Below are 144,179 nucleotides of genomic sequence, written 5' to 3'. Positions count from 1 at the left end.
AAAAAAACCTGATAAAATTATTCAGACTGATTTTGAGGCTGTAAGAAGCATGAAAATTATGATGCTAAGTTACTCTTATCGTAGAGAGGGAAAAATTCACTAAGAAAAGAACCGGCTTTGATATTTTTCGGAACTGTTTTCATAGTACACTAAACTTGTTTTGACAATTTTTTCAAAAGATATTTCACCAGATATTTCTAGGTTTTAATGTGTGATATCTTGGTGCCAATAATTTCATATTTATTTATACGTCAACCGTTTCAGTTAGTTTTGATTGGGCACAGGCTGCACACTTCTACATTTCTTACCTTTGGCTAAAAAGACGAAAGCGGACACCCTCACTGCAATAGACTGTTTTTTCGATTCCACATACATATTATCTCCAATCCATCTAGTATATCCATCTCTTCCTACCACCACCTCACGTCGTGGTACGAAGGGGCCACCAACGTCATTTTCGTCTATCACAGTTTTCAGCAATCCATGGCCAATCAAAATGCCCCGCATTCATTTCTCCTGCCCCCATTGGATTTCTCCCAACGACATTCTCTTCTCCCCCACTATGTATAGTGCATCTTTGTTTCATTTCATATTCGTCAATTTTCCCTTCCTCATCCTTCTCTACACCCATATCTCCAAAGTTTTGAATCTACGATTATCATCTAGCTTCAACGGCCAAGTTTCCAGCTCTTACGAAACCAAACTCTGTATCAAAGTTTGATCGAGTCTTCTGGTTAACCCCCTTTCTCAACGTATCTGTCTCTAGTTTCCTTCTTCTAGTGAAGGTTTGTTTGTCTAATTCTTCTTCTTCTTATATTCCTATTGCTGTGTTTATCTGAATATATACTCTATATTTTTATTACTATTTTTGATGTAACATAGTACCTGGCGAGGGACTTGCAAGCTATAGTCACTTGATGAATTTCCCATTGACTTTCAATTCTATCTCCAGTTACTTCAATGTAATTCTTACCATTTCCTTATTATATAAGTTGAAAAGCACAGGTATAATTGGTCATTTGAGTGTATTATCTATTTCTAACGTTTCCCAATCTGACTATTCATTCTTCCCCACACCAGAGCTGTTTAATACGTGCGGGTCACGGGTAAGTCGGCTACACCCCGATTCTACTCCTATCTTTTGTAATAATCACATTAATTCTACACAATTAATCCTATCAACCGGCTTCTTAAAATCTACGGAACAAAAAATATAATGTGATTTTAATCTGATGTTCCTATTATTTAGTGATCTCATCAATATTGTGGCATTATATGTTATTGTCCCTTCTCTGAATCCTAACAGACCATTCCTTCCTCCATATTTTGAATATTACTCTGTTGTTTATCGGAAAGAAAATTAATGTATTTTCGTAGTAATTATTTGCCATAAAGTGCGATAGACATATTATTATTTTCATATTTAATAATTACTTAAAAACAGAATTATCGAATTTTGAAGAATGAATGAAATGTGTTAGTCTCATTAAATTTTAAATTTGATCTCAGATTATACTTTTTTAAGCTCTTTCTCCCTTCCCGTCAAACTACGAGGAAATTAATGGACACTCAAAATGCTATTGGCCATGTAGTAGATGAAAAACGTCTGTTCCACTATTTTACCTTCTTTGTAGATTTTTGCATATTCTTTTGTTTGTTTTGACGACGTTGTTCCAATATTTGGCTTTCGTCTTAATAAGTTTAATGAGAGAAGAGCTCACTTCACTGAGCAGCAAGGAACATTTTATATTTAGATCACTTTGTGTTTCCAAGTCTTCTCTCTCATTTTAGTGGAATTTCTGTTACCAGACGCTGGCCTTTAAGAAGATTTAAGAAAATTCTGTTTCTACAGTCAGTATAATAAAAACCAGCAAGCGCGGTAATAAGAGGTTTGAATAAAAGGGCGCGTAGTGCGAGTCTGTAAAATGCTTTGATTATTTCATCAAATAATGTGTTCCTTAAAGAAAAATCAAGAGTTGAAATTTTTCAGAGGTTAAAAAATAAAACTCTTAAATTAATATTTTATTGCATTTAAGATACGATTATGATGCCCTGATAATTTTTAAGATAAAATAAATTTTAATTAAGAAGAAATTAGCGCTGAAAGGAAAGTTGAAGCACAAAGGGACCACTTTAGTCGATTTCTTCTTAGCAATTACTTTTTTACTGGGGCGTATAAAATATGGTGCAATCCAGTTATGGTGATGGGGAGGATTGTTTGAAGCAGATAGAATGTTCGTTTTATAAGATTTATCGCAATGGAGTTCAATCGGTGACGGTTGCAGTGTAATAACGAGTTATGTAGATTATTTAGGCAAAGATTTTTAAAGCTGATGGGTGGAACGATTTGGGGATTCGCGAATATGGCTAACGGAGATGAGAAAAGTGTTTGGAGAACAATTGAAAATTTGTATCAATAAATGTGAAGAAAGCGGTGAGGAAAATGACGACCCCAACCGTTTCGCCATCTATAGCGTCTTTACCACAAAAGAGTTTTCGCTGCTACATCAGCGAAAATGCCCGTTAAGCCGCAAACTTATGTTATCTTTAATGATAATATCCAAGCTCATAATTCCTTCTGATACTGTATTAAATATGTGAAATTTAAACGTCTAGACTCTTCGTTATATTCCATTTCAGTACACACAGAGGACAGTTTCAATCTCTCTCCGGCTATTTTAACTATCTTCTTCCATCAGGCTTAAAATGTTCTTTCACGTATTTTATCAAGTCCTTAAATTATTATATATGTGCTTTAATTTCGATCATCCGGAATTCCGTCGCAATGAATGTAATACCCAGTTCCAAGTTGGAAGAAGAGGAAGTGGAATAGCTGCGGGAGGTCTGAGGACTGTGAATGTGCAACCCGAACTCTGCCATACATGTGGAGGAAATGAAGGAACGGCGGGAGACTGGAGTCGGTAGAGTAGCAGGATGTGTGGAGGAAGTCTCCCAAAGGTAAAGAGAAGGAGAAGTGAGATCTTTTTCCTCCGCTACTGATATAACGTTCGAGCGCTCTGGATTGAGTTCACGTTCGGCAAACACACTCAATAATACGGAGCGTGTTGGGGGTATTTGGACCCGAAAGGGAGAGGGGTCCTTTGCCCTCATCCTCAGCCCTCCCTCACCTATTCAACTCCCAACCTTCTCCATGGAAGAAGGAACTTCCCGAACCTCTCGCCACGCCGGTGGGTGTCGAAGTTGAAGGATGTTTTGACTGCGCATTCACTTCCACCACTTGCCGCTAGAGTTCGCACGAGATTGGATGGGGGGATGCCGAGAACGGATCTTGGATACTCTTCATCCCGCTTTCCTACCACTTTGATTCCCTCAGTCTGCGTCTTGAGACTCGTATTTTCTTTCTTTTTATCCTCCATCCACCTGTTTCGGGGAACACAGATTCGTGTTCCGGCCCGTCATCAATATTTTTCTTCGTATGAACACTCTTCATCAGGTAAAGATTAAATATCTTGGCATAAGACTGTCGTACAAAATAGTACGCATCTAATTAAATGTGTTTTAAACACGGAAAACCACGGAGAAGATAACCCAGATGAACCACAAATATTTATATTTTCTTCTATAGATATCGGCGAGCATGCTGACTCCTTTCGCACTATTTTACCCCTTCCCCAGGGGCCACAGGTGTGAGCGTGAATTCTAAGCAGAATGTCTGTAGATATCTCAAAAACCGGAGTGAAACGAAGAGCTCAGTACGACAGCGTAACCCATAAACGCAATTTTTTATTTGATAAAAGTTCATATTTGGATCATGATATGTTCGTAGAAACTGGGGAAGATAGTGACTTTAAACGCAGTCATCCGCTAATACGGATTAAACAGCTAGAATTCCAGGGTATAAATCCAAGTGGGAAGGGTGAATGATTTTTACAAATTTAAATTCTTGCCATATTCTGAAATATTCTCTTCACGGCATAAAATATGAAGAAATCTTTATGCAAATAAAAACATTATACCAAGAAAATATAAAGTTTTGTTCAGTATGGGTGTGTAAATCCTGAAAACGGGAAAAGATAAAATATCATTTGATAACTTTTTAAACGCCCTCTGCCGATTATCATTATTAGCCTGCTTATGTTGAGCTCTTCAACTTTTGCTAACTATCTTTATTTTCCATTGCAACCACTTTCTGTTAGCTTCGTAGAAATTTGAAGTGACGAAGATTATTTTGCCAGACATTGAGGCTGTGAGAAGAATTTTTGTCCTTTTCATATATTAACAATTACGATAGTATTAACGTCATAAAAATCCAAGCCGTCACGATATATAAAGGACAAACGTCAAGGTGAAAGTTTCTTGGTGAAATTTATGGCTGCTGTATGAGTAAGTCATGAATAAATGTATGCACGTGTATTTATATATATATATATATATATATATATATATATATATATATATATATATATATATATATATATACACACATATATACACACACACATGTATATACATATATATATATACACATATACATACATACCTAATTATATATTATATTTATTTATATATATATATACATCATTAATAGAGACAAGTAAAATACCACCCGCAGTCTCATCACATTATCAACGCCTTTGCCTTTTACGATGATATTAAAATGTAATCATCCAGCATAAATTATTTATATTCTCTATTTACTTGGTGGCTAAGGATTTCTATGTATTATGATTTGAATCATATCAATTTCATTATTTTTATTTTTTTTACAATCAGTTTTCAAGTCTCCCTTGCACTCAATTCATATAGGTATTAATTAATATGTGCTATTTGTAATCGCTGTCATTTATCCCCTGCCGCAGGTTGAGCCCCTCTATCATTAAATGGATTTTATTGTCCTCTATCAAGGCTCAAATTCATTTTTTTAATGTTAGTTTGTTACTTATCATGGTCACTGTGCAAAAAATATTTCGAATATTATATCGGTATTAACCATAGAAACACGGAAACGTTGGGTGTCTGGCTTAGGTTTGGATTAATTAAGTACGACTTATTCTCATCCCCCCACTATAGAGATCTTTGACGGTTCGCGATTAGTTTTTGTCATTAATAGTACAATTAAAATAATATCATTAGGACCAAAGTTCTTAGAATTTAAAAAGCTTAAAATTATTTTAAACCCGTGGCGAAGCTAGTTACATGCGAAAACCGCTTCCGTGAAAAAAACATCTATTCACAGACTATCACCACAAAATACGTCCATGTTTTTAACGTAAGAAGTTCATTGATAGCTTTAGTTTTTATGCACCTTAAACCTTGTTGATGATCTCAAAGGGAATGATAAGAAAATTTTGTAATGAAAATATTTATGGTATACTTTAAAGTACAATGCATGACATATTCAACTCGCAAATAGACGTGAATGTTTTTATTTATATACGTTATAGTAAATAATGATAACGGACTCATAGTGATACAGAAGATTTTGAATGGAAAGAAATTTATTAAAGGAGAATTGAACTAATGGCCCCCAAAAAGGAGCGGTCTTGTTTTCTCTGGAGCGTGGGCTTATCATTGAGTACGATATTAATTTTTATCCAGACTTTCCCAAGCTGAAAATGAAAGCCCTAATTATTAAAAAACCTATATGCATCAAAATAGGTATACCTAAAGGAAAATATATTTAATATAATAAAAGATTTATTATTACAGTTGACACAAAAGGAAAACTGCAAATGTTTAAAGGACTTCATTTTCAAATACCTCTAATTGTACTTGAAGATTAAGTATTAATAATCAATAATTCTCTATGGGAGTGGAAAATATCAGTTCTACTGAAAAGCCTGTAAAAATATCTTTGGCGTTTTAAATCGTAATTAGAATACTGCTCTTAGATATTTCGCACTTATTTTTAAATGAATTATGTTACAAAGGATCTCAGAATCTCCCAGAGAATGAGAGTAAATACCAGATTTCTATCGTGTAACACTCATGAACTCCGACGTTTCGAAGGCTAATTCTGACTTCCAACAGAATGAAGCACGCCAGAGGCAGGAATTTAATTTATGGCTGAATTTATGGTTCGGGCACATTTCATCCAAAGTCGAAGGTGGAGGTAACCTTCAAAATGCCGGTTCTCTATAAGCTATACCGGGAGGATCGGAGACCTCTTCGTTTAATACCGCATTAAGTATTTATTTTCCCACATTTTTATGAATCTTTTTCACTATTGCATGGCATGGCATGATCACCTTCTCAAGAGTAAGAGTAAAACTGACCACATGTGCTCCCATTCCCAAAGATAGTGGACATTAAAACGTATGATTTCCTCCTTACTCCTTGCCCCACCCACCAAGAACCCATAGAAAAAATTACATAAATATTCAAGAATAAAAAAATTTTAAAAATGCGAATTCCCTGACCCTCCCGATTTTTGTTATCATTGAGCCCATTAGTGAAGCTCTTCGTTTAACAAAAACAAAAATTAACATCTCTGACTATATCTTAAACAAGTTCTTTCATTACCATGAATTTGGTACACAGCTACAAGCCCACGTTTTATATTTACCGTTAAACTCATTATTATTATTAAGCCCATTATTAAATTTCTGTATTCAGCAGAAGCGAATAAATTAGCTTTCCAAATATACCTAATACCTCTTCTTTCATTATTGTGACTTTGGTAGATTCGAGCGAGCCCAAATTTTATATTAATCGTAGGCATGTGGCCCATACTTAAAATCTTAAGACCGTCATACATACCCTTAACAATAATTTGTATAGCATCTACTCGTACGGAAAACAGTTGGAGTCAGAAACGAACAGTCCACACAAAATATGGATTGGGAATTTTGCTTTTTTTACCAAATAGCTGCTTGCCTTCTTTCGCCAATATTTGTTATCACCTCCCTCATACATTTTTATTTCTTTAATATTTTGCTTTATGTCATAAACTTGAACATTTTCCATTTTCCTGATATGTTAAATTGATTTTTGTATTGTAAATAAATATTCTAATTATACCGTAACAATTTAAACATGACATTTAACTTACTAACTAATGTACCACGATTTGAATTAATAAAATATATAAATAATAAAATAAGGAAAATAAAAATAAATTGTATAAAATTGAATAAAATAACAATTTTAGACATAAAAATGATTGTACAAGCAAAACGAGTAACCAAAGTTAATTAATCCATAAAATTTTCGTTTAGGAAGATCCCTGGAATTTGCTTAAAAGCCATTTTGGAATTTCTTCTAACCTCGAGATATATCACTTTACATTCATCTTCAGTCGCTCAAAATGTCTAAACTCCTTCACACCTTTCATAATATCAATTATCTGGGTATTTCCTGACTCTTTCCTTGCTTACCTGAGTTTTCTCAGTATATCAGTCGCTAAAATCCAATTACCCACCTATATCTCCTCCATCCACTTTTCAACTTCCTCCCTCTTCGAAATTTGCCGATAGAATTTCCCTTGTTCCCGTCATACGTAACCCTGGTTTCTTCCCCTTTTTCTCTATCCCTCTCTATTGCCTAAATGTTTCTTCGTTTCCACAGTTTAAAAGTCTCCAAACTCCATCCCTGCTTGGATGCTCTTTCCTCGATCACTTAAGAAAGGAGCAATATAGGTGTGTTCCAGCAGAAAATATAACAAGGGGATCATTTATAACTGACTAATTATAAGTTTTTTCGGAAGCAATAGTTTTACATCATTGCTGCTTGCAAAATTAGGAACCCCATCGCAGTAAACATGTCTATTTTTAGTACTAGACAGGGCAGCAATGGTATACACTAAAAGCGAATCAACATATTTTTCTCGTAAAAGATATCCTTGCAGGTTGAAAAGTGAGTACTTAAATTCTAAATACCTATTTTTAAAACATTTAACTCTGAAGATTCTTTTTTTCTTTGTTGTGGTGGTTTACGAGTGGTATCGAATTCTCCCCTATATTTAGTTTCTCTTCTTCTTATGGCTAATGGTAATGCATTTATTTTCATTTATTTATATACCAGCTGCAACTGACGTAGCCCATAATTTATTGCCGTCTCAATATTATGTTCAAGAGACAATGATAATATTCCTTATGGTAGTATGATTCTTGCAATTACAGCAAAAGTACAGGTAAAATATCTATTAAAATGAATTAAGGAGTACAGAAACCAGAGTTAAAATCATACGTGTTCGTTGTTTTAAATTTATATAGGTTTTTTTCAAATTTTTAAAAAATACTTTATTTTCTAATGTAGTTTCATCATCAATATTTCAATCCTAATATTGGTTAACTTCAACCTTTCATCCTTCTCTATTCAGTACAAGTAGGTACATACTCTCACTCCCTGTTAGGTTTTCTGCTTTAAACCGTATTTTAATTTTTCCTATGAACTTTTCTCTTGGCCTTCCTCCCGGGATCTTCCCTTCAATTTTCCATTCTATTATGTTCCTAACTAATCCATTGAGTCTCGAGGTGCGTCCAATCTATTTAGTTCATCTTTGCTGTAGATTTATCAATGTAGTCCTTTCTTCATTTCCTCTTCTATACACTTCATCGCTCCGTCGATCAATTTAATATTCAGAATTCTCCTCCAGCGCCATTTTGGAAAATGCATCTATTATTTGCTGGTCCACTTTTCCAATTTTTATATGTCTCTTATCCGTATAGTTTCTTACTCGTTTGAAACCTCAATTGAATCCTCAAGAGTATATTAATGATTGCTATTGAATATAAAAATGTAAGAGAAAAAAATTAAGCGAGAAGAGAAAATGATATTGTGATGCATAAATTTGTTATTCTAATGAAATATGGGGGGTTCTTTTACTCATTAAACATACAAGGAAAGTATTTTACAGCATTATTAACACTAACATTGAAGTTGGTGTGAAGGCTTTCGCGGCGTGTTAATTATAAAGGCTTGCATGGCTTCCGAGTCCCCCCTGCGTAGGTTGTTCTATAAAACAGTTGTAGAAAACTAGCTACGTGGTGGAAAATTGGAAGCCATGCAGCCTTTATCGCTAACATTAAAGGGAGATTGGAAGCCGCTAATAGAGACCTTTTCACATGAAAAGGGTTGCTCGCATAAATGAATGTGTGTTTCACTTTCTCAAATTTTCAAACCATTTCAAAGAATTTGTTGTGCGATGCATCTGAAATGAACTTGAAGGTTATTCGTATGAGGGAAGCATTTACTCGTATTTCTGATATTTGTGTAGTGGCTAGGTAAATCCCATCAATAATGCGTCCGTGATGCTCCTGCCACGGAATAGATTTTTCTTCAATCGGCAACTGGAAGGTAGTATTATTCTGAACGATTTTTTTATCGACCTGAACTTTTTATGAGAAGAATTTTATAACCTCAGCCCTCAGTTTAGCCCTTTACGTGCACTCTTTGCAAGCCAATTTTTACGTTTGTGACTTAATAGCTTTATTCCCTCACTGAGGCCCAAAATTCCTAGCAAGAGTCCGTGAAAATATAGTGTAAGTAAAGTCTCTTTATTTATTTCTTTAATTTATAAATTATTTATTGGTGTTCGCTTGTGTTTTTGTGACCTCGAAAGTTGATTTCTGGCGTAGGAATAAATCTCTAAAAATCATCGTGCAGGATCTGGAGTGATTTATTTATGATAATAGATCCAATCAACATTTTTAAACTTCACAATTAGGATCAACCATCACTAAGAAGATTTAAGTGGTTCCGGTGTTTCAATTTAAATATCGCTCAAGCTAAGAAAATATTCAATGATCAAACATGGAAACCTGTTCGGTTTACGAAAACGGTGCGGTCAATTTGAAGGCTACTATAACCCTAAGTTGAGCCAAACAGATAACGATGGTAATCAACCCGTAAATTAGAACGACAGGTTAGGGTTGATCTCACCTCACTTGAAGCTCTATAGCGAGTAAAATTATTGCATTCTCTGTTGGCAGATTAGATTTTCCTGCGGTTTCCTTGGACGTGGTGGCAGCCAGGAGAATATTGAGAGGATGTAGTCTGAGATAATCAACCGCATTTGAACTACGACCTTGTGTTCTGTTAGCGATCATTCAGCACATTGTCATGCCACGCACCCCCAGGCGTAACGGATAATACAGGTATGAACTTCATGCTTTACTCCATTTTCATATTCCCCTTCTAATCGACGATAAATTGCCAATTGTGCAACACGAGTTAATTATCATCAATATCATTAAATTTAAATTTTAAAAAGCATAGTTCATTTGAGTGATATTTAGAGCATCAGAATTTAATATTTTATACGAGAGTAGCTTCGTTCTGGCATTCATCCAAAGGGAAGGGAAACCCATAAATGCCTTTCCTGGAGCCAAATATTCAATTTAAAAATAAAAAGGTTACAACTACATTTCATTGAAGCAAACAACAAGTCCGCCTTTCTAAAGCAAGAAAATTAATTAAAACATCCAGAAATTTACGCTCAAATTTAATTTCTACGATGCATATGTGTATACATAATACTAGACCCTTGAAATAATTGTCTCTGGGACAGCCATGTAACCTCCTACCAAATCGTGCCTCGGTTCATGCGAACTTTACGCACACATGTGCGTAAATCAATACCGTTTCCGTCCCTCTACGGCTTCATAATTAAATTAACTGAAAGATGAAGGACTAGAATATAAAGGAGAGTCCAAATAATGCTAAGGAATGAGGTAACGCTGAAAATAAATAGGGGAATAAAATAAAAAATTTGGGAATAGACGGGTAGAACTGTGTACCAAGTCCTTTGGATGATTCTCATCTTGGCTCCCCTCGGCTTACATTCACACCCGCTCATCCACACGAAAAGTGGCCATCCTCAGAATTATTTCGCGTAAACAGATACATGGTTTCCATAAAAAGTATCAAAAAAATGTTCATGAAAATAGATTTATTTCAGACAAATTCTTCAAAGGACATCCCTGGAGCGTCGACACACTTTTGCCAGCTGCTTTTCCACGACTCGAAGGCTCCCTGGTAGGTGTATCCTTAAGGGTACACGTGTAGGTTTCTTTAACGGCACTTAGGGTCCCATTATGGTGTCCTTCGAGGGAGGATTTCATTTTTGGAAAGGGAAACAGTGTCCTGGTGCCGAGTCGGGATTGCAAGGGGCTAAGGGGCTTGGGGAATCGTCGCGATGACGTTGTCGAAGGTCTTTGCAAGCAGACACTTGACTCTGCTCTTGGTCATCCATCAAGACATTCGGGACGAGTTTAGCGCAGATCTTTCGCATCGCCACATTGTCAACGATAATAGTGTACACGGTCATCTTATTAATGCCTATACCATCTGCACTCATGCGCAAACTTAAATGACGCGTCGGTCTGGATTCAGCACTTTACAAACACGTCAAGAAAAAATGTTTACCGATACTTTTTATACAAACCTTGTATAATATTTCTCATATCCTGGTAAAACCAACCAACTCTCATGCACTCAAAATAAAATTGTATTAATTCGGACTATGGAGTAAGTTCAACACAACCAAAAACACAAATGTGTTCCCAAAAACCTCCACAAGAATTCTGTACACCCACTCCACTCAAAATACGAGTACGTCCTTGATTAACACATTTATTTAGAGAATAATTCTTTCCCATAAAATAGTTAGAAAATATTTCACCCATTATATTTTTAATTATAATTCTTAATATTGAGGCATAGCCATGAATAATATTTTCATGCTCAATAAGTCGCTCTGTCTGGATAGTAACTAAAAGTTGATATCCAAAACAAGGAATATTTTTATGGTAAATGTAGGGTTGGAATTTGACGAAGAACTGAATAAACGGGACGATAAGTGTAGGACGAATTTCAACTCAATGTTCAATTTTTGTAGAAGAAAAAAATTTCGAAAACAATAGGTAACCTTAATAATAATTTTTTAATATATGGACAGAATTTTGACCACACAAAATTAGATGAACCTAGTGTGGTATCTACTCTTGCAAACCACATAACTATTAAAAGGAAAAATTTCAAAACGGGAGCTAAACAAAACAATAATAAAACGAAATTGCAACATACACTCCTACTCCTTTCAAAAAAATCACCCTGATATTCACTATCAACGGTATGAGCAAATCGATGCTTACAGTTTGCTAATGAGATTACTTAAAACGAAATACTAATTCAGTAGATTATAAGTATATATCTATAGAAACCTACAGAAACCAACTCAATTCTCTTGAAATAGTGGTCTCCTTATTTCCTACTATTCACCGCTAGGTTCTCTAATATGCTTGTTTAGGCGATTCCGTGAATCTTCCGAGATTTTGCAAGGAGGTGAAAGGAAACACAGAGTAATATCTTCGTAAAATGCACGAAAAGCTTTCTAACAAACACCAATTAAATCGGAAATATAATTTCCGTTCAATAAAGTATGCATTTATCTGATGGATACGGATATATTTGAGGTTATGATAATTTTCGTCATTTAATAAATTAATATTGTTGAATAATTGGAATCTGGGCGATCATTTTCAATTCCTTACACCAACCAAAAGTCATTGAACTCCTTGCAATATACCTTGGTTAATTAAAATTTCATGACGTTGCATGCATACAAAAAGGAAGATTATTTGAGAGATACTAGGGAGCTTTGAGTCCAAGCAATTAAGGGATTATTTACTTTTAATTACAGTAACGTTGTCCTCTTGTCACTCACCGTCCCACAAATTGGTTCATTATTAGCATAACTCTATTATTTTAACCTTATTAACGATGAATTGCCTGCATTTTTAAGTTTGATAATCATAGAATATGGTTTTAATATAATTTATTTTAGTGCCATTATTTCATATTTCCCCATTCTAGTATGGCAATATTAATCATCATGGAATATGGTCTTCATGACTACCATACTATTTGAAAACAAAAAATTACTCGAAAATTGCGTTTTAACACATTTCTGGAAGAATATGTGGAGTATTAGTAACAAATTATGAATACTATATTCCAGCTTTGGACCGCATTAATATTTATGTCTGAAGTCTTAAAGGCAATTCCTATGCAATTCAATGAGTAAAAACATGGTACTGCAGATGAATTAAAACCGTTTACCTACTCATAATAATCAAATGTGAGGTAACAGGGAAGTGGTTTCATCATCACCAAGAGCATTTACCATGACGGCTTTCATGTTTTAGACTAAACATTTGTAGAGATACGATCCCTATCAATGTTTCTGATCATTAGCCACGTTCGATTATTGCAGATATTTTGCAATGCCCTTCGATATTAATGAAATGACCAATGTTTTGGGAATTTTTACTTTCGAACCTGGGACACTTAGGAAAGATTTTTTAGTTTTGTTGGGATTTCTCATAGTGCTCCGTAAGCTCTGTAACATTCCTCAAATATGATCCTGTATCAACATTGTCATCACCATATCGACGTCGCTTATCCAAACTGAGCGCATAAGGCTTTACCTTTTTATCGACAAAACAGTCAACCTTTACTAGTATGGTAAGGTTGTCAATGATAGGGGTTATCATTCATTAAGACTGGCCTGCATGTAATAATATACTCTTACACCCAGGAAAACGTTCGAGAAATGTCCGTGGAAAGCCCGGCATTTAATGAAGGCCTATTATAGAGGGTGTTTTCAAGAGCTAAGCCATTAAAATATGTCGCTGTTAACAGTAAAGAATATTATTGGCAAAAATATTCAAATATTAGTTCATGGCATTAAGGATTATTCTAAAAATATTTTATAAATTTTCCTAGTTTATAGGGTATTTTTTTCCTTTTGTGTGTGCGAACAAAATAAAGATGAGGAATCTTTTCCTATAAATTATTTTTGCCTATTTTCAACGAGTGTGCTTTCAGAAAATATACCTTGATAAAATTGCAATTAAATTTCATGCGTTTAAAATTGCACTGACCTATGAGTGGCAAATAATTACCAAGAATCAGAACCACTTTTCATTAAATATATGCTTAATGAAACGCAGACTACTGCTTCATTTAACCCCTTGCAAATTTACTCGTGGCGGTTTTGTTCATGCTTGAATTTATCTGGAAAATTTACGTATTAGAAAAATATTTATATCGTTTTCCATTTTCATCCTCTTGTCTACAGGGTCGCACCCAAAAGTGGTAGGACTGATTTTTTTACAAGAATTTTATTTACGATATACTTACATCGACTTAATAATCTTCAAAGTATGCTCCTTGAGCTGCTACACACTTAGTATAACGTTGCTCCCATTCCCCGTACGCCCGCTGGAAATTTTCTTTGGGGATGCCGTTGATGACCCTCGTCGAAGCCTCTTGAACGGCCTTTATCGAGTCAAAACGTCGTCCCCTGAGCTGTCTTTTCATCAGGGGGAAGAAGACAAAGTCCGGTGGTGCTAGATCGGGAGAATAGGGCGGGTGCGGCAACGTGGCAACGCCGTATTTGGCCAGGAGCTGTCTGACGACGAGCGCGCCATGGCAGAATTTTCGGTACCATCTTGGCGCACACCTTGCGCATGGCCAATTCCTGTGAAATAATGCGTTGGACGTTGGATGCAGACAGACCCAACTGGTCTGCAATTTCTTCACTGGTTAAGCGTCGGTCTGTGTTCACCAGTGTCCTCACTCTGTCCACATTCGTGTCGGTTCTTGCCGTCGACGGCCGTCCGGAGCGATGGTCGTCTTCAACGAGCTCCCTACCCTCTTTAAACAACTTGTGCCACTCAAATAGTGAGGAACGGCTTAAGGCAGTGTTCCCATAAGCCTGCTTGATCATATCGAGGGTCTCAGTTGCCGGTTTCTGAGTTTCGCACAAAACTTCACGGAATAACGTTGCTCTAAATTCAGATTCATTTTGTTTTTCGACGCGGACAAAAAACTCGCTTCACTAAAAACGGTGTCATCACTCAACGATAGCCCGCAGGCGGCTGAGGTTGGTGTCGGTCTGTGGCTAAGAGCCCCCTCCACCTTACCCTGCCAGGCAGACCCCCCTCCACCGCTCCGTTCGCGCCAGAGAAAATCAGTCCTACCCCTTTTGGGTGCGACCCTGTATATACGGCACAATTTATAAATTACAGTTGTAGTACTTCACAAATTTTATTCCTCAGTACTTTGGATTTTTTATAAATTGGCGTGTGCAAAATTTTATTTTTACATATCATTTATTTTTGTTTAAGAAAGGTATGCGGTATGGTAAGCCATTTATGAGAACCTGATTAATGTACTTAAAATCTTTTCATTAATTTTGAATGAAGCATTCGGCAGAGTACTATAATATAAGTTATAATAATTAAGATTTAGAAAATATATTAGAAGGCTAATAGTATATTTGGAAGCTTCTAAATTAACCGGCTTCCGTAATTAATAGTTAGCAGAAATATTATACCATTAATCCGTAGGCGAATACCCAGAGAGCAGGTAAGTATTGTACGCCCGTGTTTATGAATATATCCACTCACCTGAAAAGTAGCAGTAAAAAAATTCGGAGATGTGAAGGTAGTTCTCATTAAGCGAAAACAGATTCATTATGGCTTGACAAAGTCACTCAATGGGATTGCATCCGGAGAAGAATCGAATTATTACAATTCACGTTTAAATTCAATTGACTTGATTCATAAGAAGTGGGAAGGTTAAAGTTGGAAGAATCCTTAGTTAGGATAAGCACAAAAATTTAGATTTTGGAACAACTGCTCAGAGTAAAAAATCAAGCAACTAGAAAATATTTCTTATGTAAAGCATTAAGTGAAATACATCGTTGATATAAAAGCTCTTGGAAGAGAGGCTATTAAGTAATAAAAGGAAGAAAGTTAGGATTTCGGAGGAACGTAGATTAGAGCGGAACGTTAAATGATATGTAATGTATGTTTTCCTTTTATTGCATAAAAAGCAATTGGAAGCTTTGTAGAGGTGGATTTGGAGTTGGAAGTAAAATAACATGAAATAAAGATAAAGGCTGTTAAATGGAATGGAAGAAAGGCGTGGTTAGAATACAAAGATAGCAAAACCTTATGTACACATTGTTTTCTTACAGTATTCCTTTTATTGTCCAAGCATACAGGATGGATACTATCTCCAAAGAAAATGTGTCTTATTACATACTCAGGTCCTTTAAGACCATTTAATTGCGCCTTTGCTAGTCAAAACGAAGTTAGAGTCTTTAAATTACCTCTTTTCACATTTTCTTCATTAGTAGGTAGTTTTTTGTAGAAAGCTCTGCTCTTCAGCATGGAAAATAGTTTCGGCACTGGTTCTATTAAAGACAACGACCCGCGGTCAAAGATAACTTCTCTTGTGACCGCATTCAATAGCGTAAAAAAACAAAAACTTTGTCTGTGAACGACGTTTTATAATTTTCTCTGCAAGATACGATACATTTCAAATCAACAATGAATTTTTCATCCGTTTACTAGTTGAAACCAATCTAATAACTCAACTCTTTCGTTTTAGTGAGACAAATAAATTTGACTTTCACGTTAGTTCGTAATAGTTAAAACGAAACTAGTTATAAAATCCTGTGCTCTATTAAAATGTTTTTTTTTGCAGCGCGATTGAAAAATATCATTTAAAGATTTTAAATGGCATTCCCTATTTTAAATGGCACCCCTGACAAAGACCAAATCGGTCATTTCCGATTTGTGGATTGCGCAAAAAATCAAATTAGCTCATCCGCTTTTAATAAAAACGCTTAATATTACATTTCATGCTGCACGGGTTAATGTTTTTTCAGTCTTCATCCCCAAAAAAACCTATCGCATACACAGTGGCACAGACACGTAGGCAGACTCGTAATTTGGAAAATGGACAAAACGTGTCCTCGGGACCTCAAAACATATATAACCGATGAAATCCCGAAGTTGACACTTCATAAAAACAATAGTGTACCATGAATTACTTGTGGAGAAAGTAAAATGAAAAAAAATACAAGCAAAAAAGACAGACAAGTGAGAGCAGGAGGCAAATGAAAGGGGATGGGATGTTGAAGAGTGTGACAGATGGAAGTTGTGATTGAGCAGAGAAGAGGAAAGTTGAAATTACTTTTTGAAGGTAGTATGTACCTGTATGAAGGTCGCCAGCTATAAATGTGTTTCGCAAAGCTTCGTTGCATAGCATATAAATCCCCGATGGATTTATATACCATGCAACGAAATTCGTCGGTAAAAACGGGTAATGGTATGGGTAATGTATACCACGATGGTATATAGAAATTTTCAGCAACGATCTCTCGTTTTCTCGTCTCCTGCGCACCAGAATTCCATGGAGATCATCATCAAAAGCATATATGACACTGAGTTCCATCACTTTTGGCAAAAGTAATTCTACCGTGAAATATTGAACAAAATATCTTTATAACAGAATACGTAAGTAGGGTGGAGTTTTTTTCGAACTTTTTTTACCATCAGCCATAATTCTACCGTGCTTGTCGTCAGAATTTCTTAGTTGCGTGTCACAATTAAATACATACAGAGTGCGTTCCAAAATTAATAATGCAATTAAATTCCCCGCGCAGCTCCCATTGGTTACAGTGGGATAAACCTACCCGTAGTTGGAGTTGGTGGCGAAGACGCTAAGCTTTGCCGCCAAACCATTCTCAATACTCTCCTAACTGTGGAAGCGGCAGGACTTCAGTTATTGTGAATCTCTACGCGCCAACCGTGTCACGAAAGACCAACTAAGCGGAAATTTCAAGTGAACTTTTGCAACGCATTGAAAATGGACCTGATTATTTCGAAAACGTCATCACTGTTAATGAAACCTGGGTTTTTGAATACGACCCAGAAAAAAAACGCCAAAGCTCTGAGTGGCACACCGACCAGTCCCCCAAGACCAAAAAGTCAGGAATGAGCAAATGAAAAGTAAAAACTATGCTCATTGTTTTCACTTTTACTTTTTCAAAACGCGCCACGAGTCCGCGAGTTCCTAGCCAAACACCAAGTGCCAACGCTGCCCCACCCCCGTATAGTCCTGACGCCGCCTCTGCAGACTTCTTTTTGTTTCCTCGGATTTAGGCAGTCCAGAAAGGAACACGTTTGTCGTCCATAGAAGAGATCCAATCAGCTTTGACGTAGACCCTGCGAGAGGTTCCTGAAGACGCCTTCCAGGGTGCGTACCAGTCATGTCAGAGTCGCTGAAAAAGATGTGTAGAGACCCAAGGATAGTACTTTGAAGAATGTTATGTGTGTGAGCAAATTTGTTCAATAAATTACTCAAAAAAATAAAAGCATTACTTTTGGAACGCATCGTGTATTCCTTCTTTCTGATTTTCTTCATTTTATTGTTACATTTAAAATTTTTAGATTTTTTGTGCAATTCAAAATTGTATACTTTTGCAAAAGAATATTTCACCATCTAAAATTACGAGAACAACTTCAATTTATTTATTTTTGATTGGGAAACGTGTTTCATTTTTATCTTAGAAAATTAGTTGACAGTTGCGGGAATGTTTATACGAAAAAGTAAACAATTAAAAAATGGTTTAACCATCCCCAATTCGATTAATTCTATCTTTGGGATACCGTCCAATCACCGTACCATTAGTTTGATCTGAACAAATTTCCACGGATTAGGAAAAGTAGTCACACACATATTGCGAATTGATAAACTAAATTATTTTAACTAGAATACATGTTACACGCCATTAACATGTCCAGGAACATGGGAAACCGTCAGGAAATCAGATCATATAAATTGGCATCTCCTTCGGAAAATCCACGAATTTAATCCTCGGCGTAATAAAATTTAACTTGCTTTCTCGAAACATCACCCAGAATACGAAAATGATTAGGCACCACGGGGAAACGCCAATTAATTTCAGAACTTAGAGTAAAAATACAAGGGAAAAGTGGAGAAGACTGAAAAAAGATCCACTTTATGAGAAATAAAAATTGAAATTGAATATTTTAAATAGACTCCTGTAATTTTTCACTAACTGAAACCACATTTGTGCAGCTACCCACTGTGAACATTTCAGAATAAATTCAATTATTTCCTGCCAATGGCACAAAATAGTTCGAAAGTCAACATTAAAATTCATGAGGCTGGTGGTATATATTTCCTCCGGAATAAGGCATATTAGTATTAAACAAATACGATGATAAATATATTTGAGACATTATACCTAAGTGTAAGAACTATAAAATGAAAAATATAATAATGAGGCTATTAATATGTAACAATAAAATAAACACCCATGCAATACACAAAATATAAAATAACTTACTTCCTACACAAAATAACTTACTTCCTCTCGAGATGAGGTCCTCAGAGAGAAAATTATGAGATAACCAATAAAAATTAATCCTTTATAAACAAATATTTTAATTTTTTCAATAAATGTAATAATAGCTATTTCCATACGAATAAATACGTTATGAAACATTTTATAAATGAAAACAATATCTATTTCGCAAGAATCATTTTTTAAGAAAACGTTTTTTTACAGCAATTATGTTTTCATAGTCCTCAGTAGTACTCAAGATGAAGGGCAGCGAAAGAGTTTCAAAGCTCTTTAGGGAAACAAATGGTTGATTATTTGGCATGGGCATTTAAATTACTAGCTATCCTCGCGGAAACTAATATTTTACTTTTAAAACAGTTCCATTAATTAAAAATAAAATAAAGAATAATATCAACAATTTTAGTAGCACAAGCCCGAGAATAAACAATTAATTTTTCCTCTTTAAGATTTGCGCAATATGATTTAAATAAATAGTGACTGGAATATCAATTCTTCGCCATCGAAGCATCTATCGAAGCATAGTTCAATGGCCAAATGGGTTCAAATCTGATGTGGTCAGTACCAATACTTTTTATTAAATCGTGTTGCACCGTGCTTCCTGGTATGACCAAAAATAAGGAAAACATTACTGATTTGTGGTAACCGTTTGATTTACATAGGTATATCAAAAGCTTTTCTTTGTGTAGATATTAGACAGAATGAAAAAATGGTCTTAAAAATTATCTCCTATTGCAATTGTTTTCTTAGCAACGAAATTGTTTTGAATCTGTTTTCATTTAAGGGTGTGTAGGTTCGACAATCGCCCTATTAAGTACAATGAGGCAGCGTCAGATGAGGTTTCTAGAGTTGTTATAATTGAGTCATATGCGGTTTGAGATAGAATGGATGAACACAAACTGAACACCGAACATTTATTTCTTAGTCTCACAACAAAACACAACCTGACGCCTTAAAGTCTTAAAACCATCTTTAATTCCGCTTTCTTTCCTCCTCCCTTTGTTCCTTCCAAATTATCACAAACTAAACAGGCCTAATTTTTTCCTTCACGAAGTGACCAATAAACACTAAAATTCCGCATGGGAACGAATTTTTACTCGTATAATATTTTCTGCGAGACCTTCGGTGGACATGCATTTCTTTCGTATCTTGTTGAGAAATATCAAATTTTTCAGAATCATTAGAATAAACTTTTACTCTAAGACAGCTCCCTAATATTTGACAACACAACAGATTTTCGGCGCAATCTGCAGAGTTCTACAATGACAACCTTTGAAAGACTAAGTAACCCTTGGATAAATATTCAAACCTGGATGGTGACTACGTAGAGAAGTCTTAAACAATAACAAATAAAAGTTAATTTTCTCTCTCGATTATTTATAGTAATAATTAAAGGCCACGATACCCCTTCATGTATGACAAAAAAATGTAAAAGCGGTCAAAGAGATAATTAATTTTCGCTCACTTTTCCAAAATATTTCCCTGGAGAGACAAAGTTTTTGAATCCAAGTAACGGGGAGAATATGAAGCCAATAATTGAGTGAGCTCTAGCGTTGACGTTGCGACTGAAACGCTCTCAGCCCTGGGAGACGAAGACCACCTTGAGTGTAAAAACTCAGAAATGTTCAAAAGAAATATTAGCTCATTTTAGAGGAAAGTGAAAGCAGGGTTTGTGACGAAATGCATCTTAAATTAATCCCAATATTTAGGAATAATTGAAGCGATCACATTTAGGCGTCTATACATCTTAAAATGTATTACGATTGTGTTTCTGGTGTGAATTGAATGGCGGAGCTATAAATTCAAGTACAGATTTATACGCATGATAAATAGGAAAGGCAGATACTTAATCATTCTCGCGAGTGATATATATATATAGAAGTATTTTCACATACTTATCACGTATACATACACTTGGGTGGAGCTGAGGATGTCCAGAGAGGCTTTCCTGGGAATCGAACGCAGACCCTCCGGTCAGAATTTCAACGCTCTACCCCTGGACTACCGCGACCCATATGTATATAGTATACGACATTTATAAGCAGTGGAAATAATATAACCAGGGGAAGTAGCTTTTTTGTTCGAGTGGGTTGGTGAGGTAAAAAAGTGATGAAAACGAGTAAGCTACGTCAGTCTCTATTTAAACCCAATATCTGAAGACAAGATGAATGAAAAAGTAAAAAAGAGTCGTAAGATGGTGAGCTGTGGGGAGATAGGGTATAAGAAAATTTTAGGTGGTGAGGATGAGAACCAAATGGCACCTAAAGCCTAAACTGAATGTAACCATGGGTTTTATTCCTAATACTCGTATAACACGTATGGTTAAATGGAAGAAGGGACCATTTGGTCTCAATTTCGCCCAAACCTCTATCTATCTATCTACAATAAGTGCTAAAATACCAATAATAATTATCACAAGTAAAAAATAAAGGGTTTACTTATTCTCCCATTCGGATCGCGGGGTATGGCACAAGGGTGTTGTGGTTAAGTTTTAAAGCATCTTAAGGTATAACTTCAAATAAAAGTATTACAAGAAGTATATTGGAAAATCTTGAATAAACGATATGATCAGAACGGAGTGTCAAGCTATTCCTCATATGTATGATTATAATAAATCTAGATTTCCTTTTGATAGAACGGCTTCGAGGTTATAACGTTAATCCAATTTTATATGGCTGTGTAGTTATCCAAGTAAATTTTCTTAAAGGTACTGTTAACGTGTGTACTTAAATATCAAACTGAGAAAATCACAGAAATGTTTCGCGTTGACCACTGTTTTAACATTTAGAAGTCTTCACATTTCCCGGGCATAAGTTTCCGGCCCGCAAATACCACTTCCCCCGCGTAAGCAACGCTGAATTCTTGAAAGGTCAATAGGGTACGTCTGAGTAGTTTTTATAAATAATAGGGCATTTATTATGAAAAGATCATTTACATTTCATGCTCAGTGGTAAAAATTTAATTTATTTGAACTTGAGTTGTTTTCGTGAAGTAGAATTTTGCATCTCTACACACAGATAAGAAAAAATACTTGATGTTGACAAATACTTAAATGTTGAAATTACATTCGAAATCTAAAGCATGTAATGAGCTAACAAAGTTGTTATAATATTCCTCTGAGACAGCGATCTTGCCAATTCATCTTCCTAACGCCGAGGCCGCTTGCGTTCTAATAGGAGCTCTTACTGCAGTGAGAGATCACTATAAAGCAATGCCTCGTCTCGAAGAAAAGGAATATATCAACCTGACTAATCCTTACTAAGCCTGTTTGCCATTAATATATTATCCCTTCTAAGTAATAAAAAAAAGGGTAAAGACCTCGGGATCACATCTCCTCTTTATATTGATTAAACCCGTTCTCATAACGGAGTCAGCGGGGCAGGCAGCCCTGTGGCGCGAGTCACGTAGAAGGTGGAATGGTGTTTATTTAAAAGATCACGAGGCTCTGTAAACCTCCACCCGCCGTCGAAGCGGGGAGATTGGGAAACAGGGAGCGCTTTCGAGAAAATACCAAATGGGAAAAAATTTAAAAACGGGATCCCATTCTTTTCATCCGTCCTGTTCCAGTCGCGCCGGTAACCGGAAACGAGTCTAGAGACTATGGCGTTGGTAATGAATACTAAAACGATCTAGGAATCGCGAGACTTGTCATGGAGATAAGGAAAAAACAATAATGGATGAAGAAATTTGAGGAAGCCTCCTCGTCCACACTCAGTCTTTCTCTCTCTTTCTGTTTCCTTAACAAAATAGTCGGTTTTAATTAATAATAACCGAGCTCTCTAGGCTGTGGGACGTCAAACCCATCCACAGTGTTGTTTTTTGCATTTGTAGTTCATAATTAGTGTACCCTTTCCTGCGAATCATTAATTTTTTCCAGGAATTAATTAATTTAATGCATATAATCTTTCGGTTTAAAATCGTGTAACAATAGTTTCAGGTTAAATTTTAAAGATATAGCAAATAAAACTCGAAAATAAAATCTTAAAATAACCTTTTTATTAATAATGTGTTTTTTCCTTAACGTTTTTCGTTTCGTTTTCGCGTTTAACGTTTTTTTGTAACCTAGCTAAGAAGGCACAGAGTTGACGTATATAAAACCCTTTTACAAATGGAACTTGCATTGAAACAATTAATGGATATACTGGGACCCGAACCCATGGAAATTCTCTTCATACAATATTTTAAAAGATCTTTTCATAGTGGCTACAACTTATTCTATTTCTCCATTACGGGAGGAGAAATAAAATCAGTGAATTCAAATTTGCATCTGCCTATTTTAATGGCACGATCAGAATTTTGGACAAATTATTTCATCTTCAAAGTTTTTCTCATAGGCTTTATAATAGTACGTTACTTATATTATATGGAAGCTCAAAAGTCTTACCCGTGGTTTTCCCGGCGCAGGCCTCTTTCCTGAACTCGTTTGCCGTACCTAAGGGACTAGAAAATATTCCATATTTGAATCCCCGCTCATTGACTTACGTAATTTCACAACTCTAATAAAGGTGGTAATTTATAAAATGAGCCTGAAATAGTGAACAAAGCGTTTTTATTTTTACGTCTTGTGAATTTTCAATTACTAAGAATAACATTTGCCATAACTATGGTTTGTTATGCGCAATTAAATTTCAAAACAATAACGTTAATTCTTTATATTCTAGATTTCTCAGCATGCAAGATACCACCACATTCAATTTATACTCAGGAAAATTCAAATACGAAGAGGAAGCAAAATTAAAGACTCGTAAGTTAGTGACAGGCTATTCACCAAACTAACTGCTCGGGTTTGTATCTAATTTTCTTTTTCATTAATCGTTGAAATATGAATCCTCTAGACATATGTAATTATTGCCCCATATACTCGTTGTCTCCAAGTATAACTTAATGGTATTGACGTATTGTAGTGCCAGCCTGCCACTTTAAATAACATTTTAATCAAATTGTGGAAAGGTGCTAAGGTTCTTACTCCTACGGAGAATGTATTTCCGTGGCACCTGAAAGTTTTTTGGCTTTCTTTCTTTTGCACATTTCATTTAACGTTTTTGAGCAGAAATTTATAAAATATCTCTCTCTGGAGTTTGAGGTATGAATTTGGAAGCAGTCGAAACTTAATGAATGAAGTAATCACATTTCGAAATGACAATGCTTTCATTACGTTTCCCGGGTCCATGTTTCAATATGTCCGCTCGCACGCTCTAAGAGCCTGCGAGAACATTCTGCGAGTTTAATACTTGAGATGAATTTCAATAATAGACGGCAAAAAGTTGCTTATATTTTTACTTTCGTGACTGCAAAATATCATCTCAGTGCGTCATTCAGTATTTAATGAAACTTAAAATTTAGCAAGAAACAGCTTAGTGTGTATTCAGAAACATCAAGTAAAAATTTTGTCTGAGAAATATATTTTGACCAAGACGATCTTTGACTAATTTCCTCATTATTCCGTCTCCAATACTATTACGTGAATGAAGCAAGGGGAAAAAGTCATGAAATGACATTCTTACTAAAAGTGAAAACGCAATTACGCTGAATTCTGACGTTTTCCAGAATTGGCGACATTAAAGCTACCATAGTCCATATGCTTCATTATGGTTGAACAGGAGAGGATATGGTGGAAAATAGTCAACGTAAATAACATTTTTATTTTCTATACTTTTCTGGTGGGGACTGTGGTCTTGGTTTTACAATAATACAATACTGAATTATTGTTTTTAATAGTTTCTTGGGGCTAGAACTAACTAGATTAGACCGCGCTCGAGCAATGAATCGAACCTAGGTTTAACAGGCATACGCGTCACCCGCACGGCGCACGTATTTCGAATATACGATTAATACACGATGAATGACGGTAACACAAGAACGGTAATTATTTTTTCTAATTCGTCTGTCGATTTTTTCTTATTTAAATGCGGTACATGGAATAAACTTTCATGCCCTCAATTTTTAACTGATTTCCATTTATTCAAGATCGGAGCCTTATATATTTTATGAGCTCGAAACTTGGCTAGTGTTCTGAAATTGTTTCGTTCTCCGGAAATAACGAACAATTATGAGTAATTATTAATTATTCATTTTTTCCTAAACATGTCTACCGAACGGATTTCAAGCTCTTTGACAAGTATTGTGCCCAAGTATGCGTGTGATTCAGTAACTGAGAGAGTAAATGAGATAGTACTATGCCTTACTCAACTTTTATATTTTAAGCAATGAATAGAATTTGTTGCAATACTGGAGACCCAGGGGAATGACTAAAAATAACTTATATATAACTTTGCAAGATTTTGGGCCCATTTTCAGGGCCTCTAACCTCCCATGACTTCAAATTCTCAACAGTCCTCAAATATTTTATATTGAGAGCACTATTACTCCTCTACTTATTTAAATTTTTTTATTAACTTCATCTAACTTACGGTTGATTATGGGTCAGACTTTGCGCTGGTGTACGGAAATATTTTATTTAACTTGAATCAACTTTACCAACTTCGTAAATTCCACTGACGTCACATCAATTATTAACCCTTCACTCTTCTAATGCCATTACGTCACTAAATTCCGGATATCCCATCCTCCTGCAAAGAATGTCACGCAAAATAGGAAAATTCCTGGGCAATGCAAAGGAAAAAAGAGCTCAGAAAGGTTATCCATCCGTAAATAAAAGTATATAGTATATTCTAATGTAAAATAGGATGTAAAATCAGCGTTACTAGGTGTTAAAGCTTAAATATTTTAAAGATGATTCCATTTTTTAAATATAAAATACCATTCCTTAATTTTTCCCCAGCTAAGAAAATGAATTACAGTTATTGAATTTTATAGTATAACTTTACTAGACCATTAGAATTACCACCAGTTCCCGATTACATTTAATTTCCCTTGCACTCAGCTTCCAGCTGCGCTAGTTAATAGCATCCAAATGCCTATGCTCTCTAATGAATCGTTAAAATTAAATTACCCGATGTAATGTACAATAATTACCATTTGTTTGGTGATATTTAGTTTTTGCTTACGTTTGTCTCGACACCATATCTCGCAATGAAGGCAAGATGATGATAACGATGGCATTAAACAGCAGAAATACAGAATATTTCATGCCAGCACATGAGTTGCATGATATTTGCATGCAAATTCATAGGCATTGATAAGTCTTACTTATACTTCTATGAAGGAAATTCTACAATTTCCCTGATAAAGCCACATTTTAATAAATTCTGACCCTACGAAATTTTCATAATTTAACCGAAAAAAATACAAATTTGTACAAAGTTCGTTATTCATTAGAATTAAACAATCTACTCACCTAATTCCCCTTATTCATATCTTCCACTCGCTGAAATATGTCTTCATTCATTACCTTACCAAGAGAGTGATTTTTTAATTTCCTCCATTTTTTATTTTGAATCTTAAAAAATTATTAGATATTTTAAATCTTCTATCTTCTTAAAAAATTATTAGGTAATCGAACATTCTTTATTTTCACTCTTTGATTATTCCAGAATAGCATTTTTACTGTCCCTTAAATTTTCTTCAAGGCATGTTCGAGATGTCGCATCAGCATTGAGTCCGAACACTTTTAACGCTAACGCATCCAATTTGAGCGAAAAACCTCCACTTCAGTGATATATCCCATGCTCCGCTTTCCCACTCCTTTAAAACTGCATTAGATATTCTCTCCGTGTACGCACCCCCGCACGAAGCCTTCGAAATCCTTTTTTAACGTCTCACTCGTCCCGGAATTCCTTAAGTCCTCGGGATTATTTATGGCCACTGTGACAAAAGCTCATTGATGTGAGACTGAGGAAAATTGTGGAATGTAAGGAGAGAAATTTTCCGTGCAAGATTTATGCCCATTTATCGATTGCATCTACCATAGCTGCTTGAGAATTTTCCGGGTTCGCAAAACAGAGCGAGTGAGTGGCAATGATTCGTAATTTCACCCACTCTCAGATACGTAAATTAGCCCTTTCCAACGCAGAAATTTGACTACGATCCTCGAAAACCACTATTTCTATTGAGAAAGATACCCAGTCACGTGAAACCTGTTGTCTGAGAACTTCGATAAGGTTTCACATAAAACGTTTTCCGATATATACAACCGAGTTAAGTCTGTGAATTAGTTCCCGTGTCACATACGAGGAGTAGATTTTTTGCTCTATCACTAAGATGTCCCCTTTTGGCTGACTTTCTAAGGAACTGGAATGTGAAATGTGCATGCATGGTGCTGCGCTTCTTCCTCTTCGCTAAGCGGTACACATCAGAGGACCTCTTTTCCCAACGCCTACGTACGGGTGGTGTCACAAAAAGTCTTATATAATCTTCAATTTGGGGAACGCATAATGTTGCCAATTTTTTTTGTATAGGATGGGGACGACTTAGGAATCGACAAAATATCAGTCGTAAAGCTTTACAAATCAAAGTTTGGAATATAACGCCCAAGCAATCTTATTACCTTGAGAAAAATCTTAAAGCAATGAAATAATTATTAGTGTTTTTATAAATTATTTCAATGCTATATTTTAAGGGATTTAGTTTTAGTAAAAGTTAATGAACTCGTTCTAAGTAGGCTAGAAGAAGGTAATTAGGGAGACATTAAACTTGAAAATACATATTTATTACCCTTACACACTTGCTTTATTTAATTATAACAAATAATACGATACATTAATATAATTATAATTCCTTCCTAACAGCCCATTCTTTGGTACTTTTTGCATTGGTTACATTCATCCAAGGTCCTTTTCCTGAGGCTTCTCATATTCCTCTTCTTGAGAGACCCTTCATTCAGATGCTCACATGACTTTACCAATCTACTCCCACCTTCTTTAAAAGCAGTGGGGATGCTGGTGAGTCAGCATACATAACATAAATCCTTATGATGGCATGTGGGCAAAGATATGCTCTCAACTTATCGCAGTCCATTATCAACGGATAACAGCTGGGATGTAATAGTGAACCCGGGCCGAGAAACTTTGCATGCTACACTTTTCGTTGTTTGTAAAATTTAGAGATTGCATATGCAATAGAGGCTATTTAAAAACCACCACTACAATAACCAACGCGAGGGTTGGTTTTACTGCTGAAGTCAGAGCTCACTTCATACGAAACACTATACTCTGTGTAAAATAAATGCATCAGGATATAAGGGGGCCCAGCTTTTCCCTGTTCTGCCTCTGGTTTCCAGGAAAATCTGTTATCCGAAAAGTCTCACATTATGGATGAAGACGAGAGTACCCAGAATCATCACCCGAAATTGAACCCGTGAACTCCGGTCAGTCTGGCCCAGACCAGTGCTTAACCTAATTGGGCTGCGAGTAAATTATAACAAGTATCAGTTATTTTGCGTTGAATTATATGCTTTCTAAACGATATAAAATTTACCTATATGTTAATTAAAAATTTTTACATTTTTTAACAAAATGAAAAACATTCTGGGGCCAGCCAAATGCGTAAAAAGAAAAATTTCGTAATAAAAGGAGAAATTTTGGAATGCACAGGAAATACTGGAGGGTTCATTACATTAGGAGAGCTTCAAATACATTAGGAAGGTGAAGGATATACGAGTATGAACACTTAATTTATAATTTTTCCTTTGGTCTAAAATAGCACACCGTGTATGGACTCACAGTTCAATTGCTCAACTCGCAGCTCATAGACCTCTGTTACCAATTTATCGGACGTGCAAATATTTACAATATGGGAGCATAGGAAGAGGCACTTAAAAGGCGATGCAAGCTGTGTTAAAGCTTAAATCTTATTCATTGAAAGAGTACTTTCTGTGGACTGTCCTATTGGTCAAGAGAAAAGTTTTATTATAATAATGGAAAAATTTAGGAATGCACAAGAAATAAGGCTCTTCTTCTAGACAAGGCAGAAAGTCAACTTCATTAATGCGTGAGGGTCTTTATTTTTTATATATTTTTACGACCTAATACGACTTCCCCTCCCTGTGGATTACAACCTTAACGTGGTGGAAGGGCTTGACTATGTATATTATGATTAGCCATTAATTTAGGAACAGGGTGTTCCATTCGCACAGATTCCCAGGAGCGGATGCGGACTGGGATAAAAATTGAGTAATTATGAATTGTAGCGTCAGATTCAAAAAGAAAAAAACAACGTAGAAGAACCAATCGGTTCTTTAAGGAAGGTTCACCAGCATGCTATAGAGAAATGCATGAGTGAGGTAAGAGAGCTATGTACTATAGAAGAAAAATGGGAACGTTTCAAAAAATGGATCTCGAAAACCGCAAAAGAAACCATAGAAACTGCTAACAGAAAAAGGACAAGGATATCATAAATGACAGACAAGATGGCTAGAAAGATAAACGAGAGAAGGAAATGAAAGGATATAAACACCGATTTAGGTAGAATAAATTATAAAGAGTTCAATAAAAAACTAAGGCGCGAAACAAATAAGGTGGAAGAAGCAAGATAGAAGACAAGAAGAGAAGATAGTCCGGTGACATGGAAAGTTTAAAGGGTAAGGGTAAATTTGGTGCGTTGTGCAGGAAGGTGAAAACACTGTCAGGAAGTAAAACAGTAAAATCGTAGCAAACAATCAAAGATAGTTCAGGAAAAATATTAGTTAAACCATAAAATAGCCAAGAGAGATATGAGGAATGTATAGAACTCCTGTATGGTAAAGGTTAGATAAATAAAGAGATAATGACGTAAATGAGAAAATATTAGCTCCAGGCTTACTCGATGACGAGATTGAAAGGCCATTTAGGTAATTGAAATGAAATGAGGCCGTAGGAACAGACAGCATTCCTTTGGAACCACTTAAAAAAGGTGGGAAGAAGCGTTTTTATGGACTAGAGGGATTTGGCCGGGGGGCTTTGTCAGATCAATTTTAGTTCCTATCCCAAGAAAAGGAAAGGCAGCAATATTTGAGGAATACAGAACCATAAGTTTGATTTCGCACGCAGCTAAAGCGCTCCTGAATCATTAAGAATCACCAATAAGAGGATGAAGAGCAGGGCTAATGATTACTTAGAGGATGATCAGTTAGGGTTCAAGAAGGGCAAATGCACGCGTGCCAAAACAGTCATGATATCACTAATAGAGAGGAACATAGAACACAATCAATATGTATTTGTCTGTTTCGCAGATTTCGAAAAGGCGTTTAAGAGTGGATTGAGTGGAATAAATGAAAATATAGCTGAAAATAGGAGTAGATTGGCGGGAAAGGAGATTTATCCACAACCCATACATGCATCCGACTGCTCAGTTACGAGTGGCGGATGGAGAGCCCGGCTGGGCAATTTTACGAGGAAGTAGACAGGGGTTTCCATTACCACCTGTTCAATTTAACGCGCATGAGGAGGAAATGGTAAAAGAGGCTAGGGAAGCACTTGAGAGAGGAATGAAATTCGGAGGGGAATTCGCAAAATCAGTTGGGTTTACTGATGACCAAATTTTAGCTTGTCAGTCAGCCAAAGGGTTACGAACTCTGCTGAGTGTATTGAAAGGTCAGCGAGATAGATATGGGATAACGGGATACAGGATGAGAGTAAATGTAAATAAAATAAGGGTTATGAGTTTTTTTTAGAAAGAGATAGGTTAAGTTAAGCGTTTAATTAGGAGGGCAAAAACTAGACCAGGTGGAACAGTTTACCTATCTAGGCAGTGTTTTGGGCCAAAATGGTAGAAGTAGTATGAACATAAGACGAAGAATTGCTTCAGGCATGGATGCTTTCATAAGAAGGAGGGAATTAATGTCAGGACTTCTGGTAAGGATGATAAGAAAAGGTTCGTCAAAACCTTGAAATTGAGCGTGGTTTTCCACGGCGCGGAAACTTGGTCATTGAAGCAGGATAATAGGCATACATATATTGGAGGCTTTTGAAATGTGGGTGTGGAGATGCTTGAAAAAGGTGATGTGGACTAAAAGGGAAACAAACAAGTAAGTGGTAGGGAAGGGGGAAAAGGAGGGAGGATTGTTGGAAGAAATCAGGATGAGCCAGAAAAGATGGATTCAGAGCGTTTGGATTGAGCATGGGATGTTGAAGGAGATGGAGGGGAGAACGTTGGGCAGACGAGAAAGGAAAAGGAATAGGATAGATATGTTGAATAGAATGAAGAGGGAAAGAAGAATGCGGAATTAAATGTGGACTTAGATGAGTTTTAGTTGGGAGAGGCGAATAAATATATTGTGTACATGATGTGCCCATCCAAAATCTGCCTTAGCCGGTGGAAGACCAAATAATAATCTGCCTTCACGTTTAAAGGTGTACAATTGCATGCCCCCATGTGTCCACTTTTGCATACGGTTGGTTTAATTAACACGTTAGTATGTTAATAACGAAATTTTGACTTGTAATTCTGTGGAAGCAATCAAATTTGTATACAACTCCGCTGGGCATTTTAAAGCATTAAAATAATTCACACAATACACAGTTTATGTTCTAATTAGATGACTAGTGTGAGTTTTTCCGAACAAAAACGTTTAGCGATCAAAGGCATTCCAATAGAACTTAAACGAACAGAGTAAATTTCTCTAAAAAATAATATTGCGTGATTTCGACATTTCTTGATGTTAATAACGAAGTTTTTCAAGTAGAAATAAATATGTAATTAACCCGCATACGAAAGTCTGCAACGCCAATTATTTTTTAAATCTCATTATAAGAGTTAATGCTGTTGCGTAATTAATGCAAGATATATTTAATGCATTATATGTACCATTCAATATAATTATCATCTATAAAAAATTGTATTTATTTAACTAGATCGACAATTAGAGGGTGAATTTCTCATTAGTAGACAGCTATTTTAGTATGCTTCATGCTTGGTCCCATTTAGTTTACGAAATAATTAACTCGTAAGGCAAATATTAATTTCCGCCGTCAACTTCCGTGCATTCCTGCGTCTGTGTCCAATCGAGCACTGCCTAATTAAAGAGCAGAGAGATTAGGCAGTCTTTAAGTCGTCGAAGTCAGAAGGATTAGCTGGGTAATTATGTGTTGACTAATTTTCATTGCTGCCGTGAAAAGATGGCTCGTGTTTATCGTTCCAGCTGAGACCGAGAGTATATCCTAGATTTAGTCACGATACCAAACAGTTTCATCAATGCGTTACGCTTATCACGCCCTGTTTGTCAGCTTTGGATTGATGTTGATGTGAGGTAATTTCAATTGGCATTGCAACAAACGATATCGGTGACAGAATCCAATGAAATCTGTAAGTGCTTTAAAGGACATTTTGCTTCATGCTTACTTCATTTCCTGATATCAAAGCTGAAACCAGGGTCTTCAGTACTGAATAAGAACTTGATGCTATATCACAGATGAACGCTTCCATGTACTCCAGCTCTAGCTCAGACTTTCCATTTTTGTTCAAACGCACACTCATTTGTTTTGTTTTTTCGGTCGGCACCATGGTTCACGCTTCAATCCAACAAGCATTTAGTAGCCGTCGTGCCAGATTTCATCCATAGCTCTGACAAAAAAAATCAGTGGTATTAGCGAAAATGAAAGTTTTCAAACGTTTACAATACATAATTCCGAAAACAAAAAATTGAGATCTGGGCAAGGAATTAAAGGTACTTCGATCTTCGTGTAGTTTCTTCGCCCAAGAGAACATTTATACCGGTATATCACGTAAATTGACTTCGTATACAAATTAAGTTTTCATATTTCAGCGCCACAATCGATAGTATCTTGAAACATCCCTATCCATCTAGAATTGATAGATGGACTCGAGTATGGATTGAAAAGAAGTATCGTATTTTCTATCTTCTAAATCTTAAGCCACCATTAGGGTATGTGGCAGGGGGTATTTCAACGTCAGGTATGCAAAACAACAAAAATTAAGTTTTTCTTAATTTTAGTCACAATATATTTGTAAAATAGCTCGAATTATTTAGATAATGATGAGTACAGATACATTCACTACTACATCTAAGTTAGATATACCTCTCACTAAAAGCTTCTCTCGCATACGAGAGGAGCTTTCAGTAACGAGGACAATAACGAAGGCTCTTTTCCGTACTGTAAATTGCATTCAACTATTGGAAGGCGACTTCCCCTTTTTAACGGTACAATTTCAAGTATTCTGAATTCAATAATAATTTTAATAATGAATGGTGTAAATCAGCCTTAAGGCTTTATGACCTTTCCCTAAAAGTGGCGATTAAAGGTTGCAGTTGCAGATGGTGATTAGGTAGATTGATTGTTTGAATGCGCAAATATTAATTGCTGGAAACAATTCCCTTATGTTAAAATACTCATCTGTTATTCGGGAAATTTCTCTTTCAACTTAATGGTCTTTAGAATTAACTTACTATGTGAGCGAGCTAAAAGTATCATGATACATATGACGGCAACTAGGCTATTGTATCATTTGTTAGGCTATCAGAGCGTGTTGTGCCGATAGGAATTCTTTTTCCTCGCAATTAAGTCGAGTATATATCCCAGAACCAATTATACAATCATTTTACAATCCATATCCGAATTTTTCTTCCTTTATTTAAACGTGAATTAAAAGAGAAAGTGTGTTATGATTTATTATTTCATTTGTAAATTATTTCTCCTTTGGAAGGAGTCCAAGTCTACCCATGAAACAACGCAATGCGAAATGGGAATGTGCTCGTAATTGGAAAGTTTTGAAAGAAGAGGGAAGTGAGTTTATATATGTAAAAAAAGGCTGAGTATGAAATCTTATAAAGAGGAAAAGGTCAAGAAGTGGCGGATGAACGGTGGTTTACAGGCAAATGCAAATATAACCACTTGACGATTCACCATCCATATTGATACAAGATCTGTTCCAAAAGTAGTGGGAATGGGTTGATTAAAAAAACATATTGACATAATTGATTCATTCACTTAAAACTCTTCGAGGCAGCACCCTTGTGCGTCCACACGCCAGCGGGTTTTCTACACCTCGTAGGCCTTCTGGAAGGAGGCGCCCGGAATGCTGCTAAACTCCCTCGTCACGGCCTGTTGTACGTAACGCTTCCACCGAGTCGTGGTGACGTCCTTTCAGCACGGGTTAGGGGCGGGGGAAGACGAATAAGTCTGGTGGGGCATTGCCTAAAAAATTTGGATCCTTACTCACATTTTGAAGAAGCTCTTGGCTGATCCGCGTGCGAGTTTTCTTTTGTTCGTCAGAGGGCACTCGCGGCACCAAATTCGCGCACACCAAACATTTCCTCCTCTCTTCTATTAATGAAGTCCATTTAATGAAGCTCGGTAAATATTTCAAAGTTTTTTCTCCCGTTGGGAGCCCTATGAACGTGACATTAAATGATTTCTCTTTGTCCGTTATACGTCAATACCTACAGCGCTGATATTATGAATAAAGATGAGGTGGCATTTTTAATTAGAGATGCTTTAATACTCACTTATTTCAGATTTAGCTGAAGACTGCATGTGGCACCATATGATAAAAAATATTATTGAGGCCATTTAGAAAATTCTTGCGGCTAATTTATTATTTGTTATCTCGAACTAAAACATATAAATTACGTCAATTTTAAAATGAAGGAAACTATAGCCAATTAGGAAAAGGAGGTAACAGGTCACTCTCTCATTCTGAACGCTATAGATAAACTGTTGTCAAGTTAGAACAACTGTCTTATATTAGTATTGCTTGATAATTGAATTGATTAGTATTGATTGATAAACGAAATAATTGATGAAACTGATTACCACTTTTTCTTCCATTCCACGTGATTACAGTTTTGTCTTTCATTCTATGTATTCAACATTATACCAAAATATTTCTCATCACCTAAGAATGCCGCCTCTATTCCTTATTTTTTCCCCCAATTGGATGATGTCGTGTATAAATAAACCCACTCACATCTCAGGAGAGTAACTCTTTCGGAGACCGCGTTGGTTGTTTGCGAGAAAACTAGACCATCCGGTAAATGCGAAATGTTACTCACCATCATATGCTCAAGAATTTTGCAAGGTAGTGCACCGCTATGCCTAAATGACATCCTCGACGGCGCGGTGCAAGGGAGACTCACGGCTGCAGATCATACCCGAGCACTTTAGTGCCTTTTTCTCCCTAATCTCACGTATAGCCCCGCCAAATGCCCGCGTGCATACGTGACACTATGGACTGCCAACGGAATGGCCTAGGTCTCTTCCCTCGCCCTAAGCAAAAAGAAAACGTTTGCCCAGTCCCGTGGTCTAAAATTCACGCTTCATGCGGGCGTAGACGCCGCCACCGCAGAGACTTTAGCCCCCTACTCCCTCCCTAATGCGAAGAATCTCCAGCTCTTTGCAACCCAAAGAGCTACATAATAAAAGGAATACTCCCATGCAATAAAAATTATGGCCGTTCGTTCCCCTCTCGCTCGTAAATGAGGGATTTTTCTCCATTTCTTTCCCTACTTCCCGGCGCATCCGTCCCTTACCCTCTCAGTTTCGAAGGCTTTTTCTTGATCACTTCTCCATTTCCATACGTGACCTTCTGGGAAAAGAGTGAGCAATTTTTTTTGGCGACGGGAAGAAAACTGAATGTTTTGTTTTATTTTCTTTCTGAAGGCTCTCTCTCAAAACTGGCTATCAAACACGGTCGTTGAAATACATCTTTTTGAATAGGTATCCTAGGACGCAACCGGGTAGGTAGATACTCCCATGCATATAAATAAATATAAATATAGATAAATGGTAAAGAGAGAAGGTATGGACTATATGTAAAATTGGGAAGTGCACATTCATGTACACAAAGATATGCACATATATACACGTACAAATATACCTCCCATTAATTGTATTTGGTGACTCAGAGCCTCTTCAGTGAGTTATTACAAAAATTAAAATAAATATATGTGATTAGTTTCCTCACATAAGACTGTGCTTGATGATATTGTCTTCAAAATAAAAATATGGTTTATATCTTATGAAACCAATATTTTAGGTTCATTCCTAGGCGGTTCGACGGCTTCAGCTACGGATATCTGTCTCTCTAAGAAAAAAATGGGAGGTAATTTCAAAAGGTGTTGGTAAACGGAATATAACAGTCGATCTCATTTTTTTACAAACTCCGATTAAAATGTGAAGAATAAAAGTATGTTTAATCAACGCAATATCCGTAATTTAATGATAGTGAGTTAATTTAGCTTTCAGCGGCGGAATAGTAGAAAATATTTTATGATGGATTTTCTGTTTTGAACTACATTTTTGATTTTTTACCGCCTTGAATTTAATTTGTCAAATCCAGTTGATCCAAGATATACCTCGACCTTTTTACCCACATATCTCTCTTCATTGCAACGTTCTCTCCTGTACTAAGGCGTCCCTGTCGTCTTCCCAGGCGGTTTTCGTCTTCTAAGACGCATTGGTGTCGTCCTCGTCCTCTCATGGCGGCTCTGTGGGTCGGTGATCTCAGCATCTCCTCGGCTTCTTCATTTGCGGAAGTGCTGATGGGAGGTCAAGACTGGCAATTGGTCGCTTGTGACGACCCCTAGGCCGGACTTGTACCTCTGAGATTCTTCGTACAGCAGCGAAGTCGGACTCTGCTGCTTTTCCTAAGAAATCGTGCATTGTCCTCGGGAGAAGTTCGTCGAGCATCTCCAAGTTCCCGTCGCTGTGCACGCTGTGTGACACGAGGTCGTAACGGTCTCGTCCAAATATGCACCGCAGTGCAGTGTTCTGCACTGCCTGAATTCGAGCGAGACTCGTCTTCAATCAAATTGGTCGACACCCACATTTAATTGGTATCGACCAATTTGATCAACATTCGGAATTTTTGACTCGTATGACTAGTATATTCTATTTTTTCAGGCTTCACTTCGTGGAAGTATTTAATATCCCTACTAAAAAGAAAGACTCGTACTTTTCCACAGATTTTCTGTGTGTAAAATCTGTGGAAAATTACGAGTCTTTCTTTTTAGAATGGATCGTATGACTAGTATTACATCAATTTCATTTGAAATTCCCTCCTTTATCCTTTACATCTCCCTTCTATTGATTTACCCTACGTTCCTTTTAGCTCTGATCCATATTGTTTACTTGAAGTATCGTGAATGGCTCTATCAGTCAAGATGGATAAAATTACAATTCGATTGGGTAGAGACAACATCTACATCTATAATTCAAGATTTGAACCAACTAATGTGAAGTATATTAATTTTAATTTCCTACGAAGATTTACGCTAGTTTCTTTATTTTGGAAGTTTTTCCGTATTATTAATTTACACATGATGAACCACCAAACGATTGTTTTACTTATTAGCACTTCGATTTATTTGAGCAGCTCTCTTATCACCTGCCGATCTCTTCATTTCCACCAAGTTTTCCGTGCTGACTTCTTCCTCAACCACTTCTCTAAATTCATCCTTGACCTTCCTCCCTAGTACTTATCACCTTCCTATTCTTTCCATTGTCTCCAATTAGGGCATCAGGACTTCTGACCCAGATTGCATCCCATCAATTCTCTTTCTTGTAATGCTCCCATAAAAGTCTCACTCCACTAACTCTCTCAAGGACTTTCATCACTTTATTTCACGACATCTTCATTTCTGCGATATTCAAACTGGAATTCTGACAAGTACACCCAATATTGTTCTCCTAAAGGAGATTTTGAAGCAATGAGACACATTATAATGAGCTGTGAAGTGGTCGACTGTAAATCTAATATTTACGTAGTATTTGAATGAGATCTTGGAAGAAAATATTTTTGTGAAGCCTAACTACAGTATTATGATATTAAGCGAGAGGTATTGGTCGAAAATATTTTTTTTTTGTGATCAAATACGGTAGTAAACGTTTCTTAAATGTAATTTTATTCGGGGTTTTATACTCGCGGGCCCAAAATCGTTCTCCAATAACAGATTCTGGAGCAATGAGGCATCGTTATGATATTTTATTACTCTGTATCCAGCACACTTTTTACACATTTTACCCTTTTTGATCGATGAGGTAATTTACACCAGTGAGTAATTTAATTTATTTAAACATTTAATAAACAAATAACAAACAACATTTAATAAATAAATAATCAGTTACCAACAATTGCTCGTATCTTTAAGGCATTCAAGTTTGAAACTAATGTTTAGGGGTAGATTTTGGTGGAAAATAATTTTTCGTGAAGCCTAACGCAATAGACCTCCATAATTTGCGCGGTCTCCGTGAAACAAGCAATGAAATTCTAAATGATTCAACTTTCATGGAAATACTTGGTCCCTCGATACGCTTGACTGTAGCGAGCCAAGGCACAGGGCCGCTGGCGAAGGAAACTAGGTGAGGTAGCCATAGTAACTCAGGAAGAATTTGGCGGTTGGTGTCCCGATAGTTTATGGACAATTGTATCACAGCCCCTTCTAACGGTCACAACACCTTCTAAAAATAAGACTTGCCCAGACCGATAACTGGTTTCTTGCACATGGGACTCGAACTTCCTATCGAACTACAAACAATTGCCTGCCGCGGATTGACATTTGCATCACACTACCGGATTGACTCAACCTTGAACCAATGCACAAAACATCCAACTAAATTCACCCCCTCTCCCCCCTCCACTTATCCTCTCCTTCCCGCTCCATCGCTAATTCACGTGTCCGGTATGTCCTTTAACCCATCTACTTATTCCTCGAAATCCCTCCTTCAGTATTCCCCTCCTGTCCACAAAACCGACTTTTCTCTCTCTCCCTTCCTTTAATCTAGTGAGGATGTAACCCCCTTCCAAATCACCCCTCCGTATGTCCTCACCCTGCATAATGACCGACGAAAAAGTTTTACAGCGGTACCTGATGATATTATTGTGTTGAAGGCAAGTAGTGGGATAAAGACGCTTTGAGAAAATGGATACATAGTTATTATTACCGAATGTTTGGAATTTCCACATGGTAAGGACAAGTTCACCGTATTTTTAATAATGAACCCCAGTATTTTTTTACGTTTCTTTTAACTTTATTATGCATTGTACTGAAATGAACTCAGGCACACAGGGATCTATCTCACTGCTGCGATGTTTATTCAATTTTCCTCGATCTAAATTTCAATTGCGTAAGCATATAAAAGTTAACCGTTCCATCTCATTCCATTCTCTTTCCAGAAGTATCTTTTGACTCCATTTGCTGCACAACCCTGAGGCATCTGGTGAGGAATTAGGGATTGAGCAGGAAGAACGCCAGAATTTTCGGTTCTCTCTTCGGCTACTCTGCCGCCCTAGTCTGACTTCTTTCCGATTTCGTAGGCTTCCGCTTGAAATGAGAGTAGTCAACTTCCCGCTTCTCCTGCAAAAAACGGTTAAGTTTGATAATAACTCTTGTGTTATAATTCCCAAAAACTATTTTTAAAGGAAATGTATTCATAACTTTATTCACTTTAATTAGTGCTTGGATGTCACCAGGTTCAGCATACTAGTAAGCCATAGGTGATCGAAACATATCCTAAGGTAGATGTTCTCTTCTATATGTCATAATAAATTCAAATTGAGTTGTCTGATTACAATAAGTTAATGCAAATAAATTTTATAAATGCATATTGTTCCAGCCTTTAAACTCCTCTTTTCCCCTTTGACCGACTTTGTCCGATTTCATTAGCGTCGCAACCGTGCTAAAATGGGCAGTATTTTCTGGACCGCCCCTTATCTTATGTAGATGAATATTTTAACGGATACACCTTCACCTCAACCGAATTACCTTGATTCAATTGTGTCTCACGCTGGACTTTACGGGCACACGGATTGTTACCCGAGGCGCTCGTAGTTTTTGACAACGATATTTTTCCCTCACCACCCCACACCAGTCGTTGGCGGCAGCGGTGAAAATTTTTTATAGACTGTGACAAAGAGTTAAATGTATTTTACGCGAAGGGCGTTCAACTTCGTACTACATACCGCAGTTCATATCACTTATGCCCACGTTGATGAAGGACAAGAGGGAAGTTGGAAAGTGGCGCCGCAGCCGCTAGAGTAGTCCTAATAACTCTTTCTTCCTCCTTCGTTTCACATTTATCATCGAATAACAGCCAGGTGTTGAAGACTTTTACGCTTGTATAGACTCGTGGAATATGTAAGAACGTTGGATATAGGAATCCAGGTATCTTTTTGGTGCATCTAATCATTATTTCAGGAGTGAACCAGTTATTACTAATACGTGAAACCTCTAAATGAAGAAGTTTATCAATACTTTTTTATCAAATAATTTACGTAGGCATACGGATGATTACGATATGCGTTCAATGTCTTCTATTTTTCTGACAAAATGCTTCTTCCATAGAGCTGTAATTAAGGTAACTTCTCAAAATAATCTCCCTACAGGTAGGAACATTTTCACAACATCTACAGCATGGTTTTAGGACCTCCGAGAAGTCTTTTGTAGGGGTCTCTTTCGCACACTGGAAAATTACCGACGGTCTTTGGCCGAGGCTTACTGGGTCAGTCAGTCAACAGGGCGTTCACCTCTCTTTGAACCGTCGCACTGACGAGCGCACTTTCTTCACATCCATAGCACCATCATCAAATGCCTCACCCGATTAACAATAAATTTCGATGGGTTTTATCCGACCAAATGGATGGTTATACGTGGTTTTTGTTACACCATGACGCCATTTAAGTATTGAAAACACTTGTCACTCTTGAAGCAACTATATAAACCTTGTGCACCGTACGATTTAGCCATCTCTGCCTTGCATTTATAAAGAGTGCTCGCGTATTTTAATTTCAACCATAACTTTTCATCTTTTTCCTGTCCTAAGAAAATCTTGGGATTTCTTAGCATTTGAAACCACTTTTTTCTATGACTATTTCGATACATTCATAATAGAGTTAATTTGCCTAAGAAAATTGAAAACCGTAACGATCATATTGTTTTATTCATTTATTTTTCAGTACTCTGCAAGCTACCGCTAGGGTGTGTGGCAGGGCGTGAATACACATCAGACTATATTAAAAATATCAATGGTATCTAAGAAATATTCTCCCTCCTCGTTATCGTCTTTCGTTATCTTTATTTTGACTTAATTATGTTTAAGTTATTCGTAATATCGCCTTTCCGATAGATATTCATTTTTTTGTTATAGGATTAACGGATAGAAAGTATAGGGTTTAGGTAGGAAAGGAAGAATATTAAATCGGAAGAATTTAAATGGATAATAATCAAGAGCACAATAATGAAAGAAATGGAGATTTTTTAGGATTTTTACTGTAGAATTACTCAGTAAAATATTTAATGGGTAAGAAAGAACCAGGATGAGAATGAAAATACCGTTGACTGATAAATAATACAAAGAAATCGCTAAAATGAACAATATTAGGAGTTATTTAGAAAAAATTATATTTTTGACGATTAAAAATTCTCTGTAAATCGCAATACGAAGCATTTTATTTTGTAATCAATCAATTTATTGCTTCGTATAGTTCTTTTAGGCACCAAGATGTTAAGAGTATTAGTATCATTCACTAAAATAGTAAATGTATTATGATTTAATAATATACAGGGCTGAACTGATTCGACCTTCACTCCCAAAATGAGTGATGCTTGGTCAGTAATATTAATGCTAAAAATAAAAAATCAATTCATAAAATAGTATTGAATCCTTTTCCACGAGACGGTTTGATTTAACATAACCGTGTTATACTCAATTCTGGAATTTTTTCTTCATGGAGCGATAAAGATATGCTATATACACACACACGATACGAACATAACGCCATTAAATAATAAATCCGTATTCAGCCTTCTCTATTTGCTTCACTAATGCAGGGATAATCTCGCTTTAGAGCAAAAAATAGAACGAGAAGTATTTTGGGTGAGAGTTATGCATTGACGAACGTTTTCAAATGCTCCATAGTCACATTTCGTGACAAAGTAACAGAATCGCGGGTGAGGTGTGGCGCTATTTTATCATTTTACCTTATATCAGTGGGCGTGGGATGGAAATAGTTGGCCAAAAAGAGGACAGTAAAATGAAGAAAGAAGTTTTTTTCTTAATTAAAGCAGGGTGTAGCAAATGATATTAGTATTTGCTGTTTTTTGATGCTATTGGTGCGGAGGTGAATTTGATTCTGGTGAGAGAATAGAAGGTGAGTATACAGGCATAACGTTTTTAGCAACATTGCTTGTCTCTTTATGACTCTATTAGTCTGTTTATCCATACGTTACCCACGATCAAAATTTTGAGAGTGATATCCACATTTGCGTATTTGCTTCGCTCTCCCTTCCTAATGAAATGGCAATAAAGTATCCTCCACAACCTTAACGACTTAATCTCTAACTAATTTCACAGTGGACTTTTCCAGATATGTTAACTCCATGGCTTGGAGAATGATCATCATCACAGGTTGCCTACTGGATAAGCGATGAAGTCCTGGCCATGGCAATGTCTGAGATACGGCTGTAGGGAGAAATACGGAGGTAGTACAAATGGATACGAGAGGAAATGTAATGCTGAAATGGGGAGCACATGGGGAGAATTCTGGGAAACATAAGTAGAAAGAGGGAAAGAATGAGCATATTGGATGGAATTAAGGGAGAAGGAAAGTATGCAGAACTAAAAAATGAGCACTCGTATTTTTTATGTAGTTTGGGATTTGAGGATATATGGTGTCATGTTAGCTAGGGCTTAGAAGTATAATAGTGTTTAAAATCATAGTCCATCAAACATCTACCTTAGCTCGTTATATTACAGCAATAACACTATCTTGAATTCATAAAATATCCAAACTTCATTGATAATTATAGGATTATATTGGGGATAATATGAAAAAACGAGGGTAAAAAAGCAGTATTATTTATATTGCGTTCGCATAAGAATAATCACATTTGGTAAATTTGACTTGTTACTTTCCATTCAGCGAAACATTTTAACACAAGCAACCCAATTCCAACACAATAATGTCAACTCTTCTTTAACCATAACACATTTTTTCATATTTTGATGGGAAATTAGGAAAAATCAGAATGAGTTAATATAATATACCCACCACCGTTTGACAATGGCCGTACCTGCTTTATTTAATAGTTTAAATCAGACTGCTTGTTCATGGAGTTTTATCGGGCTGAAAACCTTTGGGTTGGTTGGTTTATATTGATTATGAAACTTTGTGACCATGGAAGAGAAGGTTAAAAACGGAAATCTTAGGAAAAATATGGAAATCGTTATCACTCCATACAAGTATAGCTCATTGTTAACGACACTTTACACCCATCCTTCTCCCTTATGTTCAATATCCTCCTTTACTCCTAGAAGAATACCAAACCCGAACTAACGCCCGGCCTTAACCACGTACTGAGAGCCTTTGTCTCTTTTCAAGTATTTAGAATAACCTTCAATATAGCAATAGTACCAATTGGTAGTTCCAATTTTCACCATTTCACAGCCATCCTGTCGACATCTAATTTCTTTCCCATCAATCCATATTAAAACCGTTAAAATAGCGTTAGGGTGTGTCTGAATACGATACTATTTAGATTTTGAGGCCAGGCAGTATGAATAAAATTCCTTTAATTGAAATAAAGTACCAATTCAACTTTATCTAATATTCGTCGCTTCCAGTGAGAGCAGACCAAATGTGTTGATTTTGCTCATAAATGTTCTTGAAATAGCCGAGTTTTTAACGGAGAACAATATGTAGAAGAGACTATTGCGAGGCTAGTACTACCCGAGTATTTCTACGAGAGGGAAAATATAATTTTGCTTCTCGTAAGTAAGATACCCGCGTATTTCTGCGAGAGGGAAAATATAATTTTGCTTCTCGTAAGTAAGCTTAGTTATTTTGCTTGCTTCAGATGAGACAAAAGATACGATTTTATCTTTAAAATCGAAAAGGGATATTCTTGAAAGTGAGCCAGTGGCATTAGTTTGAGCCTCGCTGATCATATGAGATAGTGCAATTGTTTTATTTCTACTGACCCGGGAGTAAAAGAGTCACCCGGGTGGGCGGTTGCCAAACGGATACCAGAATCCACGCTTATCCGTATAATTTTGTGTCTCTGCTCAGGATATCCCTGCAATAGACCGAGGACCTACTAATGGGCAATATCCCTGTCCCCTTCTTTTTCCCACCCATACTCTCTATCATCTACCCAGTAATCTCGCATCTGCCTGCGGATTCCCTCAGTCTGACCCCCTTCTTATCAAAAATCAGACTTTAAATGGTAAAAATAAAAAGTAATATGGGGAATAAAATTCCATGAAGAGGAACGCCGCCCTAAAACAGCCGGCAAGCGGAATCTGTGGGAGCCGACGGAACCATCTTTCGTATGGCAACCCCGTTCGCCTTGATTTAAACACCACGCCCCTTTCCCACGCCGGTAACCTTATCTCACTCACACGTCTGCCCCTCCCCCCAGTTACCCCAACCCCTTCAGGAAATCCTCCAGTCTTCCCTACACTCCCAGTCCAACTTCCTCATCTGTGTGCCTGGCGGCAATCAATTCAACCCTTCTCCATCAGGGAAGTTGGCTCTCATTAACTCTCGCGCGTCCGAAATATATTTCCTGGACGGTCGAAACCGAAATCGGTTCAGGGGTGACCCTAGACTTATCCAATATTATCTTTTGTTCATCTATCCATTCATTGGAAGCAAGGATGCTCCAGAGTAGATGAAGCGCTCGTGATAATTTGGCAAGCCCCACTCAAATTCTCCCCACAAAAATCATTCAAAAGTCTCAACAGATCAGCCCACAGCTACTCAATTAGGCTATATCATCCAGAGTTCACAGAGGATAAAAACTTTATCAAGCATCCACATGTACCTCCCAGTGTATATTTGCTTGTTCACTTAGCCAATTTATTTGAACCAATAAAAATGTTTGCATTTCAAAGCATTAATTATTTCAAGGTTGGTCATTAACTCCCTAACTAATTGATCTTAACAGATAAACTAATTGTGTTGAAGTTAGCAAAAAGTTTTCTAGCACAACAAACAGACAAGTATCCCGATAAGAAGAAGGTGAAGGAATCCATCTGGAGCTTTGTTGAAATTTAAATGAAATATGATTGTGGTCATGAGATCCACTTAATTTTTACATGTGTATTTGTGAAATTCCACTTGAGAAACACTATATTCCCCCCTGGACCAAGAAATTTCAATGCAAAATGCACCATATTCCATGTTAAATGTTCATTATTATGACAGAATTCACCTTATTTCCTCATTAGTATTACTTAGGAAATGCTGTCACACGTTTTGAGATGGACTTGGTCACAAAAAACCATGCCTGCATATAGAAAATATTTTTCTGCTAAGGAAGAATAATTTCCCTCCATTGTCAGAAATTGTTCAAATCCACATTATTATTAATGTTGATGTATAGTGGATTTCCCCATTTCTTTTTCCTCTCAAATTACCACCTGATACCTTTATGTCTTTATTCTTTTGCTCTCTATAAATGTTTCAATCACTCTCCATGCATATGGAACAATTCTTCAATCCATCCAAGTCCTGCATAATTTCAGGCACAACAGCGGAATTCAAACATAATAATGACCATGCGATGAAGCTCTTCTGCTAAATATTGATTTATCACACTAGCGGTTTCAATGTACTACATCATCTTTTGGTCTATATCACCTGAAGATTATGTAATGCTTAAAAACTAGTCATGTAATAAATTAACATTTAATGGAAAAGTGGCATCACATGGTCATTACAGTCAAGGTTGATTTCACCCAAGGCCAAGTTCCTCAGTTTTACAATTTTTACTACAAATTTTAAGCTTATTTTGTCTCAGGGTTAGTAATTTACTTGCTGAAAATAATATTAGCTGGTAAAACTACTACTCTTGTTGTAAAGAGTCATATTATACTTTTTTAATAGGTGTAAAGAAGTTTTGCTGTTACTCAAAATTCTGTAACTTTTATCAATTTTCTCAGCCAATTTTCCACTACATTCATATGTGCATGTAGTTAATTATCAGAATTTCTGTGCATTAATGGTGATACATGTAAATAGTTCTATTTCTTTCTTATTCTTACTATGCAAAGTTAACTGTTTATTATAAGTCATAGTACTGGTTTCAACCTATCTTACATGACCAATTGGCCACTCTCTTCTACCATATATGGACTTGAAATAATAAATGCCATTAATTTAAATAATTTATGTGATAAATAAGAAAAGTAAAATTAAAAAGGTGTTTTTGATATTCCATCATACCATCTAGTCACTTCCTTTTTACCATCCAGGATCCAGCAGACCCTTCATTAGAAAATTTAATTTATTAAGAAAGTGAATGAACTAAACAGGTAATTTTGGTTTAATTTTTTATTTAAAATAGAAATATTTAAAGCTATGGACAAATATTTACAATGAATGTAAATAAACCCTTAGAGAGTTCATGTTTAAAAAGTTAAATAAAATAACAAACATATAATTACTGTCATCAAAAACTTTTAAATTCAGTAAACAAAAGATAATATTTGGTATTCTTCAAAAGGTGTTCATCGTATCTTATTTCACCCTTTATCAGTCAAAACAGAGTTGCCACAGTGGTGGAAGATTTCCTTTCCAATAGAAGAAAGTCTGTTTCACATAAACATTAAATTCATCCATTTGTATGAATCTGAGCATTCAAAATTACAATTAAGCCATCCAATAGTTCTTTTCACAAGATACAAGACTACAAACCCTTAGTAACTGAGCATATCTGTTAATGCTTATTATGATTGGAAATGAGTTCACATAAACTTCCATGGTGCTCCAAATATGTACTGAAATAATTCATGAAGCTAGCCAGATTTTTCAGCAATACATGTGCATAATGGTGAAGGTGAAATTCGGCATACAGGGACCCAGAAATTTTTAATGGTGATGATAAGAAAATTTTTTCTGAAAAACTTCTGAAAATATGAGAAATTTTACCAGGAATCTTATTTGACGAGGCATAAAGATACTAAGATGAATAAATAGCTTTAATTAAATGGTTTCTGTTCCAAACTACCAGCCACAGTAATCAAAATAAGATTGGTAGGACAGGTGAGGGTAGATTTCACCAGGGAAAAAAGGACGACTAAATCCTATATTATTATCACATTCTGATTCAGCAGAGGAGTCAATTTCTTTACTGCTAATGGTGTCTAAAGGTGTTGGCCAGATTTGAACCATGGCCTTCTCCTTGGTTGCCAAACAGTCGACCCACTATATTATACTGACAGTTCCATATAATGCATTGAATATTAATCTTAACTGAACAAAAGTATTTACATCTTGAGGAGGTTGAGTAGGTTTTACCACAATTAGCGGCTCAAAATCCTATTTAGGCCCTTGGCTAGGAGCATGCCCTTCAGTAAAACAATAAAATAGAAGACCCATAAATGGAGCGCTTGGAAGATAATAGGATATGTGAATGATTAAGGACTGAAGGAGCAGAAAGCTCAAGAACCAATACTCAAATAACTAATTTCCCATAATGTTAAACCAGAGACATATTTCAATTTTCCATTCCCCATATTGACTCTATCTGTCATTCATAATTTCTTTGCCTTATTATCTGATTCCATTTTTCATATAAAGTTTGCTTTAAAATCAGTCTAAGTTGAAAGAAATTCTCATATCAATATTGATGGACAGATAAATACTAGTTAAGGATTTTTTGCCATAGCAATTTGATTCAGACATGTATACCAGGCACAAAGCTAGCCTGCTTGTTCAAACACAAAACAAAAACAAATTCAAGTGGAACAAAACTAAACATTTGACAGTTCTATGTCGTTATAATGATTGGGTAGCCAAGGCAAAAGTAAATAGTTATAATGTCGAGATTAAACTGATGGTTGAGTTCATAACAGAATGCATATAGGGGAATTCGTGGCACTGTTTGATCAGAAAAGCCCAAGAGATGAATTGCTCTCTGGGGCTAGACCAAGAATATTTATGGGTACCAATTTATTAAGGGGCTATATAAACATATATATATATATATATATATATATATATATATATATATATATATATATATATATATATATATATATATATATATATATATTACAAATATATACACACACACACATTCAAACATGAAAACCCGCCACATGGCGACAAATATTTATTCAGATGGAAATAGATATAAGGAAAAGGGATAGGAACACTTATAAGGGACAAAGACAAGAGAGTTCGGGAAGGCAGAATCAAGCAGATCACAAGCAAAAAAATATTTCTTAGACCGGGACTTCAACCACGGATCTTTCAACTTGCAGGGCCAACACTAGTGAATTGGCCTAGCAAATTGAAAGATCCGTAGCTTCAGCATTAGCCCTGCAAGTCGAAAGTTCCATTGTTCAAGTCCTGATCAAGGAAATATTTTTACACTGGTGATCTGCTTGATTCCGCCTTATCTACCTCTCCTGTGTTTGTCCTTTACAAGTGTTCCTATCCCTTTTCCTTATATATATATATATATATATATATATATATATATATATATATATATATATACATACATATATAGTTATCATTTTTGGTAATCTACTGGCTAAGGTAGGTTTCCAATGGACACAAACTACCTACCAAATATACTATATATGTATAAACACACACACACTTGTGATTGCCAATATAATTCATCATCCATTTGCATTCATTTAACACCAAAGAGCTCATTGGCCACGAGGCGCTAACCTTCTCCTAACAGTTATATCAGGCACAGAAAGTATTAAACCTGCCACCCAGGATGCTAAATGATGCTTCTTTCAATTAAAGTAGCAATGATGTGTCTTTAGCTTGTGAAATATTATTCCCAACAGTCCTCCATGATTATAATCGCAGCAAGACTATTTACAATATGTATAGTTTGCAGCTACACATTGAAACTGAATGGCCAGAGTCAATTGGTCATTTTAATGTGAAACAGGCTTTACTGGAAGTTAACCCTCATCAGACCCTATTTGTAATTCACGTAGCCACATCCTCCTCCTCTGTGGTAGGAAATGGTGTCGTCACCGTTGTCACATCAATGATTGAATCCAAAGCAATGAAGTTCTTTTCGCTATCCCCCTCACCATTCCCTCTCTCCTCATCCACCTCCCTGATTGTGCCATTCTGCCCAAAGTCAGCCTTCACCCCTTGTTGCTCCTTGAACTTCCTCTTCCTCTCCAGGAGGAAGCGAAGGACTGCATCGTCAAGCACCAAGTTACCCTTGTCATCATCCTCCTCTCCAGAGCTCTTCTTCTTCTTCATTTCCTCTTGCAGGCGAATTTTGAAGGGATCCTCCTCACTAGTGTCCTCCTCTGGCGAAAATGTGCTTGTGTCCTCATCTGTTAATGAATCGGCTGTTGCAAAGAATGACTCTAGAAGAGAAGGTTCTGAGGTTGATTGCTGGTTCTCCTTCCAGCTGGTCACCAATGTGGAAACCATGTCCACCAAGGCTGGTGTCAGATTTTCTGTTGTTGTAGCATTGTCTTCCTTGTCCACTCTCCTCTCCAGAAATGCAAGCTCGCCACTCATTGAATTGTCTGTCATGTTATTCTTTGGGGTATCCATCGAAGTGTTCATCACTGGAATCACTTCCTTCAAACCTATGTGGCCTTCCACATGGTCCATCTCTGTAGGAGAGCCTGGAAGTTCTTCCGAGTGAGTCCGGGTCCTCTGGTTATCTTCTTCTGATGGAGTGGAGGATGATTCATCCTCGTCACTGTCCTCTAAGGAGTTGCTGACATCAGGAAGTGTGTTAGCCTTGGAATAGGCCATGGCCATGTCCAGCATGGCCCCTTCCCTGATGGGCACCTGCAAGAGGTAAGGGTTGACAGGCGAGGCAAAGTAGATACTGCCAAGTCCCTTGATGCCACCCCTGCCACCTGGAAGTACATGCATCTCACTGGCCATGTAAACGCTCTGGTCTGCGCTGTAGAAGCTCCCAGTAATATTCCCATGGGAATCTATTTCCAGAACAAGCCCCTCCGAGAGGAGAAAGGGGGCCATTGAGGCCAGGTTGCCTATCTGAAAGAATGAGAGAGTGTGCATTGGTAAATGGGCCATCTAAACTTGAATTCAAGCAAGGAATGGATATATTTAAGTGATTAGATATTACTTTATCAGTCAAGAGCAAGGATCAAAAAATAAATATTGATACCAATAATCTTAGTTTTCCTTCAAACTCTTCTGAGGATTTCTATTCAACCATATTTTACAGGTTATGCCCGTTGGCTGGATCTGATTATTTAAGGTTTCAATCAGGTCCACTGCAGTGCTTGAAACTCCATTGGCTAGCTAGTAAAACACTGGATTAATGATGATGAAACATGCAAGATAGGTGCTTGCAACACTGCGGCACTTGGCAGTCTAGCTCACAGCAAAGACAACTTTGACAACAACAAAGAGCTTACCCTATGCTCAGAGGATTTTTTGCAGGTATATAAATTGTATGCATTAGGTTATTATTATTTATGATTAAAATTGAAAAACAATCTTTAAAGTTACCTTGAAATAACTACAATGAGTCTTAAAAAGAATGTGATCTGCAGATATTTACTTAAGTTCCATCTTACTGCTTTATTTTGCCATACTCTGGGCAAACTTTCAGCACCATTTTCCCTGTGAGTCAAACAAAAGATTCTTAATGTGAGAGGAGGGAGGGGAGGGGCCACGTCAACCCACCGAGTAGATGGCTTTCTGGCTGAATGTATCCCCAAATCGTCGGTGGGCATTTTGAAACATGCCCTCGAAGATGAAGAGTGCTCGCATAAGCATTGTCCTTAAAATTCTATGCTTCCTGAGCCATGGTAAGATGCCACCGCCACTCCCTTTGGCAGCTGATCCATGTGAGATGATACACCATACAAAATAGCCACCATCTGGCCGACCACTTTTCCTTATCTTATCAGGAACGCCAGGTAAGCCATCAATAAATATATCAGATGACCCCGTCTTAGGGCCTTTGAGGTAGTACCTTGATAATTAAGAAGAAAAATGATATTGCAGGATTCAATTCAAAGTTATACAAGGCATTTTTGATAATACCATGCATTAATATATGCTACCCTGAGCAAAGCAGGCAAGGAGGACAAAATAGGTTATAGAATCAATAAGAGGAAACAATTGTGGATGTTCCTGGAAGGAAATATTTGACAGTGATGGGGGTAAGTTAGGGGACAATGGTTTAGGAACAAAGAATGACTATGAGAAGATAGCCACAGAGTTTTTCAAGAGACATGGTTAAATCATAATGAGCACGTGGTTTAAACACCACATTAGGCATGGGCATACATACATACTACACTATTCGTGAAAAATGCTCATGGACTGGAGAGATGTTGGTTAAACTAAATTTTTATTGATTATTTAGTGACACTTTTGCTGATTAACAGTTTCCCTAGAGTAGATGAGGATTCGGATCATAATTTAATGCTAATGGAGTGTATTTTCAGATTCAAAAGGATAAAATGGAGGAGTATGACAAAATGGAATATTGAATCATTGACTGGGATGAAATTCAGTAATACCGGAAGGCAGCTGAAAAATGTATGAGTACTGACAGGGAGATGGGTTCAATTGAAGAACGATGGAGAATTATCAATAAAGGAATATGAAAAGAAACTATAAAATAGCAAAGAAAAAAGGATGAGGAACCCATGGATTACAGTTTGTAAAGCTCTAGTTTGCCAGTCTGCCAAGGGGTTGAAAACTCTGCTGATTGCATTGAAAAGTCAGTGGGGTAGGTATGGGATGAGAAAAAATTTAAATAAAATGAAATTTATGTAGTTTTCTAGGAAGAGGAAAGGTAAGTTTTATGCTAAAATGGGAGGGAAACACCAAAGCAAAGGTTTGAACATGCATGCATTATATGGGTGCTTTTCAATCAGTACATGGATGAAATGGTAAAAGATACAAGAGATGAACTGAAGACCGAATTGAAAGACAGCAGGGAATTTAGAAAATCAGACAGGCTTGCAGATGACCAAGTTCTAGTAAGCCAGTCAGCCAAGGAGTTACAATCAATGCTGAGCATAAATTCAAAGGAGTGGGAGAAGCCATAACAGTAAATTTAACAGTATAACCCACTAATGTGATTAAAATGGATCATTTTCAAAGAGTAAAAATCTTTATCCTTGACCACCTGGCTGAGCACGTTGGAAAATCAGAGATAGGTATGGGGTTGGAATTATTGTAAATAAAACAATATATGAGGTTTTCAAGAAACAGAAAAGTTAAGTTGACTATTAATATAGCAGGGCAAAAACTATTGCAGACAAAACAGTTTACCTCTCCAGGGAGCTTATTGAGCCAAAATGGTGAAGGTTATAGGGATTTACAAAGAAAAAATATGTTTAAATTTTAAGAAGAAAAAGGGAATTGATGATGGGGTGTTAAAAGAGTGTTAAGAAATGTATGACCTGATTCAAGCTTAAATAATCAATTATTAGATTTAAGAGGAAATAGTGTATGAAGAAGAATGACATTTTAAATCATAGACAAGTAATATGCAACATCTATGAAAAATACCAGGGAATTAAATTATACACAAATAATATGCAACATGTGAAAAATGCCAGGGAATTAATGTGTTTTTATAGTTAAAGTACAATGGACATTTAAAGGTTAAGTAACTCTGTTGTACCTTATGTAGAAAAGTTTTTCATGAGTACATATATTTAAACACTTATTTCAATTGCTACATTATTTTCATTTGCCAATTGTTCCCATTATTGAATTATTGCAAAGCATTTTTGAGTTAATGACTGAATTTGAGATTTTACTTTATTGATTTAAATGTGCATTCACATCTAAATATGCATGAAAGGGGCAAATCATTCATATTTATAGCCACAGACATTTTAATGACAGATAATCAATATGCTTATTGCATTGTGCACATACAAGGTTCATATTCTTCGCATTTTCTAAACACAAGAGAAAATGAGAATTTGGGTAGTCTACATTTTTTAGCATGATTATTAATTACCTACCTTAGAATTCGATCCTTTCCTCCTTCAGCCACAAGCACAAAGTCCTCATCAGGAGACAGTTGCACCCCACTGGCACACTGGATTCTTTTTACTAAAGCTTCAGATTTCCGTGTTTTTGGATCATATCGTAACAGCCTAAAATTTAATCCACCATATAGTAATGCAGCAGGCTGAATGTATAAAATGAATTCACAGCACTTGGAAAATAATTACCTTCCGCTTGGTTCAGACATAAATTCTAAAATAACATCTTCCACTTTGACCTTGGTACTGGCATCAGACCAATAAATTGTACCATCTTTGGCTATGTCAAGATCATTAGCTAGCATAGAGCGCTGACCACTGATGTATTCATGAGATTTAGCCAGTCGAATTTTTTCCCCTGGAATATAGAAATTTCATTATATTTTGTGACTATGATACATGATATCACTTATGGTTCTGAAATTCAAACAAAATATGTATATTTAATGCAATTATTAATTATTTGCTAAATGACCAACAATAATGCATAGGAGTTTCCTCCTACTCTAAGTTTCAAATTGCCTCTTTTGTGAAGGTAGGTATGTCAAAATTTCCCATTATCTTATTAATATACTGTTATATCATATAATGAAGTCTTCAATAAAAATTAAACTGCAAAATATATTACATGTTTTGGTGTCTACTTTTATCCAAACATTTAAGAACTATATTTTTGTACTATTTAGAATTGTATATATGTAGAACTATGGTTGTACTGATCTATTATATGCATTCGAAATTTATTATGTTATCGTTTTAGTGTTGCTAAAATGCTGCTATATCAACTATGCATATTATACCATTGTATGAATATATGTTTTGAATGAATGCTCAATATGTGCATATTTTCTTTAATCCAAGTATTTAACACAACTTAAAACAGAAGGTAAACCATTTTACATTGTTTTTATAGACAAAGATAATTGTGCATTCACATGCCTTCCCAACAAAGGAGTTACCGAATCATAATATAATTTCAAATACATTGGATTAGATACATAACTTTAGTCTGCCGTGACAGAAGAAGAACTTAGGATTGAAATTGTATCTTCAGATCACCAAAGTAATTATTATGTCTCCATCCCACATTGGCAGGCTGGTTGGATTTGCAGGATAGGGTAAGAGAGATCACCACACCAGTACTGCTAATGGGCAAGGGTAGAATTCACCCAATACTTAGCCCCATGGAATTTGAAGTTCACACATAAGATTGGCCGGGTTAGTTCCTTTCCATGTTCCGCTTAATATTTCCCAGGAAGTTCTGGTACCCAAAAAAAATCACACAGCTTGGGTGCGCCAAGAAATCGAACACAGACCCTCTGGTCAGAATTCCAAAACTCTAAAATTTGCTGAGAGCCATAACTGAGGTATTTTTTGTAAATGTCCTTTCCGGATATTCTAATATAGAAGTTATAATAATTTTTATCATATACTATTTGTTGTACATTTTTTGGTAATTTCCCTTGAGTAAAAATTGCCCCAAATAATCATAAGCATTCCATGACTTCTTAGGTCATGTCTTATAAGGAGCTATGAGAAAAAATATTTCTAAACAAAAATGTGGCCAAATGCTTGTCAAAAATTTCCAATGGTACACTAGTTCAATGCAAATCATTAAAATTGCTCATGTAGGTTGATGCTATCTCCCACATCTAGTTCACTGTCCTCGCTTCAATTCTCAAAACTGCTCATTTAGATTTAAAGTGTATCTTCAGATGAGCAAATTAATTATTATGTTAGCATGTTTGAAAATAAATAAGAGAAAAATCACGTAATACGTAGTCAGCAAATTTCACATTGTAGTTACCTACTCTTTTATGTCAGGTTTCTTTGCAATTTTGTTAACTGAGCAGGCAAGTACCCGTGTGTTTTTTTCTAAAAAAAGCAGAATAGAAAGACATTATTTTTTGGTACAATAATGTTAACACTATTAGATACATAAGCGTTTCTCTATAATTTGACATGAATTTTTAAATTGTCAGCTCGATAACAAAGGGCGTCATAGTTATTGTATATTTTTACTGAGTAGGAATAAGAGCACATCATATGAATCTTATAAATGAGAAATAAAATTAATGAAGGAGGAATGGCTTCAGAACTGAATTATTTTAATTCCTTGAGCGTTTGCCATTCGCTTGAGGAGAACTTTTATGCCCATCTGCCTCAATGCGGAGACAAAAGCTGGTGGTGGGTTAATGAAGAATTTCAATTAATAATATATATGCATATAATAATATTGTGTATGCACCACCATACATTTCACCTACATAGTGCGCGGTTAAATTATTTTTTGACCATGCACGGGACGGGGAACGCGGAAGTTTATTGCAACATTCAAATAAAATACGCACTAAAAATATTTGCTTGCGTATACTTTACTTTTTCAAAAGGCTTACAATCGTAGTACATTAATTCAGTAGGTAAAAACTCTGTAGCGATTACTCACATTGAACAAATTTTCTAAACTCAGAGGTCATACTACAACCTTGAAAACCCGATGCGTTAATGAAAGTTTTCTTTCCTAATAATTTTGGAAAATAATACGTTATAAATCCTATCGTGACCTCTCATTTCTCAAATATACTTAAGTAATCATTACGAACTCCCTCCAAATTCATCGGTTCCGCGTAAAATTGTCTCATATCAGACGTCAGCTATTTCAATTAAACGGAAAGAAATGTACTTGTAGAATGAATGCATTATTTAAGTGTGAAGATAATCTTGAACTTACTACCTGTGGGTATTACACCCATAAAATGCATACCAATAGCATTATTGATTTTTTTAAATTGGTAATATTAAGTTTAGTAGTCTCTCTGCTCTTTATTGGGGGTATAGCTCAGTGGTAGAGCATTCGACTGCAGATCGAGAGGTCCCCGGTTCAAACCCGGGTGCCCCCTCATATTTTTTTTCTTTCTTTCAGCCTTAAAACTTAGGTGTTCACGTAATAATTTTTACCCTCACTACATTCTTTGCGTATTTCAGGTTTTCTTATTTTCTATTCTTATTCAAGAGCATACCACACCAAGGAAAATAGCCCCTTGGGTTGGAGTCTCATTATTTTTGCGTCAGACCTCATAGGTTCTATGCTATAAAAACAAACTGACTTTCCTGCAAACATATTTTATTACTTGCTCTATATAATACCACTTTCTGCTGCAAAATAAAACACTATCCTTCAACTCATCATTTCTCCATAGATACATTATCTATGTCTTGTATAATACATATACAATATATATAATATGCATAAATAATGCTGCTCGCGGTAGTTTAGGTGTAATCTCGGGCTCAAGGGAAGCTACGTGATTTTTCGGCTACCGGTACTTCCTGGGAAATCATAACCGGCACAGGGAAAGGAACTGGCCCCCCTGCCCGGGCTTAGTACTGGTTGAGCTCTACCGTCACCTACCAAACCAACCGACCTTCGGGTTGATTAATGTGTTTTGGTTATATATAAATAAATATATACACATATATATATAATAAATTAAAACTTGCTATATCATTACCGAACCAATAATTGATCTAATCACTTTTGAACTTTTGGGTTGAGGAAACTTTGAAAATGTATAAGGCCTGACCGTGCCCGGACTCGCAAAACTAGGATTCAAACAATTCCATTTGGATTTGTGTGGATCAGTATCGCCCACAAAATGCAGAGCAGTATAATATTAGTCCAAGAAATTTGCAGTTGGTTTTTCACTCTGTGATTAGACTGAAGCTTTTTCTATGATAAAATAGAATTATATTGTGACTTCATAGTCCTCGAGAGTACAAATGTCAGCCCAAACATTTTACTTTTGCGAAATACTTTGAATCAGCCCACGAACTGGATCCTACTGAACCTTTGTGGTAATTAATATTTATTAATTATTATATTTTACTGTGTAATTTTTGCGTTCAAGCTATAGTCCTGTCGCTAGGGAGGGCATTATGAGAATATGCGAGGGCATTATGAGAATATGCACCAAAACGCCGCACTCCACCTATGCTTACCGCGGCGTCACTGGAGTGAAAAATGCGGGCGCTTGCACTCAGCACCGACTAAATGCTGACTTGAATGACAAGGCTACGCGGCCTTCGTAGTCATCGTCCTCCTCACGATGAAAGGACATTCCCCGTGAGACGACGAGGGACGTCTTTCTTTTACACTCATGTTTGGTAGAGGCGATTGCCGATGTTTTTGGATTGAATCTTCCATATTATGCTGAGGTTTTTTGTTCAGACAAAAGTCTCGTCAATTTACTCCACAATAAGCAGTATGAAACTTTCACGAAAATGCTTTACTTTAAATACGAATACAGGCTGCGGCAACATAACTTCCTTTTTTAAAGGGGTTTCGCTATATCAAATAGGGAGTTATGTTGCTGCACCCTGTATGAGGAATTTCACATGCTGAGGTTATTTCTTCCCTCATGAGAGAAGAGGATGTTTCCAGGAGAATTTTTTCTTGACCTTGGTTTACCAGACGAGTGTTTTCTTTAAACTGCAATAAAAATTATGATAATTTCTTGCAGTTTATTTTAAATTCCAATTGGAGTATTTAATTTTGTTTAAACGTTTCCGTCTCTTTTGATTTTAGAGTTTATTGCTAATTCACAATTTCTGACATTTGTAGTCTTAATTTTTTTTTAAGTTACATTTCTAATGAATTATGTTACTTATAGTGCTTGTGAAATTTTTTCCACAAGAAGAAAGAATTCGAAAGAGGGCTCCGAATTATGAGAAACGCCAATTTGTAGAATATTTCAGAAAAGTCATGGGCTCTTTGATTAGTATTATCGGGGAAAACATATTTCAATGAAAATGCAACAGGAACAGTTTTCGAGAATCCCGATCCATTTTTGTCCGTTAGTGAACTGGACAAGTCGCATTAACATTATTGGCATTGGTGCTGAAGTCCTAGAGTGTTTTATTTCCCGTAAATTTTCCTACGGCTATCTTCTTACCCAAACGAAAACTTCAAGATTGCCTCAGAGTCATCAAAACTAATCCCTTGGTATTCGATTCGCTCAAATCATTCCACTAAGCATTATTTCAGGGCTAGGGCTTCATTTTCGTAGCTTTCCATCTGTGCAAAGGGAAGAGATACTGAAAGCCCGAAATAAAATTTTACCCCTATACTGAGAAAATCTCACGGAAAAAAATAAACGAACCCGTTCCACAATTAATTGATGTCTTCAGGTGCACCATTTACGACCCCTGCCACCATTCAGTATCAAGTAGCCCATCTCCTCGTACATATCTTCTCGCTGATTGCAGATCATATGTGACACCATTTAACTCATTGAGAATATCAATGTCCTCCTCCTTTGAAAAATTCTAGGATTACTCTGCGGAGCACTTTTAATTCATATTTCAATTATTTCTTCCTCTTCGGGGACGTGATAGTCTAATAAATGCCATGCCATTGTATGGCAGTTAGGGAACGCCTTGAGTTGCGGGCACCGTCCATCGGGCGGGACGTTTAACTTAGGCCTCCTGGCGCATTTCGTCAAGTAGGCTAAAGCCGAAGGCGAGTCTTTTCTACCCCATTCTCAGAAAATCCTATCCCTATAAAATTACCCGCAAAACTCTAGTGGCTCAACTTACCTCAGCTGTCTCCGCCTCTCTTATTAACCTCCAAGCAACGTGATAGTATTCAAAAGATTTGACCATTAGACCTCTACACCCCCACACCCATTGTTAGTTGGCTTTTTTCTTCATTTGATACAACCCATTTCGGAGGAAAGCGGCGGCCTGACTTGCATCTTTAAGGCCTTATCTTAACCCCCAGGAAGATGGTAGTGTTATCACGTCAATGCAGGAAACCGATGCTAGACCAATGTGATGGTAGTTGGGCGCGGACTGATGATTTTAACGCTTCTTACGCAGAGGGCGTGAGGCGGTCACGGAGGCGAACCGTCACTGAACTCAGTCCATCGCGCGAGAGGGCTATTGATATGCGTTAGGCGAGTGAGGGACTGCGTTCGAAGTTCAGGTTGAACGACCGAGACATTCGCCTCGGAGCCCAAGCCAGCGTTCAGCGACACGCCTCTGTTTCTCGGAAATGCACGCCGAGCAGCAGAATCCCTAATTTTCGGGCAGACACGCATGCAATGTGGATATTCTTCGTGTGACCGAAAAATTGAGCGGTAAAGATGAAATTAACGATGGCATTGGCGGTAATCCCATTACCACGATAAGGAATTTCGCAATAACGGCGACATAAGCCATGGGTTTACCTAAACATATATGTAAATATATGTAAACATGCATGTAAACATAAATATTAAAATATAAACTCCGACAAGAAAGGGGGTTTTCAACCGCTATAGTCAACCCGAAGATTGTCTACATAGATGAGGATAAAGCCAGGCTATATCTGTTTAATGTGAGCCGTAACGCGTGTGTGAAATTTACGTATTTATGAGTAGATACGTATTTCAATTCCTGCCCTTGTACTAGCTGAGTTTTCTACGGAGTTTTAGTGTACGCCAATTTTCGGATTAGTTTAGGAAAGTGGTGATATTCGGAGACATTTACCCTGGTCTTTTATTGGGACTCTTAGAAGTGTATTTAAACGCTCTTCCTATAAGATAACATCCGGTCATAAGGCAAAAATATTTTCCGTGAAAATATTACTTCTGTTCCCCCTCATCAAAACTAGTTACGGGAAAGTATGCCTTTTGAAATTCTATATTCACAATAAAAACAACATCAGTGAAAATCGGCAAATTAAGACGAGTATATATGGTGATAGTGGGTCTCGGTAGTCCAGGGGGTAGAGCGTTGGACTGCTGACCGGAGGGTCCCGGGCAAGGCAGTCTGGGCACCTACAGCTCCACCCAAGCTATGTGATTTTTCGGGTTCCAGATCTTCCTGGGAAACCATAACTGGCACAGGGAACTAAACTGGCACCCCTTCCCTGATGTATGAATTTCACAAGCCGACAGGCTTAATACAGGGTGAACTCTACTATCACCTACCAAACCAACCTTCGGGTTGATTACGCTGTTTATGGTTTGTTTATATGGTGATATTCATATTACACAAGTAAAATCATCCTATTACTCTATTTCGCAATACCATACAAAGTAATATGTTAAGCATGTGTTTCCAGTGTCTATTCAAATAAGGAGTTGATAATTCATTGCTACTTGTATGAACATTAAATATATAAGTACATATTATTATTATTAGGTAATCTACCGGTTAAGGTAGGTTTTTGGATGGTCACAACTACTAATTAAATAATTATAAGTACATATACATTGATTTAATTATTTTTAACCGTAAAACTTCTAAAAAAAGTTCATTTTTGCATTTTATGACTGTGGTAAAGAGGATAACTTTAGGCAGGAGATGTGAGGGGAGGAAAAGGATAGGCACATTGGACGGAATATAGAAAAGTAGGGAGTATGTGGAATAGAAGAACAGTTTTATGTGGCGTGTGGTTACTGGTTGGGCCTATTTAGTCAAATATAATAATTGTAGCTTGGTCAGTATGTGTCCATCCAAAGGCTACCTTAAATGGTAGTCTACTATTAATAATAATGATAATTATAATATAAACAGTGGGTTGGTTTCCATTTGGAAAGGTGTATTATTGTTACTGGCTCGATTAAGACCGGAAGTGCGTTGTTTTAACTCTAATACTCACGCTATAACGTCGGCGACACTAAAAAATATATAGTGCGCCTTAACGTACGATGAGTGCAATAAATTTTAATTTCTGAGCATCATTACACGGGATAAAAATTTATCTGAAAATATATGTGAAGAAGGGTCATTGCTATGATAGTATGGCAATGCGATTAGAGGCGAACAATAACTTTGTTATATTGCCGGTGAACCCAAAATATTCTTTTACTATTCGTAGGATGAAATGCAATTATCATTCTCTGTTACACAATCAGACATATCTGAAATAGAAGTACCCCATGAAATATGCACATTCTATTCAATAAATCACTTCTCTTTCCGAAGGGAAAACACGGATTATTCTAAGTTGAACCCACTTCGCATTCTACGGTTCTTAACGCAGAATGCTTTCCTCTTTATCATATTACATTTGTACCCCGGGATGTGAAATTATGTACCAATGAAGTGAAATTTTTGCAAATACCTACCTGTGTCAACGTTGACGCTGTAAAGTCCGAGATAAGCGTCGGTGACGTAGAGGAGTCCGTCGCTGTGGAAGCGCATGCCCATCGGGCGACCACACTTGAGACTTTCGGAGATATCCTCTGAGGAAAGAAAGATTTTTAGGATTATCATCTGCTCCACAAATGATCGGCAAGTATTCCATTCATATTAAGATTCGAACAATTATTAATGTCCTAAACATTCCCATTTTTACTGGCATTATAATCATTTTTAGAAGTTAGAATTTATTTAAATAATACAAAGCTTTCTTGTTGAAGTTGAATCAAGGGTAATAAAATACGATATCATCCAAATTTTCAAAATGGCAACCAAGCATTGCATATGGCTCATTTGTATTGTCCCTCTCTCTTGCGAAATCGAGTATTATATGAAAACATTAGGTCGAATACTGAATCCGATACTCTGTGGGCATTCATCATGAACAAGGAAGAATAACATTTCAATCAAAAATAATAATTATTATTATTATCGGGTGAAAATGCAAATACTTTTATCATTTCTTGTTCATGGTCATATTCCACGAAATTTTCAACAAATTTAAAGTTTTGGATAAAAATGCAAGCTGGAATCTTTTAAAAACACCTCGTATCTTGTAACAGTCAATATCCGGATCGAGCAAGCTACAAAAATGCCGCTAATACTCAATATTTTCTCACAAAGGGTGGAAACTATTCTTTTAGTTCCAATTGAAAAACAATCTACCTTCTCTACAGCTACTTGTACATTTAGCATTATCAGCTGTTACCTTACTTAAATTTGCAAAATGTTAAAACTTTTACTTCAAATCAATGAAACAACAAAACAGAGGTGGTAATGCATGATTTCAAAGGTCATTTGTGTTCCGAATACTCTATAGACAGATTAAGCTCTAAACAAATTCATTTAAAGAGGTTGGATTTTAAGCCCTTTTTATTTAATTGCATGGCACGATTTATTACATTATAATGCAAGACCAGTTATTTAATTTAATTCCAAATAACATACATGTAACAACATTCAATGCATTCAATCATAATGAAAAATTAGTCCGAAAAGTTTATGAAAGTTTTAAAACAATATTTCCAATTTCTCATTTTTGACTGTGGGATAGCATTCATCGAATGCAATTTCTTTGAGTTTCTTTTGAAACAAGTCTTTCGGAGATTTTAAGTATGATGAAATGTCCATCTGTAACAACAACCTTCAAGTTACCAATTTCTAAAAACAATTAAATTTATCTTTGGACTTCATATCCGGGGCATATTTTTTGGTATAAGATAGAAATTTTGGCAATAAGCCTATGACCAGTGAGCTCACGAGCAATGGGGGCCGAGAAAGACTTATTTTCCTTTCTTGAACCCCATTTTTGCTTCGTACGCAATTAAAAAGCAGCTCATTCAGCCTTTGATTATATCTGCACTGTGGTAATCCACAAGGTTAAGTTTCCAGAAGGGGTTTATACCTAGTTTGTCAATTTAATCTACATTATCTCCTTGATTGAGGAGAGAGCTTAACCAGTCACAATGAGAAATGACCGAAAGAGCGGAGGAGTCGGTGTGTTGAGGAGGTGAAAGCCCTTTTTAGAAATGTGAAAACTCATTGGGGGGAGCAAGAGACTTTTTAAACGGGGGAACGGTTCCAAAGGAAATCAGGTGCACAATAATTGGTTGCGTATCAAGGAGTAGGAGGAATGGCCAGTTCTGTGGAACGAGTTTGTGTCCGGCAAGATTGCATAAAATGCAAATTTTTGACCGAAGGCATTTAGACGCGACCGACCAAGATTGGAGCTGCAATGAAGCCGTATTTCAGATCATATCTTCTGTCACCAAGGAAAAGCTGGCAACTTGAAATTATTGCCATAAATTGGAGGGTATTTTTTCGTATCCATAAATTAGTTGATATCTCAGTTAATATGAAAATAGAAAAAATTAATGGCATATCCAAAATTCGAAACGCCACGCCGCTGTCCTATTAGGTCGCAACAGTGCTAATCATGGTTTGAACATTGACTTGAGCTTGACGTCACTGTTCTAACTGCTCGAAGGCGCTTAGTTTGATTATTTACCAAAACTCACTGAGACAAATACGAAAGCGTGGCAGTGAGATGGTTATTTTACAAGGTTATTTTACGACAAGGTTCTGAAAAGAACTGGATCGCCTAGCGCTGAAAGCATCCATATCCTGAACGAGAGTTTTCTCGGAGGCATTCCATGAGCGTGATGGACGGGTACTATAAATGAGGTCCGAGTAGATCAGGATAGTAACCTTCTCTAAGTTTTATGCATTTTCGTAAGACCTAAAGTTTAACAAAATCCAATTACGCGCTGGAATTATCGTGTGAGCTTTTGATTAAAGGAGGCACAAGATAGAAAAGGTTTACCCATGATATTGAGAAGCGGACCAAAGTATTCTGAGTGCTTATGTGTTGCCCATATACCTCATGCTTCAACCTAGTGAACTGATTGGGGCGGGAGTGAAAAACGGGTCGCCAAATGATATTGAACTTTTTTAACCAAATTCTTGCATATTAAGATAAACAGCGGAGTCATTGAAACCGGGAATCTAAAGTCGAAAACGTTAACATTTGAACTGTAATTTTGCCATATAATACCACCTACCCTCGAAGAAAATTCAGCGCGGCTCATTAGTAGCAGACCGTCAGTTGCTGTTTCTTTGTAAGGTATCTAGATAACGACTGGTTATTTATAGATTACATAACGTGTTTGGAAAGTTGATTTTCCGCTTGACACTGCAGTGCCACACGTGAAACTAAAACTCTTTATCAATTTTAATTCTGGTTTTTTAGTGAATGATGATTTGGCACGAAAATATTTGGAAGATTTTCGATTTCTTCTATAACTTGGGGGCCAATCAACCAGTTACCAATTCACTAATTTTTTACGAAGATTAATAAAAGATTTATTATTCTTCGCTCAATAAAGTGAGAAGCCAAATATTTTCTATGGAGCAAAGGCAAAGCTATTGACCTCTGACGTGAATTAAGTAACCTATGAAAATGTAACTAGTAACGTGATACTATAACACTAAAACATATTGTGAACACCCAGGGATTTGTGGCGATGAAAATGTAGAGATATCTCTAAGCAGGAAGCTTTCTCTCCGTCAAAAATTGCATTCTTTTTCAAAGGTCCGACGCTTTTCACCGAAACTGAATGAGTTACCAAGGACGTTATGCACAACGAGATTACCACAAATGATCGATATGTATATTATTAAAACCACAAGCAAAAACCTCGATAAGATTTTTCACCGTGGTTAAATTTCCACGCTCAAATTACTATAGATATTGTACGTAATTGTATTGCCATGTTCGGGTAATTCCATAACTCTTACTCTTTTTTATTTGTCGAGTTGTTCCCCTACCGCTCAAACTATGACCCCTAAGCCTTGGACTCCCATCAAAATTTGTCAATTTGTTTGGCACGCTATGCTATTACCACGCTTTTTGCTCTCTTTCCACATAGCTTGGGGATACGTCCTATTGTACCTTGGGTACGTAATCGTCCATAAAAGGTATGTACTCACGGCACTGCTCTCCGAATTTGGTAACGTTGGTCAGGGAGAATTTTCCGTCCTGGGGCGCCAGCTTCAGTAAGTGACCACCGAGAATGCCGGTGAAGAGGGTCTCGCCCCTGCGGGCCAGGGACTCAGGACCCAGGAGTGAGAGGACCTCGCCTTTGTAGTCACGGTCCATCTCCGTCATTACGGGGGTGGCGTTCCTCAGCCAGTCTTTAGGAAGTTGCCGGCCAACTAGGGGTCTCGGAAGCGTCGCGCTGCACAAGGACGAAACACAAATATTAACCTCAACGATGCATAGAAGAGAAGGACTGCTTGTTCGAACGAGAAATATGTAAATAACATCAAATGAATTTCACTTGGTTTGGGGCAACTTAGCCCAAAGACCAAAAAGTTATTAAACAATAAGCATGGTGGAGCATTCTAATCTCAGCTTGGATGGATATACACCCACTGGTCGCGGTAGTCCAGTGGGCTCTACCCACTGGACTACCACGACCCACATATATATATATATATATATATATATATATATATATATATATATATATATAGTACAATACACAGTAACACACAATATAGAAACACAAAAAAAAAAAAGAAGAACACTCACACGTTATTTCTTGATATTTCGACGGAAACAATCCGTCTTCCTCTGAAGATATAGAAGTAATCATTACTTCTATATCTTCAGAGGAAGACGGATTGTTTCCGTCGAAATATCAAGAAATAACGTGTGAGTGTTCTTCTTTTTTTTTTTTTGTGTTTCTATATTGTGTGTTACTGTGTATTGTACTATTCGGCACTTCCGTGTTACGTCTACGAAAGCATATATATATATATATATATATACACACACACTCGTATGCATGGCTAATTCTGGAGATGTTTTCTTCGATGGCGGCGATCGGCTGTGACGAAAGAGAGGGTACGCGACTGTTGCCAATCCGAAGGAAGATTCGGATTCCACCGACGGTGGACTTCGATGGGGCGCTTGTTGTCTCACACTACTTGCGAAACTCCGCCCATTACGTCACCTGCCGTAGAAAGAAAGGGGGGGGGTGGAACTTTTGTCACGCGCATCACACCAGGGTTGACGTACTTTGGCTCGAAAGAAACGAAAGGCTGTGCGTGAATGCGTAACTTCTGATGGAGCAGGAAATCGAAGCGCTCACCGTGTTGAAATTTTGTGAATTCGGAACGTAATTTTTTTTTCATCTTCACTGAGAACACTCTCAGAGAAATTCGATTATTTTATACTGTTTTTTAATCAGAGATATTATCAGGTCTTCACGTTTTCATGTAATCACGTTCGAAAACAAAGTCTCTTAGTCCGTATTCACCAATTACGAACTAAGAGGCTCTCATCCGTATATCGAACGTGGTAATGGCTTACAATATTCAAAGACATCCTGTGTTGCATTCAGGGAAGGTTACCAGGGTCATAGCACTCCCAAATAAAACAATTTTGAAAACATTTTGTCTTAAATTCCTAGGAGGAAATCAATTCGGACTCGTCAATGCAAAGTATTATTGTTGATGGCAACTTATGACTTCTGAAGCCGCATGATTCAAGCAATTATTATTACAAAAGCGTAAATTTTCATTTTTATCATTTGGAATTTTAATTCTGAGACACCTTCCATAAAATTGAGAAAAGATTGGAGTCCTCTAATATATTTTTTAAACCAACACAAAACAGTATCCCACTATATGGAAGAGAGTAGCTACGCCCCTTTATGTATCTAGTTGGATATTTTAGCCTGATGTCTCAAAGAAGAGAATCCAAACTCATAAGAAAACCATATCATTCAAGCTGACTTAAGGTTGGCTAAATATTGAAGGGTAAATTGTACTTGCAATAGGGCATTGAGCCGTAGCATGCGAATTTCAGGTTAACGGGGCAAATCATTCTCCCTGTACTGTCTGTAGTTTCCCAGGCAGTTTTGGAACTGAGAAAACATCACAGTTTGGATTTAATGGGAGTGATCGTTTACAACTATATGTTACCAGGAGAGCTCCCACGGCTAAGTGTGGCAAGGGGTGTTACGAAATCGCCCTTCTTCATGTAGGTGAATTAAAGCAAATGTGACGTGGTAGCAATAGGGTTTTCAGATTATGTAGGTATTATAGGTGATGGTAGAGTTCACCCAGTACTAAGCCCTATACGGCGTGTGAAATTCACACATCAGGGTAGGGGGGCCAGTTCCTTTCCCTGTGCCGGTTATGGTTCCCCAGGAAGACCTGGTGGGTGGGAGAAAAATCACATAGCTTGGGTGGAGCTGTAGATGCCCAGAGTGCCTTGCCCGGGAATCGAACCCGGGACCCTCCGGTCAGCAGTCCAACGCTCTAACCACTGGACTACCGCGACCCACACACATACATATATATATTTTATATGTATTTATACATTTATATGTATATATATATATATATATACACACACACACACATACATACACTTCTCTATTTTCCGATGAAGACGGAGCAGAATTCCGTCGAAATTATCAAGAAATAACGTGTGAGTGATCTTTTTTTGTGTTTCTATATTGTTTGTTACTGTCTAATGTACTATTCGGAACTTCCGTGTTACGTCGACGACATCAATCATATATACGAGTACATACTAGACTTCTTTCCAATCACATCCCTCTTAGCCATAACCACTCGAAACTCGATGCATTGCCTTTGCCACGACGCTCATCTTATCTCTTAGTTCCTGTAATCATTTCAAGTTCTCACAACAAGTTTTGGAACAACCTACCAGAGCGACTAGAGCAGTTCACACACTGAATTCTTTTAAATATCGGCTGCTCAATATCTGAAGCGGTTAATAGGTTTGTTCACTTCTGTAATGCTAGGATTTTTCATTACTCGACAGTTCATAACCTGTCAGTGATATGCAAAATGTATAGCGCAAGGCTATCATGTGTGGAATCATTCCCTGCCTCTCGGTTTAGCTGTTTTTTGGAACACTACGTAATTTCATGCTTATTCTTGAAGTAGCACTGTAAAGATCGTATCCTCTGCATTTTACTCTTTCTCGTAATTGCTGAACTAAATGCTCATTACGGGAGAAGACAAATTATAGTGATGACAATGAATCCAAATGAATAACACTAATATTAAACGATAAATTGTATTAAATCATCCGGCATGTTTAGTACTCATAATTAGTACCACTGGTTAAATTTGAAATTAAAATCTTAAAAAGACCCTTTTTTATAACTTGCATTGAAAACGTACGAGTTATTATGCAAATAAATAGTTATTTATAATACCATTCTCAATGGCCTTGTAGTCCAAGTTTCCGCAGGATGTCATTTTCATTATGGCTCCATTCCAGTTTTAATAAGGAATCTTTAAAGATAAAAAAATCTAAGCGTCTCCAAAACGTTAATACTCCATTGGAATACGGATATAAACGCAGCACTAAAGCTAATGAATATTCATCGAAACATGATAGCTCTGAATGGTGCCCGCGCTCATCAAAATTTTACTTATCACCGTAAAACTATAAACGGATTATATTTGTCACTCAATTCTAATTTTTCCGTTTTCAATTTTAGTTGACTTTCCACATGACTCGATTAAGCTCTATTAATATTCAACACGATACAATCGCCATAACTGTTGAACACAAATAGAAAATTGAATATACTATCAAAACCTATGATTTTCACAGAAACCTGGAAGTCGGAACGCAAGGCAACTCATTGCAATACCAGCTATTCTAGTTTTAGGCCACCATTAAAAAAGTGCCATTACGATAAATCAGCGAGTACAAGCAATACGCTATATTTGACACCAATTAAAATAAATACTATTTTCCTCACCTTCCTCTTCCTCTATTTACGAAGACAATGTAATGAAGCTAGTTCCGCACAATTAAAGGAACGGCACCACTTTTTTGAACCGAGGGAAGAAATTTCGTGTGAACATTAAGTTCAAAAAACCACAACATAAAAAAAGAATAAGATTGTACCCTAACAAAAAGAGCTGATATCCAAATTGAAATTCATATAAATATTTACTGACACTGGCAATGACATTGATGATATCCCTCCTCCTTAATCCAAATAAATTATATATCTTACCCATAAAAACGTGATTTCCCCAAAGAGCATAAATGGAGCCTGAGACATACGGGTGCATTATCAAAACGGCTTGATTACTTCTTCCGCGAATCCAATGGCCGGGTAATTTGTGAAACGAGTTACTTCGTCACAGATAGATGACTCATTCCTCAACGTCATTTGGAGAGGGGTTGAAACTAGACTTATCAATGACACCAGTACCCTTTGTACAAAAACGCTAAATTTCCATGAAATGAGGAGTAAGAGGAAAGGACATTCTGAGTTTCTTGGAATGATAGAGTTTATCCGTTTCTAGCTAAGTCAGCAGTGTTTAGCACCGTATTATTCATCAGCAAACAGTCATAAAGATATGTATCTAAAGTTAGAATCGTATTGAACAAACCATTTCCCTCGAGACTTATGGATAGTAGCTTACTAGTTAATGTATCTTCCATCTTCGGTGTTCAATGGATATTTCAATATTGACTTTACTGTATACAGGTATCTTCCACGTGATTCTCAAGCCTTCCCCCTCACTCTTTGAACGCTAATTTTAATTGGCAAATCATTTCCCAGAAAATGTATCGAATGATTGTATCACTTCCCTTCAGCGTTGTTTGTTGAATTCTTTCCTCATCTGTCCCTCCATGGCTTACTAGCAACTTTTTTTAGTTATAGTTACTAGCAAGATTACCACTGTTCATTTCAACTGTTCCCACCTACATATTCTTTCTTACTCATTACATTCACCTTCCTCCCTAACCACAATCTTTTGTCTGTGGTAAAATTTCAGGTGGAATTCTACAGGCTTCTTAGACCTGCAACCAAGCCCAATTTACATTGAATTAGCAATAACAAAGCTATTTTAGGTCGCCATTAAAAGATTCAAAAGCGATAAAGCGACGATTACAAGCTACACATTATATTTTACAACAACTGCAGTTAGAAATTTTTTTAAATAACTTAAACAACTTCGTAATGCCACCTTAAATAAAATGTATCGACTAAGTTCCGCTTCTATGCAACAATTTCAGGTCTAATAGATGTTAAAGCTATACGCAGCAACGAAGCTTGACTTGTGCACTAAATTATATTAAATGTGGAACTTCCTTTGCTGTTAGAATTCTTTTAATCACGAGGCAGATCCACGGAGTCACGCCGGGAATAATTTTCTACTGAAAATCGTTTTTCTTCACCTAACTCTATTTCTATATATATCTCAATTGATATTTTTATTTCCAGATTAAATCTAATTATTATCAATTGTTATAATATTATATATGCATGTATTTGTATGTATTCTACCGTTTAAAGCATGGGCACAGGCAGAGCACGTCTACATTTTTTAAATTGGTTAAGCAAGACATAACATGACACTTCTCACTAAAATAAACTGTTCTTAAATTCCGCATACATTCTATCTTTCTTTAATTAAGGTCAACAAACCTATCCTTATCCTCCTTCATCTCTTGCCTAATGACCTCCCCTCTATCACAGTCTTCAGCATTCCACGGCGAACTAAAATGCTCAAATTCTTTTATTATGTCTTCCCTGCCTCCTCTGAATTTCTCCCAACAACCATATCTTCTCTGCCATCTTACCTAGCACTTCTTGGTTTGTTTTCCAACATTCTCCACATCCACATCCCAGAAGCCTCAAATCCATGTGTGCCATCTTGCTTCAAAAATTATATGTCCGAGACGTACAAAACCAATTTCCATATAAAATTCTTCATTTATCTTTTCCTAGCATCCATAGCAAACATCCCTGTCATCAATAACCTACCCCTTGTGAAATATTCTTTACTAAACGCAATTATTCTTCTGACGTCCCCACTACTTTGACCACATTGGTCCAAGAGAGGTATACTGTTCCACCTGCTGTTCTAATTTTGGCCCTCCTATTTTAACGTTTGACTTAGCCTTTCATTTTCACGAAAACTTAATAACCCTTGTTTCACTTACATTGACTCTCATCCCATGCCTATCACATTCATTGTATAATACTCTCAGAAATTATTGTAACCCCTTGACTGACTCGAAAACTAAAGCTTGACCATTTACTAACCTAACTGATTTATTAATCCCCCCCTTACCATAACTGAGCCCAATTCTTCCAATATCTTCCACATGTACGTTGAAAAGCTCGGGTTATGCACGGCTGCGTTTGACATCAAACCAAATATATTCAACAGATTCGTCATTATTAGAAGAAAAAAATGTTCACTTTTCCACAGATTTATTTGTAACGTACAACGCGTTTCAGTTCATCGAAGCATCTTCATGTATAAATCAGGTTATGTACCAGAAGATTGTTTGATGAACTTAAAGGCGTTGTAATTAACAAATAAATCTGAGGAAAAGTGCAATTTTTTTCTCATAATATCATACCAAATGTATTATCTTCCTCAAACACGGCTGCCTTTCTCTCTTTTGGTATGGGAACTAACTATGATCTAACAGAATCTTCGGCGAAATTCCTCCCTCAAAAATCCTCGTTTTTCTAAACCCTTGAACAGCTCCGCATGGGTGAAATGAGGCCGTGGGAATATATAAATATCCCCACGGCAACATTTCACGTCAGTCCCTTCAATTGTCTTACAATCTCGCCAAGTATTTCTGACCTTAAGCCATATCCATTTCCACATCATATTACCTATTTCTAAACTTGCTGCCCTTATATCATTACCATACAGATCCTCTATATTTCCATCTATCTAGAATCTTTCCTGATTTGATTAATAATTTTCTAATATGATTTTTAACAACGTTCCCAGATTTCTTTTTCCTAATAATCTTTCACCCTTCTGCACCCATTTCACCCTCCCTTCGTAAACTCTCCTTTTCTCGCACTCCGCTTTCCTCACACTGCACTGAAATGTAAGATTATCTAAATTTATCAGTAAGTTGCTCAAATCATGTTAGAATTTAAATAAATTCTTACTTTCGTTGAGTTCGACAGCAGTTATAGAATAGGTTCCTCCATTTCTGAAACAAAATTAAAAACTCTTTATTCAGTGGATTTCATTTCCGAATAATAATCGTTGTGTCAGTTATATAATTTCATTTTGAAATTCTTACGCCAAGCCCTGATAATTAGCAGAAAGCATCAAATTTTCTAGAAGAACCCTCATAGCATCTCAAAATAATGCTAATTTATTCCTTCGCTGCTCGCAAGGTGAGTTAGCAATTGTTATTCCACGACAACTCAAAGCCTTTCTCAGTGGTTATTATTTCGGGCACTACGGACCTGAAAATTTGGATGCGCATCCAGGCTTTTACAATTAATTTAAAGCAGTTTACTAATATTTATTTTGCATTCATCATTTCCCATAAAGGGCCTGATTACACGTTTAAAATAGTATCAGGTGGAAAAAATTGCCACACTGAGATGATTAATATACATTCGTTCTGCTGCGGTCATGAAATCAATATTTTGAGTTGATTTCCCCAGGACGTCAACAGCTGTGTACTCCATTCCCTTTTTCTCTTTTTTCACATATCTGCGCTCTCCCAATGAGTACGGATATTGCCTAAATCACTGACTTTGTGATTTCCAAATCGTGGCACTTTGGTGAGATGTCAGGAAGATTAAATCTCTGGCATAAATTGGAAGGATGTCTCTTCAACAGTTATGTTGAAAGTGTATTATTGCCCTCATCGTATTACGGTAAGCGAGATAATATCAATTAATGTAGAGAAATTAAGTGTAAAACAGGTAGATTTAAGATGTCGTTTTTCGTACGAGCGATAAGGGATCAGAATAACATTGTCCTACCGCGGTAGGCGTAAAAATATTTGAGTCAAAATTAGTCTGCTGTGTATTCACCCCCTGCCAGCCTAGTTGCGGCTTACAGAGTAGTAAAATATCTAATACTATTCGAGGTTAAATAAAAAAGTATAGTATAGTACACAGCCATTTCGCCAAATATCAATAGTCTAGTACAATACAATTGTAACTAAAAGATACTTGTTCAATTATCGAGACATAGTTATCGGTTATCATTATCTTTAAATAAAGGATGACATTTCTGCAAATAAATAAATAATTTAAATGCATTAATAAGAATAATAATACATCGGTTTTGATTGATAGTGTAGTAAATTATTACAAAAAGCCCACAGTCACTCCCAAGTTAGTAGTACCTTCTAATAAACATTTTAGTGTTTCCTGCACTACACATGGCAGCCGATACGTCATCATTTCACAAACGCCAAAATAAATGTAACGAGCACAACAAACTTTCGTCGCTAGCTTTTTCGTTTTCTAAGTCTACAAACCTCTTGATTCATATCTAATAATCCTCCCCAACGACAGAAATATTGCTACAAGTTACATTTATCCTCGATTAATTATATGGCGCTTGACATATGAAACATTTCCATGTGTCTTCAGAATAATAGTTCATTCACCAGGTACTATGACATTCCATAATTTTCGGATCTATGGGCGCTCCGGATGCGAGACCCCCGATTCACTACTCACTTGTATTCCGGGAAGGAGACGTATGGCGGCAAGCACGGCAGGAAGATGAGCATCAGGCATCCCATAAATATGAGGACACCCAAGAGGGAGAGGCATATGAGGCCCAGGCGCCGCCGGGAGCCCAAACACCCCGGGTCCTCTTCCCTCTTGTTCTGGATCACTTTTACAATCTCTTTCTTGTCTTTTTTCGCCTTCCCCATCTGGGCAGTGGCTTCCCCGTTGGTCACCACCCCCGCTGAAGGTGTCGCCTCGCCCTCCAGCGTCGGTGGCTGCTGCTGCTCCTGAGCGGGTGCCTGGGACTCCCCCGGGCCGGGCTGCTGCGGTCCTGGGCACATCACGGCTTCCTTGCCGTGATGCTTGGTCTCTTCGTTATCCGTCGTGCGAGAGCTGCGGGAGAGAAAAAATGGGTAGACATTAGGTTATGGTCGCTACAGGATTGGTGTGCCCTTTAATCTTGAGCCACAGTCTAGAGAACCATGTTCACCGACTGTGAGAACATTTTCAGTCTATTCAGCGAAGAGATGAACATTAGTCACTATTCGGAATTAACGCACTCTTGATACAAATTCAGTTTAATATTATTTGCTACTTGAAAAATTTTTACCTCTCACTCTGATACCACTCACTCTGATACCACCAACAGTGGATGCTAATTGTATTCGGTTTTGCACATGAAACCTTTGGCCAACATTTTCATAGAGGAGTTAAATACAAAAACATTAAAATTGAATCAATATTGCCGTACGTTTCCAAAGTTTCTCGGATGTATTAAGATCATCCAACATATATTGCATGCCGAAATGTTTTGCAAAAATATCTAATAATTCTGTTCTCTCGGAATTAATTTTTTCCCCAAATGTATTCCCCCTCTTGCTTCTTGCAATGTATCCTCGTGCTTCCACACTAATTCTACCCTTCCTGGTCCTCCGTCCTATGGTCCTCAATAAATAGTGGTGGTGCCATATCGTTCAAAGTCCCGAATGAGTTAAGGGGGAACAATAATTTCGAACAAGGTGAGGTCTTACCTAGTTAATGAATTCTATTTTTGTCAAACACACTACAAAAAGGCTCTTGACTTGCTATTCGACAAAACTAATCAATTATTTTGGCGAAAATTGATTTATTGATAGAATACTGTTTTGAATTAATTCGAAAAGTAGAAATAGAGAAGCCATTTGAATGAATGGAAGTTTTTAAATCCCGTTGATCTTAACTTTTTATATTTTCATTGCGCAGTATTCATCATAATATTTTATAACAGTATATAGGCAGGTACATATTTATGGATTCGTTAGATTTCTTTTTTTCACGCACCAATAATCGACCTCATTAGAGTATTTTAGTGTAAACAAATTTGAGTGCGAGGACTTCAACACCGACAAAATGTAATGAGGCAGATTTCTGCGTCGATCATTCTCACCATTGCACGATGCACGATCGGCCCCCCACCAGTGAAAAAGCTGCGATCGTCGCAGCTATTTCTTGACTTTCAAGGGGAAAATTTTTGTGTGATACGAGATTAAGTGCTTACTGAAACGAGTTACAAATCTAATAGCATTTTTTAAAGTTAGCTTGACGACCACCCATATCTTAGTGAACGCGGACTGGTTTTTCGTCTTTTGGAAGAAACCGGCATTGCCAGTTCAAATCTCTAAATAATAATGCGCTTTCGATGTTTGATAAGGCTCTTATCCACACTTTAAGCGGAAAACAAATGATCGATTTAATATTGCGGACTCGAAATCAAAACCACGGGACTTTTTCCATGTACGTATCAGAATGAAAAGAAAACTGGATCATAAAGGAATTAAAACTGTGATCAACGGAAGTGGAAAACTCACTGCCTACTAATATTTTTCCAAAACACTATTTAGAAAAAGTATTTCCTACTACAGGAAAATCACAAAAAAAACGTGAAATGCTTTGTGGTCATGGCGGTTCTAGGGCAAACAAGTTATCTTTATATTTGTACAAATGAACAATTTGAGCACGCTTCTAAAGTCGAGATTCATTGCCCTGACTATCGATATTCAATTGAACACCCACTTTCCGAGTAGGGTGTTCGATTGAATGTGGATAGTCAGGCTAATGAATTTATCAAACAGAATTAGTAGTTTTATATGTTGTGCTAATGCCTACACGACAAATCTACGATCACTACGAAGAATATAATTTTTTGAGAGACAACAAACTGGAAGTTTGACCTTTGTTCAATTAATTAGTACGCATCTTTTAAATATCAGTCTGCGAGCATGCATTTGTTTTGCGGCTCGCACAATCGCTGACCACGAGATTCATCTTCAATTCCCAAATTTTAATTTAACTTCAGAGTTAGCACTAGTGTGACACAAACAGTGCAGACTGATCAGTAGCTCTTTCAGTCGATTTTAAACAAATATACTCTTTTTAAGTTCCTAGACTGCCAGATGACGTATTTAAACGGAAAACCCTAAAACAATGAAAGTTTATCATTAGAATTGCTCGATTTTTAAGATCAAGAACTTAGTTATCAAACTTTTTCAAATAAACAACGTAATGCTTGGAATTGGTGAAATAAAATTGTCGTGGTAAATGAGTCGTAAATTGTGGTGAAATTCCCGAACAGTGCCTTAGAATGCCTAATATTTTGCTTAACATAAAATTAGGTAACACTACCGAACAAATGGAATAATTACAACTGATTGGATTTGAGGGTGTCATGCCAAGCAAACCGCCGTCCATCGGTTGCGATGAGGCTATTATAGACATCCATGTGAGTTTTACATTAATCATTTAAGTAGGAGGGAATATGCTGGGGCAGATGGACTGTTACTGTACATATTTTGACAGTATTTTGGAGGAACATAAGCGTAGTGGTGAAGACAGTAGGGGAAGAATTCCTTGGTGAAATTAGTATTTACAAGATAAAGAGAATTGATAACAGGTACATTGAGTAATGATGTATAAAAAATATTAGTAAAGATACCATCGCGTGAGAGCGGCGCTTTATGGATGTGAAACCTGGTCTTGTTGGTCTCGGAAAGGCAAGTGGATGAGCGCAGATTTGAAGGCTTTTGAGATGTGGGTGAGGCAAAGAATGGGTAAATAATATAGACATAGAGGAATAAGAACGATGAAGTTCATAATATGGTGAAGAAAGAGAGGAGGTTACGGGGGGGGGGGGGGGTTAGGATTCCAAAAAGGCAGGAAAAGTTGGTGGAGGAAATATTGAAAGCTAGAGGGACCTTGAGAGAAGGGAGAACGTTGTGTAAGCGGGGTAGAAGGAAGAAAATAAATAGACCTTATAAAGAGAATGGAGGCACGGATGGTTAACGAAGAAATGAAGGAAATAGTGTAGGGCAAATAAGAGGAAGTTCTCACTACACGTGGATGATAGCAGTCGTTAGGAATACCTTAAATTAATGCGAGTTGATTCTCAATGCTGGTGACTAATCTCGAAGATACCAAATGAGTTGACCGTTACTCCCTAAAAGAGAAATACAATGACTATCGATAGCAGTTACGAGTTCTGCCTTGAAAGAAATGGTTGATTAGCTTCTGAGAATTGCTTTACGGAAAATAGAAAGTTCAAGGTGCGTGGTTTATTTACAACCAACATTCCAAGAGTGCATTTTGCAGGTTGAATTAAGACAAGAGTAATCGGATACGGAAAATGAGTTTCAACCCGGGAATATGACCTGCTAGTCAAAAAATGTGCATAAATATAAAATCTTTATAAGTGATAACTTATTTCATACAGCCATTAATAAGACGGAATTAGGCTACTGTAAATACAAAAAAAATTGTCGCAGTTTATTTCATTCCAGGTAAAAATTAACCCGTCATTAATAATCTCATGGAGGAGCGATGACGCTATTATATTATGTTGGGAAGCTGACTTCAACTTATTAAAATTCATGCGGTGAATTCGAAACCTTGAGTTAGTCGCTTAGCCGCTCTTTGGACGTAAATTTGTTGGTTGCATTAGCAAAGTTATTGGAGAATAATGGGCTGGGTCATTAATAATTTGGACTTGGCGAAACCTTTTATACTCGTCAACTTGGGACTTTATATTAGCAGTTGGAGGCCGCTCAGTTTCGACTTATTTCCCATTGGAGCCGAAGGTGCTGTTGTTACCTGTACTGAACGCAATAACATACACTTAACACAAATGTATATTTGCCAATGCAGCCGTGTAACTATGTAAGCCTTCAATATTTTAGACCTTGCAATAATTTTCCAATAATCAACGCACAAAAATGGCTCAGGCAAGTATTCATCTATAAGTCTTTAAATTCGAATATTGGTTGACTGCTGACTTGCAATCCTTCGCACTTCAATTCTAATTCTGTTATTCAATAATTTTCCTTGTTTTTCTCATCTTTCTTTTCATTCAGTCCACGCATTTGTCCTTCAACATTCTTCCTTTCTTTAGCTATGCTATTAATTCGACGAATCCATTTCGTCGTAATGTGCACAATCCATCCGCTTCCTCTTTTTGGTGCAGTACATCATTGTATATTTCCATTTCCGTTTAGCTGAGAACTCAGATTTTATTCCTCTTATTCTTTTGGTGAACAAGCCGCATTAATTATTTTTAAACGTCAGGGGGTTGGCCAGTTTCAAACTATGAATATTTATATGGAGTTGACAACGGCCATATCAAACGCCGACTGTCAATTCCATACATAAGCCATTGAGGTAAATCTTTTCAATTTTCAGTCAGGTTCTGAAGGCTCCTTTGCTCTTATGCTGTCAATGGTGGGCGTCACGAAACCATGTTGTTCCAAACTCCGCAGGAATGTTTCCATGAACGTTTTCAAAAATTACCCACTTTTTACGCGAAAATGTTCAGCTATAATGGAGTAAAGTTCCTCTCAAACAACACATACCAGCTATGCGCCATATCACTAATTGTTGTTATAGTGTTAGACAGTTTGTCAACCTTTCAGTTGCTTCCTACCGGCATTAACGCGAAGAAACCGCTTCTGATTGAAGATCAGGGAATTAGATTTGAGAGGAAATTCTAAATTCTCAAAATTTTTTCCCGTTGGTCAAATAATTAGCCAAGTTAGACTGTCGCAACAATTCACAAACAAACCAATACGCTTCGAGACTTAGAGGCTGCTGATTTTACTCCATTTACCTATCGAGTACGTACCACTTCATCTGATCCAATGCCTGTCGCTCAAGAACTGCTTTCAAGTACTGCTCAATTTGGCCCGACGTCCGATGATCAAGGGTTCCTTTCAAAACGTCCATTTCGGCTCCCCGGGCAGTAATCGCCAAGGTGCTGGGAGTTGAACTGAGGGAACACACGGGAGTTCCTGGCGCATTTGACTTCCGAACCGATCGAGTATACTCGCGCTACGAGGCTAAGAAAAAGCGCTCGTTAGCAGTAAGCCGAAAGCTCATGAGGCGCGGAGTGTTCCTTTTTTCCTTTCCCATCCTTCCAGGCGAAACTTTCGATTTCTACGCAAGGCGGACGCGATTATGACACCTAAATAATGTGAGAGGGGGAAGATATTCTCCCCACCTTCGGTAATTAACTTTCGGTATTCGATCCCATTACGGCGCACGCCATTCCCTTTCCATGAGTTCACCTTCACTCAAAAACATCAAGGGAGAAGGCTGTTTGGTAAATTATGTTGTAAACATTGAAACCAATTTATTTAGGCAAAATGGACAACCCTAAGATTTCTTTCGAAATTATCGAATACGACGACTTATTTAATAGTTATAAGAGTTATTCATTTATTTTGAACGACCATTATGGTATCCATTGGGGTAAAAATGTAGTACCAATAATTTGAGGCCGGTGAATTTTCGTATTCGTAATAATAGAATACGTGGCAAAAGAAATGTTCAAAAGGATTTTATTAAACTTTGCCTTGGGAGGCATACTTCTTTCATTTCATTCTTTTTATTGCATATCTATATTTTACTTTGTACTCTATCAGTTCTATATGCGATACAATACCGAAATATTGCAAATTACAGTTCCAATAATTCCACCGAATGATTATCTTTACAGTATAGTATCATATATAATGGCACATTAAAAAAAATTGAAATCCTTCTTACCTTTCAGCTTCTATAGGGAATTCAGGCTAGGAGGAATAGATTATAGAAATTAAATCATTATTATTTTATTGGACCCTAAAGGAGATTTACCAAACGTCTCTATGGCGTAAGAGTTTAGTTTCGAGACACACACAAGTAATTTTGCTAATAAATGTGTCGCATGAATTGTTGATATTTTTAAAATTTCACTTTTATGGATACTCAAAAGATGCAGTATTTCACTTTCACTGGTCATCAATCCCAGGTTTGGTCATCTGCATTTTTCCATTCAAATTTTCCATAATATAATTTCTTGACATTTATCTATTTCCTTGCTCCGCCATCTGCCAATTTATCTGATGTACCGCATTTCTGTAGACATTGCTGTTCATTTTTTCCTCATCGATTGTACCATCGACGTTATCTTCAGTATAGTCTTGCTTATTTAATGGAATGAGATTTTGTCCTGAGTGTAATTTGACTAGTTACGAATATGTAAGTAGTGCCTAATTTTCTATGCATTGCGTGAATCCGAGAATGCACTTTCGATTTGCTTCCATATGATGTGCCTCCTTTCTAACGCGCAAATTGTTTAAAGCCCGACTTAAACTGTGGGTCAGAAATGAGTTGCTGAGCTTGTCCTGTCTTTAAGATCAATCAATTTCTTGGCTTAGCATCGTTGGTTTGATTAATTCTTAATTTTTTAAAAGTCCATCATAAATATGGACTTTGCAACGTGAAATCATATTCTCCCAAGGTTTATTTATGGTGCGCTACAATCCCGGTCACGATCCCCTTTTCTTTCGTTGGGGTCTTTGAAGGTAACTAACTAGGTTAGAACGATAAATAAATAGGGTTCAAAATACGAGACATAAGGATTCTTTTAGTTGGCATTTCTCCTACTCTCAAGTAAAGGCACCGGGAGTTGAAGTTTGACTGATGTAGAATGGTTGTACACTTCATCAATCTAAAGACGTCGATGTGAAGATATCAATGAGGATATTACTGAATACCTCAAGATTTGAATACGGATCCCTGAATTGGGAAAGCGTGGAAATACATGCAAAGGCAGGACTAACTTTGTAGTTCCACACGAACGATTTATTCACACGACCCGGGTTTCGAAGTAAAACTTAATCATCAGGTGAGCTCTCTACATTTGCAGCCCTTCTTATATATACATCCGGCACGCAAACCCATCCTGACTTTACCCCTCCCAAACCTTCCTGATTTTCTCCACCCCACCCCCGCCCTGGCTGTATATATAAGAAGGGCTGCAAATGTAGAGAGCTCACCTGATGATGAAGTTTTACTTCGAAACCCGGGTCGTGTGAATAAATCGTTCGTGTGGAACTACAAAGTTAGTCCTTTCATTTATTTATAATGAATCGGTTCCATAAAGTTACGCCAGAAACCATCAATTACATGCAAAGGCCTCAACCCAGCCAACTCCCAGACAGTAGTTTTGTTGGCTCTCAATTCATAAAATTTGTTTTCTTAGATTGTTTCTGTATAGCCTTGCTTCTGTAATGCAAAGAGATGGGAAACTCATTCTGCCATAATAACGTCAAAGAGATTTGAGACAGGACTCCTCAGTTACCAGCCCGGTATGTTTACCAGCAGTTTAATCAACAGAAATTTCCTGTGTTGTGGATTTTTGCAGGGATGCCCCAAGCTGTAGATTACCGCTTATTAACCCTCCAATTACAATAACCATTAATATCACGCTTGAATAATCTAGGCTGTAGGTATGTATCCATGTGAGACGTGACTTTTAACACTTTCTTTGGCCAGGGCTTCCACAAATGCAGGTCGGGAATTCTTCTAGTTGCATAATCAGCTAATGTAGCATTACAGGTATTACACGGATTAAGTGAAGAAAGTATTGGTGGCAACGGGGAACACCTTACTGCAACTTTTCGCACGCTGAGGATATTCTTCCGCGGATGACGAAGAGGGACGCTGCTAGTTCCGATTTCGATTCCCGAGTCATCCGGCGCTTGTCGATGGCCAGACGTCACTGCAAGAGCAGTCACGGCAGCCTTGTTACGTCTCGAGTTTCATTCAGCGCAGTTGTTCCAGATTCGTAAAAATGCCTTAGGGCCACTCTTCCATGAACGCAATAACTACAGTGGCTTTAATTATCTTCCTCTCCTTCAATAAGGACCCGAAATACAGGCGTGGACGCTTTAGGCGATGTTGCCAGCACAATACATTCTTCATACTTTTTTCCATTGAAATCGAAGATAAGAACAGCATTTCGAATTCTAAATTTTACTCTGCAAGATACCGCTAGAATGTGTGTGAATCCAAAACGAGGGAAAACTTCAAAATCATATATGACGTTTTTCATACTTTTTTTCTCGAGAACAACGGTAAATGAGGAACCGAATAAGAATAATCATTACATTCGTTCCACTGGCATTTTAAAAAGAAGTTCAGTACTTTCATATTTTAATGAGAAAAATTGTTATTCATGAAAATTCAATTTTCTTGTTAAAAATATTTATCAGATCTACCGATCATTCATTTTTCGTGCCTGAGGCACGAATAAAGGCCGAAATAATCACGTCCCATCGATCGATTGTGGTCATAATCTAAACGCAGCGATCTTCAATCTTCTCTTTATATTTGTTGTTAGGTATTCTAACGTTGAAGGCAGGTTTTGGCCAGAAATAAAATGGTCAACGATACATTCTTATGAAGCCTAACTCTGGAGTGTAAAATTTCGTCTTGACCGAATTTTGAGTTATTCTGTCCACACAAAATTTATACATAATGCGGAAAATGGTGAAAATGTATCAGAGACCTCATAAAGAATGTTTATGCTGAAATTCCAAGCTCAGAATTTTTCCATGACGATAATAATTACAACATTACTTTTATTAGGAAAGAAAAAAATACTCGATGACCACAAAATACTGAGTAAATCTATGAAGTAGATAAAGAATCTTCCAACAGCTACAGAGCGTAATAAAGTTGAATGGAAAGGAAAAATTCGGTTCGAGTCACAGGACGTCTGGCTAATTGCAGATAATACCGGCATCTACAGATGCCGGTATTATCTGCAATTAGAGACGTTTTAAAAAAACTTCAGGTTCCAATGGGTTACCTGATTACATGGCCTCCGGCTTAGAGGAGTTTGCCTAAAATATCTTCATGATATTCGTTTTCGTTCAGTATTGGCAAATAAACGTCAATTCGACGTCAACATTCAGTACTGTCGAATGATTATAATTTATTAATTTCTATTCCATACACATACGAAGTGTGTTCAATAAATAATGTGAGTTTAAGTTTTTTGGAAAAAATTTTATTTATTCGCCTTTATCAGTGTTATCTCCTTCAAAATAGCCCTCATTAGATAACATACACTTATGCCAGCGCTTTTTCCAATCCTCGACACACTTCTGGAAATCGTTCATCGGTGTCGCTTTGAGATCTCTCGGCGATGCGTTTTTAATTTTATCTATGCTTGTAAAACGACGGCCGTTCAATGTTTTCTTTATTTTTGGGAACAGAATAAGTCACACGTGTCCATGTTTGGCGAATATGAAGCCCGGGACAACATTACAGTGCTGTTTTTGGCCAAATATTCACGAACAAGGAGGAAGCAGCGTGAGCAGATGCATAAGGTGGTACAATAGCCATGGATTGTTTCGCCACAAATACAGGCGTTTTTTCGTATAGCTTCCCACAAACGGCATTAATATTGAAAGTATTAGTCCCCCTTATTGATCGCCTGAAGTTGTAGCAGGAACTCATGAATACCGCTGAAATCGAAGAAATCCAAATTACAAATTTGCCTTTATTTTTTTGACACTCCTCGTATTAGATTCAATTTCATGTCCTATATGGTATTTTAAATTAATGAAATATTTTTCAATTGCTCTATAAGCCAGATGTAAATTTGGAATGAGCTAATTGGCCTACATACTGGTTTTGGTCCCATGGGTTGAAGTAGAGGATTTCAGAAATGGCATTTGCTAGCTCAAATCATCCACCAAGTATCTTATCTGTATTTTCGGATTAAACTGTGATTCATATTACTAAGATTGAAAATAGAATGAACAACATTAATAGGTTATCAAAAATATACACGAGCTATTCTACGAATAATTATTACATGTACTCGTAGTAGCCAATAACAATTGTTTCCAGCATCTAATCCAATTCTTTAAATACTATATTTCATCCTTGGCCATTGATACTTTTACCGTTCACACCATCGGATGGCTGACTGAGTTTTCATTACGTCGCACAGAAATTTAGGTAAAAGGTTTTAAAAATAGAAGAATAAAAAATATGTTAATTAAAACCATATTCTCTAAATCAGTACTTTGAACCGCAACGCCACGGTGCCTACTGATCGTGTAGTTAGCGATCATATTCGGTGCAACAATTTCAGAGTGTAAAAATCATTCGCCTCGGCGAATTGTTGCATTAAAATGCATATTAGCAGATGACTCCATCAAAAGTTGCTGTTACGGGATCCCCCGCAATTTCTCGGAATCGTATTCTGTTCTTGTGAAATACTCCCATTGGAAATTCATTCAAAGAGCACTGCGGGAAATACCCTAACAGTAACTTTGGGGATCTGCGACTACAAGGATGTGCACGACTTGACTTTTTACGTCACCAGCGATCGCGTTAAAATTACTCGCTCAATACCCAAGCATTGGAGATATTCCTTTATGAAGGACGTAAATCAGCTCAATAATTAGATAAGAGATGGTCATGTTTAATTCCCTATCCTGTTACGCAATTATTTTCCTCTGATAACCCTCTAAATAGGAGAGATAAATGAAGGATTCAAGAATCCTTTGACGAGTGTGCAGCGCAGTATTGTTCCGAAGCTTGGCCTTTGAGAAAAGAGGATGAATGTAAAATGTACACTGTGAAAATTGAAGATACATTTTTCGAGAGATGGTTGAGGAAGTTGGAGAGAAGAAAATGGTCGGAGATCATAGGACTGAATGCATGCTACGAAATACTCGACTTATTTAATCTGTAATGGAAATTTCGTATATGCGTGCTGAGAGGGAGGGGAGGTTATTTGAGGAAATTGGAAGAAAGCGTGTCAAGATAGAGTGAGTAAATGTGGAGGCCATGGCATGTAGACTGTCGTGATGGCAGATAGATTGATGTTCGATGGTCCATGCTGCACAGCGATTTAGAGAAAATAAGTATTTACCACATATAAGGAAACAAAATTGCATAATTTATTTCAGTGTGCGTCTACTCTATGATTTATCATCTCTCGAATTATCGATCTTTTACTTACAAAAGCCCTCTAATAATAAAAATAATCGACTTATTTAATCTGTAATGGAAATTTCTCTTGAGATTCCAATTGACCGGAGAAAAAAACTTCAAATCAACGAAACCAGATTGTTTCAGTAGCTAGGGGATCGTCCAACAGTTGTAGATTGGGTAGAAAGAAATCCCGTGCCAGAATTTGCTTGGTCATGACGAAAAGTACCAAAGTTTTCCACGGTTTAAAGTACCGTCTAGCTGGCCAGGTAGTACACTCGAGCCGCTTGGAATCGGGATACTACCCAGTAATATGTCACTTCCGGGATTCGAAACTGAACTCTCTACATGTAAATCTGCACCAATCAAAATTTCGCCGAAATATGAAAATAATTTACTTTATCTCTCATTATTATTAGACTCGTTATTGAAAAAATTGTATTACTTTTTATTGATTTATTGTTAACCTCAATAAGGTTTTTAATGATTAGTTGTGTACGGTAAAGTTAATCCTCATTGTTTGTGCTCTTGTGCAACCACACATTAACATCTTTTTAAGGAATAAGTGATGATTTTGAAAGTCAAAGTTTATGTGATTTTATTAATTTATCTCAATACTTTAATAAATAATGAATAAACAGAGAGTGAATCTGTACACTCCAAATTGTGAATTGATCTTAAATATTGATAGTAACATTGTATCACGTTTTTTACAGATAAAAATAGTTTAACATCGAATCATAAAAATACTGAGTTAAAACTACGATCATTTTCTCATTATTTATTGCTAATATGAGCAAACCATTCAAGGGGAGAGGGGGAACAAAAATATATCACTTTATGGAAGTTGGACTAACTTGCCTAATGACTGCACACGGACGGTCATGAGAATTTTTTACTTAAAAGTGCCTTGAAACAGGTACAGGTAGTTCGTCGTGAAAATAAAACTGAATATTTCGAAAACATACCATATAACATAAACCGTGTGATGTACCTTCTTCAGCATAACCAGAATCGTAGCATTGCGGGCATCGGATTAAATACGAACTCGAATTAAATGCGCCTACCTCAACTAATATTTAACTGCCATTACAAACGACTACATTTTCAAAAATGTAGCGGCTTACAAGAGGAAAATAGCAAGAAACGGTACTCAATGTTATTATCACAATGATTATACACAATAATCTGGAAGTTTTCTTACGGACACAGTTACCCCACATTAAGACATTTTCGACGGACACCTTTTGTTTTGTGGCACCGTGACGACCCCGAAGGTAACAACGATGCCCGTCTGCAGACCCCCTCTCGTTAAATCACCGCAACAAATGCCATTCGTTTGTCTTCCCACTTGTAATTCACGCGCTGAAGGACAGGAAGGCGGAAGAGTGCTCACGTTCCCCTCCGTCGGCGGTAGTCGTGAGAGAGAACTCCGGATCGCCGAAAACCTAGGAAGGGCATCGTTTCCAGTGGTTGAGCACTTGAATAACTGGGGCTCTTAATGAAAAATGGAAAGCGGGGGGAAGTACATATTGAAGTTTCCCTTATTTTGCAACATCGGAGGACGTAACGGTGAGTGGGTGGGTAGAAGGAGTGTGAGGGTTTAAAGCGTAACTCTCTCGCAAGCATGGTGGTCAGTTCGCAACCTGCCTCCTCCTCCTCCTTCACCCACCCTCTCCCGAAAACCATCACCTCCTCGAGTGACCACGCCAGTGGGACCCTATAGCTCTTGTCGTCGATTATGGGCATCGCAAAAATGCCCATTCGACGAAACTGCATTTCGATCGGTTGGTACCAACGCATTCAAACCGCGTAATGCGCTCACCTAACGCATGGCACGAATGAATAATGCATGGTATGTCGCTGCACATGACGAAAGTCTTTCGTCAACCATTCGAAGTCATGCGAATGGCTAGCGTGGAACGAAAAAGTATGCAAGACGATAATTTTAATATGAAGTACGGGGGAGGAAAGAGGATTGTTGGAAGAAATTCAAAGGGGGTAGGAAAGATGGATTCAGAGCGTTCTGATTTGGAATGGGATGTTGAAGACTATGATAGAGGGGAGATCGTTAAGACAAGAGAATGGAACGACAAGAATAGGATAAGGATGTTGGATGAAATGAAGGAAAGAAGGAATTTAACGGAATGAAAACGGAATTACTGAAGTGCCCGATTTCAGGTTGTATTTTTTGGTTAGGAGAGGAAGTAAGGTATTTTTGTACAATTGTTAATGCAGCATCCATCCAAAACTTACCTAAGCGGGTAGAGTACAATAATATATATATAACATATACATACATAATAATATACATACGTAATATATTATATGTAAGATCTGGTACTTTCCCGGTGTATCTGCTTGATGAAGTTTTCTCGGGTCTTCCACCGGGTCAGGAGTTCCATATTGGGCCAACATGGATTGATACCTTGACCCGGTGGAAAATCCGAGAAAACTTCATCAAATATTACATGTTCTTGGTAAAATTTATATAATAATAATTCCGAAAAAATATTAGGAAATGTTACAGTGCTGCTGGGAAATGAAAATGTTAGAAATACAAGAAAGATACGAAATACGAGAATCGTACATATCTTTAAGAGAAATCACTCAGCCTAAAGTGGAAACTCAAATAATATCTACAATAACCGAAGAGGAACTTGGTCCTACCTCCAAATGGTATGATACAAGTAAATCATTTGCTATTTCCCATTTTTCCATCTACTATTGACAAGAAAATTAAATTCCATATGATAGATATGGTGCTTTCACATGGCATCCTCACCCTACATATGTCTAGTTCAGTTTTTAACAAATAAAATGAGATCATTGAGGAATTAGGTCACCATGCCAATTTTATAGGACCCGTGGGATCAAATGCTCGCTGCAACATTGGTCACATGGAAATTTGTGTTAGAAAATACTTTTTCATTGGTGCGTCAGATTTCAGAGCTCGGAAACATATGTCGGCTATGTAACTTTTAAAAACTTCGAATAACGGAGTATTCATGATACCTACCATCTATTAATTCTAACTATTTAAATGTTTCACTCAAGAATGGAAACCCCGGCGCATGCATAAGATCCAATGCAATATTTTTCCAACAACAGATTCTAAGAGCTTAAAAACACGATATTTTAAATTCGTTCTTGGCGTGGCTTGGTGATTGCAGTCACCATAATAATTTTACAATAATGAGTCACCAATAATTTTTCAATATTGATGTGCATTGAAGACGCTGATATCCCCAAATGTAAATGTAAATTATTCAACTTTTCTAAAGTTATTAATTTTGGCAAGATCTCAACAAAATTGAATTCTAAAAATTCGTTTAATTACATTGTCTCGAACCTGGTCCAAGTCAGGTATTATAAATTGAATGTAATTTAAAGTAAAAATCGAATTCTATGGTCTCGGGCTCAACTTTGTGGAGGTTCATGTTCGTTTAAATGAATATACTTTGTAACTTCCACACAATTTTTTATTCGTACTACCGGTTTCAACGCAACGGCGTCATCATCAGGTACCAATTTATCATAAGGTACCTGATGATGACGCCGTTGCGTTGAAACCGGTAGTACGAATAAAAAATTGCGTGGAAGTTACAAAGTATATTCATTTAAACGAAAGTAAAAATCATTTTGTATTAAAAATTTGACTTAAATGATAAATAGTTAGATGAATATCAACGGTGCCAGGCTTAATTTAGAATAATTTTATAATCATTTTCAAAATGTAAAACTCAATTGTACCGTTTAGAGATTTAATTTTGACATAATTGTACACAAGCCATTATGAAAGACGCTATAAAAGAAGCATCCACTATAAAAGAATTTCACCAGTCAAATGAAAACTGGGAAACTTTCAGTTCTTTTTTTTACTGAAAAAAGGAACTGAATTGCATGTCCCTTCGCTCTCTTTAACTAACCCTAGCCTCGCCCAAGCTTCCCCCACAATCGTTTCTCCTCTCCAACCATGCTCTTTCCGGAAAGTATATAGTATACATCCCCATGAAAATTTTTACAAGAAAATAATTTGAAACGAGTTTGGTTTTCAATAAAATTGTGATCAGCACATTCGGTTTCCTATTTTGAAAATTACCCCCGAGCCGTGAGATTTTTCGGGTACATCGGCGGCAAAGGGAAACGCTTGCCCCCCCCCCCCTGCCTTGAGGTGTGAATTTCTGACGTCGCAGAGCACCGTTGCGCTTAGTATTGGGATGCACTCTATCGTCAACTATCAAACCGACCTTCGGTTCGATAACTGTTTACGGTTCAAAATTTCTCATATTATATATACATACTATTAGGCCTTGTATGTGCTCGCATATAGCTAATTATTGCATTTTTTTGTTTGTTATAAGATGCAACATAAAAGTAATTTGATCGATATTTTGGGTAAAAAATATGCAGCCTGTTTAAAATTTAATACCGAATCGCTCATTCGATATTGACAGAAAATCTCTTACGAAAGTCGCAGTTTTTTTTTGATAATTTCTTGAGAGTTGGCTAAATATTCTGTTATGCTACTGATAATATTGGCACCCAACAGCGGTATCCCAGGCAAGTTTGGAGAAATTCTCCCATAGAAAAGCAAACACACCAAATACTCCCTAACATTCTGATGAATACAGGAAACTCATCTATACTTCCAACACCGTGGACATTAGGACTTCACAACTATTATTATGCACCTGAACAAAATAATAGAAAGAAAATCCACCTATGATGAATATTTAAACTTTCGCCTTTCCTTCGTACAGCTCGCGATCACTATGTATCCTAATAATTTACGCCAAAAATCTGATTCCTATTTGCCATTTCTTAAACAAAAACTTCACGTCTAACCGCAATTACTCTAGGATAGCAGGTTAACACGCCTTTCGATCACTCTAGGTGACTTGTTGGACCTAACGTAAATGTTGATAACTAGGTTGCACGTGCGTCACCACGTACTGCCACGACTGTAATGAACCCGAATGGGACTCTATTTTATGCGTAAATATTCAATAAATTTATAAGGATACAAATTTTATACAGAAAACAATACAGATGCACAAACTGCCAAACATTACTCTTCTTCAAGTGAGAGAATCGCTGAAACTGGTCTGTGGCGGAATCCAGACGCTATACGGGAGAAGTTTTCAACAAGGACCCCGGGTGGTGACCTAACACCCCCCGCCACACGCCCTTGCGGCTGCTTTCGGGGCATTGTGTTGGTTTAGATGCGATAGATGTATTTATAGCTGAAGCTTATTTCCAGAATTTAAGAAAAGTGATGATTAAGATGTGTTCATAATCTTCACTTTTATAGAACACAATGCATTTCATATTCACAGAGAATGAATTTGGTTTCATTATTCTGTTACAAGAGTATAAAAAACCTTCAATACATGTTTAACGGGCTGCTCAAATTTGGAAAATTAATATTTATTAAAGGCACAGATTTCCATTTTTTAAACCCTTGTTTTTTACATTCGTCCATTTTAAAACATGAGGATGCATTTTATATTAAAACCTTTACCTTAAGATGATATACTGATTTTCACACATTGAGGTAAACAGGGAAGTTGGTGAGTAGTCATAGTTACGAACACGGGCATGGTCGAGCTTGGTTACCTAATATGGTCGAGAGTAAGTGAAGATGAATGTCTACGAGAAACAGGAAATAAGAGAGTACCGATGCGCGAAAAATGACTGAAGGCCAAACAAAAGGGGCGAAGGAAGTGGATGCTGTGATCGAACAAAGACGATAGCAGTGGATGCATTTAGTGGAGGGTTCATAGAAAGCGGTTTTAGTTTTTTTTAAGCAACGAACATTTCTTCTTCTATTTTCCACGATATGAAAATCCAATACGTCCAAGTACATAGCCACTAGGATATAAATTAATATTGGGCAGCAGCAACACTTTTTTATCGCTATGTAAATATAAAAATATAATAAAATTCAACACTTTAAGACGGATGACACATTCTTCATACTATGGCCTTTAAATATTTGAATTGGCTAGTTGACGAAATACTTAGACTAAACTATATTCTTCTTACGCCTAAGAGTTCGTGGTTATGAAACGAAGGATAACCAAGCTACTGAGCAAACTTATCAAAAAGCGTGTAATTTGAAAGTTCTTCAACACGAAAAAGTCTTCCATACCTTTATAATAGAGGAGAACATTCTTACGCAACCATTAACTCTGATGTCAGTGCGTCACATTTTTTTCCCCTACATCGGCCCAGGATCAACGATTTCGACCATTTTTCTTTTTTCTCCTTCTCCCCTCCCCGCCCACACACTATTTCGATAGAGGAGGAGGGAGAAGGCGGACGCAGGGAGAGACGGACGCTCTCGTCATGTCCTTCGGAATCGGGGAGAAAGCCACTTCTTGAGCGAGCGCTAATAGGAAGAAAGAGCTCTGCAGCTCTCCCGGAGAAAGTGAAAGCCTTTCTCGGGAGACAGAATCGACTCGTGAGCGGGAATACATGCGGACGAAACAAATGCACCGAACACGTTTTTTTTCATCCTGTCACATTCAACAGAATGCCATCGTTTGGATTCCGTGGATTCTCTCCGTCGTTGAGGTCCGATATACGTACTTCGACTCCACCCCTCTCTCACCCTGCTCCCGCCCATCATCTAATGCTTTGCTCTTCCGAAACCCAAACCACTTCCTCAAAGAGTTTGAAATCGTCCCGGTCTTCCTCCGATTCTTACGTCGACGATAGGTTGCGTATTCGATTACAGGGCGCTAACGGACTGCCGAGACGCGACGTGATTGGAATATCTCAGATGGGAAGCACACTAGGGAAAGAACTGAATGCGCTGCCGGCTTCGAAACACACAAATATTCCACGATCTCGGAAACAAACAGCAGCGAGTTAAATTTCAATATCCTAATTTAAGTCTCATTTTCTCATGCATTGATTTCACATTACGTCGATCAGAAATCAGAAAGACGCGAGTTAATTTTAATTCAGTTCGAGGCGGTTTCATTAATCTCTGAATTATGTAGGAGAAAACACAGTGGTAACAGCCCAGTATTATGAAATTAGCGCCACTCGCTTGTTGGGTAGATGCCGGAAAGGAACGTAGTGAAATTGGCGGCAAAGTAGTCGACTGTGGTGGAATTCCATGTCTACAAGTAGAGCTACTCCACATAATAAAGGTTTTGATGCTCCCTAACTTCCTTTATGCTCTAAATATCGCATGTACTTCCTATTGCTTGTCCTTCATCATTTCCATCTTCACTTTTGCATTCATGCCGTCGAAAAACCAAATTCTCTTCCAACAATCTCCATTTAATCACGCACGTCCTTCAGTAATTACGGCATCTATCTATCAATATTCCCCCTACTCATTGATGTCTTCGAATTTCCCTTAGTGTATTTCTCTCTCCTCCCTCCACATTTAAAACTTCGTGGTTAGTTCTCCTCTGCCTCCAAATTCACTCTCTCAATTCTTCTCCAGTTCCACATTTCAAAATTGTACTCGTATCCTCTTCCATAAAAGATCAGGTTTCGAATCCATGCAGCGCTATATTCCATCCGAGTACTCAAATCTTTAATACTCTTTTCCTGACGCCTTCAATTAGCATACCTGTCATCAATTCAATTCTTTCAAATTCTTCTTTTGGTAACGCTTTCGCCAACGGAATTCAAATGCTTTTCCTATAATTCCTACGATCGCGATCCCTTTACCCAATATCCTATACTGAACAATATGTTCCTCAAAAATGATATCCAAATACGTTAAATGTTCTACCTGTACCACATTATTAACTCCTAATTCAATGTTTAACTTTACCTTCTTGAGACTCTCATTTATTTTTCAATGTGGTTAACGTTCGTCCCAAACTGCTTGCCTTGCCATTTAAAGCTCTCACCAACAACTGCAATCCCTTGCTTGTTAAATTAACTATTGCTTAATAATCTGCAAACTCAACTGAATGATTCACCTCGTTGACCTTTTATCTATTCCTCGTTCCAAGTGCACACCATGCCACCCTTAACATGTCCTCGTATGTTAAAAATTACCAACCATAGCGGATAGCTGTCTTACTTCCCTGTCGGCCACTACCAATCCTATTCTCCTTCACCACCCTTTGAATTTCTACTAGTATAGCAATAATTGTTTTTCCTGGGGTATCCACAGCCCAGTCGCCACTGTGAAAGAATCAAATACGTAGTAGCAGTAGATTTAGGGGAGAATCTTAAATCGAGACCTCTTAATAGGGGTAGAGCGTTGGACTACTGACCGGAGGGCCCGGGTTCGATTGCCGGGCAGCCTTTCTGGGCACTTAAAGCTCCACCCAAGCTACGTGATTTTTCAAGTACCAGGTCTTCCTGGGAAACCATAACCGGCACAGGGAAAGGAACTGGCCCCCCTACCGTGATATGTGACTTTCACACGCCGTCGGGCTTAGTACTGGGTGGACTCTACCATCACCTACTAAACGGGCCTTACCATACTTCGGGTTGATTACTCTGTTTTCTGACTGCTGAGGTCATTTGCACCATTAGGGATGGATGGGAAACGAGGAAGGGTAAGGAGATACCTGGCGTCAGCATTGGCCTACTCTTAACGAAAGGCCCCAAGGGGTCCACAGCTTAACGTCACATCCGACGGACGGTGTACTCAAAGTGCTCTATACAAAGCACTACTGAAGAAGATCTGCCGTCTCCAGGATTAAAACCCGTACCCTCTGGGAGGGAAGTCAGTACTCTAGCCACTGCACCTTCTCGATTTCGAATCACATGCATCCTTACTATTGTCTTTTCGTGCCAATGCTCCAACTTTGATACGGGTTGCTCTGTTATAACTCTAATACCTATTGATTAGTAATGGATTAAAAATTTTATATCCAAGCGAGTTTAAAAATATACACGAGTGTATATGAGTATGAATGGTATTTCACGTTTACTTCCTTAACTGTTGTCCCAGAATTTCATTCAGTGTGACGAGTAAAATGTAAGTATCCGTCATTACCATTTAGAAATAAAGTATTTGATTTTTGTGTTAAGAGGATCTGATATATATTTCCAAAAAATTAAAAAGAAATTTTCTCATCAGATGACACCCGAATCGAATCTGTCTTACTATTTGAATACTTAAATATTATTTTAATCTATGAATTAGAGACAAGTTAGTTTCTTTCTTCCTCAGTGTAATTCAAGTTCGATCTGTACAGATGTTTCGTCTTTATTAAATTAATGTTGCCGTGTTTTCCGTGAGAAAATGGTCCCGTACACCGCCTCCTAAAGGTATTTTGGGCGTACAACGTAACCCTTTCTTTTTCAACAAAATTTTCTTACGCACCTACTCATGGCTCATTCCCCATTAAGTCGTCCCAAATTATCGTTCTCTCTCAACCTCGTATCTTAGTATGAGCAGCAAAATGGTAGATAAAAGATTTTACGTCCTCCAACTACACCTTCCAACATTCCACAGCCTTTCAACATCATCCAAACTCTATTATACCACATTATTCGAATTCATCCCACCATTTTCATCTCATTTTCCAGCCTAATCAGCACGTTTTATTTTGAATCCTCTCTAGTTGGCTTTGTTTTGCATCCTTCTCCATTCATCTCCAACGTCTCTCTCAATCGAATTCGTTTCCTTGAAGGCTAATTTTTCTGAAAAGGATAGCGCTGATTTTTTTATCATACTTGGCTATATGACATATACATTTCCTTCCATAATATACGGATTTTCCCTAATGCAACTATGAAATAGCGTAATACTGTGACTTATAATACATTTATGAATCCGGCCACGGTTTATTTTGCATTGTATAAAAATAAAGGGTTAAAATTAATAGGTCACTCTTGAATTCCTGTTACTGAACAGGGAGATCCGCATTCAAATTAAGTGAACTATTTCTTAATCTCAATTGCTCATTTATCAAAGTTAAAGTCACCTTTGAGCGGTTAGGTTAATACGAGAGCGGTTAAGCTGTCATATTAACCTAACCGAACATGTTGGCACGCATTATTTCCCTTAGTATCATCTGATTGATTATGGACATAACATATAACATTAAGGAAACTCAAAAAACTGAGTAGGTAGAATCTATGAAGAACTTAAGGAGGAATTTATGTAGTTAGCATTATAAAAAGAACATAATAGTCGTTGGAGAACGTCTGAAACCTACCTTTAATTAGTAGATAACCTTGACATGAAAAAATCTAAATAATACTTCCGCAGAACTTTAAATTCGCTTAGTCATTCGCCAAAGGTGAAAAATAACTCTCAAATTCATTGTTCGAGACGTGAAACATTAATTAGTGTACACGTTCACTTCCTTAATGGCATCGAAAGTGAAATTTGGCAAAGGAGTGCTGTGGACATCAGACTCCAATGGAACCCAATGAGGCCATCTGGTCAATCTCTCGGCCGCCCTAGTTAGCCCAGTGGCTAGCCTACTATCCGTCTAACACTAATTTGTGGTTTCGAAGGCCATTAAAAGGTATGGATTATGTGCCTTGCTTTCAGCCTGTATGCATGGTGATTTCCGTTCAATCTGCGAAAGGACTTTATCAACCGGAGGGCATATAAAAACGAAAAACCTGTACAATGCATTAGAGCTATGGATCTATCATAGCCATAGAGAATATATTGGCCAATGGTATTTGAATTTTAGGTCTTCCGGTATGTTGAACCTTACCTCTTCCTATGACACATTCTTAGGGAAATATTGGAACTGTGTAGAATTGGGAATATACTCCAGGTGAAAATCTTAAAAATAATTATTTCAGTTAGTGAAAAAAAGAAAAATTAATAAATTTAGCACACACTCATTGTTTGCCTTTCTAGGACAGTCGTTGTGGAGAAATTATTAATCTGAAACAAAAGATATACTATTTAAACAAATAGCAATTAAATATTTGCCTATTTAGAGACAAAAGAATAATTATGTCCATTTTCCACCTTGCACCTGCAGTCATGTGCTTTCGCGAGTGAAATATTATTTCCTTGGGTCAAAATAGTTAAGCATCCGGTTGCATCCAAATTATTTATAACACCCTAATTATTTGGAAAATACTTGTGTTAGTCAACTATCACTTAATTACATTTCGAAGTTACTATTTTACAAGTAGAAAAAATTATCCTGCAAAAATCCTCCCAAGCTTTCACATTATTTTTTCATCAAATTAAACATACAAAAGCATTTTTTGCTTGCCTTAGTATGATATTCAATAAAAAGAAACAAAATATTGAGCTACTACTCCTCCGACAACATGTGGTGGATTACCGTTGACTTGAGAATCACAAACACTCAACGTTTTTAAAGTAATTCGTAATGCAACTACAGAGAAATGAATTAGTGATTAATTATTAGTGATTAGACCATTTCGGTCTTCAAATTTAGTCACCAGGACGGTTACTGGAACCTTATTCCGGCTTATCGGCGATATATTGGACAGCAATCACCCTTTGTCTTAATTTTTCTAATTATTTTAGGCACATCTTGCCCAAGGACTTATCGCACCCTAAAATGTACAGCTGTTTATCCAGTCGAGCACAACCGCTTTTACGATATATATATCTCGTATTTCAGCTATCTAAATCTGAAATTCAACCCCACCAACTCAGCCTGGCGGTTTTACTTAGGGTAATAAGCACAAATAAGTACATTCCCTACGATATAAAAGCCTCCAGAAAAAATTAAAGGAACTGAAATGATAAGAATCGCCAAAGGACGCACCAATAGAATACGTCATTAAACAATGAAAAATGTAATACTAATAAGTTAGAAAGAAATAAAGACAAACAATAGGCGATAATGGAAAAGGAATGGAGTGCTGAAGTTCCAATGTAAATTAGAGCTGATTCTCTTTCGTTTCCAACTCGTACACCTTCCCTTTGTTGCGATTCAACGTTCCTCGTGTCGCGAACATATGAAAGCACTTTTGAGATTAGCAGATGCTGGCGGAGAAAGTTATGCGTTGACCACATCAGTTTTTTTTAGAACGAGATCGGTAAAGAGCTCTTCCCAAAGTCATCTGTACTTTTGCAAGGATCGCATCTAGCGCTCGCTCCTCGTGTCTCAAGCATGCATAAAATCCCAACATGTAAAATAACACGTTCTGATTAAATAAATGGCAGGACAGTTCCTTATCTATCACATTGCATCAAATTTCCATTTTTAAGAAGAAAAATATGTCATATCCGAGGATTCGAAAGTGAATTCGTTGGCCATTCGTAAGTATCTGAGGTTTCTATCTACTATTTATGCAGGGATCACGTGGTATCAGGGCCGACTGCTCTACCATAATGGTTGAGTGGGCAGGCTCGTGGGTTGCCGAGAGTGGTTATAGGAGTGCGGCCAGATCCGGTCCTATATTTGATTCGACTAGCATTACTGGTCAAATGCTAGGTATGCTAGAAGTATTACTATAAGAAATCCCAATGCTAAATATGATGTGTTAATAATGACCAGCTTTTTACATTAGAATAACTATAATATAAAATAATTACGGCTGTCGTTTGTTATCACAAATAAATGTTAATCGGCAAATGCAAAAGCTAAGAGATATATTTTTATTGGCTGTCACAGAAACAAAGGAAAATTACGTTTTAATTTTGTATTATTAACATACTAATGCCGTTTTTAATTAATTTAATGTAATTTCATTTACACTGAATAAGTCATAGCCTATGAATTTGACACAAACCCAAGATGTTTTATAGTTTAATACTTCTAAAGTTATATTTCATTACCGTTCAGTATTTCAAACGATAATATTATTGTATACTCTACATTGTAGTATAATTACCTCCAAACCACAAAAGCGGACCAATAAGAACTGAAAAAGGTTTGCGAAAATCAAATTTTTACTATATTTCAAATAGCAAATACAGCTACCACACCTGTGTGATCACGTTCCAGGATTTGGATTAAAGGATGTCCATAATTTAACTTACAACCTGAATAAAGATGTGGCTTAATGTGTATTGGTATGTAAAATGACAAATAGTAGTCCTAGTAGTCATGACGGGATATCAAAATTGCTCCAAGTTCAGTTCGCTAACTTAAGTCCATTACATCTACAGAGAGAAATATTCAAGCAGAGCGCGAAAATGCAAAGTTAAACGTTAAATTAGGAGAGGAAAAACGAATTCAAATTATACTGTTTTTGTCTTTGAAGAGCAACTTGAAAAGAAATCATGGTCCACAGTTGGAAAATTGCGATAATAAACGAAAGTTTACTGGGACCGAAAGAACGAATTCATAGCGGTAATTATGAAAAGATGAGCAGAGAAAAAAATGCGCAAAAACAGGTATTAGAGTGGAGTCGTAGAATATAAAATATATTCAGCATTGATCTTTTTTCTGAAATTGTTTTTAGGAGGGAAAAAATATCTATAATCAAGATCAGTTGATTTGAAAAGTTGGTAGGGCAGTGGATGGGTGGCAATCAATGATAAAAATAGCGAGAAGTTGGACATAATTTGGCGTGCTTTTTTCTTAGGAATTGCTGAAGTTTGACAATTCACACAAACTTCTCAACTATACCTCTAGTCTTCAATTTCTACGTTGGCTAGAAACCAATACCGAGAAGTTTCAAATGGAAAATTTTGGAGGTGCTGAAACACTGGACTTTCTAATTCTAATTTCTAATTCACCATACTTACGATTCAGGTAATTTTTATTGTTGCTATCACTTGCAATCTATCCGTATTTTCGTCAACATACTTTCATATTTGGTGAGCATTATCCAGGATCAAACAGTGCACTCAAGTTCCAATACGTGTTATGTGGTTTGAACAGCGCAACGGTCAACCTCCGTTAATGCTATTCTATTAAAACAATTAACAAACGTTCATAGGTGAGGCAAGATTCAAACCCTAGCCCTTCGAATTTTCTGGTGAAGTTTGTTACCTACTGAATAGTTACTACGTTGAAATTCTTGCCATGGGTAAATCTAAGAATAACTTTTTAAATCTTTACCTTTTTCCAAATTTTAACCGATACGAGCATATTCCCGCCTGGTGCAGACTATCTTTCGGAAACCAAATACCCACGAAAGAGGTGATTTCAGAAAGTAACACATTTGTAAAAGCCGATATTTCCAGGACATCATGATGGATTTATCATTATTTTATATTAATCCTTAGCTGTGATAATAATTTCAACCGTAGACTACATTTCATTCACCAATCCTAGAAACTGTAGTTCTTTCTAGATCACGGAATCTTTTGACATCCAAGTAAAAAGTGCAAATGAGAACGATCCAATCATAAAACGAAAACAAAATTATTCCACAATTTTCTTCCGCTGTTCGCAAGCATATCAAGATCAATGGTTTCAGATCACAACGGAAAGAGAAGAAACACATAAAAACAAGAACGAATTTAGAAAGAAAACTTTTGGACCAGATCAATGCACAAACCTACATCATTGCTAAACAGGAGTAGGGAGGTTGGGGGAAACAAAATACTCTGGAGTGCTGCTACCAGCCAATCTCAGTAGAGATGACCTTTGATGTTGATGAAAAACACGCTCTAGTGCTTAAATGTGTCAGCATTTGATTTTTTCCGCACGATGTCTCTACGGTGGTCCAGAATGGCACCACATCGAAGCGTTCTGCCTGTTATATACTACGACGAATTCGAATAGCGTGATATAGTTTTACCATAAAATGCTTAATGCCGATAGCATCAGAGTATCCCTGAATAAGTGGAGTAAAAAGGCAAAAATATCGACGATACGTATCCGGTAACATGCTAACCGAAAGAAAGGAACCCTTCATGTGGGGAAGACAGAGAAAGTTCGCCGCACATTTTCCTTTTCCGCAGACGACGATATTATTACGGTGGAGGTGGCGGCGGCCCACTTGTTTTCGGCGGCAGAGAAATTTGGCCGCAGGGGGGCGGGGGGATGGAAGAAGAGATTGGGAGGGGAGACCAGTGATGTCCGCCGAGAACACTCCAAGCGCCCACCGAGAGATTCGATGGAAGCAGCGTGCGCGGAGGGAGAAGCCGGCCGGAAGGAAGGTGTGGTGCCCTTAGTCGCACGAAGCACAGAGAAGAGCGACAGGGAGGGATAGAGAACGGACGTGAGTCACTCTCAGACCCACGGGCGAACTTAAGGGAGAGCATACGGGGAAATTACTTCACTATAATTGCTTAGCGCTCAAAAAAACATCGCCCTTCAAATCTCTTAAGTTTATAATCATCATCGTAGGTTATCAACCTGAGGATAAGTTTGTTCCCAGTTCTCCAAGCTATCCTGCTCCCTGTCAATCTCTTCATTCCCTCGTGAGTACACATCTTCCAATAACTGCCTCTGATCAAATTGAGTAGTTTCAGGCGTGAAATTCGAACATGATAAAGAAAATATAATAACGATTTTCCACTAGATAAGTTTAATAGTACGACCCGGTTTCGATGTATTATATCGAAAGGAGATGAAGATGATGAAATACATCGAAGATGATGTAAGACGTCGAAACTGGGTCGTGCTATTAAACTTATCCAGTGGAAAATCGTTATTATATTTTCTTTATTAACTGCCTCTAATTATTCATTCTTGATCGCCTCTGTGAGTCCCTCCCCTCTGCGGATCCTTGAAATATGGTCTTCAGTAAATTCATCCTGCCTCTGATATCTTATTCTTGAAATACGTTCATCTTTCGAGGGCCTCTTCCTTCATCCGATTTTCGAACTAATATGTGTTTTCTTTACTTTTTATAGTCTATCAGAAGGAGTAACTACTGTTGTCAAATACTATTAGCATGAGTAATCATTAAAACTTAAACATAGAGCTAACATTTTTACGGATGTGATAGGGGAAAAGAAAAAGATTGAAGGCAATAGAAATGTGGTGCTATGATTGAATGATGAAAATTAATTTAGAGAGTAAAAAATAAAAAAGTCATTCAAAGGATTGGCGAAGAGAGAAACAAATGGAGAACATTTGCTAGAAGAGAGGGAAACAAATTGGACACATCCTACGGCACCACTGAGGAATAATTGAAGGAAACATAGAGGGAAATAATTACAGAAGGAGGAAAAGGATAAACTTCGGGATGAAAGTATATACTGGAAAGTGTCGGTGCTTGTAGCTTTGAGGGAATGAATAGATTGGCAGGGGAAAGGATAATTCCGAGAGTCTCTAAAAACCGATCCAAGGGTTGATAATGCACTTTGATGATCAACTTAACTGTCAACATTCTTTCGTTCTGTAGCACCACCACATTTACAATGCATCTAATATGCCCTTTTTTAGCTGCTAAACAACCAATTTCTTACGGTCGCAAAAGAATAAACTCTAGGTATAAGTTTTAGTTGACAGCTCCTTCGTATCTTAGCTAGTGGTTGTTTCTTATAATACTCACTTCACTCTCCGCCTGATCCTTCTACCTCTCTCCTTCTCTAATCTCCTTCCAGCTTCTACCGATGTTAGTGATAAAAAACGGCAATATAATAACTCTTACGATATAATACATACAGTAGTAATTCCACCCAAACACCTATAATTAGTAATCCGTAATCCTTTAAGTATCCAGGGCTTTCTGAAATAAACTTGGGCCGATATACTTTATCACAGTTCGCTATATTATATGATATCAATTTAACGAGAAACGCATTTTCATTTTTTCGCCATTCAAACATCCTGATACTAGTTGTATGTGCGTTTCGATATTAAAGCCATCGACTAAATATAATGATTCTGCCCTCTACGCCAAATCCATGTTAATATAAAATGTCCCTTGGTCTTATTAAAACATGAATTTAACGTTTAAGTTTCAATTGCTTTATTCTACTACTTACGAGTATCAAACTATCAGGCCTTTGGTTAGGGCCCGGGTCTACTGCGCTCCAGGCCCTCAACATATGGGCTAAAAATAGATATTTTTTTCTTATATATTGCACGCTAAAGGGTATTGGGGAAAAATGAAGTATTATTACTATTCTGTACTTGAAAGTGTCCTTTGAGAGATCCTCCACATCGGTCCTTATAGTTGTCCCAGTCTTCCACAGAGTAATTTAATGTTAACACCCTCGAGTTTCCTAACATCTGAATTTATTTCCTCCTCTCCATCTCTCAATCTTCCCTTTCCCTTATATCACTTTACAGATAATATTTCTCCTTCCCTTTACTCCACACTTCTTAAGATTAAATGATGAGCTTCAGATCAAATTCCAAACGAAAGGTAAGGTGCGAAACTTAAGTATATAGCATAGTATTGGCAAACTTGTTATCGAGAGCCGATACTGCAAGGATATGTATGCGTAGGAACATTTGAATAGTACTGTCATCTTTCAGGCTACACCTGTCTTAGCTGTATCACCCTGACCTGGTTACCAATATCACGAAATATAAAAAATTGACAGCACTTAACTGGTGGTCTACCACATAAAACGCTTGGGAAAACAATACTGATTTTAGCGAAGGACAACTGACTACGAGTATGATCATCATTGTAGCATTTCTAACGATTAGAGGTAGGTCTCTAACCATTGTTACATATTCGTTGACTTCTGAGAATGTCCTCCACGCTTAAACCACTTAAGCTTAAACCCCGCTCCACGTTTAGATATATCATGCCTTTCCTTCTTCATTTCTTTGCATTTTCTTCCAACCTTCGTTCCTTCCAAAGATCCCATACTCATTCTTCCTATTCTCTACTTAACAAATATTCTGTCATCGATTACTGCAATAAGGAACCCACTAACTTTCACCATCCTCCGTCCATTGTTTTTCCCTTTTTCGAATTTCATTTAGCGGTCAACTTCTTTGCTTTCCTCTTACTTGAAACTTTCGTTTGTCTTCCTTTCTATCCGAATTATTTTCTCCATTATCTCTATACCCTCGTCTCAAAAGCCATCACGAAAGCATATACTCGTAACCCTCGCTCATCCTTTTCTCTCAAATACTAACCTTCCGAGCCACATATTAAATACGCTCCATATTAAAAGACCTTACTAAACTTTTATTTGCGTCTCCGCTGGAAAAAGATTTTTTAAATACATGGATCTGATAAGTGGTTTCTCTCGCACTCTCATTAGGATACATCCTAACAACGCAATTGTTCTCTAGGGGCATTACACCCCAGCGTATCGGATTTTTAAAGAGGCTGTCTTGCACGTAACCCTCGTTCACTGATTGTGTCACATCTATCTATGAATATCAAAATTGAAAGCTTTATACAACTTTTCTCGATGCTAAAAAATTGCAACGCTTTACATTCATCACTGGTGATCTTTAATGAATAGTAGGCTTTTCTCTGCCTCCATGTTAATACTTACATTAGGTCCTTCCGCACTTGGACCTAAACACTAGAATAATATTTCCGATTAACTCAAGGATACAAGGATGCCTTGTATCCTTGAGCTTGAACTTGTACAAGGATGTGGTCTGGCTGCAGGTGCATTGGACTGGGGAAAGTATCAATAGTGTTATTCATATATTAATACGTTCAAGATTTTATAAAACCAATGGAAATCGGAATGTCTACGTTTTCAATTATACCGCGCATTCGAAAACCTAGACGTCATTTATTAAGTGTGCATCTTTAAGTTCCTCTGTGGGTGTATGTGGATATGTAATTGTGTGTAGGGATGGATGAAGATGGAGAGGGAATGCGGGAGTTGTGGTTGGTGGTAAGAGAATGTGACTGTGATATGTCAATCCTCCTCTGGAGAGTTCGTCATGGTCCAAAATAAAACAAGGATGTTAAAGGGAAAATTAGTCGGTTAACGGTGCTTAAAAAGACAGGGATAGGATCGGAGGGTAGAATTTTAACTCGAAGTTAAGGAGTAATATTTTCTTTGTCCTCCGCAAAATACATCCAGTTCCAATGTCGTTTCTTCATCCGATGGCTCTTCTTTTAAGCAGTATGAGTAACTAATTTTCACCCCACACATCCTCTACTTTCTTTTAACACATCTTTCCTTACTAACTGCAAAAAAATGATGGATCATAAATGTAACAGCAAAGAGAAAGTGATCGGAGTGTTTTAGTCATTTTTATATAGGTGAAATCATCGTTTTACGTCATTACAACTAACGGCAACCCGACTCGTATGCGTCAAGCACTAATTAAATCTTATTTATGAAATAAATGTAAAGGTGATGGCAGCACAAGTTACTTTCTCCGTTAAATTATATAACCTCTCTATTAGCCCAAACATTTAGCAATATGCAATGAAAGATTTTAACGTTCAATTTAAAATTTTCCCGTGCCGCACATCATAGCGGTTTTTTGACATAGTAACTTGAGGAAAAATGTTGATATCGTGCATGCATGGAAGTTGAGCTTCCCATTCGGTGGATAATGGGCCCTTGAAAGCTAACCTTGCCACCCAAAGCAGGGAATCAAATGCGAAATTCCTCTCTACGGAAGAGTAAAACGCCCCTTCCGAAGCAGACCATCTACATTCCGGGCCGACGTCTTCAATTATTTTTATTCATCCACTTCGCTATGCATCTCTAAAACTGAGCAATTACGAAATCGCTTCTTTTCTCTCTCGGCGAAATTTTCCCCGAATGTCCATGGATGTTCCGTGCGATACAAGATGCCCCAAATTGAATCCCACGGGCTGATGATCGTAGCAGTGGGTCATCGTTTGCTATTTTTTTCTTCGTTTTCCGTTCCTTTTCCTTCTTTTTTTTCTCTCGAGTAGTAGTTCCCCCAGTTGAGAAACGAATGCGTACAAAAATTAACGGTGCGAATAACCCGAAAAATATTTGCCCCAACAGCGACATAATAAATCTGTTTACATTTTCGTCGAGATCCCTCGACGCCGATAAGAAAAAAAATAGAAAGCGTGAAACGTCGCTCCGTCCGTTGCAAAAGGGAGCTGAAATGCAAGTAGGGGAACGGGAGGACCAGGAGGACGAGTTGCGTGCGGGGAAAACGGATTGCCCTCGAACCTTACTGAGTTTGGCACTGCGCGGCACCCAACCGGAAATCCTTACAATTATGTCAATAAGTGAGCACGAAACAAATATTAAAAGTAGAGGCAGGAGGGCTTATCAAAAATTAAGGAGTACTCTTGGTTTGAAATAACTTGACCATCTTGAGCTCGTTCCTGAAATCTACTATGAACTGTATACAGGCCCTCGTGAAAAACCCCATTAAGGGCCTTATCGAGGGAAAAATCTGAAAAACATAGATTTAACGTTAACTTAACATGTGAATATAATATTTTTGTTCAAACATGCAACAACTTAACGCACTTTTCTAATACTTGAAGTAAATTCCCAAATCTACGAGGGTTTTTCTTGACATCAATGAAATACGGACAAAGCAAAATGTAAAGTTAGGACCCGTTTCAGCAAACAAAATAAACAAATAATTGAATTGAAAATTTGTTAACATTTCTTATTTCATCTTCTTAATTTTTATCTATTCTAATTTCTATCGCTATTTTACGGTTGTTTACATTCCATAATGTGTGGTTTAGAAAGTTTGATCTAACATTTACAGCCTTTTTTCGAAGACTATAAAATTGACTTCTAACTTTCACAAACGGATACCTGCACGCTCATCATTTGCTCCTTGAAAATATTTACCTGATTACACGAAAACAGGAGAGCTTATCTTCCTCAACCATTTTGTAACAAATTGTCCATTATATCTGTATACGCATTATATACGTATCTCCTAATTAACGCCCAACCTCCGCGAGATTAATTTCATACGACGTTATAAGATAAAATAAATTCTCAACACCCAATTAGCATCACGATTCAGTCCACCTCTAAGTCCATTTCATTCTTTATCTTCATTTCTTTATTTTAACGTTATAGGTAGCCAAAATCCTAATGTGATAAAACTATGCCAACGCGGAATTTATTTCGCTTTTAAATGACCAATTTGACATAAACGTGTGTCCTTGATGAATTGGGGTTAAATATAACCCGATAAGGCAACATCAGAAGTAGTAGTAGTTTTGAGGGGAGGCGACCGACAGCTAAGGTCATTTGCGCCATAGGGGAAGGACAGGAAAGGATGAAGGGTGGAGAGAAACCCGGCGTCGGCATTAGCCTACTCTTTACGAAAGGCGCCAAGGGGTCCGCGGCTTAACGTCCCATCCGACGGACGGCGTACTCACTCAAAGTGCCCTCCACAAAGCACCTCAAGTAGGGATCGAGATACCTCTGAAAAATATTCAACACCGCCGGGATGTTGAATTGATTTTTGATGCGGTCCGAAGCTTCCTGTGTCCTTGCGTGAATGCACCAGCAGGCAACATCAGAAATATGGCGAATTGATTGCAAGCATGCACAATTTTAGTTCTTCGCCGTGGAAGGTAATGAAATTATAATAACCATGAATAATCTAAAATGTTAAACATTTCCTATTGCGATAGAATAAACATTTCCGTGATTTCAAATTCTGAGACTAACTAAGTCCGCTTCACTATTCTTCACAAAAATCTCAACCTCTTAGTTTTCATTAAGTTATGCATGTTCTCTAATTGTTCCCATTGACTACTTTCAGTGTTTTAAATTTAAAACCTTTGCTTAAATTGATCTCCCTACAGAGATCAGACGATTTTGCGGTATCATCACTGTGGAACTTACGCTGAATTAAAAACCACGTAGGATATATCTGAAGTGAAGCTACAACGCTCAAGTAACACTTTTATTCCTTATTTTATCCCTAATAGTCAACTTTTTTGACTACTTGATCCATTAGTTCGTATCTTAACATTGTCTCAGCGGTTGACGGTTAGATGGTTAATGGCGATCAAGCGGTTGATACACACACATTTTGACTTTCTAGAAAACTTGGTTCTTGAAGTAGCCGCAACAAAAGATATGTAAGCACGATGGCTATATGAACTTGTGTATATCGTTAATGGAAGTTACTTCTGTGGAAATTCAGAGAAAATTGTTCCATTCTGGATATACAGGCCTGTAGCCTAATTTAACATACAGCCCTTTCTCAAAAAGCCGTGAGAATCGATTTTTTCAACTGAAACTGCCGGATGTAATTAGAAGGATAATATGGTCTCTTGAGTTCACAGCTTCTTTAGTGTTTAAAAAAACAAACCGTGGGCAAATTTTCGATAGGCGTAACATAAAACGAAAATATTTTACAAGAAGGATTTTTCAGCGAGGTGTGAATATATTATGGTGTAATAATAGTAATAGATATAAGGGAGGTGACCGACAGCTGGGGTCATTTGCGCCATTAGAGATGGATGGGAAAGGAGGAAGGGTGGAGGGAAAGCCAAGTTTCTTAACGAAAGGCGCCAAGGGGTCCGCAGTTTAACGCCTCATCCGACGGACGTCGTAATCACTAAAAGTGCTCTCCACGAAGCACCTCAAGTAATAAACGGGATACCACTGAAAAAGATCTGCCGGTCCTAGTGTTCAGATCCAGGCCGTCTGGGTGGGAGACCAGTACGTTAGCTACCGAACCATCCCGATCCCTTATTATGATCCCCATTATGATCCCGATTATGATCCCCATTATGATCCCGATCCCCTATTACAGGAAAATTGGTAAGGAAGCAATATTCAAATAATAAAAAAAATAAGGATATTAGTAAGGCAAGTTTTTTGTTTACATAGATGCCTGCGCCATTTTGAGTCGTCGCATTTCATTCCAAAATCGCCATTAGCAACCCATCCGCAATAATGCACCCTATGCTCCGAAGTCGGGACTTCATTTTTGAAGCTTGGAACAGACATTTTATTTCCGCCGGCGCAACTCCTAAAGGTTGGCTGCAATTAAATAACTCGATGACAACACTTGAATCAAACTTTTTATATCTTCATTGCACCAATTACATAGATTTTATGGCTTAGAATATGTTTTCGTAGATGAAAGGTGACCCAGAAAGTGTAACAGCATAACTATAATGCATTCATCTCTAAACTGTCCTTCATTTTATAGAATTACTTGTTTTGATGCGTTATGTTAAGAAACAGAAACGTAGACTAATGCTTTTCCGATAGATACTTTAAGGAAATGAATAGTTAACAGACCAATGATTTACTTTAATTTATTTGCGAAGGATTTCTCAATCATTCGCATTAAAAAGCTAAATAACTCACGTAAAAATGGTAATTTATTATAAATTTGATATCATATCTGAAAGAATTAAAACAACATTTAAGACCTCGTCTTTCGAGACCAATTTTGTGCATAAGTCTTTGCATCTATCTCAAGTAGAGGTAGAGCCATCCCGCATTCCAAGATTTACGAAATGATTCAAGAAAAACTATTTATGGAATAGAGTTTAAGAGAAATTAAAATTTAGCACGTATCCATGATTCGGCTTTTTTTAAGAAGAATCTATTTCCTGTAAAGCTTAACTCTCTGGAATTTGGTTGGAAAGGTTTTTGCACCGATGTGTTCAATTTGCTCCCGTGAGTAATTAACGAATTCATCAGGTTTGTTACACGAAATGAAAGAATATTTGTAAAAAAAACCCAAATGAAGAATACTAAGTGAATTGTAAACACTAGCGTAACTGTGGAAGGGATAGATGCTGAAAATAATATAAACTTAAAATAGACTCAGAGTTTGCAGTAATTGAACAGGAAGAACTTGTGCAGTATTTGATTGAGACATGATTCTTAAATATTCAATTGTTCCCAGCTCAACTTTGTGGAAATCATGTTTATTAAATAAAGAACACAATGTATCTTAGTGAATAAAGGACAGTGGAAAGATACATTGTATTCTTCATTTAATAAACATGATTCTTATTTTGATTCATAGGGAGTTTTAGTCGAAAATCTTTCACTTAATGACAAAATTACAACCGTGGACAATAATTTACAGGATATGAGTAGCAAAATATGCCTCATAATATATCGAACGAACAAAATTAAAAGATGATTCTTGAATTCAATGCTTGTGCTAGAAAAAATCATTGAAGACGATTCTACATGCATACCCCCTCGTGAGATATTTATTCTATGCTAGCATGGAGACGGCCAAATATGACGATAAAATAAATATCAATTATTGTATTTAAATTTGTTTTGAAAACAGTATTTTCAAATATAAAAACACTTAAAACGATAACCAATTAATTAAATTGAAAATTTTCGCTTGAGAAAATTTTCTTGCACACCACATTCTTAATAGCAGAAATAGTTTCAGCGGTACCTAATGAAAACAACAAAACGCCTTGGGCGTGGTTTTCTTAACCAAAAACCCGGAAATCGCTAAGAGAACAAAGGTGAAAATGATTTATATAATTTTTCCAAATAGATATAAAAACAACGAGAGAGTAAGAACATTCAGGTTTTACGCCCGATTTTCGTTCAAGTCCCAAGTCCGTAGCACATAAACAGTATTTTTTAATAGTTACAAAGAAATTAATTTCAACTAGGAAGCTAAAATTAGATTAATCGGAGGTAAACACAATCCCATAAAACATTTCATATTTTACCTTCTTCGATAGTTTTTCGTCAAAATTCAATTACAACCGGTTACATTAAGGTCCCTTGAATTTTGCCACAGACGGCCACGTGAGGACGAGTTCCCCTGGAAGTAAATACTTTTTTTCGAAATTTCCCGAAATAACGTAGGATACTCCAGGATTCGCTTTAGTTATCCCGGACCCATTTAATTGGCTAGAACCCGAAAGAAAAGCATGTAAAAGTCGACACAATTCGCAATCCAAAGTTGTGAACGTTGCTGTTAACACTCATTTACTAACAAATTAAATTAAAATTACCAATGAAATTATGAATTAATGGAAATACACAAAATATTAAAATGAAGAAACAGACATATTTTTAAAAGGAAGGGGATCGATCGTGGCAATCCTGTGTAAATGGATTAAACTTCACGGCGGAGGTTCGAGAATACCTCGAAAACGAATTTACCGGTAATCAACCAGCAACGCATTTTTTAATAACCGCTTGTATTATTCGTTTGAGCAATCAATGATTACCTTGGATGGTAATTAGCAAAGAGTAATCGGGACCAAGGAAACAGAAAACCGTAAATTGAACTCGACAAAATTAAATTTCATGCACGGGTAACATCATGAAATTTTAAATCATATTTCGATATATAACAGTGGCATGGCAGCAAAGTGAGCAGAGCGTTCTGATAATGATCAGAGTATCCATGGTGATACATTTGACGATACCACATACTAAAATCCAAGCGGAGCGATTTTTCAACTACTAAAATTTCGTGGCAAATCTATGATGGCTCATGAAAAAGAAATGGGCGATATTAATTTCCTTTAATAATTTTCATCATTTATTGCCCATAATATTAAATCCGTAGTTGAGAATACTTTTCGTTTGAAGTGAACTAAATACTCAGAAATCAAAATCAAACTTTACGTAAGTTAACGGGATGATTGTTTATTAAAACTTGTCATCCTGTCAAATTAGTAGTTTCATGGCCCCAGGGTTTGCAATTGATTCATTTCGAAGCCTTACGGGATAGCAAATATTCTTATCTGCATAAAAATAAAGCATTCTGCAACTCCACATACTTCCTGCTCCCGAATTACCGTCCAACATACCTATCATTTTCCTCCCCTTATTTATTTATTTTTCATTCATTCATTTTGGCTGTCGTGGAGCAATATTGAGGCTTCTTAGTCCCTTCTTCAACATACCCTCCAAAAATTACAGTGAAGATAAATACAAACATCCATGCCGTAGATGTAGGAAAACTCACCTAAGCAGGACCTGCCTCGGTGCGTTTTCTCCTGCCTGCCACCTTTGGGTTAGCAGGCGAGGACGTTAACCCATCGCCACCGGGGCCATCAAAGCATAGCGACGATCGCATAATATGAGTATTATTGCTTAATTTTTTCGAATTATAAGACTGACTCATATTTAATTTAATATTACCTATAATTGATTGGAATTATTACTTGGAACTTCTTTGTCGTTTACCACATACTCGTAATATGATAATTTACCGAGTGTGAATTTAATGGCCAAGGATTATATACATTCAGCTTTCGCATTACGTAATCCATGGCTGATTAAAAAGATAGCTCAAGCGTGGAAATTTGAATCGCATATCTGATCTCAGGAAAAAGTGTCTGCGTGGAAGAAATCTTACTCTATTTACGTCTATGAGGTAAATAATACCGGCTGCTGCGATTTCCGTTACGCCCGCGGTTCTTGAATTCCTCTCGCACCGATAACTACCTCCCCGAAGGGTTCGCAGTACATAACGAACGGCTAATAATATCAGAAAAACCATGCAACGAATGAGATCGATTTGTTATACGCCACGACGCCTCCAGCAATGTCCACTCCTCGGATCAGTGACCTAGTAAAGTAGGTATCCTTTTCTCAGGACGCATCAAGGACACGTAAAGCTACCCCCAAGTCGATAAAGCCAAGGGCATTCCCTCGACCGGCTCTGCTCTTGGGCCCATCCCCACCGCATTAGTGCCGCAATTCGTTCCGTGAAGGCTTACCAAGGAGTCCCGGTTCATAGGCGCTAGGCATGGGCTGAGACTGCGGTCATCCGAGCGGGACAGATGGGAGAGACCTCGGAAGTACCGCTCTTCCCGCCGGTGTCTACTCTTCCCCGCCGTGAAATCGACAGGACTAACGACGTCACTCCAGAAAACGAAAGTCTTTACCTTACCGACATTGGTGACCTCCATTCTCCGGCGCGAATATTATGTACTCATGCATAGGTGCCACCCTCGTCTACGTTACCTTTCAGTCCGAGCCATGTCCAGGTGGCTTGTTTTCTTCCGTCAAAGAAGTTCTTCGCCGCGTAGAACTGAGCAAAGTTAGCTAAAGAGACCACCTACGCGTCATTCCTAGGTCATATATAAACTAGGTGAGCATTTGGAGGAATTACCTAATGATAAATCGGGTCTCGTAGTAATTCCTACACGCATGGTCAAAGTTACCCATTTTTTCCGTATTATACTTGATCATATGCCTTTGTACTTAGTAATGCGGCGGAAAATGCTGAAAAAGTACATAATATCATCACACAAAAGCGTGGTCGTGATAGCTGATACTCATGCAAGATGGTAATTTGCCCTGAAGATTATTTATATTGATCTATTCTATTTTTATTCCGTTCATGCAATGGACAGAATACATTTAAGAAACGAAAATCAAGCGGAGATAAGTGCGCGAAGTGAAGTTGGTTATCCGACCACGTGCAAATTTCATCCACGGTCCGCGACCCAGTCCTCGCTCATCTGTCCCAAACGTAACAAGTTCAGTGCGAATTTCCTCAGAGTGGACATTCAATGGAATGATTTAAATTTCTAAGGGAAGGCTAACTATGACTCCCAATTACTCACTCTCCATTTATGCTTCCTTTTCTTTTCCCAATGGCGCTCTGTCGTAACGTGTAACAAGAACAAAATACAACTTCGGTGTCCCGGGTTCAATACCAAAAGTTTCAAAGAGGTGATCTCACTGGATATATCTGTACCATTATTGGAAAAAACTACCTTTTATGGATATCTGATGGAAATGTTCACGCGTTTTACAAAAATATCTGGGGTATTTCTTCAACTGGAACTATTACATCCGGCCTGGAATATTTGTTGGATTAGGGATTATGTTACTTAGGTTTTATCTGTTAGATAAAATATCTTCAATTTAAGTACAAATAAAAAAAAACAAAATTATAAGAAATACTATCAGACGTTAATATTTGGGAATGTTTCGCGTCTATTATGCTTAATTAAGATCTTTTTGAAAACCACTTGCAAGCGGTGCCAAAACCATGGTCGGTTAAATAATTGAAGTGTTGATATTTAGCGAGTAATTTTAACAAATCATAATAAAAGCACACAAATACATATTTCCGTCAATACCCATGTCTAAAAAGAAAACACCATTGAATTTATTTTAAATATCATTCCTGTCAAATTATTTGAATCGGATTCTAATGACGCGTCATTTTATGCAAAAGATGCTTAAATTATTGGCATCCGTCAATATTAATAACTGCCAGTCATTATTACCCACAGCAATGGGGTAAAATGGATGAATATGATGGCAGACACATTTAAAAGTCGAATTATGAAAGTATGTAGATTATTTTTTCAGTTATTTTTTTAAATTTTCCCATGCAAGAAAAATTTTAGAACCAATGGTTTACAACTCTCGCTCCGAAACAATTCATCGAAGATTAGGACTGATCATTCTCAAGGTTTCACAGTATATTATCGTACGCCCATTTTCCCAGTTCAACGCTCCCACAGCAACTTGAATATTGATGGCGTGCTACTGTGGTTCTCCATTGACTCCTAAACAATACCCCCTATCTGAAAGGCCACATGAAAGCAGTGATGGATCGACCAACATGCTTCGTTATCGGCTGTTAGGTCGATCTGGCCACCACGAGTATTCCACGTTTGACGATACACTGGACAAACTTGAGTTACCGGAAGGTGCCAACTGCGACGAGTGATTTTGCGATATGAAATTCACCATTGTAACATTTATTACTGATGGTGATAGTCAAGTTATAATCGGACCGGAAAAGTATTAATATTGATAGCTCCCGTCTTGTACGTGTAGGAAGACAAGAAAACAAGGATGAAATTGTTGCTGGCTCAACTTCCTGAGAATAATATTTCATTATTAAAGAAATAATTATCAACAGGTGGGCATGAAGATGCTACCCCACAGAACGAAAAAATGGTCGCATATTAAATTCTAAACATAAAACGCAGTCCTCTTTACCCTATCTCATCAAAATAAAGAAATCGGAAAAACAGTGACTTGTGAAAAGTAATATATATTCACTCATAGAACGTTCACTATTAAATTACCCAGTACATATACATAAGGAGCATAAAGACTATAGTAATGCTTTACGCACTTAGCAGAAGTTTCCGTGAGAAAAACGATGCCGCGCACTTCAGCCTATTCGGTTTGTGGCGCCTGGTTCATCCTAGGCAGTATCCAGGTATAAAACACGATGATCAGTTGGTAGGCAAAACCTTATGCATTAATTTTTTTCTTTGAACTAGGCTGTCGGGCTTTTTCAAGTCCGATCGATCGTAGGAAGCACGAGGCCTTCGAAGCACCCCACATACGCCTCTCGGACCTGATCTAGCTCGACTAGCCTCCTTAAATGGCATAGGAATTTATTACCGGAGTTAATAACATATTTTAAGGTATTGCAGATATAATTTCAATAGAAAATGGATTAAATAAAAATTTATTAATTTTTTCTTTCGGTCCCAAAACAAATGCGGTGGCCTTATCGTCCCTGGGATTCCAATATGTCATCCCTACTTTTCGCCTGGTATCTAAGGTGGTGACCCGTTACCACCGACAGTGAGGCCAGAATTACCAGAAAAACCCGGACAGCATTACTTTAATTGAATATCCAACAGGAAAATATTTTCTTAACATAATCCATTCCGAAGTATTTTTCCGGTCACTGATAATTTTCCTTGACAAATGAGGCCATGCACCTCAGGGGAGGGGACGTTCATCGTGACGAGGATTAACTAAGAATGTATTTCCTGAAAATCACTTAATTTTCGTGCTTCCAATCTAATATCTATTTTTCAGTTCCGACTTAAGTTCTAACCCAATGGTTGTCCCACAAACAAGCCACCCAAGTTTAAAAAAAAGATGACAATTTTTCTTTCATTGTTTGCAGACAAATTCATGTCATGACCGACTTTATTTCTCCAACACATGGGATCCCCATTACATACAGCGTGGAGGCATTGAGGCCGAATGCCACTGACGAAGGGGAAAGTGCTCTTTCTAATCACTTCGTAGCCTCATACGTAACGTTGACCGAATACAGCCACCTTTCGCGTCCTAAAGGAAGACGGTCCTCGAAAAACATTGGGCAAAGTGAAGGGGGAAAATACTGGATGGTTAACGAGCCCTGACTGGCACATCAAATAATTCACTTCGCTCTCGCAGAGGACTTTATCAGCAGACAGACAAATTAGTCAAAATGAATTCCCCTATTAAGGAAATTACTGCGGGAAAGAGATCTAAATACCTTATTAACGTGTTGTTGATTTATTTTGGAGTCACATACCTTCTGAAAATCAAAAAATAAAATAGAAGAGCATATTTTGCAATGAAACGAATAATCACAAACACTCACATGGTCAAATGTTATTGAAAGTCTATTGAAGTCAAATGTTATTAAGTCTAGCTCTCCAAAATGTCAATATAAAATGAAAAATATCGGAACCCGTAATTTGCAATAAAACAAATGACCTCAAACGTCCACAAGGGTAAATATCTATGAACGGGAATCAAACTTAGCCTGTTTTCATTTTCGCTCGTATTGCAGGAAAGTCTCAATCATGTTAAACCCAGGTAAATAGCAAATGGAAAATTCACACCTGAATAGATATGACCTAAGACAGTAGAGGTCACCAACAGGTAGAACCTTTCCGTCATGAGCCGGAGTGATCCTGAATTGGAATGCGAGTGTTGCATCTACTATTCTTCGCGACAGTGTGGACTTTTAGGTCAACGGAAGGGAGTGAATAAAATACCTCTACGAAAACGCTCACTAAAGTCTTGGTTTAGCAGGTGTGACCGAAACAGAGGTCAGCTGAGTGCAGTTACTACTGTCATTGGCGCATTGACTGGTGTACGTGCGTGTATGTGAGTCACCTTGGTTCTGTGAAAGCGTTCGTCGCTGTCTCCGAAAGCATTGACGGCCGCCACGAGTCAGTTTGTCCATTCAGCCCATGCGCATTCGCATTGGGATAGCAGTAAGCGAGGAATTTCCCCAAGAAGCAAAAATAGCGCTTATTTTATCCTCATCATTCAACAAGTGCCTTAAGAACACCTCACAAGTGGACTAAAAGAATGCATCAAGAAATATTATGCGTTGGAGAGAAGGCAATTGATAAATGTGGACAACGTGATAGGTAAACCAAAATATTTATTTCCTAATTACTTTCAAAACTATATTGGAAAAAATGAATATGTACTGTATTTAAAAGAAATTATTTATTGCTATTTGAAACAACAATTCCTCATTTCCAACCATAATACGCATGCTAAAATGCTTTCCATGAGCCATTTAGTTCGTTCTTTATAGGTTCTTACCCATTTACATAGATTTTACAGTGAAAAGAGCCCTGAACATGCCACGGTAAGGTTTCCTATTCATCTAATGGTCAAAAGGTAGCATCTTTCATTTCTTTCCCCAGAGCCTATGCACTTTTCCGATAAGGGATTCATTAAGTACCTTCAAACATATCTCGGTTTGAATTATTCAAACATTGTGCTATTGCTACTGTCCGATAGATGATATCCAACTTTGCGAAATAATTAGAATTCTTTCTTTCGGTTAAAAATACAATAGTTTTATTTATATATATATATATTAAGTCAGCCCATGTCAACTCATGCCCATCCAAATACCTTTTTTTCAATGTCATGCCAACATTTTCAGAGTTCGAGAAAAAATTCCAGGGCTTCTGATTTCAGAAATCCAAAAAGGACATAATTTTTAAAAGATAATTAGCCAATTATTTACCCCTTGCTGGACACTGGGAATATGGTCAATGAACCACATTTGGAGGTTAAAGGGTCTTTAATTAGGTCGTGCATAATTGTATCTACACGTTGCGCGACGTTTATATTACACTGGGACCGAATAGGTTAACTGATGAGCAGCAAAGAAAATGGAAATAAATGCCGTATGTTTCAGAGATTACCGTCTCTGACAGTAATTGTCGCAGAAATCGCAAAAACTCAACCGGCTTCGATATTTCCAGGGAACCACCTCCACTAGCCACAGAATCGCGAATTGATTGCATTGAGTCAACTTCAAAAATGTATATGATTACACATATTACATTCCGTTGGTCTGTTTGTAAGTGTCCAGAGCCACCAATCCATTCACGGATGATTTTAAGTTACGTTCAAACAGATCCGACCACCCTTCGCGATTTATATTGGGCTAGGCGTATGCCACTATGAGGCCTTGATGAAGAAGCAGCAATTTAATTCCAGACCTTGTAATCAACATTGTTTTCACTGAATAAGGCGAATGGCCTCCGATGTCTCCTACTTAGTGATAGCAGCACAAAACGATTATAGAGGACAAATGGGACTTGAAAGTCAATCAGCGATAACGGAGACTTGAACGCACGACAGGAAATTGAGTTGGCGATTATCCATTCAAATATAAACTTCTTTCAACTTTTTAATTAATTGCCTGTTTTCGAAAGGTTCCAGATATTGTTCAATAAATATAAACACTGAAAATTAAATAACTAATTGTTCGGTTTAAGAAGACAGGGCTGTCACTCAGAAACATCTGTTACATTGCAGAAAAGGAAAAATAAAATCAGCATAAACTGTACTCGTATTTCATTGGATAATGCTTACGTAGAACATTTTCTTCTCTTTTACTATTTTAATGTTACGCATCAATATATTTGAGTGAAAATTTCAGCATTGCTAATAGTTTTCAAAACCTTTTCTTGTCATAATAGCTCCCAAAGACAATATAAGAAAAAACGATTGGGAGGAGATGCAGAGAATACCAAGAATTGTATTGTGCATCTAAAGCAAATAATGAGAATTATTAATGCAAAAGATATAGAGAATTGGCTCGCAAAGGCAAAGATTGAAAAACTTAATAGTATCAAACCAAACTACAGACTCACGCCTGGTGATGATAATGCACAGTTTCCTTAGAGGAATGAAAAGGATGCAGAAATAGCGAAGAACAGACTTCATCTGACTCCAAAACCTAATCTCCACTTTATTGCCGTCTTGACTAGAATATTTTATGTTGCCATGATAACCATATCTATTCCTTTCTCTTATGCCAAGGGAATTAATTCCGCAGTTGTCACACAAACTACTGCTAATCACCATTTCTTAAGGAATTCATGCGCAGGAGTCGTTGTGACAATTCGCTTCCTAGTTGCCTTGGTTCCTCAGATATGAGATTATAGCTCACATGCCATACATAATCGACTAGGGACTCTATTATATGTGCCGAAGAAGTCTAATCCTTTTAAAATGCAAAAGGACAGCATTCATTCAGCTATCAAAATATGGTATCGGAATACCGCTTAAGAATACAGCTTCAGATTCAAGGATGTTGGGGGGCCGCTGTGAATAGCGCCGGCGAACGCATAAATACCGAATTGCCAACACGCTTCGAAATCATGTCACACACTTTATCAACCAGAAAGGTATATCAGTTCGTCGATATGGCATATTAAGTTACGTTACCATATTTGAGCCCAGACCTAAGCTCGTCACCGGAGAACGTCCTTAATACGGGTAGGAAACGTACACGTCAATATCGTTTGAAACCACGACTAAGTCGACACTGGGAAGTAAGGGACGACTGGGATATCGACGAAGTGTTAACTGCAAATTATGTACCACAAGCTGGGGTCTTGTTTATTACCACATCCACGCATATATCACTGGCACTATAGCTGCCAACGACTAACGTTATCTTCAGTCCTGGGGAGTAATATCTCCAGAAATACGAGAATCCCGGACGGCAATTCCTCCTAAGCATATTCGAGGATGGTATGCGACGTGGTGGGCGAGCTCGTAAATTCTCGCCGGTAACTCCTCCGGCACGGGAGATATTTTTGCTTTTATGCAAAGATTTACCGAATTAACCTTTTACACAATAGAACAATACAAGTTACTCGTACATGCGTAATTACGAGGGCCCTTCATTTGATTTCTAATAGTGAACAACGGGTTTTAAGAAGGAAGACTAACAGTAAACATAACTATATATTGTGATTTCCACATTTTTTGGGCTGCGTCCGCGTATGTCGTTTAAATGTACATTGTACATTTAAACGACATACGCGGACGCAGCCCGAAAAATGTGGAAATCACCTACTCATCGCCGCGGAAACCTGCGAACGAACATAACTATATATTATTAGACTCATAAAATTATTCTAAAGCGTGCTTTTTTGTTTATTTTTCTCTTCGGTTTGTTTTTTAGTTTCCTTTAGGCCATCGCTAGGGCGTGTGGCAGGGGGTGATTACACACCAGACTAATTTTGACCCGAAATACTTTTTTACCCCTACCGCGGTCGGACAGTTTTATTCTGATCCCTTATCGTTCGTGTAAAAAATGACATCATATATCTCTATGTTCTAAACTTAATATCTCTAATTTTATTGGCATAATATCGCCTACCGTAGTGCAATAAGGCTATTAATACATTTTCAACATCATCGATGAAGATATCCTTCCAACTTATTCAAGTGATTTAATCTGTAATTTAACATTCGCTCCGCGAGTGATTCCCGCCGTAGCTCCTATAATCATTTTGATACGCTAAAAAATAATCTTGTAGAGCAACCAAGAAAGTGTTCTATTCCTGGTCGTAATAAACGTCCTTCCTACAGCAAACGAGTTTCCTAAATTTACTGGTTAAATTTTTATGACTATATGAGTAATACGTGCAAGTAAGTTGTGTTTATTAATACCTCCTATCGGAAGGGAAAAAGTACGTTTGCGGGGATTGACTTATGCAATAGTTATTCATGATTGGTTTTGCGCATGCTATAAATGATATCTGAATGTGGCTGCATTTTCATGTGTTATCACGCTGTGATGAAAACAAGTCAGCATTCTCTTACAAGTTACGTTGATCACCATGGAACAATTCCACCGCATCGGTTCCGATACCGAATCATGCATAATATAGTATCATGTTCCTGCGCGTGTTTGCTGAGGAGAAACCTCAGTGATAGAACGCTGCACTCTGAGACCCCAGACGATTTAATGGAAAGTGAGAATATTTCAAAGTACCTTCGCCACGCCAGGAATCCATCATAAACTCTGCAGACGGTCACCTTGTGCAACGACTACTTCCTGCTAGTAGGTTTGCGTTCAATTTAGACCCTCCTAAACACCCTCTGAAACAAGCGTAGTATCCTAGATTTCATGAAGAAACTTAATTTATTTTACCATGAACCATTCAATCCTGAGAATTAGCTTTACCTATTTACCAACGCCAGGGCAGTTTCAATCAACCTTAACTTTATGCTATCACCCACAATTCTAAATACGCATCACACGCAAGCGCCATTACATGCGTATGCAATCTAGACACGAGTTTTGAGTTAAAGGGACAAAAACTCGCTCTGTTCGTTTGCCAACATTGAATGCCAAATGATTCCTTCCAAAATCAGCAAATTAAGATAGAATACAGGGTAGCACATGTGATGACGGGTAAAGATCAATAAATAGCCAATTAACATAAGCAAATGACTTGATTGCTCTCAGTTGTCCAATCACTAGTCAAGTATAATACATTGGTTAAATTCAAGATAAATTTACCAACGCATCTACTAATTTTGCGTATCAAATGTCTGATTTCCACAGCAATCACTGTTTTTCAATATAGCATCAAAAATTGGAAAAATAAATTTTAACTTCTAAAAAACATTCCCAAAGAATAGATATAATTTTCCTATGAAAATTCATCCCGGTAAATTCTATTAGATTACACAAATATTAATTAGTGAAAATCAGTCTTCGACATCAGAGGTTCAAGAGCAGATGAAAGGACAGTCAGTCTAACCATGAAAAAAGTAAAAAGTTAAAAGTCAGTATACAAGCAACTACAAACTTTGATAACTTTTGCAATTTTTCAGATATTAGCCGGTGATTAAAACACAATGCGCACATTTTTATCATGGATCATGTGCTTAAAGCAATATGTTAATATAATAGTTTTTTGTGTCTCTATAAAGAGCTACCAATTATCCAGTATGTTTGTTCATTCATTCATATGTGCCAAGTAATTGTATTATGCTGTTACTGATCAAAGTGAGGAAAAACCATGCATCCATGCATAGTTAAATTCTCAAAAACCATGACCGAAAGGTATTAGAAAGCGCGAAATTTTAACATCTCATGTCTACCAATGCCATTTGATGAAGGTTTCTAGTCTACTTCTATCTATTAAAAATCTAATCACAGATGCTGCTATTTTTTCACAGCGGCCGAGACGGAAGACGCAGTTAAGATTACGATCAAACTTTGGATATTAGCCGATTTATATACATCGTACCTAATATTGAGAGCTGGTAATAGAAACAATTATGGACAGAATTTCTCTCTTTCATCAAATGCTTAGATAATACTTGTCGAAAAAACCCATTTTGTCGTATTTTCAATGACAAATGCGTGGAAACAACATGCTCAGAACCCAGCCAACGTCTTCAAAGTAATTTAAACGACAAATTTAAACCGTTTTACAGATGGACTTTTTTAAATTGTCACAGTTAATCAAATGTATTTTTGATTCGCTATAATCGCATATTCGCGATATTTGATCACTACAGATGGCCGAACCCCAATTGGGAGTCTTTTAAATTTTTCGCGAAACAAGGCGCGACCGTTGGCGGAAGAAGAAGAAAGTCTTACGGAAGGAAGACGCTCTTAAGAAGGAAAGTTGGTTTTTAATTGGTCACAGCCCTTGCGCGCGCTGAAACGGGTCAGAAGACAGACACCTCCCCCCTTCCCCAAACACCCAGTCTTACTCATCTGCCCCCATAGGATTACCCCTTCCCTCCTGCTAAAAGAGAGAGAGAGATAGATAGATAATATCACAGTTATTTTTTCATAGAAAAGATACAAATGAAAGTCTTGTCCGAAAGGAATACGAATTTAAAAAAATGAAAGTTTAGAACTCCAGGTTAGAAGGTAATCAAACAGTTTATGGACAAACGGTCAAACTATGGGAGGGAAGCCATAGAGGTTTATAACACCAAAACTAAAAAAAGAGATTGCGTCGATAATCCAGAAGAATGCGTGTTAATATTAAGTGCAAACAAAGTTTTGAGGAATCATAATACACGCAATAGACTTTTACGTCACTCTTCTTGCAGAAAATCAAAACATTGAATACTGAAAAATTAAGCAATTACTACTTCATATTTAGAGTTGACCAAAACGATTGGACATTAAAGTTGCGTAAGTACACTCTTTTTATCACTGATTCACAATGAATAAAACCCACAATTAGCAACAGAGTACATAATTGTTAGTCGGCATCCGAGGCAGAAATAAAAAATTAGCACTTATTATACATATCTTACGCTTTTTCAGTTAATACTGCGAAGACCGAAAGTTTTACCGCAGCGCTTGAATCAATACTACGTGCAAGTTTTCCCGTAGTAGTTGATGGTGCTTTGAATAGGTATTACAGAAGAATGATTATCCTTAAGCAATCTCACTTCTTCTCTGAAAAACCTACTCTCTGGAAAAAAACGTGTCAAAATTCACGGCCTGGCAATTATTTTTTTTCTTTCCGCATATTCATTCAGTGATCCCTATGTGGGCATATTTTTGCGAAACCATTGCATTTTGTAGAGCATTTGAAAACCACATAAACATATTGTTTATGGCACCTTGAAATTCCCTAAGCCATTACATTTTCACAGTCATTTGTTGAGGGCATTGTTGATGAATCAATGTCAAGTATGCGGTCGGTGCTTTCAACAAAAAGAGTCCTCCCTATAGACCACGCGTGCCTACGTAACATGTGGTAATGAGTTATATTTCGAAATGCAAACGAGCTAAAAGGCAAACACAACACTTGTAACGACACGGCAAAAAAAATGCTTTCAACAATCACCAACGCGGTCAAAACGAAGTAAAACTAGGACATAGGAGGTGGGGTGTCATCTTCGGCCTCCTGAACGACGGGTAACAGAAAATGTTTTTACTTTTCTATGGTTCTGCCTTTGATACTGAAGACAAATAGAGGAAGAAGGCGAAGGCTATAGAATTTCCGGCGGCGACTCAACTTGTCCAACAGTAGCTTAGTATGCACGCTTCGAACTGATTGATAGGTGACAAGAATTTCTACAACCTAACAACTACATTTAGGCACGGCGAGCAATTTCGTGTCCCTTGATCGTACGAAATCATGCCAAAAACGTCTAGACACGTGACTTCCAACACACCTTCAAATCTCTGTTTATTCTAAATCTCATTCGCTGTCACAACTGGAAGACACAGTAGACCCTAAGAGACTACAACGAGCGGAAAGGTCTATAAAATGATACCCATAAAATGGCGAGAGGAATATCAACGCGAAGAATAACCGGCCATACACCACATAAATCGGACCGATTAGGCTATGCTGTTTTTTTCATACAATACATACACTACAGTACAAGAAATGAATAATTGGAACTACGCTAACCAAATTTATGGTTTAACTGTTCTACCCACACCGAGTAGACTCAACCATGAGAGTACGCAAATCGTTCAAAGCTTTCGGTGTGCACGATATAACTCTTAATAATAACAGAGACGATTATATCCCTCAAACCTAAAAGCGCCTTCGAGAAAAAATCCAGGGACGTTAAAAAAAGAGAACACTGCCACGTACTATCCAATACGACTTCATGGATTCAATGGCATCACTTCCGGCTTTAAAAATGCAGTTAACCCAAAAATGGAAAAAAACAACTTCATTGTTACTCAAAGGCACAAACAAAAAAGTAATATCTATTAACAGAAAGTGGTGGTGATCCAGGAAACTACTAACGGCAGAAATATAATCATGCTTACAAAAGGTGTATTAGAAAGGAGATTCCTATGCAAAGGAGAAAAAGTTAAAGTTATAAGGCAAGAGCCTGTTGGGGAGGATTTTGATAAAGTTTGATTTATACTAATATATCTATTTCCTCCGGTAAATCTATAATCCTAAATAGAGAAATCAGGTTTTGGGGACTAATCTAACCGCATTGAAATAGAACAGATATGTCGTAGTATCTACGGCTTATATGTCAATTTACGGTAGCATCAATTCCATCAGTGGAATATAGGGTTTCTATACCAATATCTAAAATTTTCCAATCATTTCAATCAAATTTTCTGAATTTCCAGGTTTCATACTATATTTCCGACTTTTTCAGCTTCTAGATATTTTACATACTTGCTGTAAAACTGAATCAACGAAGGTGTCATTTTGGGATGGCATTAAGCTAAATTAACTATTAGCTTGGCCGGGAAAAGATCAAACCCCGTGATATTAGACGCTTGCGAATTCTTAGTGAGTGGGGATCACGATGTTTCAAGGAGCAAATCAGAAGCAAACGCGGAAGAAACTTTATTTCATCAGTTTCTGGCCCATTGTCCGGTAGGTATTTTTTTTTCATTCGTGGACCACTTCCTCAAACAAGTCTCAAGAGAATGCAACGTCACGCTCACTTTCATCTTTATCACGCGGTTCGGAGGGGTTAGCCCAGATTTTTACACTCTGAAATTGTTGCATTGAAATGAATATTAGCGGATAACTCCGTTCCTGTTGCAGCTTCTCCCGCAGTTTCTTGGAGTTAGCCCATCTGAGACTGTCCATTGTTCCAGGAAGTCACAAGGGTATTCCTCAAAGACGGAATTAATTGATATGCATACATCATAAGCAGTACGATATTAAGCGCGGATGCGCCAACTCCACCCGCATTTAGTCTTTGATCGACAAGGTTCAAAAAAGCGAAATTGTAGAATAATCGAAAAATTATCTTGGAAAACATATTTCGTACCAACGAACTAAGTATTCGTGACACAAACTCATCAAAACTATCATAACTTGTTTGAAATTAATAACAGGCGAAGAACTGTCATTTTAATTATGAATTTATAACCCCATTAAAACTTTGAACGCCAAATTATCGTCAAATTATGGCTCTAAAAAAATAATCGTTTCCACACAAGTTTAAAAGGAATTATTGAAGTGGGCATATCACCACTTGTTCAATGCCGCACGAAAAGCTGATTGACTAAGCAGTAAAAAAATAAACTAAAATGAATTTTTATAATAGAAACAGCTCATAAGGAAGGAAAACGTTTCCATTCTATAATTTTGTGTCGGCGCAATATTTTTTCCATTATTCGGTCTTCAATTTTGTTAACATGAAACAGAAGGTATCAGTCTCTCCTCAAGACAAAATTCATGTATCATACCGACTCAGACAAAGATTAAATTGCACGAAAAAGGGCAAGATCTTATTTTTCCGGTTCTCTTTACTTATTCATTTATGAGATAATAATGTTTTCTGAGATTTGAATTCTCTCACTTAGGAAATGTACCGAAATTTACACCGCAAATCGCATATTATGAATTGCTATACTGCTATACCTTATTCCTTTGAAATTTACACTTAACTAACTGTTATATTTAGTTGCTCTGCTATAAAGCAATACCTCGTGATAAGGGTTCACGCGATAGGGGAGACTGGAGGTGCTAACCTATTTTGTGTCATGTGACTTTGAGGGCTATGACCGACAGGTTTACGTCTTAGAAAATTCTAGTAAACCTGGTAAAATGTAATTTTATTGAAAGAAGGTTCTTGCTCCTTAAATTTACAGACACCCTGACAATCATTCACGGACCTCCAAGGGCTTCTTGAACCGCGGATTTAGAACTCCAAACCAATGTCTTAGCCTCGCACTCGAAAATTGAGACTAATATTTTCCTTTCTTCTTCTTGGATGTTTTCACACCGAAAGGAACTCCTGCGTGCCTATACTACTTTAAAACTTATCATCCCAAAGTTGGCTTCAATAGGTGAGGATAGAGTCACTTCTTGCATTACAGCACGTGGGAAGGACTCATTTAGTACCCTAGGGTTAAGGGAGCCAGTTCCTTACTCTTTACTATCGGCCGATTCCGAAAATACATATATTGGGTGCACATAAGTGAAAATATTTCCAAGGGGGTTTTTACTTTGTGTTCCCGATGATTAAAAACGGTGTATTTTTTACTTTTCATTTAAAGAAACACGGAATATTCAATATACGAGTTGAAATCCAGCAAGAAACTATAGCCAAAGGTATCAAAACGCAAGTGTTTCGTTCATCAAGAGATGTGGGACCCGGAACACAAAATTTCAATGCACTCCCACAATTTGACGTCGTAGCTGCCAATTTTGCTTTCACCGTTTCAACAGTTGAATCCCTTTCCAGCTGACTGCCAATGGTGGTTTTTTTCGCCCCTTTTTTATCCCTTCCCAATAATGCTGCCCACCAAGAAGGATTTTATTATGGCACGATCGTATTATCCCGGCTCAAGCGTCCGATTCAACTCGGTTTATGTCCCATCGGCCGTCGTGGTGCGGTGGAAGGAGGCGGGTGTAGAAAAAGGGGATGTGAATCGAACCGGCCCCGAAACAGGTCGAAACGCAGCTCACCGTTCCAGCGATTTGATGTCCAGCCCTCCCTCGGCGATCTCCCGGCATGACACGGACCCACGTGATGTTCGTGGAAGCACCCGGCTGGCTGCCCCAAGTGCACTCCCGGAAGACCCGACTGTGCAGACTTGTCGCCGCGACGAAGCACTCGCTAGGGACTGCGGCCGAGAGAGGAGTAGCGGGAGGTCCTTACGACACGCGCCGGACGAAGGGGAAAGTTTTCTCCTTCTCTGACTCGTCGCCCTACCGCCCCGGAACGCCCCCCCCCCCCACACTCTCCCTCCGGAAGCCCCCTCCCGGCCACTCGGCAAACCCCCAATACTCCCTTTCGCCCCCCCACACACAACTCCTTGACTGGTTGACGCGGTATAGGGGGGAGAAAGGATTTCCCACTGTTGAGTGATATAAGAAATAGAATTCGGGTCACCTGGAACCTTGAAAAGTTCACACACGAGGCTGAAGTGCAGCCGCACCTCGGGACCATGAGTCAATTAACCCAAACCTTGACCCCCAAGGAGCCAAGAGGTTGGACGTAAAGGAGACGATCATTCGCATTCGCCATGGTTGCATTGCGAGTGAAAACAAAAACTATTTAGTTTTTAGAGTTGAAAGCGATGAAATCGTAATCCATAATTCCATTCATTTAATTATAATTTAGCTAGTCCCGTTCTACTTTCCAAGAGTAAAACATGCCTATTACTGCCATGGCAATGGCAATACGATACCCATGGGGAGGGAGAGGATTTCGTGGTCCCAGAGAATATCTCAGACACTATACATCTTCAGAAAACTGGGGATTTTTTAACGCCAGGCAAAAGAATGGCCTCTGCAACATCACTTTTTTCTCATTGTATTCGCTTTCATCACTCAATCGCGGAGCTACGTCACTCTTCTTGTTCACATCATTCAGTCATTTGCTAGAGAATGTTTTTCAGATCATACATATACACAGAATATTTCGTTTTTGTACCAAGTTCCTTACGGCCAAATTTCTATTTGAGGGACAAAATGAAAATTTCTACGAGTCAATTGACGATTTTTCAAGCAATTCTTGTTTTATTTTCAACCATGTGGCGCTGAAGCAGGGTATCATTGACTTTTTTACATCCAGAGTAAAAGGGATGGAAACTCCCGTCTCCTTAGTTGGGGTAACGGACAAAATAAACAGTATATCATTGTAGCATAACTAAACAAACAAAATTCTTAAATTATTAAATTGATTGCGCACCCAGTAAAATTAGGAAGCATCCTAGAAGAGATAGTATAAGACGCAAATACTTATTTAGACATATGACCTTGATAAAACTTCCGCAACCTCGGAGATATCCATGAGAAATTGGTTGTGTATAACTGTTGCCATGTTATTTTGAGCCCTCGTCTTCACATGAATGACACATTATTTTTCATATCAAAATCGTTAGAGGCAAATTCATTGCCCTAGTTTTGTCTAGATAGACCACAGAATCTCTCAACAACATACTTTCCAAGCAAATTTCTTTATCCCCTTATATATCACGTCACTCACATCCTTCTCTATTGAATATTAATAAATAACTGGTTGGTATAAAAAATATCGGGGAAAATTTCGGAAAAAAAGAATTATTTCAGGTACTGCAAAAATGCCAAGAAATTCTTCGACGTACATCCCTTGAGTGGCGGCACACTTTTGCCAGTGCCTTATCTGCAACACGAAGGCTCGCTGGTAGGCGGATCCCGGAAGGTCCTTAGGGTACGCGTGCAAACTTCTTTGATAGCACTTAGGGTCCCATGGTGGTGTTCTTTGAGGAAGGTAACCTCACTTTTCACTTTTGTGTAGTAAATAGTAGGAATAGGAAATTGACTGATTTTATTTGACTGCCTGATAATGAAAAGAAAGGATTGATTCCCTATTCGCCACTCGTACCTCCACAGTCTTAGACATCAAATTTCGCAAAACCCTCCTTCCCCTCCAGTCTACCTTGTCGCTCATTAAAATAGCCCAATTTTGTCGAACATCTCATCGTATTTTCCTATCACTCAAAGGATTTCATGTAGTGTTTCCTTCTTTGCATTTACAGGTCCCATAGAAAGTATCACTGTAGTTTATGGCGGTAGCTAGAATAGCAATCCCTTCCGACAAGAAAACAAAAAGCGACACCTAAGACTTTTTGAAAGGTACAGGACACTCATGTTTGCTTATGGATCTTCAAAATCATTATAACCCCACAATAATTAGAAGATTTGAGCTGCTGGATAAAATAATTGTTATATTAGCACTGAAATATTAAAATATTTGTCTCCCGTCGCAAACTTCGATATCACAATAAAATTAAGGTAATGAACTGCACCAAATCAAAAGGAAAACCCCCATCATCACCTTCCATTCCTCTTACCAACACATCAATTTGGCCTTAAGTCACTTAATTAAGCTGGTGAAAACATGAACATGGAGCGTAGCATTTTACGGTTCAAAAACATGGCCGGAGAGAGAAAAGAATAAGCGTGGATTTAAGGCTTTAGAGATGTGGGTGCGGAAGTGGATGGAAAATTTGAAAAGAACTGGCGGGAGAAGAGAAAGGTGCTAAGTAAAATTCAAAGAAGGAAGATAAAATGAATGTAGACCATGCGGAGCAGCAATGGAAAGTTGAGGATTATGGAGGGGAGAATGCTGAGTGTACGAAGCAGAGATGAGTGAAGAATAGGCATGCTCGGTGAAATGGAGGCAGGATCTCCGTAAGAGTTGAGGAACTATTTAATGCTATCCTGGCTTTAGAGTATTTATTTTGGGCATTGTTTAACAAATTCGCTTTTAAATACAGCAATACTGAGCTAGTGAATTAATCAAAAACCTACCATTACCGGTGGACGACTACTGATAAAACAAGGCTAACGCCTCAACACGGCCAGCCGGTCACTATCTCCTGCCCTGACAGGTCACGGGGTATACCCCGTGATTTTGCAGATGCACTTGAATTGAAAAGTGTTCAATGAAACGGTATGGTCGGTAGAATCAAAGTCGATGGCTGTTGAAAATATACGTGTATAAATGGTAGTATGCGTGAAAAGAATGAGAATAATTGCTGCTTAAGCCGAGGGAACACGGAAGTTGGCGTATCATGTTTAATAAGGAAAAAATAATGAATGCAGAAATTTCGTCAAAGAAGGTAAGAAAGAGTAGAGGGGCAGGAGTAGAAAAAAAATTAAAATTGGAGAATGGAGTTTTCGAGGAAAGCAGGAAGCTATTTTGTATACCGGTAAAAATGTGCGAGCAAGGATATGAAGCAAAGAAACGTCCGCCTTCCAGAATAAGAGGCAATGTTACCTGGGATGAATGGGGAGTTAAGAGAATTAAAGATAAGATTTCTGAGAAAGTTCGCACTCAAAGTTGCGCAAGAATTTTAATTTATATTCAGTAAGACGAATTTAGGTTTCACTTACTCACGACTTTAATATACCTAAATGCAACCCTTCTTTAAGTTTTGTAATGATCGAGCAACCTAGGCTTAATCCTTCTCTTGACCACATCATTACAAGTAATGTCATGACATTAATTCACAGTGACAACCTTAAATCTAAAAAATAGCACCGCTTTGAAAAAAACCATGTACTCATTCAGTTAAGCCTTTAAGGCTCTCCAAATGTTATTCGTTATTCATAAAAGGATTGAATACATTCTCTAAATAATATTCTTAAATCATAAAGGCACAGCATGATGAATGTGTTTGACTCTGGATTTTATTCAAGCTTCCGATAAAGTCCTTCTCGATTACACTGATACACAACCTGCAAGGGTGTGGAAGAAAGGGAAAGATAATAAACTGGATAAACGACTTTCTTTCCAAGCGCAAACAGAGAATAACAAAGGTCTCGCGCTCCTACATCGTACAAGTAATTTCCGGTTTTCCTCACGGACTCGCAATTTCACCCTAGTCGACTCAAACTGCCGCAATGACGCGTGGCAGGATGTGCTAGGACATAAACCATGAAGAGAGGAAGGGAATATGTATGTAAAGTGTGATTCAGACTTATTGCTCGTGTTTGTGTTCTGATCGCGAATTCTACCAGGGAAAAAATAACACTTAAATCCATATACTTGACAGCTTATTCATATGCTATCTCTATGCTAGGCAATACTTGTGTAGTGTGGGAGTTAAATTATTTCCTCCATGCCACGATTAAAACCACTCGATAAACATTTTTGCTGGATCACCTAGTTAAATTTGGCGATTAATTTTCGACTCTCCATAACCCAAATACGGTAGTTATTGTGGCCCCAATTCTCCCATTGCACAATTTTTGCATTATCCAGGTAACTCGTCTATATAGTTTGGGCAAGAAATTCTAAAAGCAGTGTTTGTTTTGAATGAATCTCAATTGCCTATCAATATACTCGTACGATGTGCGGTGTAAATAATGAGAAATGGCGCCTAACTTAGATTCACTCTCACTAATTTTACCATCGATTCCATTGCATATACACAGCTAAAATGCTTGAGTTGTCCGACTAACTCGTACTAACGCTCACACATTGGAATTTGATTTAGCCCACCTAAATTTGAGAATCGCTACGCTTTCATGGTCTTTCGTGGTTTTTTTAATCCCTTGCTCCTCAAAAACCATGTCGTAATATGATAACAAATAATTACAACACTAAGCTGAATTAGTAGCCTAAGAGTTTTCCTTCTCAATCCAATTACCAATTATATTTATTTTAACCAAATGACTGCGAGCGTGATAGATCAAGAAAAAGTAATCATTATTAAGAGCATAGCAGACAAGACATTTTTTATGGACTCAGAGACTAAGCACTGGAGAACACGGCACTAAGTGCCGCGATATCACACACTAGCTTAAGTTTTTTTTTTACTCCTCAAAAATTCTAAACTCCTCCATTCCGTCCAATATGCTTATTGTTTTCCCGACCCTACATCGCTTACAAATAATTAATATGAGTTTAGACGAAAAATATGAGATTTGTACTCGTCAGAGCATACGTTTCAGCTTAGATTTAACAAATGCACCCAAAATATGATTCAAAGGTTTTCCTGGCAAAATGAAATAAAAGTAGTGCTGTTCCCTTGAAATTCAATTGAAATAACTTGAGTGAGACATGGTCGCGGGACTTAAAAATTTTATGTAAAAAAAAGAATAAAGTCCCAGTTTTGGATTCAGAATTCGAATAAAAATTCATTTCGCATAAACATTAACTTCTATAGTAGAACTAAAGTCATACTTCATAATTTTCAGAAACATAAAATGCTCAAAAACATTTTTGACAACTTCTCGTTTCTTGATAAAGGTATTTGAAAGGTTTTACTTCGATTTTTGGTGGTAAGGCAATGCTAATGTGCTAGGGGACTCATACTTAATTCAAATGGCAATATGACTACGTACGTCCGATCAACGGAGGTTTGTGATGTAGCGAGACGGATTCCCCAGGAACTTTCTCAATGCCTAGATTTCCCAACATTTTACGTAATCAGAGGAGAGCTGGTGACGCCATTTTAGAAACACATGTGTGAGCTCTTGCTCTTACTTATAGCCGTTCATTAGTAAGAGGATAAAATGAGACATTTTAACCGAGGAGCTACCGAAGATTCTGGAATGGATTATGATAGTTGGACCCCCTTGAGCATGAGCTGGCAAAGCAATGACAAGAAGTAGATGGAATACTGCATTATCTTTATCGTAATATGCACCCCTTAATGCAGTGTAGTCCGATTTTTGACCCCCGTTGATGCACAAATGATTAGATCGTAGGAATTTAAAACTATTGGGTTACGATCCTAGCAGCGCTTGATGTTTTGGGTACGCCGTTAATTAGGTAAATTTTAGGTTTATACCTCCTGATCTCATAGAAATGAAAATATATGAAAATATTAACATTTAAAAAATAAAACCTGATTAAATAAGATTTTTGAACATTATTTGATATTAAAAGTAAGTTTCTTTCATAATTCGTTAACTCGCATTACGACAAAAAATACTAATATTAAAAATAGCTTCATTGAAAACTATTTGAAAAAGAATAAAATTCAACATACACAATCAGGGCCATTACCTAAATTATATTCTAGGCTCATTGCTTCTCCGTTGGTTTATCTAGCGTAAGCATGAGAACAGGCGGGGTCAAGTGGCATCGTTTCATTGGTGCGCTTATTCGTAAGTCTGTGACAGTTATTGCCCCTCGCTGAGCCTTATCCATCGTTATCTCAGTGACGTGGAAGTGTAAGAGGTCGTTATTGGATAATACTCGCCAGCTGGTATTCAGTCTTGTGATGTTATAATCGGACTGGGATATCGTGAAACTTCCATTGAATGTAATCTCTCGCCCTCTTTATCATTAGCTGTTTCGATCGACAGTGCGTCATTCCTTAATTGTAATCACAAATCCGCACTCCTAGGACAAAACTAATCAAAGCTTGATAAAGGTTCGAAGAATTAATTTGATATCCATCAACAGCTACGATCACATCGCACTTGGTTGAAGTTTATTTATTAAAAGTAAAATGTATTGCATTTACTCACGCTGTATATCTTAATGCTCAACATACATTTGCTCAAGACATGTCATCGTTTCAAAGTATTCTGTATTTAAGGCAGAGATTACATGGTTCATCGAGAGCAATTATCGTCTCTCGAAGCACCAACTTACCTTCAGGGCATGTCTCAAAAATAGGAGAGTGATTTCCCCCCTCCCTGATCTGGACGCCTGGAGAGGCGATAAAGTTGGTGGGAGGAGGTCTTGGGAAAGCAGCGCGACTAACGTCAGTTGTCTGCGGGTTATTACAGTGTGCGGATCGCTGCTAGACTGTACCTTTGTTCGGGGGTCGCGTCACGAATGCACACTTCCATGGAGCAACTATACGCGATAACCTTTTGCGTTAAGCTAGGAAACTCGGGTTTGGATACCATGACCATAGTTGAGGATACTTTCGGAGATGAAGTAATGTTTGGTTTTCCGCTGGAAAAAAATGTTTTGGGAGGGTAGAGGAAGTTGACGACGAGGGACGCTCAGGTCAGCGACACAGTGCGATGAAAATGTGCAAAACGTTAAAGACATGCTCAATCCGATCTACGCCTAGAGTCTGTAGAGTCCGAACATGGAATCGCAGGACTTCTTTTTGTTCCAAGAACAAAAAGGAGCTTGAAATATAACCATTTTGTAACGCTGGATAACGCCAAAGAGGCCGTGACGAGATGCCTAAACGAAATTCCTGTTCACACCTTCTAGGAAGCGTATTTTGATTGGCATAGGCACTGTGGCATCTGCGTGTGGATACACAATGGCGATATTTTAAAGAATTTTGTAATTTTTACTTTTATCTACTATAACATTTTTTCACAGGTTTATTCTACTTATTTTTGGGACAGACCCTGTATACACCATGCTTTCAATCAATTTTCGCAGACAATATTTTCAGAAAATGGGCAATAGTTATATAAAATAGGGGTACGGGATTTTTCCTTACTCTGCCTGACTACTAAATGGTGACCTAGATGACTGAGGGCGATTTCTTAGGGAGGCATACATTTTCTGGTGAGGTGCCCATGGAGATTTGTGTGGCCGGAACGAGTCCCCACATTGTGTACAGACAATTACATGAAGGGATCTCGGTCACCCAAGTGGGGACGCACTTTCAGAACGTCCATAACGACCATGAGTTATAACTATCACCGCTGCTAATTACGGCGTAGTAATCACCAAATGCTTTCTCAATGTCACCAGAAGACGAGAAAATCTACCATATCAGGCAACATTTTGAGCGAGGGGCACATATTACTGTTATCAAAATGGCAATTACGAATATGCATCAACCGTAATTGTGTGCCACAATAATACACTTTTTTTCGCGGCCAAAAATTAATATAGCAGTGAAAGCGATTAAATGGTTCTCCTGCTCAAATCGAGTTATTTAGAATGCACTTAGGTACCTGCACAACTGTGAAAGAGAACTTATTTGGGGAATTCTAATGCGTATCTTAGGAGAAGACCCTGGTGTACGTGGTCAAGTTCTCTTTTTGAATAAACACAGCTCTATCACCGAATATATCTGCAACTTTAAAACTTAAAGAGGAATTTTGTGTAAATACTTTATGCATAACTATTTACCATTTATTAATCTAATACATGTTTAGAATAATTCTCATCATTTTTCTGAAATTAATATTTAGTTACTTGATATTTGATTATATCATTAGTTTTACTAACGGACGTAAATACCCAAGCTCTCCTCGCAGTAGTAAATAAATCTAATGCAAACCAACCAGCAAAGGCACTCAGAATAACAGTGGATTACAAATTAGTATAATCTTCTTCCATGTTGGCTACTAATCTCCTGCTTTGCTATGGCGTTTATAATTTTAATTACAGAATCGAGATTAATTAAAAAACGAGATAATATTTGTTCTGAACTGGAATGTAAATTTGTGTGTAAACTTTCAAAATGAATAAAACATGTATATTTTTGAGATTATATGATGACTATCTTGGTCGACGTAGTCAACAGGGTAGAGTGATGGGCTACTGATCTCAGAGCTCAGGTTCGATTCCGGGTGACGCCTCTGCTTCACCCAAGCTGTTTTTTTCGGATACCATATCTTCCTGGGAAACCATAGGCGGCACAGGTAAAGGCACGGATCCTCCTGCACTGATGTGTGAGTGTTTACACGTCATTGGGCTTGGCACTAGGTGAGCTATCAATGCAACCTCCAGCTTGATAATGTTGTATAATGACTATCGGTAGAAGACAGGGTAGCGAGTTTGGGAAAAATATTGTTTTCGGCTGGAACGTCATTACATTACTGGATTTCCACCACGAAGGTTTGGATTCAAAACCTGGGGCTAGCTTATTTTTCAGTAGAATCTCAATTGTTGACTGAGTACATTTACCTTAGTATCATGTGGAGAGAGAGCATTTCAAGCGCAGTGATCCTACCGTCGAAGAGGATGCTGAGCTCTGCACCAAGCGGCTTCATTTTGAGTAGGGTACTGTGTTCGTCAGTCGCCAGCCCAAATAACTATTCTGTATCGTGTCAACTCACATTGATTTTACAGGTGATCTGCAAGCATTGTTAAAAAGAGGATTCTTTATAGTCAAAATACTTATTGTACTTCGGAGTGTACTTTAAAAGTCAAAGGAGTACATGTATTTTAATTATAGAAACCAAAAGTGTAAAAAAGTCTGATTATTTCAGAAGCTTTATGCAGGGAAAATTCGACCAACAAATGATATTGACGGCTAGTTCAACTCAATAAGTCACCTTCATTAGTTTTGACGACACATTCATTTTATTTTAATGAATGGTTTTAAATGACAAGGTATTGTCCTGGAACAATACCTTGTCATTTAACCTTACATTGACCCAAGAAAGACCTCTCAGAAATTCAACATTGGCTTTTCATTTATACTTCAGCATAACGACATACATGGGCCACGTGCCCTTGGCCCGAATATAGTATTACGAGAAGAGGAAACGCGGGAGCAGAAGCTGATGAACTGTGCTCGATTCCTAGAATTGTCCAGTGACAACTGCTTCTTATTTCATGCTCAGGATTAAAGATTAAGACAATAATATTGTACGTTTTTTTTATATTTCTTGATAGCATGCCATTATCTTCTATCACTATGATCCTGAAGAAAACAATGTAGAACGAAATTCGATTTAAAACCTTATTGTGCGCATGAAATTAAACAGGAATACGATTTTGTTGCCTGGAAAGATTTATAGCGTGTTGTAAAGTGAAACAATGAATGTCATCTTTGAAAAAAAGTAATAATTCCGTTTTTTCCCGTTATGATTATGGGATTGAAGAAACAGCGACGACATTATATGGGGGCGAGTTGAATGTCATCGATAGCTTCATAAGTCATTACATTTTTCATCGTCCGATAAAGTCCGTCGATATTCTCATCCCTATAAAAATGCTAATACACTGAATAAAATTATGATAATTGATATATGGTAAATTAAGCAATGAGAAAAAGCAAAGTTTTCTAGGAAACATACGAAATTAAATTGATTTTCTCGAGGGGAACTTTTTAAAGGGTTGATCTGTAACTCCGTCATTGTATATACACGAAGAAACGAATTCAAAACAGAAAATTTATACGAAGGTTGCTATTAATATTTTGAACCTTGACAACACTAAGTGCTTTAGGCACCATCTGACTTTTCCAACTGAAAGTTTGACCCTTTTAACGCTTTTTTGAGAACACTTTGTCGTTTGATCATAACTTTTGTTGTTTACGGTGACTTGAAAATGTTGTATCAGCGAAAAAATGGAATTAACTCGTGAACACTTTCATGCGATGATTTTTTACGACTTTCGACATGGATTATCAAGACAGGAGTGCATCGATCAACTTACTTCCACTTTTGGCTATGAAGCCCCATCCTTTGCCTCTGTGAAATACTGGTATAATGAATTCCATCATGACGGCTAGTCGCTCAGCGACGAAAGTCGTGAAGGTCGTCTAAAATTAGTTGTTGTGCCAGAAAACATTGATTCTGTGCAAGAACTAGCTAAGGAAGATCGTCATGTGAGTTATCGTGAGATTTAGGTATCCTTGGGGATTAATACGACTAGCATCTATAAGATATTGCATCAGCATTTACCTGTGTAAAAAATTTGTTCGCTTGGATTCCGCACAATTTGACAAAAGATCAAAAAGATGCTCATGCCAATTGGTGCAAAGAAATGCTCAAAAAATACAATCGTGGTACATCAAAATCTGTGCATAACATCTACACAGATGAAGAATCTTGGATCTATGCGAATGAGCCAGAAACAAAACAGCAATCCACTGTATGGGTCTTCCAAGACGAGTCAAATCCGACAAAAGTGATTCGTGCACGACGCATATCGAAGCAAATGATTGCTTGTTTCTTCGGATTAACTGGGCATGTGGCAACCGTACCGTTACAGTAAGGTAGAGCTGTAAGTTCTGAATGGTACACGAGCATTTGTTTGCCAGAAGTGTTTGGTTCAATACGGAAAAAAAGCGGCAACTAAGGACCATTCTTCATCAATGCAAGCTCTCACAGATCGGCTGAAAAAACTACCTATTTGATTGACCAAAACGTCGAATTGATGGGTCATCCTCCATACAGCCCTGATTAAGCACCAAATGACTCCTTTTTACTACCGTTTATCAAGAAAAAATTGCGTGGCCAATGTTTTTCGGCGCCTGAAGAAGCCGTTGATGCATTCAAAAACCATGTTTTGGAGGTACATCAATCGGAGTGGAAAAAGTGTTACGAAAATTGGTTCGAGCGCATGCAAAAGAGTTTTGATTATTATGGAGAATACTTCGAAAAACAATATCTCTATTTCCAACAATAAATTGCCTTTTCATTAGTAGGCTAAAATATAAATAGCAACCCTCGTAGAATTCCTGCATAGGTACTTCATCTAGATTGTTCTACAGTCTTTTGAATGCCATTTCACCAACAAAACTGATGTAGTAGGGCAACGCTGTAACGCTCGTTACACTCTATTCTTCCTTCAACAGGAAGGGTCTCATTTCCTATCCATCACTCATTGATAATCTTTAGAGTTCCCATTAGACTCGAACTATTTGAAGCATTCTTCTTAAATTAATACTCTTTTTGTGTTGACACAAAACTTCATGCATCCCATTTACCAAGTTTCCTGAATTTAATTACAACACGTAAAAACTCTTAATTTTTTAAAAATCGTGTAAATTGAGCAAAGCACCTTTTTTAGCAATGCATCTTTTCGAAAAAAATCAGATAAATATTACTTAGGAGTGCAAGGATGCACGAGGTATTCATGTGAATTAGCATAAAAAGCGGCGGGGACGTTAAACGGATTTAAACAGAGTAATAAGCCACATGACATACTCTCATCATATACATGATATCTCGATCAGCTAATAAATCTGAATTTTTAGTAATTTCCTAAAGAAAAGAAATGTATCATAAAGCGAAAAATGTTGGCCTTTGTTCCATCTTGAATTCCCATTCTATCTATGCGCAATGAGAAACGTCCCACGGTAAATATTATAGAAGATAAACAAAAAGTATTTTAAAAGTTGATCTATGACTTTGGTATGTTGTCTTTCAGCCATGCACTTATTTCTAGAGTAAACAGATATTCACACCTAATCGTTGCCACACCTGAGGTCGAAACAAAAATAAATGAAACTGCAGCATTCCTTATCACTCAAGTGCAGAGTTAGATACATGTAATTTAGCTTAATATTTCATTAAATAGTGAAAACACAGCTCATTCTAATTAAAAACTTTACTTTGATCACCGAATTTATATTCGGATATGTAATTTTGTCATCGTCATTACATCGAAATATGAATTCCAAGAAACTGCGGGAGATGCCGCAACAAGGCGAATGATTTTTACACTCTGAAATTGTTTCATTATATTGAAAGATGACTTGATTAAATATGGCTTAACGGTGTACTTCTAGCTTCGAGAAGGATTGATTGAGTTTGACAAAATGAAGGATAAAAATAGAAAACTGGGCTCGTTAAAAAAATTCAAAGAGGATAAATTATTAATGATTTATAATTATTTAATACGTCATTACCATATCGGTTTGCTATGATGAAAAACGTACGTGTCAGCACTTAAAAGTGCATACATATTTCTATATCTCTATTTAGCGATATGTATTCCCGTTTCTATCATAAGCTCTCATTTTTAATCTTACATTTTTCAGCGTAATTGAATAATATCACCCGCTTTATTTAACACTAAGTGGACGCAAAGCACGTAAATGAGATAAGTAGCAGTGTATTACAATTTACTGAAAGGAAAGAGTTGGAGACAGAAGAAAAGACTTCCTATTTGCTTTGATACCTGTATTATATAAGGTTTTACGGGGACGTTGCACCAACACATTACCATGTTTCCAGACAATCTATCAGCCATGAATTTCTCGTGAAAAGCGGAAGGGGATGATGGGAGCAGTTGAGTGATAGCTACATTAATTTATGCAGTGGGGGGATTGTCCACTAAGGGGAAGAAGTAACACCTAATGGAATCTTAAGGAAAAAGTTTAATTTTACATCTTTTCCTCCTATTTTCCAATTCTGTTTGAACAGAAATAGGTAGAATCTATTGCTGATAAATGTCTGAATTTTTACTTTCTCCAAAAATGGTATAGGGAAAGTATTTTTTACGTGAAAATGTTCGGCTTCGGAAATTCAACAGAAATTACATGACGAAAAAAAACAAATTATCATTCCACCAATTTTTTTACTAAGTACCACCAGTTTCAACGAATCAAACAATTTGGTGGACAGATGCAGCGTTTTTTTACTTCAGTGAAAATGGCTTTCCACAAAGTTAACGCTGAAAATAGAATCGAATATGGAAATTACATTTTTGAGGCAAGTATTCGAGCAAGTTTTTGATTATTTTCGAATGCTATCTGCCTGTGTGTGATAGGTTGTTTTGGATGGGACGTTAATAAAAAATATTAACCTTGGCCGCACGAAATGTTATAATTACCTGTGCATTGACAGAAGGTGAAATGACATTTTGGCAAACTGTGTCCATTGGAAACGACCGTTTTATTTTTATTGAAGCAACAGTAGTGCCATCCCAAAAGCTATTTAATAATTGCGGGATATCTGAGAATAATTTTGATTAGAAGTGCTAAGAATATCTGCTAAGAGATATTCTAATTTTACCATTAAAATATGAAATAATTGAGTTATTAGCGTTGACCTTGAACGCATGAGCAGAGTGAAGATTATATCCGAATGTTCTGTTCACGATTTATCATATCTTTCACGAAAAAACTATAAAATATAATTCAGATGTGCATGCTTATGGTATGCCGTTATATGCCGTTCTTATGGAAACTGAACTGTTTAGTCGAGCAGCGAGCACAATAGCATCATATGCACAATATGTGAATAGTTTTGCTGGGGAAAGGCACTTATACACGGAGGTCGAAGAACGCACTTTGTAACAGAATTGAAATAAAAATAACCTTGTGTTTTCTTGTCTTTACCTTGACGAATAATAAAAGGTAAGTGAAAAATTAAGGTCATCGGTATTCATTTCTAATAAACGAGAGGAAAATTAGTCACATCGCAATGAGCAACGAGAACAAGCTGCAGCAGTACCGAGAAAAATTCATATGTACTATCGAGGTATCGAGTGAATACCATGAGAAACAACGGGCTTCTCTCACTGGCCTACCTTTATAATGTCTAGACACTATCAACAGAATCACCATTCCCTCTGGAGAGATTATTTTATTTAATAATTTAACTTAGTAATATCAATAATACATATGTACTCTTTTTATCAAACAAGAATTGCCGTCAGACTGAAATCAACTGAAAATGTAAAGAAAGTGTAATAATTAGTCAAGTGAAATATTCAAAGTTTTTTACAATATTATTCAACAGAAATTTTTTTCGAGACATAGTGTAAAACTTTTACAACCAATGAGGACCGAAGAGAAAGACATCTCACATATGAGTATATTTTCACCGATATTTTACATATTGTTTTTTCGCAAGGTTCAGGTTTAGAATCTATGTAGTAAATGATATTTATGTCCACATCAAATCATGCAATAATTAATAAAATGATTATTTTGTTTTTTTATTTGCATGCTTATAGGATTTTTTGGGGAAAATAAGATACATCTCCGATGGTTTTCCAGGCATTGCTATTCAAACGTAGCGCTACTCGCAAATTAAGTGGCACACATTTTTGGAATCACAATTGGTCCCAAAGTAATCACTGTGTTCATTTTGCTTTTTACAAAGCGGATAAACAGTTTTTAATAAGCGCTTATTAAAATTATGTAACCTTTGAATTTTTGCAAATATTGCGCATTAAATATTATGGTTAATATGTTTATATTTTATCATCTTGCTGTCACAATAAAAGAAGGAGACGATATCAATAAACGTTTCCATTCATGATAAATCATATTTCTTCGTCAAAAATATGGTTCCAAGTAGATAGTTGCCCGAGAAAAAGAATTGAACGCCAGGCACCCGGGCCGCCTCGTGGCGCAGGTGGGGCGCAGGTGCACCTTTCTCCGTCGATAATCGGAGGTCGAAAATTGGACTGTTACAGCGAGGGCGTGCCACATAAACGGTGTACATATGTTAACAATAATGGAATTCATATTAAACTACAATTTAACTGTTGACGACTGTTGGTGAAAAAAATCCTATAGCGTGACTTATCCCGTTGGACAACTAGAGACCGATTAATCAATCGCTGCTAGACTATTGCGTTGAGTGCATGCACCCTCAAGTTCCTCACTGTAGCTTTATCACTATCAAACTATTTTTGTTCGGCTTTTTAATCATAGATCCCCATCGAATGTCCAATGACTTCCGTTTATTTGCAGTCGTATGTCCTGCATGCTTAATCTCATTTGAGGTTATGGGCATTTGACGACCAACTAAACTGACGAACGATTGACAATCCTACGCATGCCTTATTTGTATAATCTAAATGAGAAGAAAACGGATTGCGTAGCTGTGGCATCCATGTCTGTAAAACAGCTGATAATAAAGTACTAACTTATTAATACGGTCACTTGTGATGCAACTAGCTACTATTTTGTACACCTACTATATTAATACTTATACTTCAACTGTTGATAGCTTACTTGACAAAATAAAGTGCATCAATAGTGATCTAGATAAACTAAATATTTGGAGCAAAGCCAACTTTTAAAATATAAATCCTTGTAAATCGCAAGCCATAGTGATTGGATACCCGAGACTTCTTGCTATAAATCAGGAAAATGAACTTCCACCTTTAAGTATTAATGGTACCCCAATACCATACTGCGAGGCTGTGAAAACCCTAGGGATTTTGATATATGAAAATCTATCGTGGTCTTCTTAAGTAAATAAGATCAGCAAATGTGGACAAAAATCACTATTTCCTAAGCTCAAATTCAAATAAATCATTCCTACGTCATTTAAGAAGCAGTATCCACGCTAATATTACCGCTTTTCGACTAGAATAGGAAGATGGTGCTGAGAGTGATGACCCATTCAATGATCCTTGTTAGCAGCTCACCCCACACCCCACCTAATGGACTGAGATAATTGGCATTGCAAAAGGGAAATAGTAATATTAAATTGCCATTTAAAATTGATATTTGCGCGCATAATAACATGCTGACGTTTATTTCATTTAAAAAATTGAATTAAACAATGACAAAAAAAAACTACTAGGCTTGTATAAGAAGTATGGGAAACAATTTTTTTCCTGACATGACTTTATTTCGCAGCGCGCAGGTCGAGGTCTGACCTTCAAGCTCCAATCGCCTGCGAGCGTTCGTTCAAGCTAGATTGTGTTTTCAACGGACCCCTGATGAGTGACTCGGTGCAAGCGCAAAATGTATCGAGCAATTGAACAGCGGTACGCCATTAGATTTTGTGTTGGACTGGGCAAATCGGCTACGGAGGCATTGGGCATGATTCGCCAAATTTTCAAGGATGAAAGTATGTCTCAAACTGCAGTTTTAAGGGGCACAAGCTCTTCAAATATGGCCGAGAGAGTGTGGAGGACGAGCTCCACGCGAGAAGGCCTCCCGATGTCAAGAACCGTCGACAACGTGCAACGTGTGCGTGAAGTGCTGAATTCATATCGTAAGTTAAGTGTGCGCATGCCTTCAGACCGTATTGGCATTGATAAGATGATAGTGCACGGTATTATCATTGAAAATTTGGCGATCCGAAAGATCTGCCTTAAACTCGTCCAGAAGGACTTGACGGTCCACCAAAAGCTGAGTCGAGTGTCTGCTTGCGAAGACCTTCTGCAACACTTCGCGACGATTTCCCAACCCCTTCAGAGAACTCGGCCGAACATCGAGGAATACAGGTTCAAACCCGTCTAAAGGAATGATTTTTACTCTTTGAAATTTTTGCAATACCAGGTGAGTCGATGGTCGAACAAAACCCCAGGAATCTGGCAGACTCGACGAAAAGTAGAGGATTTCTACCATAAATTAATAGAGTGATGAAGACACATGCCACCCAATCTTGTAAAGTGCATTCCTTTTATTTTTTCTCTTGATAACCTAAATCCCGTTTGATTTGACCATTCCTCCAGCCTGGGCTTATCTTGTCGCTGCGCTTAATATGGAGGTCCAAAATAACATGGCTAGGTCATCTAAAAAATGATGAAAATTCTTTATCTGAAAATCTGGTGGGGGAGATATTGCTAATAAAAATAGGAAGATTACCTAAAAATCCCAGGCCTGAAGTGCATCACATTGGATTATCTCGTCCGCCAATGGAGAAGTGACGTCACCTGCCAGAAAAAAGTTAGAAAACTTAGGCGGAAAAAGTGATAACTACGTTGTCTAACGTGCGATTTGCAACATCACTAAAATTGAAAAGTAATTGAAATTGAATTAATATAGCCGATACTTAAGACTTATGACGGACAGCCAGGGCTGCTGACGAGGAAAGCTAGGTTTTGAAGCATCCCTTTTTGCGACGCCACAGTCAGCGCAGCCAGTGAAGTCGCAGATGACCCAGGTAGATTGCAGCACCGTAGAAGTTGCCGAACTATCAACTCTCTGAGGCGCCGCAAGTAAGTGCGGCGGCTAGTGAAACCCGAACCATAGCACTCATTTACTCATCACAGTGACTACTTTGAAATATTTTGAATCAACGTACTCAATATCGACGATGGATGATGATTTTGTCGTAGCTCGAATGAAAGAGGGTCTGTGACGATGAACCGAACGCCCAGAGTTCCTCTGATAGCGTACGTGACTATCCGCTGTACAACTATTCGCCGTCCTTGTATGTTGCTGCGGTGATGCAAACGAATGAGGAAGAGAGGAAAAGAGATATTTCTGCCCAAGAGTTAAGAGGATCTTAGCGTCTCCTACACTCACGACTTCCTCGGAAGTCACACGCTGGGCTGTAGCACTCCAGCGACAAGTACAAGCTTTAACAGTACACACAAGCAAGCACTTGCGCAGCAGGCGCTGTCACAGCGGTCTCCCGCACCTACAGGTAAGATAAGCCTCCGGCAGCCCCACCAGTCCCCGTCGCTACCAAAGTAGAGGCGCTACGTTTCCAACTAAAAATATGGTTTCAGACTTCATAGAACTGCCGGCGGACCAGGAAGCTCTGTAGTTGTTCAGCCTCCTCCAAAACCAGACTAACAACCCAAGAATGACACGCAGGAACGTGAATGCGGCAAATGGTTTCTTATCAACAGTCGCAGACTGGATTTTGCTGCCGGTAGGGCCAAAGGACTTTTGTATAACAGGATCCGCAACCTGACATTAGCACTCGTCTCTCACCATCAACTTGGAGCGCACTTATCCCCGAATCTATGGCAGCGAGCTCCCATGCATCGCCGACCAAAAATGAACCTACCCTGTTTACTTCAATAGACAACCATACCCTCCCCGCCCCTTCCGCTCGTACTCCTACGCCGCCTCAACAACTCATAATAACTACCTAACTGTCTTTTTATCCTCCCTGCCCCTGCCTAACCTGTCAGGAAGGTTCTATGAAACCCACGACAACCTCCACCCCGCTAATGCCGTTCCGAGGTCAATGTCTTTCCAGAACAAGGACGCGCCCGACTCTAAAATCCGAACC

The 144,179-nt window shown here is 37.5% G+C and overlaps 1 protein-coding gene and 1 non-coding gene across 2 annotated transcripts; one reads left to right on the top strand and one right to left on the bottom strand.

Annotated features, from left to right (window-relative positions):
• Positions 1-48,542: 48,542 nt before the first annotated feature.
• Positions 48,543-125,722, bottom strand: LOC139698824 (adipocyte plasma membrane-associated protein Hemomucin-like). Its single transcript, XM_071597756.1, has 8 exons — positions 125,595-125,722; positions 73,206-73,592; positions 64,654-64,901; positions 61,092-61,208; positions 53,167-53,335; positions 52,954-53,088; positions 50,645-50,936; positions 48,543-49,987 (listed from the first exon to the last, which is right to left on the bottom strand). The coding sequence occupies exons 2-8, from the start codon at positions 73,538-73,540 to the stop codon at positions 48,944-48,946; spliced, it is 2,340 nt and encodes a 779-aa protein (XP_071453857.1). The 5' UTR covers positions 73,541-73,592; positions 125,595-125,722; the 3' UTR covers positions 48,543-48,943.
• TRNAC-GCA (transfer RNA cysteine (anticodon GCA)) lies at positions 55,806-55,877 on the top strand. Its single transcript has one exon. It is a non-coding gene; the product is annotated as a tRNA-Cys (tRNA).
• Positions 125,723-144,179: the final 18,457 nt, after the last annotated feature.

Source organism: Hetaerina americana, unplaced genomic scaffold (genome assembly GCF_022747635.1).
Source record: "Hetaerina americana unplaced genomic scaffold, ioHetAmer1.1.p SCAF_9, whole genome shotgun sequence".
NCBI classification, from domain to species: Eukaryota; Metazoa; Arthropoda; class Insecta; order Odonata; family Calopterygidae; genus Hetaerina; species Hetaerina americana.
This window is presented reverse-complemented; position numbering and strand designations above follow the sequence as displayed.

What these genes read in the sequence shown, in the direction of transcription:
- LOC139698824 (XM_071597756.1), bottom strand. Translation starts at nt 73,540, where the DNA reads ATGTGCCCAGGACCGCAGCAGCCCGGCCCGGGGGAGTCCCAGGCACCC. An exon ending in GTCTCCTTCCCGGAATACAA is followed by an intron (nt 64,902 to 73,205) that starts GTGAGTAGTGAA and finishes GTCCTTGTGCAG; the next exon opens with CGCGACGCTTCCGAGACCCC. An exon ending in CAAATTCGGAGAGCAGTGCC is followed by an intron (nt 61,209 to 64,653) that starts GTGAGTACATAC and finishes TTCTTTCCTCAG; the next exon opens with AGGATATCTCCGAAAGTCTC.